This window comes from Cavia porcellus, unplaced genomic scaffold (genome assembly GCF_034190915.1).
Source record: "Cavia porcellus strain 051 isolate PalLab524CR breed Dunkin Hartley unplaced genomic scaffold, mCavPor4.1 scaffold_24, whole genome shotgun sequence".
Taxonomy (NCBI): domain Eukaryota; kingdom Metazoa; phylum Chordata; class Mammalia; order Rodentia; family Caviidae; genus Cavia; species Cavia porcellus.
Window position 1 is genome coordinate 3,007,081 of NW_026947507.1, and position 137,388 is coordinate 3,144,468.

General features: G+C 40.4%; 1 protein-coding gene and 1 long non-coding RNA gene across 9 annotated transcripts; one reads left to right on the plus strand and one right to left on the minus strand.

Moving 5' to 3' along the window:
* The first annotated feature begins 48,955 nt into the window (after positions 1-48,955).
* Trmt9b (tRNA methyltransferase 9B (putative)) lies at positions 48,956-106,592 on the plus strand. Of its 7 annotated transcripts, XM_063234575.1 has the most exons (8): positions 48,956-49,055; positions 49,159-49,210; positions 49,661-49,806; positions 51,775-51,883; positions 81,652-81,855; positions 91,936-92,090; positions 99,225-99,398; positions 103,028-106,592. In XM_063234575.1, the coding sequence occupies exons 6-8, from the start codon at positions 91,937-91,939 to the stop codon at positions 104,053-104,055; spliced, it is 1,356 nt and encodes a 451-aa protein (XP_063090645.1). In that variant the 5' UTR covers positions 48,956-49,055; positions 49,159-49,210; positions 49,661-49,806; positions 51,775-51,883; positions 81,652-81,855; position 91,936; the 3' UTR covers positions 104,056-106,592. The 7 variants fall into 7 exon arrangements, with proteins under 7 accessions (XP_063090645.1, XP_063090644.1, XP_063090646.1 ...); XM_063234574.1 differs by lacking the exon at positions 48,956-49,055 and having other exon boundaries at positions 49,078-49,210; XM_063234576.1 differs by lacking the exons at positions 48,956-49,055; positions 49,159-49,210 and adding an exon at positions 49,235-49,391.
* Positions 106,593-122,735: 16,143 nt separating this feature from the next.
* On the minus strand, positions 122,736-136,330 carry LOC134472647 (uncharacterized). Of its 2 annotated transcripts, XR_010042543.1 has the most exons (5): positions 135,606-136,330; positions 135,366-135,501; positions 128,366-128,497; positions 126,912-127,117; positions 122,736-125,903 (listed from the first exon to the last, which is right to left on the minus strand). It is a non-coding gene; the product is annotated as an uncharacterized LOC134472647 (long non-coding RNA). The 2 variants fall into 2 exon arrangements; XR_010042542.1 differs by lacking the exon at positions 126,912-127,117 and having other exon boundaries at positions 122,737-125,903.
* Between the last annotated feature and the right edge of the window lie 1,058 nt (positions 136,331-137,388).

The window sequence follows — 137,388 nt, forward strand, 5'->3', positions numbered from 1 at the left end:
AGACAGAACAAATGAAGGGGCCAGGCTGGTGGCGACATGACAGGGTATCAGGTCTGGGCAAGGTGATCAGGTGCTAAAAGCATGACAATCTTTAGTTCTTGCTATGGGTCAGCTTGGGATTCCTGCGTGACAGCCATGCGATGGGCCATCGGGGGGTGTAGGTGGAGGGACCGGGGGATATTATTGATTGAAGATAGTGCTTGAGAGTACACAAGGAAACAAGTATTAGTCCCACCAGTAAAAAGAAGATAGGAGGCACTTTTCTGTGGTGTTCCAGTCAGTTGGGGCCACTGAAGCCAGACCTGGGGTGACTATGAGAGCCAGGCATATAAAAGTGAGCAGGAAGGGCAGATGGCGGCACCTGGGGTAATCTAGGTGGCTGGTGAATTAGGCAGAGGATGAGTAGGAAAGTGAAAAGATGGATTCCTCCGGGAAGAAGTCACGGAGGGGTTGGCTTCTGGGGTACTACAGGGGCCCAGAAGAGAGGGGTGGCCAAATAGCAATTGGAAGGGGCTATACCCCATGGGTTTGTGGGGGGCTGCCCTGAGTCTGAGGACAGCAATAAGGAGCAAGGATATTAAATCTTCTTTTAGTTGCAGAGAGAATTTTGTGATTTGAGCCTTAATTAGGTTTATCGGCTTCTCCTTTTTATTTTTTGACTGGAGCCTCTAAAAAGTGAGCAGTTTTCAGTCTGTTTTGAGAAACTTGGAGACCACTAGGGTTGTCTGGGCCATAAAAGCTGGACTGTTGTCTGATTGGATTGAAGTAGAGAGAGCAAATCAAGGAATGGTATTTGATAGGAGGTTTTGTGTGACCATTCAGCCTTTTCACAGGTAGTGGGGAATGTCTCAATCCATCCTATACAACTGTTCAGCCAGAGATATGTGAATTTTTAACACGTGGCATATGTGTAAAGTCAAGTTGCGAGTTTTGGGTGGGGTAAACCATGGGCTTGGTGGGTTGGGTAACAGGGAAATGGAGAAAGGATTGGGGGGAGATGGAGTGGCCGACTGCACAGTGCACGGTGTTCCGTTTAGTGCAGCCCTCCAGGAGGGGGCTGAAATGTGTGGCTGGAGTGAGTGGCTGAGGGGTTGCAGCCTATGTGAAAGCTATCGTGGCGGGAGGAGAGAGTTTTGTGAACCTGGGAGGTGGGAAGGAGATACTTTCCTTAGCTAAGGAACCATCCTTCTGAGGCGGGGAGTGTCAGATACTGTGAGTGTCCTTCTATGAAACAGTTGGGGTGATGCCATTCAGTGAGAGGTACTGGACCTGGGGAGTGGGAGTGGAGCGCTGGCACAGGCTGTAGCCTCCCCAGCTGTCTGATCTGTGGGCGTTTCATGTCCCTTACAGCGAATCACCCCTACCAGAGGCAGAAGGTGTGAACTGTTGATAGAGGATCCCCTGGTGGCAAGAAATCCTCTTTGAACCCATATTGCTGCATGGTTGTGAATGATGTGAAAAACATTTCCTGATTTTGTGTAAATAATAACTGCTTTCTTTTTCCAGGGTGAGGGCTCAGGTCAGAGCTAGAAGTTCAGCATATTGTAAGATGGTGTGGTGGGAGGAGAGCTTGGGTCTCTAATATTGTGTCAGTTGTAACTATCGTGCATTCTGCTGTTGCCAACAGAAGCAGCTGTAACTTTGCAGGAACTACCATCTATGAGCCAGATGTGTTGTGGGTCCCGTATAGAAAGGTCTGAGATAAGAGGTAAAGGCCTGGTGTGTAACCCTGTAAGGGGAAGGCAGTTAGGCTCCCAAGCAGGGTGTGTATTGTCTTTTGTCCATATGACTGAGATAGGGATTAGAGCTGGGGCCTGGGGCCAGGGTAAAGGTGGGAGTCTCCAGGAAAAAGCATGGAGCTGGAGGAGCCTGGGAGAGGTGGGGCAGACTGGAGGCGGTAAGGAGGGCAAGGGGGGTGCAAGGTGAAGGAGAGAAAGTGCAGTGGCTGTCACTGCTCATAAGCAAGGAGGCCACTCCTTGCTGGTGGAGTCTAGTGGTCAGGATAGAAAGGCAACTGGGTGAGGTGCTGACCCAAAATGGCAGCAGGGCACCCTTTTTGCTCTGCTGTGTGAAGAAGAAAGGGGTGGCCAGGGTCTGGAATAGATAGAGCAGTGGCCAGGCTTAACAATTGTTTTAATTTCTGAAATGACTCTAGAAGCCTTTTGGTCTAAGTGGCCTGAAGGATTATTATGAGTAAGCTCATAAAGTGGTTTTGTGAGAATGGAAGAGCCTGAGATCCAGAGGTGGCAGTAACTTATAATTCCTGAAAAGAGAGGAGTTGTTGGACATGGTGCACTGGAGTTTGGGGCATACACTGCATGTGCTCTGGGTTGCGGTGGGGGTGGAGATCTCGGGTGCTTTTCTGCAGGAAGATTCCTAGGTATAGGACTGATAGCTTGCAAATTTGGGCCTTGGAGAGAGAGACTCAGTATCCCTTATTGTGTAAATGTTGAAAAAGGGCAAGGATATCTTAATAGTAGGAGAAGATGGAGGGGCTGCTGAGGAGGAGGCCATCAGTGTAAAGGAGGACATAGGAAGAGTGAGGTGGAAGGAAAGGAGGTCATCAGCGAGGGCCTGGCTGAAATAGTAGGGGCTATCATGGAAACCTCGGGGGGAAATCGTGTGGGTGAGTTGCTATGATTAACGGGTGTCTGGGTCTGTTCATGTGAAGGCAAAGAGCGGCTGGGATTTGGAATGCAGGGGTATAATGAATGCTGGGATCTAGGACAGTATGGTGGGTGGCAGATGAGGAGACGGAAGACAGGAGGGTGTAAGGATTGGGACTATAGTGTAGATCGGGAGCATGATCCAGCTGATGGCTCAGAGGTCTTAGATCAGACGGTATGATTGGTCTGGCTTTTGTGACAGTAAAGATGGGGGTGTTGAAAAGGGAATTGATAGGTGTGAGAATGCCATGTTTGAGGAGACAGATGATAGGGTTAGTCCTCTGAGAGCCAAGTCGGGTAGGGGGTGTTGGCACTAAGAGTGGTATGAGCGATCATCTTTAAGAGGTAGAAGAGGAAGGCTTGGTGTGTGGCAGCAGAAATGGGAAAGTTATCCCAGATGCGTGGGTTTAAGGAGGGACAGGGGATGGGGAGTGAGGAGAGGCAGCAGGAGGGTAATGGGGTTTGGGGTGGCACCAGGGATAGTTAGAGTAGTGGGAAGTTTTGTTAGGGTATCTCTCCCTAGGAGCAGGATGGGGTAGGTCATGATGACCAGGAAAGCTTGGGAGAATATGTGGCCCTGCAGCTGGCAGAGGAGCAGGGCCATCTTGGAAGGCCTAGATATGGTGCCACCAATCCCTGCAACACAAATGTCAGCCAAAAGGTGCTGTCCTATAAAAGAAGAAAGGGTAGAATGGGTTGCCCCCGTGTTAGTTAGGAATGAAATAGTCTTACTTTCCACCTCAAGATTTAACTGAAGTTCAGTGGCTGTGATGGTCCAGGGGGCATCCAAAATTCCTGTGTGTCATTCATCAGAGGCCCAACTGATCAGATCAGAGAGAACAAGGTTGTCCTGCAGGGTGTCCTGGGAGGGGAGCTCCATAGCTATTCTGATTGCCATGGGTCAGTCTGACTTCCAGTGAGAGTCCCCACATGTGGGACAAGGCTTGGGAGGGGTTTTGGAGTTGGGACATTCTTTTGCCTGGTGGCTTGACTGGTAACACTTAACACAAGGTCCTAGAGGGGTGGCTTCTCCTGACTTCGTGCTTCTGGACATTTTGCTGCCATCCTGTTTGGGTTTTGGGTTTCTTATGGTGCAGGCAAGTAACTGTAAGTCAGAGATGTATTGCTGGTGAGCAGCCTCGTCTTGGTTGTTGTAGACCTTGAGGGCCTGGGAAATTATTTCTGAGGTCCTGTCTCAATTTTTGGAGATTTTTGTGAGCTGATTGGGTTATAAAATGGATTTTGAGAATCAATCATCCCTCTGCATTTCTAGATTAAGGGTAATATATTTTCTCAGGGTGGTTGCCAGTTGGGACATAAACTAAGCCAGATTTTCATCCTTTTTTTGAGTAACCTCCTTAAGTTTGTCATAATTGACTGACTTGTGGGCAGCTTTTTAAAGTCCCTCTACAAAACAAATGATCATGTAATCTCTTGTCCTCTTAGTAGGACAGGTTTCTTCTCATCTATTTGGTTGAAGCCCCAATGGGGTCTGACCCAAGGAACTGCACTGGCAATGTCCCACCATCAGGGCTCGGTTTAGCAGAGATCAGTGGCATACACCTGGGCAAGGGTCCAGATCTCTTCTCATTCCTCTGGGGGAAAGGGTGGAAGTGAGTATGACACCAACATCACCTCAAGTGAAGTCATGGGTTTGAGCCAGGTATTGAAACTCTTGGATATGTACGTGTAGGAGTCGGAGAGAAAGGAGCCAAGGTGGTGAGCAATGCAAGAGAGACCAGAGAGGAAAGGGAACAGGGACCTGGACAATGCCTTCTGCACTGGGGATCTTATGGAGAGTGATCTGGGCAGCAAGGTTAGAGAGGCTGAAGCAGATTCCAAAGCAGGGGTGAGAGGGAGCGGGCATGTGGGAGGAGAGTGTGGGATGGGGAGTTGTCCTGAAGAAAGAGGAGGAGTGGAGGGTGAGGCTGGGGAAGTGGACAGGGGCCAATGGCAGTTGAACAGCAGCCAGAGAGCCTCCAATTGGAGGAAAGAGAGCAGTGGGTGGAGGAGTATGTAGTGGGGTGGTGAGGAAAGAGGGATGGGTGGTGAATGCTGATCATTCTTAGTCAGGGGGGAAGAGGGAGCAGTTGGGAATGTGGAAATGAGAAGGCATTCAGTAGGGTCACAGGAGGTGCAAAGGGAGGGAAACCTGCAGGGAGCAAAAAATGCCTGGGCCCATGGAACCTCAGACCATTTTCCCAGCCTGTGACAATAACTGTCAAGGTCTTGAAGAATTGAAAAACCAAATGTGTCATGGTGCGGCCACTGGGAGCTGTTAGCTAGCTGGTAGGTTATCCATGCCATGCTACAGAAATAGATGAGATGTTTTGGCTTCAGGTCAGCGGTAAGGTAAGATTTGAGATTTTTGAGAACATATGCCAGGGGGATGAGGCAGGAACAGAGGGAGGTAAACTGCCCACAGTGATTCTAGATGCTACTTGAATGGAGGCAACTTTAGAAAGAGAAGGGATAGGGAAGTCACCAGTCATTCCTTAAGGCTGAGTCAGTGGACAGGCCATCAAGTCTGGTGTCCCAGAACTCGAGAGCCATCAGGCAGTCAGGCTCCCAGTGGGCAAGTGTGACCAGTACTGGGTTTTTGGAGCACTCAGGCTGGGTCTAGAAACTACTTAGAGTGAAGGAGAGAGGAGAGACAAGTGCCAGAGACAGAAGAGGGTGACAGGATGCAGCTGACACTTACTTCACCTGAAGAGGAGACGGAGACCAGCGGTGAGTCACGGTGAGGAAGGGCTGGAGGTCAGATGGTAAAGGCAGCCTCTGTGCCCCAGAGGTTCTGAAGAGGGAGACTGGATCCTCTTAAGAGGAGCCTTGACCTCCTAGGTTTCAGTGCCAGATGATAGGGTAAAGCAAGGCACATTTGGGACCACCCAGACAGGCAGAGTTTAAGTAATGTTCGAGGACTTCATTGTACATAGTACAGCTAGGGCAAAGGGTGAAAAGACGTTGTCCCCAAGCAAGGACAAGAGTCTGCTTTTTAGGGAACTTTAGGTAGGGAAGGGAGGTATTGCTGAAAGGGGTGCAAAATTTGGACCCCTGAGTAGGGGATCTAGGGCTAGCTGATAGGGCAGTGTTGGATACAGGCAAGGGTGCTAGCAGGCGCAGGTGTCTCTTGTGGTTTTTCATGAAATCAACTCTGCAGGTTGGGCTGTGTGGGGAAGCTGTAGGATTCCTGCTGAACTCGGTGCTCCTGCAGGTGTGAATAACAGATCTGCCTGGGAATCTCCTAGCTGGGTGGAGTCTAGTTCAGAGACTTGACAATTCCTATAGACTGATACACTACAATTAAAAAAGAAAGAGGCGGTATCCATAGACATAGCAAGTTCTCGAAGATAAAAAAGTGAAGTTTAAAGTACACATTAATCTTATTTACTTTAAAATTTCATATTTGTTTATGAGATTTTAGAAGTGATCTCTAGTGTGGAAGCTAGATTTGAATGTGGTTTGTCTCCTCAAACTCATGTTGCAGTTTAATCTAAATTGCAAAGTATTAAAAGGTGGTGGAAACTCAATCTGACCTTGGTATTTGGTGATGAAATCTTTGCGAGGTGATGAGAATTAGATAGAGTTCTGGGGTACAGTTTCCATGACTGAATTCTGATGGTTTTATGGGCAGATATACACTAAGCATTTCATGTGGACACACATCACCTTGCCTCTTGGCATCTGATGTTCTGTGTCATCTCAAGACTCTGACAAGAAGGCAGCACTGTAAATGACCCTGAACCTTGGACCGGAACTGTGAATCAAAATAACCCTCTGTTCTTTATAATGTATTCAGTCTGTGGTATTGTGCTTTTAGCAACAGAAATCAGACTAATGCACTAGAATATGAGAGTTGATCAAGGAGTGCTTTGTTTTATATGCACCATTCCATTCATATTTTTATGAGCACAATGCATTCCTGAATTGTTTGCTAATTCCTTTCCAAAAATATTCCAAAACTAAAGCAGAATAATACATGGTCACTGTAAAGTTAAATTCAGAAACATACATAGTAAAGACAGAAAGTCTTCCCCTTTGACCTTTATTCAACAACCCTTCCCAGAGTTTTTCTTCATATACACATGTGGACACATAAGGCAGGGTTGGGTCTTTATGGATTTTATGGTTCAAACTGGAAACTTTTCATAAGTGGATAAGAACACTAGTAATAATCACAAAAAACACAAACCAGGACTATTCTGGCAAACGTAGAAAAAAGTCACTCTATATATACTTTTCTTTTTGCACAAATGAGAAATTACACATATTGTAAGAAACTACTCTTCATCAGTTTCCCCTTTTAGACACCTTTTCCCCTCAGAACAGGCAGGTCCACCTCACCTAACCATTTCTGACAGCAGCGTAATATTTCATGGTGTAGATGTACTGTAATTAACTTAATCTACTATTGACAAGAGTGACCTTTAAAAAACATTTTAAAATAGTTCTTTTGTTTTCATTACAATGATATTTGTACATGAGAGAAGAAAGAAAAACATTAAATGGCATGGAAGCTTCTAAAATAGAAAGCTAATCTTCTCACCTAATTCCATGCCCTAAGTAATCACTGTCACCAGCCATTAGTTCTCTATGCTTCTGGTAGTTAATTTCATAACTTAAAACAATATGTACATTTCTTTCTGGACTAAAGCAAGTAATGTCTACATGAAAGATGAAAAATATACCATATTTACACGACCTCCCACAACTTCTCCCTGCCTCCAAAACCTCATTACAAGGGGAAATTAAAGTGATTAGAGTCCCACTGGTACATGAGTGATTACAGACTCCCAGAACTATCTGCAATTAAAATGTTTTCATGCAAACTAATTTCTAAATGAAAGCAAAATGAAAAAGAAAAGTAGAATTTTTGGGTAGGGGGATGTCCAGCAAAGAGCCTCCCTCCCTTTTCTCCAGGGCCATTTACCATTCTTTACCAGAGGGACAGCCTTTTCCTACTTCCTCCAAATCATAAGCCCTTGAAATGCAAGGCTGTCTTTTCTGAGATGCTGTTTTTGACCTTTAAGGCCTGGTTATTTGTGTGCATTTTTTTCATTTATCTGGGAACTATCTTTATCAATGTATATCAGCCTATTCATTTGTAAAGTATGAGGAAAGGGAAGGAAAAATTCTCACAAATGTCTTGCATCATCTCTTCACTCCCCTAATGCACACTTATAGAATTAACCTGCTTTCACTGAGTCCATTTTACTGAAGCCAAAGCCTGAAAATCCTACTGATATTTCTTCTTTCCCTAGAGGTACATCCTGCCTAATAGAAAACTTCCTTATCAGGCCTGATGCCTGTCACTGTAATAAGATTTACAAATGAATGATTGCATTAAGGGGGTTATAAATCTTTTTATTATCTTGATTTAATCTTTTCTACTAACCTAATAGAAATCTTGGTCAGAGGAATCAACCAGCAATACACTGTCATTTGCTGATGAGAAAACAACATCAAAACAAGATTTTGACCTAGTGGAACATATACAGCTTCCGGCCCAATAGGTAACACAGACTTGTTTCTTTCTATAGAAGGAAGAAAGGAAAGAAAAGGAGGGAAGGGAGAAAGAAAAAATGTAGGGAAGAAAAGAAGGAAGTGAAGAAAGGGTGGAGGAGAGAAAGGGAGAAGAAAGGAAAAAATAGCTTAATTAAGAGGAATTCTTAATATATGCCTCACTTAAGCTAGGCTTTTGTTTAACAAAAGGGGATGGCAATATAATGTCCCAGACATTTTGTGACTTAGCAAGCAAAATTCTAGCTTGGAACCATAATAGGTACAGCTTTTAAATATCACTGCAGCATTTGATTGTTAATGGAGTATTTCCCCTGAACGACCCTGAGTCCATGATTCCTATGTGGTGCACTGGTGGAACAGTTTATACATACGGAGTTTTATTGATGTGACAGACAACATTTTGACCAGGCTGAGAATTTTCTTACTTAGAAAAATACAGTCAAACCATGGACTTTGATCTTAAACATGTGAACCCTGAGCTCAGAAAGGAGCATTTTAAATTTATATTTAGAAAATAGGATAGATAGCCCTGATGTGTTTGGAATTTAATGAAGTGATTTCTGAGGACATTTTGTTTTTCTGCAAAAAAACCCCACAATTTGAGGGAGAATTAGTCTGTGTATTCTTATAATAAAATCCAACTTAATTCCTAGGATGCCAAGCCCTAAATACATAAATCTTATGCCAAAGTTGTAAACAACTTTAATGGAATCCAAATTTTAAATCATGTATGTATTCAATTTCTTCTTTGTGCTTAAGTATTTGTTGAGCTCTTTCTACAATGGTGAGGTTTTATGCTATCTACTATGAAGGTTAGGAAACTGAATCAGGCAGGGGACCTAATTCCAAAGGGAGCATTGAGGGATCTCATACTAAGGAAGGAGAAATATTCGGGATAATTGGTGGTGGGCAGAGGTGTGCAGAATGATACTTAAATATGACTTAGCAAGCAAACGTTCTGGGTACAGTTTTTAAATATCACCTCAGCATTTGATTGTTAGTGGAACGATTTCCCAGATCTGGGGGTGGAAGAGAAGATAGAGTAGCAAGGTTAATTTTAAAATCCATTCTAGTGTCTGGCTTATATTTGCTAAGTTCTGCCAAGAACTGTCAATCTCTTAGACCAATTGGTAACTTCCATCTCTGTTGGCAAGTAAGCGCCTCTAATGTCATAAATTAAAAGGTGAGTGACAAGGTTTTATAAAAATGATCTGATTCTCTGCCTGAATCCCTTTAGTGACCTATTTCCATTTCGAGGTTCTTTCAGACAGATAAGATAAATGCATTTTAATATGTTCATGCTGGAAGTCAATTGACAAAAGTATTCTGTGAAATTCCTGGAACCGCAAACTAATCAACTTAAATGTTTTACTGCTGTCAGTTTGAAAGGCTTTTGGAACATTGAGTTTGAACTTGAACATTAGGTTTAAATTGTTCAGTCTTTTAAGCTATTGGATGGGAACTGTTTGATAGAGACAGTGAGATGGAAATGCAAATAATCTACAGAGCCTATTAACTTTATTGTACTTTGACCTATCAGCATATTCCCTTATTTTTGGCTCCGAATGAAATGAATATAAGTGATCAAAATCCACTTGTGTGTCCTTATCAACCCTTATATATTGAACTCTGATATTTGCTGAGACCCCCAGAGACACCAGAATGAATAAGGCTGTATTTGTTTGGAAATGACTACCAACTGCAGACTAGCTGCTTTCTACGATTGTCTTGAAGGCTTAAAAGAATCATAAATTACAAAGACTGATCACTGAAAGGAAAGAAGCGTGAAAATTGCTCTCTATTGATCATATAGCTTTGTCAGACACTGAGTGAGTCACACCATACTTGGTATCTCATTTACTCCTCCAAACATAAGTAGAGGTGGGTAGTCTTATGAACTTCTTAAATAATAGAAGCAAAATATCTTTGTCCTTTAAAACCTTTCACATGTTACATAAGGAGCACGAATTCTGGTCTCCCAAGGCCCCAGTGTTGGCTGCTTTTGATAAGGTAGATGTGTATAACTAGATACTAGAATTAAAAGGATCTACTTAGAAAAATAGAAGGAAAAAAGCAGAAAAAGCTGTGGGAGGAAAAGGGCTGTGTGTGGGACCACCTGAAATCAGAGAAAAGGAAACCAAGAGGCTGACCATTGCAAAGAGACACAGGAGGGAACTGAAATGTTTATAGGAGTTAAAATAATTCATTTGCTAAGTGTTTGCACTAGCAATCATTTCCTCCATCTCCAGCCCCTCTATTCCTCTAGTTCAGCCCCTGTATTTCCTCTATCTACAATCAGTTAGCTTTATGAAGAAAGTCTTGATTCAAAGAAGACATGGAATGGGAACAGAGCCATCAAGACCAGAGGGTCGAATGACCACACCTCCTGAATTTTATTGTTGGCATACAGAGATTCCAAAAATTTAATTTCAAGGATCATAGCTGGGAAGTAGAGCCAGGAATTCCCACCAGATCTATATGAGAGAGAGTCTATTTCTTTTTTTTAAGTAACTAGTTCCTGGGCAGCAGTATCACTGGAGTCAGGCACTCAGGAACTATTTAGAAATGAAATTTACCAGCCAGGCATAGTGTCCAAATGCCTGTGATCTCAGAGTGAGGCAGGAGGATTCAAGGCCAGCTTGTATTACAAAGCAAGACTTTGTTAGGAAAAAAATGATTTATTTTTCCTCATACCTCTTAAGCTACATGGAACTGCCTCAAGCTATTTCAATATTTACAGTCTGCCTTACCTGATTAAAATATCAGTGTATAACTTTATTTTGTTATACTCACGACCAATAACAACAATGTTCAATACTGTATTTGTCAAATGAGAATATTTTAATCCATCAAGATGCTGCAATGTGTAGATAAAAACTGCGGGTTTCAGTAAATGAAGTAAATGTAGTTCAGTCCACCATTCCTCATCCTCAATATTAGCCTCCAAAAAAGTTGTGTTAAAGAGTTTGTGGGATGGGAAAAAATGGTGGCTTGATAGGGGGCTGGATGGAGAGCCCCTGCAAGAAAGCAGCTCAGATGCTAGAATTTGACAGCATGGAAAGGGCCAGACAATTGGAGGATGATTTTTATTAAGCCAGGAGGAAACCAAAGGGAAAATAAAATTAGGAAGAGGAAGGAAAATTGCGGGTGGAGGACTGTAGCCCAACTCGCTCACTGAGACCCATTCTGCGCTGTGCTGGGTTCAACCTAGAGTCAGACAATTCAAAGTCACGCAGCTGCCCACAACCGTCGTCGATGAGTCCCAGGCCGTTGACAGGAAAATGCAGCACAGTCTAGAGTGGAGCCAAGGGGAGAGCTTTATTGGCTCTCGGTGAGTACTGGAAATTGGGTCCCGGCCCGCGCTGGAGGAGGCCACGGAGAGGACCATGTGCCTGGGTGCCAAAGCCAGGCACTGCACAGTTTTCTGGAGAGGCAGGATGCTGATGTAAACGTGGAAAAACCACATCAAGCTAGAATCTACCTCTGCAAAGGAAGGGAAAATGTAAGTGGAGGGCTGGAGCACTGCGCACTCACTGAGACCAGTCCGCGCTGTACTGGGAGCACCATGGAGTCAGGCAATTCAAGGTCGACCTGAAGCCATGGCCACCAATAATGGGAATTGTTGAGCCCCGAGCCCTTGACGGGAGGATGTGGTGCAGCATGGAGTGGAGCCAAGAGGAAAAACTGCATTGATCCCCAGTGAGTACTGGGCATTGGGTCCTGTGGCTGCTGTCACTGGCTGGAGGACATATTGGAGTTGGGCAGAGCCCAGCGCTGCTGCTGCGTCAGTCTGCAAACCCTGATGCACAGGGGACTGGTGGGCTCTGCTGGGGCTGAGCTATACCTCGGGTTGGGACCCAATAGCCAGGGACAAAAAGGTCACGACTCCGTGACATCCATAAGGTACAGCCTAAGTCGCATAAGGAAATGGACTGGCTCAGAGGCTAGAGGAAAGCCTGCACCATCCCTGCATCCCTGCATGTACCTCAGATACCAGCAAATTGGAGAGGGCAACAAAACCCCAGTCAGCATACTTTGGAAAAACCCTAAGCAATATGGAGAGGGACAGAGACCTCCACCACACACCTGTCTGAAAGAAACCAGAAACATGACAAGAGATAGAAATAAAAAAAAACCTCCAGCCACTGACCCTGGGAAAATAAGCCCAGGAGAGGTAAATGCAGACAAGAAACAGTGCAGTAGTCATGCAATATTAGACACAGAATCAGCGGACATAAAGAAATACCTTCATGACCTCATAGACGAATTTAAAACTGTACTTTTGATCCAAGTGAGGCAAGATATAAAAAAATTAAATAAATGATAAGCCCCTCCCAAGAGAACACAGATGGAAGAACGGAGGAACTCAGAAAAGAAAGAGAAACCTTTGATGAAGAATATAAACAAAATCTAGAATACATGAAACAGATCCAAAGTGATTACCAGGAAATTAGAAACTCCATTGAAAGCTGGCAACATGCCTTAACAGAAACTAAAGTTAGCCTTTTGAAACTTGAAGAGAGATTTATTATGTGTGATCATGAAAGAAAAGATCTCTTAAAAATAACAAGGAACCAGGAAGAAACAATTCAAAGGCTAGAGGACAACAAGAGGATTTATATCTTAAGAATAAAAAATGTGAGCAAAGCAGCAGGAGTAACCACAAATGAACTACAAAGACTATTCACAGATATAATTAAGGAAAACTTCCCAAGCATAGAAAAAAGAAATGATATCCAGATAAATGAGGCATACAGAACTCCAACCAAACATGCCAAACAACCAAACAACCAAAACAGATCTACACCCACACATATAATAATCAAGATTCCAGAAATCCACCACAAGAACAGAATATTAAAATGGCCAGAGAAAAGAAGCAGATCACCTATAAAGGACAAATCATTAAAATAATGACAGACTTATCAACACAAACTGTTAAATCGAGAAGAGCCTGGGGAGAAATAGTCCAAGCCCTGAAAGAAAATAACCTCCAAACTCAGATTGATGTACCCTGAAAAACTTTCTCTCTCAAAATTAATGGAGAAACAAGATATTTCCAAGACAAAGAGGAACTGTGGGAGTACATGGCCACCAACCCAACCCTACAAAAAATACCGAAAGACATTCCAAGAGAGAGAGGGGAAAAAATACCAGGACTCCAGAAACAGTGGCAGAGAGGCCACAGTGAATGGGGTAGACAGTGGAATGAAGGAGTAAAGTGGACAAATAATAGCAAAAGAATAGAATAGCAGAGATGAGGCAGAGATGGTAAGCTATAATATTTAATATAGATAGCCTTGATACACTAACAGAAAAGAAACACAGGCAGAGTAGATTAGGAGGCAGAGCATTGAGATGCTCTGAATAGGAAATATTCTCAACCTGAAGGAAGGTTAATAAACTGAGAGTCAAAGAGGAGAAAACAATGCTCTATGTGAAAGGGAACCAGAGAGAATTCAGAACAACTCGTCCAGCAGCTGAAAATATATTGGAAAGTTACGACACTTTTGTGCAATGTAGAACTACACAGCTGGAGGCAGGAAAACCTTTGTGGCTTTAGTAAGTAAAGGAGTACAGCTCAAGATTAAGCTCAGCAGTAAAAAGGTTCAGCAACACTCAGATAACAGGTTGACCCTCTAATCTAAAAACTAAAGGAGCTAGTGGGACCCAAAATATACCAAGCATCCTAAGAAGGGAAAAGGTGAGGAACAGCCTAAAAAAGGAAGGCAGAGGACATTGTTAAAGTGTATCAGAACTTAAAAGCCATAGTAGTCCTATTGCTCTGTTTAGTTTGATTATACTTTGTTCCAGTTTGTCTACTCAATATGAGATCTGAGGGCACAGGCAACTAACCCAAAAATAACAGGTTATACCATGGTAACTATCCTTAATTTCATATTAACTTAGACTGAAACCCTTGTATTACTTACACTGCCTTACTATGATTGATCTTATTTGGCTGGTTTGTTAGATCACTGTTTTGCCTTGACTGATTTTATTCGAATTTGGTATGCTTGATAGTATCAAGTCTAAGAGTAGAGGCAACTTCTCTGAAGATGACAAGATGTAAAAGATATCCATTCCAGTTTTGATTATTAACTGATTTCAAATCCTACAATGTATTCAAAGTTGTGTTTTTATAAAAATAGCTATGTAATTCCATGCTTAACTATATAATGCCTGATGATGGGCACAATTCTATTGAAAATAACAAGAGAAAGCATAGTAACTACTGTAGATTACCTAATATTGTGGTCTTATATGTGTTTTTCATTTCATGTTTTTCTAGGAATTTGTTTTGTTGTCTTGTTTTGATCTGTTTCTCCCTAAAATACAGAAAGGATAGATATACATGTAGAGATTCACACATGGGAAGAATTTCTAAACTATTTATGGGAACAGATTATATAATACACGATGTATTGTTTTGTTTTGTTTTTTGTCTTTTTCATTTTTATCGGTACTGGGGATCGAACTCACGACCGCCTGCTTGCAAGGCAGGTGCTTATGCCGCTGAGCTAAATCCCCAGCCCATAATACACAATGTAATGAACAGATACTCTGAAGAAGAAGAGACACTAAGAGACCCAATGCTAATTCTGTAGCATCATGGTATAAAATCTAGCAAAACTATTACTCACTATTCAGAGTGATATTAGTCTAGTCTCATGTTCCATTTCAGCATACATAAAGATAATGACAGCTATTTCGAAGAGAATGAGAGACATTATGGTAGTCATTATTGTCTTCCCCAAAATCAAATCTTGAAGACCTAAAAAGCATTAATCATCCTGCAATGATTTGATTAGTTCTATAATGTTCAGTATGTATTCAATGTGTGTGAAGATGGTGACAACTATTTGGAAGAAAACTGGAGACAATAAGATAGACAGTGAAGATTTCCAGTGGACTTGCTTTGAAATCTGTGTTTCTTTAAATTGTTTCTTTATGAATTGTTTTGTTCTGTTTTGACATGTTTAATCTTACCCTCTTTAAGATAAAAAACAAGTGTGTAGGACTGATAACCATATCACTAAGTTTTTGTTGGATCATTGAGCAGAACTGTTTGAAGTGTCATTATTTGAATATCATTTTGTATGCTTTAATTTTGTAACTTGAACAACTATTTCTAAGATAACAATATGTAACTTATAAATTAGTGATTTCTTACTGTTTATTTTTCTGAAATTCTGTATTATTTCTACCCTTTTTCTGCTTTTTTCTCTTTAAATAAAAAAAGAGTTTGATAATCCATCCACCTTTTTGACGATTTTTTGAAAATTCATTTTTCAATTCAATGAAATTCCTTGTCATTTTTCTATTTTTTGGTAAATAACCCACTTTTCTTAGAGAACAACATTTTTATACCCCCCCCCCACACACACACAGACCAAGAAAACGTTACTCAGATTTGGGTACTTGGCAGATTCTTTAAAATAAGCCTGTTGCTTATTTGTCAGGATAAAATTGACAAATTATATATTGCTGATGGTAAAAATTCAAGCTTTTAAGTGAAATTGAAAAGTTTAGAGAACATGGATTCATCGTAGTAAATTTTCCAGCTTTCCAATGCTGAAGACTTTTCCAATCCCAGTAATGATGTTAATGATTGTGATATTTTGATTATATATAATACAACGTATTACTAATTGGAAGACCACTATGAGTGGGCCAATATTTGCCAAATGACCAGTGCACCATGTTACAAAATCACGCAGCTGTAATCCTAGCACTCAGGAGGCTGCTGCCATGAGTTCAAGACCAGCCTCAACTACACAGTGAAATATTATTCAAAAAAAAGTATGGCAAAGACAAATGGATTTCAGTAGAAAAAATAAACAAATTTCATCAGTTAAGTTTTCAGATTAGGCATTCAAATTAACCTCTATGAGACTACTACATAGCAAATTGTGTTGTATCAAAGAAAAATGTCTAAATTTATCTGAAAAGGTTATGAAAACACTCCTTGTTCTTCCAATGACTCTCTGTGGAAAGCTAATTTTTTCACATTCAATATGCTCTATTTGTCCACAGTTTAAACCATCTATAAATCATAACTTTTAAAAAATTGGGTCTGTGTTAAATATGAATAGGCATTTTTTCGATAGGTATTACTAGGCATAGGCATAGGTTAAATGTGAATAGGCCGTTCTCTTCATTGCCTATGTAATATGATATAACAACTATTTACTATAACTACTTATATTATATTAGAAATTATAAGTAACCCATAATTTTTTTAATGCATACAGGAAGATGTATGTAGCTCATATGCAAGTTCTACACCATTTTGTATAACAGACTTGAACACTGTGGATTTGATACAATGGGTGTGAGGAGGAAATTCTTGAGCCAGTTTCCCAGAAAGCAAGGGATGACTGTACTTCAGTAAGGACAACATATTACAAGAGATTGAATGTGACAGAACATATGGGTATCTGTTATGGTTTATATTTAGAGTTCCCCCAAAGCCTCATGGACTCACAGGTGAGGCCTGTTGGAGTTGGCTGGATCCAGGGCATCTGATCTTGGAAGGAGCCCACTGATTGCAGTTAGCGTAGCTCTGGGTGTGCATAACAGAAGTGCCACCCTGAGGGCGGATGGAACCAATCAATAGCCTTCCAGCCTGGATGGAATTTATTATAAAGGTAGAGAGGGAAGACGCTGGCCACTGCTGCTAGCTGCTTTGCTGTCTCCTTCCTGCTTTCCGGGGACATTTGTTCTTCTGCCGTGCCATCCTGCATTGGAGGCAGTCAACTATGGACTGACACCTCTACAAACTATAAGCAAAAATAAACCTCTCCTCCTTTAAATTTGGGTGTCAGGTATTTTGTCTCAGCAAGGAGAAAAGTAACTAAAACAACTTCCAACTCTCTTCTAATTGAGCCAAACATTAAAGAGATTTTCAAAAATATAAAATGATGTCATTTTTATCACTAACATTTTTGTTTTGGAAAATATAGTTATTTGTCATAATAAACATATGCAAATGTATATGCATTTTATTATTGCTTTTTAATGAACTAGTACAAATTTCTAAATCTTGCCAATTTTAATTTCCAGCATGATAAGTATAAATCATATGAACAATAGCTGTCTGTATTATACATTACTTTTTTAAAGTATAAGAGGATCTTGAGACCAAAAGGATTAAAAATCACCGTTTTAAGGTATCTTATCAAGTTAGCCTACCCATTGAGGACAAAAGAAATCATGATGCTTATAGTATATTTTATGCAACACAAACAATCACTTTTTAATTTATTTGGAAAAGCAAATGTGCATGAATAACCAAAGAAGTTTTGAAAACAGTACATTAATGAAGAGAGACACTCTATTCACGTTGAAGTGAACACAGGAAGAAAAATACTCCAGTCCAAATTTCCAGGAGTGACTACCAAACCACACCTCAGAGCTAAACAGACTAAGGAACTTATGCTTCTACTTCAAGAGAAAGCTGAAGAATCCAGAAATTCATGCCACAGTTGTGGCTTTAGAACTACGTTCCCTTCTGCCATCTCAGGAAGCTGCCAAAACAATAATCACTGTCCTAATTAGAGGCAGCGACCACAGTAGCTAATTTCAACGTTGCTACTTCTGTCATGATCCAAGACGGAATATGATGGTCTGTGCCTTTCCCTTCTCTCTAAGTACATCAGTTCACATAAGTCTCCTTTAAGTGTCTACAATCAGTAGAAGAAGACTCACATCTCAAAACTCTATTTACGTAGAAGGCATAATCAGAATGGTCACGGAGGGAGGCGTAACCATGACCAGATTTACTGAAAGTCCTCTACAAATTAATAGGAAAAAGACAGTCAAGCCAATGAAGTCAAGGAAAGTGAAGGAAATAGGAAACCCACAAAGGAACTATAAACAACAAAAGTTATTCCACTTCCTTAACAATTAGAAAATGTAAATTAAAAGAAGAATGAGAATTTTGTGACTAGAAAGTGGACAAAAGTGACAAGAGATTTGCAATATCTAGCACTGAAAAGAAGGCACCCTCCTGCACACGACCAGAACAAGAAATTGATGGAGCATTTGTAGAATTCAGTGAGAAACATATATAGGTTTTTAAAATGTACTAGACATAGATAACAGAAAAATTATTACATAAGTGCATTAAATCTGCAGGACAGATTTCATAACAACAGAAAGAAACAATGAGGCAAATCTACGTGTAGATACAGTTTTTAAAGACATTGTTGTTGAATAGATAAGACAAGTTAAGTGAAGACTATTCTCCATCACATTTACATGGGAAAATATATATTTTTTAGTTGCACAAAAATCTAGAGAAATAACACATACCCTTCTCAGAGGTTATTTCTGGGACAGAGAAGGCGCTTGGGTGGAAAGAAAGTTCTGAAAAGGTATTTTTCTGTATATATCTTCTGTATTGTTTGGATTTTAAATATATACATTTGCATATTAGTTGTGCAATCAAAATGTAAAACTTTTTTCTGTCCTTATAATATTTGGTGGCAAATATATGCACATGCATAGTTTAAGGCTATTCAACGCAATAACAACAACAAGAGGATAAATATTTAAATACTTAAGTATAATTTGTTGAAATCAGGTTGTGTATGCACTTTGGATTGTGGTCATATTCTTAGTAATTAAATCCATGTAATTTTGACCATCTTACCAGTGTGCATATATGTATTTCTTGTTCTTATACTTGTAAAATAAATATTTTCTATTTTAGTATTATTTATAGATCTTTTTACAATACAATTGACACCATCAATTGTTACTCTCCCAAATTTCTCTCCAAGTAATGACAATCTATTTTTCCACCCACATACAAGTAATGCAATTATGACTAACTGTGGAAATTATAAGGGGAAATAATATATGGCAAGTGAAGACTCTAAAACTGCTGTCTTTCCTGAAATAACACAGCAATATTGATTTAGAACAGATGAATCATTTCCATCTCTTCTGTAAATACATCAATCACACAGAAATAGCTTATGCGAACTGAACCCCTTCCTGCTTAAAAGTGCTGTGGTTGTTGGGTAACTAAGAATGATAGAAGATCTAAAAGAACAATACAGGGAATTTAGGTCCAATTTAATGGTGAATTCCTGATCTGTGTTAGTTACTAAATACTTGATGAATCATGATGCTTACCCCCCCACAAGGCACCTGTCTCTGTCATCACTAACAGCACATTAGCGATTCCACAAGCACTTTCTGGGTGCACACCATGTATCAGCTTCTGTGCCCGGTCCTGAAATGTATAAAGATGAAACAGGGGGCTGGGGATTTAGCTCAGCGACATAAGCGCCTGCCTTGCAAGCAGGCATTCGTGAGTTCGATCCCTGGTACCGATGAGAACGAAAAAGACAAAAAAAAAAAAAAAAGATGAAACAGATGTGATTGCAGACACAAAGTATTTATCAAGTTTGGGAGAGAAATGAAATATACTCTTCTTTCTTTCCTTCATTCATTCATTCGATGAATAAGTATTATCAAGTTCTCTTAAATGCAAACACCTCAGCACCAGCCATGCAACCTCCTGCTGTCTTGGAGATTCTGTGAACTAATAATGCTTCACTGTCTCTGTCTGCCAGCTTCCCTATGATAGACAATATTTTAAATAAAATACTAGGATGTTAAAATCTGGGGGATTACTTCATGTTATGACATGCTGGCCAAAACTATGGTTTTAAGAAATAAGCAAAATATAATCACAATTTCTATTTTTAAAATGTTAGATGTTAAACCGACGGATATGGATAGCAGGAGCAGAATGCACAGATGTGTTACCAGTGGTGTCTTGGGTGGTACAACTATGGGTGTTTTTATTTTCCTTGGCACACAGTTTTTAATCTTCAGCAAGTTTTAGAACAAATGTTTGCTTCTTCTATACGCACTCGTTATCTCTAAACCCCTCACATTTCTTAAGCTTAGTATGCACACAATGTTGCTTTATTAACATGACATCATTCTGTTATCATAAAGACAGTAACACCGCCTGGGGAAACCCTTTGTTTTGCTTTGCTCTCAGAATAATTGGCCAGCAACATTAAAAATTAGTCCTCTGAGAAGAAAATAGTTGTTTTTTGCCTCCCTCCCCTTTTCCCTCTCTGTCTCTGTCTCTATCTCTGTCTCTGTCTCTCTCTGTTAATAGTAAAGAGCTAAAATATCTTTTCAAGTTCTTTTGTTTTCCTCTTTTTCTCTAATGCACACCTGGATCCTGCACCAATACAGAAATCAACCCAAAAAGTTTAATGTAAAATTTTGCCAACAGCTGTACATAACAATCTTTGACATAGACCTCTACACTCCAAACCAGGCCAGTCATTCTTTGAAGCTGAAGCTAAAATATAAAGAAACTTAAAATTTACTGGTTTATAAATTCAAATAAAAGTTGAAATTTGGAAAACAAGCTGTTTCTGTTTCCGTGTAAGATAGCTTTTTCTTTGCATGAACATTTCTTGAGTCAAGTTAACCTTTGTGGGGAAAAAAAGGACTTCTTAGATTTGTGCACAGTTTGGCTATAGGAAAATTGTGCTTGACATTTTGCTTAAATTGTCCACTTTGGGTTGTGCTGATCTGATTTACAATGAGATAGAATTAAACTCGTGAGAAAAATCTACCTATGTTCCATTACACTGGTCTTTTTGTGGCTAAATCACAATCTAGAAAAGCCTTTGCCACAGTAAATCAAGAGTGATTGTCCAAAATGATGGGTGGATTTTCTTCTTCAGTAATAGAAAATGTCCTGTCAAGGAATTTTTGCCTGCCTGCCTGATGGCAGTAACTTCAACATCTCTGCCATTCCCCCTGAAATCTTCCCCAGAGGAAGTCATTTACTCCTGTTTTGTTATGTTTATTGTACAATGGTTATTTATTTTTCTTTCAGAAAAAAAATGAAATCTTATCTAGCCTTTTGTGGGTACTTTGTTTGCTCGATTGGATTTTTTTATGATTTAATCACCTTCCTACTGGTTATCTTTATTTGCTTATTTTATTTCCTTCCTTCTTTCATGCCAAATGGGGAAAGGATGATATTCTAGATCAGGAGACGTGAACAGTGTTACGCCAAAGTGAAGACTCCGTAGTCCTCCATCGTGCCTGCTCTGGCTTTGGCTGAGCTCCTGAAATAATGGGACGGAATAAATCTTTGCAACCTTTGCTCATGCCAGCTCACACTTGACCACTATTTCCAAACAGCCAGCTTCTCCAGAATAATGCAGATGACACCACTTGGAGGAGAAAAGAGAAGAGAGAGCTGCAGAGACTGTGCCAGGAGAACAGCAGGCTCACTCTTTAAACACCTGAAGAGAATCTGGTAAAAGTCTTGTATTCTTTTTGTTTGCTTGAGTTTCATCTGTTGTTTGTTTCTTTACAGTACTATGGATCTTCGATTGTGCCAGGCAAGAGTTTGACCACTGAACTATACCCCTCGCCTAAAGAGAATCTGCTCTCTGTCATTTCTCAGTCTTTTGTTAAGATCACAATAAAGAATGCCAGCTGTGGAGAGGGCTGAGGTATCTGGTGTGTGCTCCTTTCTGATGTATGAATTCCCTGGCAAATGCCACTAACAAGTAAGTGAGCCTCCTTTTCTCTCCATCCAGGGCTGAGCTGTACTTCCCCAAAGATCCCTACTTCCAGGCAGTTTGAACTTAGAAGTCTGTTCTTGTTGAATCTAAGAACTCTTCTATATGACTCACATTCGCTGATCCAAGTCTGCCCTCTGGAGCCTTTCAGAATAAGTCTCCTTTCTCTTTCATATCACAAGTTCTTAAATCCTTCAAATAACTTATATAGAAAAATCTTCTGCAGAGCCCAGAAGGATGATGTGCAGGATAGGTGGGAGGAGTCCCATCTCGGGAGCAAGCCTGCTCTTCCTCTCCCCTGGGGTTCCCTGCTGACCAGGACAGGAGCAGCCCTGTGAGCACCTGATAGGAGCCCTGGACTGCAGCTGCTAGTGCATGTGGTGGAGGTCACCTAGCAGAGAGTGCCCACAGAAGCCATGAGGGTGCCACATCTACAATACTGTGGGCACTCTCTGCTCTGCTATCCAGGGATATCTGTGGCTTCCACCTAACATAGAAGCTCAAGACTACAGTGATTGCTTCCTGCTTGGTCATTGAATCATAGTCATTGCCTAGACAACTAGGAAATTTTGCCTAGACAACTAGACAACTAGGCAACATTGCACATTGTGTGGTTTCATGTATGTTTTTAGAAGAACAGCAAACACCAGGCTCCTTCCATGACATCTGAATAGGCCAGACCCTCTGCCAGCCCTCAAAGATTCCTGTTGCAAATGTACTTCAAAGCCCATAGAGTGACTTTTCAATCTCCCTTACAATGAAGAGAATAGATTTGCCCAAGTGCAGCAGGGATCAGAGAGGGAGACACAAAGCTGCTCTGTGGGAAAGCAAAATCACGGATAGGAGTAAGTGCAAACCTGCAGCAGGTCTTCTAGAGAGCCAGCACTGGCCTTAAGACCCATTTCCTCCCATAGTGACCCTGTGAGCGGGGCCCATGACCAGTAACTGTTTGGAGGTACAAACGGAGGCTGAGAGAAGATGCAGACAGTCGCAGAACTTGGAGCTGTATGTGGCCCAGTCACACTGTACCACAGAGGACACAACTCACCTTCCTATCATCCTCGGATGCTGGGTAAGGCTGGAGGCCCTGGAAGTACATGGGGAAGAGGGACCATGGAAGAGTTGGGTGCCTGGGAAAGCTGGCACCAGGGGCTCCACAAGAGAGTGTGGCCTGCCTGCCCGCAGTGGCCACACCGGACAGACTCTCCAATCTGTGGTTCAGCAGTGAGGAGACATGAATCAGTGGCCAAACCACACCCCATCTGGAGGGTGGCAGAGGGAAGCTGAGACCAACCTGCAAAGGCCTTCTGGCTTGTGTCACAGAGAGAATGGGAGAGCCCCAGAAGAAAAGTTTTGCACAAATTAAAAGTTAAATTTTAGAAGCGAATGGTTAGAAATATTAGAATTTTGGGGTCAGTTGTTACCAAGGAGAGGTGGTAATTCTCTGCATTAATAGAATAAAGACACATATCCCACTGAAAAAAGGAGAGAACAGAGGCCTGTCCTTGGTGGGTGGGCTCATATATGAAGACACACAGGCTGTTCCCTGGACACTGTTGAAAGAGCCCCAAGAGGAGGTCAGATGTAGGTCCTTTAGCATGAAAGGTTGGAGGCCTGCAGTAACCTCCTCCCTTCTGGAATGTGGTGCAGCCCAGAGAAGCCCCAGTTGCTGACTTACAGGACCCAAGGTCTTGATCTTTGAGAAGACAGCCAATGATGTAGAAATGGATAAAGTAGCGAGAATCCTTGACACTTTGGTGATCACAGCCTGGTAATCTGATGATGTGCAAGAAGAGTTGGAGAAGGGGAGAAAGGACAGTCAGACCACAGTTACAAGAGGTAAACTGATGAGAAATGGCAAAACAAAAATCATCCCAACAAGGGAAGTGTTGTTAGTGTCCTTCTCTGACATTCCCGATAACAGCTGGACAGTGACCTTGCACCTGTGGGCTGGACAGAGAGGATGTTAGTGGGGGAAATTTTGGAGCTCGCTGTCCATCCAGCCCTGGAATGAGTTATTAAGGGCTCATCTGACCCCCATGGCTCTCATGATCTTTCTCTAAGCCCTGGAAGGAGTTCCTTCTGTTCTTAGCCTCATCTAACAGCAGAGCTGGTCTCTGTTGGTACCTGGGAACTCTGGTATTTTGTGCAGGCAAATGGCCTAAAGGATCCCAATGATCCATTCCAGTTGTGTCCTTTGTATGGATGGTGTCCATCAGCCAGCAGGAAGCATCAGGCCTATCCACCCATTGTTCAAGCTTTTTATGTTCCAGGTGACCTTTTGTTTCCCAGACCACACAGGTACCTGCATCATAGGATTTTACTCTGGTATGATAGGAGATGACTGTGGGGACTGTGGATTAACACTGGGCACCTGGCATATCCATCTATCAGCCCCCTCTGGGTGTGACTGTGAAGACACCAGGTTTGTAAGTTCTCAGTGCCTGCTCTTGTCCAAGAAGACGGTCTCAGATGGCCCATTCTCCCACACTCAGGAAGAAGGGCTAGAGTTGTCCCATTCATCTCAGTGGTGGCTGGGCCAGGGTAGATGTCAGCTAGGCTTCTTAGTATCTCTCAGTGCCCCATGGGCAGGTCTGCAAACACTTCTGGACTCATCGGTGTCTTTGAGCACCTCATAGTCACCCTAGGGAAGACTATCTGTAGTCTGCTTGATGTCCCTGGATGCCTAGTGGTCAAGCCTAGACAAACCTCCCTTGGGCTCTTTGGTGACTAGACACTCCCTGGCCAAGTCTGCAAAGAACCCCAGCACCAACATAAGATCTCTTTTCAGCTCTTTGGAGTCTCGAGATGCCTCATGGCAAGACTTGAGGAGACACCCAGAGACTACTACTACTGCTCTGGGCACCGCATGCCAGCCCTGGGAAGTTCTCCTTCATGTGTCACCTTCATGTGTCTGGGTGCCTAGTGGTCTGGCCTTTGCTCTTCCACCTTAGACTCCTTAGTGTTTCTGGCTTTTGGTGGCCAGGTCTGCTAAAATTTTCCCTGGGCTCTTGGAGTCTTTGTGCACTGGTAGTTTGGCTCAGGGAGACTTTCCATAGTTTCTTTGGTTTTTCTGAGTGATTGGTGGTCACAACTGAGAAGACCTGTCCTTTACTTCTTTTTGGCTCTGAGTATTTGGTAGCTGGGTCTTAGAGATCTTCCCCAGGCTCTTTGGGGTCTTCTGACACTTGGTGGATGTACCTAAGAAGACCTTCCCTGGGCTCTTTGGTGTCTCTGTGTGCTTTGTGGCCAGGTCCAAGAAGACCTGCTCTGGACTCTTAAGGGTTCTGGGTGCCTGGTGGTCATGCTAGCGGGGAATAGCCCTGGAAAGGCTGTGCCTCCTGCAACATGGCCTGAGATGGCTGGGTAGAGTCAACCATCTTTTCGCTCAATCAAAGATGCTTTCCTTGCCTGGGGGCCTGATCCTGCAACCTAGAGAAGTGGAGAAGCAACTCAGCATTTAGCATTGACTGTCTCTGGCCAAATAAGGTCACTGAGATCACATCCTGGGGTCCACAACCCGACCTCCATCCCCACCACCATAAAAATAAAAAACCATATGGCCCATCTTTTTCTTCATAAGGATTTATTTTTATCTATCTAGCTACCACCTATTTATCTATTAAATTGTTTTATTTTTGCAGTTCTGAAGCCCAAACTCAGAATCTTCAAACTGAGCTACCACCTCAGAATTGTTTTTCAAATATTCACTAAGGGTCTCTCTAAGACACTAAATGAGTCAGGTTGTCCCCTACCTTGTGATCTTGCCAGTAACCCAGAGTGCTAAGTCTCTTGGTTATTTTTCTCTTGTTTTGAAAAAAATACCTAACACTCAAAATGAAGGAAGGAAAGATTTATTTAGCTCATAGTGTGTGCAGGTTTCAGTTCATCATCAGCTGGCTCCAAGGCAGGGCACCTGTTGATGGCAGCAGCAGCTACCAAAGGTGACAAGAACATAAATGGCAAAAGGGAAGAGCAAGTCTCTTTCTTTCCCTTATATTGTATGCTGGCCTTGTCCCTGGGCAGGTGCACCACTCACACTGCCAATCCCAGTGCTAGACAACAAACTAATCACGAACACTAGACTCAGTAACTTTGAGAAAAGCTTGTCCTCCATGACTGCATGAGGCTCTGGGGGGAATCCAAGCATAAACCATAACACTGGGATTACCCTCAGACACCATCAGGGCTGATTCAATGTGCTATGTAGAAACGACAAAAGAAAAATTGGAAATCTTCCTGTGATTTTATGAATTGGGGACAGTTTAACTTTTAAAGTAGCATATATGTGTTGACATTTTGGACACTTCAGGGCAGCAATTAGAGTGCTGAGAGGTCTTTTCCTTTTAAAGAATTACTTTCTCTGAAGATGCAGTGTAGGACATTTCCACTTAGAAATCTGTGAAATTTTAGGGTGCTTTTCTTTCCTGGATTGGTTTTATGATCATTTTCATTTAAACAGGGAATATGGAAATATTCCAGAAATTCCTACAATAATTTTTCCATAAGAGCCAGATACATTGGTTTTGAAATTTTATCTCTGTGGTGGTAGTGGCAGATCCATAGCAACTTGTAGCTTTTAGATGCATCTAAATGATTATTCATTCTTAGTTAATGAATAAAATATGGAAGTATAATATTCATATACTGAGGAGGAATAGTATGTGGTGACCGCAAGGCTATAGCCTTTGTAGACCTTAGAAACCATCATCCCAACGGTGATGGACACAGACCAACATCACTTTGAAACTTTCCTAGTGCCACTTGCAGTCACTTCCTCTTCTCACATTCCAAGCTGCCTGGATACTTTAACCTTGGTGGATAGTTCGTATTTTCTAGATGTGAAAAAGCTACAGCTATTCAGCTTATAGTTTTTGTTTGTTTGTTTCCTGAAAATCTTATTCATACAGAATAACCATGTTGGCTTTCATGTGTGTTGTTGCTTGTCATAATTCCTTGTGTGCATAAACCCCAAGTTGCTCATAGGCCCATCTGTGGATGACAATTCATGTTGTTTCTAGTTTTGACTCTGAAAAATAAAGCTGTTATGATCATTGTTATATATATATATATAATGATACATAAAACGATTAACTCATCATCCAATCCTTTGAAATCCAACTTGGACAATATAAATTTTCTATTGAATCTTTAGGTCATATATAAAGACAACAAAGTAGGCATCAAATACTCTCCTTGTTTTCAGCTTTTAGATCCAAGCAAAATGTTTACCATGCTAAGAATGGTGATGGACTCAATTCTCACTTTGCCAGGGTTCCTAGAATCCCTGTTGCAACTCTGGGAGCAGTGCTGGAGCACAGTAGTCCAGTATTGCTTGTTTACAGAAGATAAAAGCTGAACTTAGAACTAACTACAAATCATTTTCTAACTAATTTTTCTTATTGTGTAATTTTCTGAAACTGTCTTATAGTAGGTTAATTTATAGTAACATACATTATTACTGTCTTAAATAATTCTTAAAGTTTTCAAAACTTGACCCCCACTAGGTTCCTAAAATATCATCAGGGGAAAGTAAAAGAAAACCAACTGTCTCAAAATTCAGCCTGTATTTATCCAGAGTGGCAAGTTTCTAGGGACAACACATACTCAAAGAACACACACACACACACACACACACACACACACACACACACCCTACTTCACTTTTCCTGAAGCTGAGTTCCATATAAAGCCAAGATTATCATTACCAACACGTATATGTAATCAAGGTACGTAACCAGAGTTAATATTTGACTTTACCTTACAAACAGAACGTAAATACAATAGGTAATTTGGCTACAGTTCAGGATGAGTCACAGTTAGTTACTATATGTTTGACACAGCCACAGGTAACTTTTTATACAAAGAGAATGCTGTGGTAACTGTGACTAATGTAATTTTAAAAATTGGATTTTCTTGCACTGTTGTACTTGAGAGTTTGAAATATTAATGATGAAAAGGGACAAGAAGCTAGTGGGTTGATACTGATTCTCATATATTTGATTAGTAGCAGCAGGAATGAAATATCAAAAAATCCATGAGGAAGGATCTGTGTTTAAAAATATGGATTTGGGTTGTACCAAAATTAAATGTAGTGTCTACTTCTTTTTTTAAAATGTAGCAGAATATAAAAATGAAAAGTCTATTACCCAGAGAAAATTGATAGCAAGATTTTGGTATACTTATCCAATATTTTTCTTGTATATATGTGTAAGTATATAATACTTACAATATTGGAAACAAAGTATTTTTCAATTCACATATTTCAAGGTCATTATTATCTTGAGACTCATGACAGTATTTTTCTATATGTGGCTGTTCCATTATTTATATAACACATTCTCTCTTGATGGAATTTGTTTGTTTGTTTATTCTTTGCAGTATTTCTTTTATTACTGTGTCACATAAGGTTACCTGTTCCATGCCATCTCCTTTCCAAGCTAAAACAAAGTACACACACAAACCATACCTGAGATTCTCTGAGAGTATGTCTTGAAAAGAATTATGTAATATCTCTGGGGGGTGAGGATAGAGACAATGTACTAAGAGATATATGTCACTTGCTTTAAAAATCTGACTCCAAAAATTACAGGATTATAAATTAGAGAACATGAAAGAGCAACATTATGAAACCTAAGAGAAAAGATGCAGAGGTAATACCCAAACAGATTCAGAAATGGCCGGGAAGTGAGCAGTTGACACAAAGGACAGATGAAGCATAACCCAGTTTCCCATGAAACAAAATAAACAGTGATGTTCCACATCCACAGTTAGCACTCAGAACAAAAGGAAGAAAAATCATGGCTTATGTTGGTAATGAACAGTGATTTATTCAAGTATATACAGTAAAAAAAAAAAACTTTTTCCATAAAAAGTAAAGAATGCTACTGATAATGCTACTAGGACACAAGGATTTACCTGCTGTCAAAGAATAAGATACATTTGAAGAAAGGTGATCCATGGATTTGTGGAAATAGAAACTGAAGAAGACAGCTTGAGTCACAATGCAGGACAGAAAAGGCCACACACTTCCATGCTGGGAAAAGAAGAAGATGTTTCCATAACAAAAGCATATTGAGTATCTCTGTGTGCACCGCTCTGGGCTAGACTTGGAGGATAGAAAGTTGAACGCTGTGTCTGTCCTCGCTCTAGAAGGAAGTGGGAGCCTGAGTTTTCATGCCAGCTCTGTAGTTTTCCTTCAAGTTTTCCTTGCTTCAGTTTGAGATTACGCATTTTATTTGTGATAGCCGTGATGATTGGCTTGACATCTGTTGTCCCACTAGATTGAAAGTGTCACAGATGTGCGTATTTTATCAGTTTTGCCCACCATTGTTTTCCTAGCAGAGTGCCCAGACATAAATGTCTAATGATTATTTGTTGACCAAATAAATAAATGAGTGAATACACTTGATGATGGTTAGTGGTATGATAAAAGGGATATAGATAAAGAGCTACTAAGTACTCAGGACAGAGGTTAATTCCAGAGAAAAATTTTAAAAGTTACATGGAAGAAATGGCTTTGGAAGTTAGGGAATCGCATGAATCTTACTATAATCACCAGCTGGAAAATAGTGAACATACATATAACTGCGGTAGAAAAAGAGGGAAGAGAAGTGGGTAATCAGAGCATTATAAATAGGGTATTGGCAGATGGTGGCTGCCAATGGGAGAGAAAGGGCAAAGGAAAGCAGCTTAAGGATGTGCCAGGTGACTTGGAGAACCAGGATTCATAGAAGAAACTGGCAGCATCTAGACTAGATCCAGGCAGGACATATGGGACCTCAATTTTAAATATACTGACTTACTCTGATGGAGATGCCACGCAAGATACCAACAGTGTGGACCTGGAGGTGCATGAGAAGACCAATTCACAAGTATGGAGTTTTGAGACATCTGCAGCTTCTCTCTGCAGTGAGAAAGGTGGAGGAGGCTGTCCAGTGAGAAACTACGCAGAGAGGGAAGCCGAGGAAGGAGGTTCAGAAATATTGTTCTCTGGAAAGTCTATTTTTTAATGTAGTTCAGAAAGACAGAACAAACAGGCTGTTTCTGTTCTGAGCCCATAAAACCTCATCATAATGAAAGCACCCTATTCTCATGCTGGGGAATTCACTGCTGATCACAAGGAGACTTTCCAGCTTTGACGGTTGTGGAGTGTCCCATTTTCTCATACAAAGCAGCTTCAGCCTCTCTGTCACAAAAAGAGCTGGGAAAGGGAAGGCTCTAGGACTTGGGTAGGCAGCACATAGCATGCCAAAGATTGATCTATTTAACATTCTTATTCTAAACTATGCTGATTTATATTATAAACAGCAGCTCTTTGATCCCCAAACCAGCCTGACTGGTTCTTGTGGCCTCCCTTATACTCAGGGAGGCTCTGAAGTCTGAGCTTTGCCTATCCCTGTTAAACTATTCAGTCTAGTCTCCTAGAATGCTTACTTCGGAGAGAGGCTGGAGCACTTCACAATTTTCTCCTGTAATCTGAAGCTACCGTGTAGTGAGAGGTCCTAGACCCTTATGAATCAAGATAGTGTTATGCTAATCTAGCTAAAACTACTCAAAAATGTGGTCAGACTTTAAAAGGAAGAGACATGTAGCTAAAAACAGCATTTTTAAAGGTCTTCCTTACATCAGTAATAGATAAAAACCTGAAGCAGCTAAGAACCAGAACTTAGCCAGACCCTTGAGTGTAGTGGGTAGCCAAAGTTACAATGAATGTATAAGCATATGCATCATGAAATGCATTTGGAGGCTTATGACAATATATGCAAACTCAATTCAAATGTATCCATTGAGTTCTAAGTGCTGAAACTGTGATAAGCAATGAGGAAAAAATAGATAATGGCCAACAGCTTTATGAAAAGAGCTGACATGAACTCCTTACATAAACACTGTATTTTAAGAGATCAGAGGTGTGGCAATTAGGGCTGCATAAGCTGAAGAAGTCTCATGCTTTTTGTTGGACCCACAAAGGTAATTGGGACCCAGGCTGCAAGAAGTTCAGGCAGTACCCCACAATATGGGGTCTGTGCCATTCAATAAGGTATGGAGATAAGCATATTCATTATGTAGTGTAACACATACTAATCAAAATACAAATATTTTTAAAAATAAAAGAATATCTAAAAATCAATGATGGCAAAGTCATTCAAACCGGTTTTGGGACAGATGAAAAGCATGTGGCTCTCATTTTTCTCATGCCAGTAGGAGGGGGAAGATGGCTTGGCTAGTGGCTATCGCACTCCTTACCCCTCACTTCCCTTGGCTTACCCTTGTCTCCTACGGACAGAGACAGTTTGCTTCTGTGTCTTTTCTGGCTATCAAACTTCTAGTCTCCACTCCAATATGAGGGCAGCTATGTAGGCAGTGTCATGCCTCTCACCACTTTGGCCTCTTTAGAAGATACTGTTGCTTTTTTGAGTGGCTAACATCAGGAAGGGAGGGATCCAGGCTCCTTATGTGCATACCCAACATTCATAGAAAGCTTTCAGTCCTGACCTTGCTGACAGGCCTGCAAGCTGCTATAAAAGTAGCATTTCTCAGCCAATTCTTGAGTTTTAGTCTTTGATGACTCTATCTTATATACCACAACACAAGCTCTGTTAAAGTCTTGCTTTGGTTTTCTCATATACCTGTTTATGACTTATTTCCAGGGTTATATGAGCTCCAAAAGGCCTTTATTTTTTTTTTTTTAATTTTTTATTTAAGGAGAAAAGAAAAAAAAACAGTGAAGGGGTACAAGTTATACAGATTTACAGAAGAAAAAATGCGCAGTAGGAAATCACTAGTTAATGGATTACATATTGCCATCTTAGAAATAATTGTTCAAGTCACAAAATTAAAGCTTGTAAAGTGGACATTCCAACAATGATACTGCAAACAGTTCTGTTCAATGATCCAATAAAACTCTGTGATATCATTTTCTGTCTTATACACTTAAATATACATGCAGCTATATAGTTTAGAGCACTTTCTTTTCCTCTCTTTTGTACAATGACTATTACACATTTTGGGTTTCATTGCTCCCACGGTTCTTATTGCTTTTTTGGAAGAGAGTAAAACCAAATGTGACATAACAGAACAGAATCGGTCAAGTCAAAAGGGTGGACATAATAGATAATATAAAAACATAATACAAGGTGATCAACAATGGTTACCATAATGCCTCCCGATACCTCTAATAGAATTGCCTATATCATTAGTTGTAATACAATTGAGCAAAACAGTAAAGAACAAAACCGACAAAACCAAAACATTGGAGACATTGTAAGTCTTCAAAAGTAGATAAAAGTCAACGAGAATGGGCGTTATAATGAATGTCATTATCTTCACAGCTGATGGCTAAATTTTCGAACCTAATACTATCCAGCAAAACAGAATAGGGGAACATCAGTTAAAAACCAGATGGTGAGAGTAATACAGGGCTTTAAATCAAGGTAATGAAAAGTCAAAGTGGGTTACTATATTATATCCTGCTATTTTTTTCCCTTTAATTAAACGGATAAAAATAAAAAAGTAAATAATGGAGTGGAGATTGAGATAAAAGAGGGCATAACAGCGAAACAGCGCAGATCAAAACATAACCATTTAAGCAGAATAGTGTTTCACCACCAGATAATCCTGACCTAAAAGTAGTTACCATATTGTCTTTTTCCTTGAAATCCTTGAGTACAACTTTGTATACTGTAGCATTAAGTATATCAAAACAATGTAAAACCATTTAAGAGAATGACAGCATTATAGAGTATTTAGAATCTACTAACAGAAAATGAACAATGGTTTCTGTATATTCTCCTTGTCTTTAAAAGGTTTTTGCTTATACTATCATACATAATAAAATCCAATAAGATACAACCTGTTTAGACCATTGGAGACAGAAGAACAAAAGCTAGATGAGACTTCAAAACAAGTTGATACTAAATCAGTATTACCTATTAAGATGTCATTTTCTCCAAAATAGCTGTTCCTATCATCCAATCTTCTCTGTCTCATTTCTGTTGAGCTCTTTTTCTGTCAGTAGCTGTCAGTTTGTCTTCTTCATTTTGTTCTCTGCTCCATTCGTTGTGGCCTCCCTGCCACTATTTCTGGGTTCTTTGTATTTTTCTTTTTTTAGAATATCCTGCAATACTTTCTGTAGAGTTGAATTGGTGGTTGCAAATTCCCCCAGTTCCTCTTTATCCTGGAAGCACCTCGTTTTTCCATCAATTTCCAGGGACAGTTGTGCAGGATATCTCAATCTTGGCTGGAGATTATTATCTTTCAAAGCTTGAATTATTTCCCCCCATGCTCTTCGTGATTTGATGGTTTGTGCAGAGAAATCTGCTGTAATTCTGATGGGTGTTCCCTTGTAAGTGGTCTGTTTCTTGTCTCTTACAGCTTTTAATATTCTGTTCTTGTATTGAATTTCTGGAATTTTTATTATTATATGCCTGGGTGTTTCTCTGTTAGGGTTGTAGGTAGCTGGGGTCCTGTATGCCTCATACATCTGAGTATCTTTACCTTTTGCTAAATTAGGAAAATTCTCCTGGATTATTTCTGTGAGTAGCTTTTGTAGTTCACTTGTTTGTGTCCCTACTTCTTCTTTTATGTTCTTAATCCTTAAGTTATGGCTCCTCTTATCATCTTCTTGTCTTTGTATTATTGCTGTTTGTTTCTTTGTTATTTTTAAGAAGTTTTTCATGTCATTCTCCCATATTACAAGTCTGCCCTCCAGTTCAGATAGTCTGTCCTTAGTTTCTTTCAAGCTGTTATGCCAGTCTTGGATAGACTTCTTAATTTCTTGATAGTCCCTTTGAACCTGCTTCACATACTCAATGCTTTCTCTGTTTTCTCCATCAAGCAATTCTCCCCTCTTTTTCTGTTCTTCCATTCCACCATCTGTTTTTTCCTGGGTGGTGCTTAGCATTTCTCTAACTATTCTGCATACTTCTAGCTTCAGGTCGTTGATAACTTCATTCCTGAATTGGTCTATGAGGCTCTCTATATGGCGCTTAATGTATATTGGTGCGGTGTCCACTATTGCCTGTTTCTCAGAATTGGGGGCCGAGGAGCCTTTCTTGTTGCTTCCCTTCCCCATATTTTCTGTTCCTTATAAAATGCAAGCTTACATAGGAGGCCCGGCTTCCCTGCCTGTCAGCCACAGCCTGATCAAATTGCACTGGCTAGGTGTTCCCGCCCACCGCTGCGCACCAGGGAGTTACAGACTAGGCAGCCTACGTGGGAGTCTGTCGCCCCTCCGGGCCACCGTCAGGCTCTGGGATCTGGGTTAGGCCAGCCTACCAAGTCCGCCCGCAGCATCCCGCAGGCCAGGCACTTTTCACCAATCCTGTCCGAGAGGGGAATGTGTGGCTGGAGTCGCCACCGCGCCCTGCTCTTACAGGACTGCCCGAGCCCAGAAAGTCCTCTGCTGGAGTCAAACTGTGGTAGGAGGTCAGTTCCTCTCACTCACCTCGCCACCAGTCAGTTTTCATGTACGCCTCCTTGTCCGTCCTGTTTTCGACTCCATTCGCAGACTCCCGTTCCTAGAGCTTCTGCACATCTCTCCTTGCCGAGCCGCTGTGGAGGCAGCCAGCCACCGAGCAGCGGGAAACCCAAATCGCGGTTTCCAATGGCGCGGGGTCGAGCCTCCATACCGAGTCTTTTCGGTTCCTATTTTAGCGCCAGGACTGTATTCTAAGTTGGTTTCTCTCAGCCCAGTTCGTTCCTGAGTCAGCCGAGCATATCTCTACCGGTTCATGTCTCCTTAGTCCGCATCATTCCTGGCCTCTGAGCCGAGCCTTTCAGAGAGCCTCCGGTAGTTGCTGTTGTCTGTCCGCCATGTTCTCCCGGAAGTCCCAAAAGCCCTTTAAATCTACTTTGGATTTTTGTTCTGAGTAAACAGAGCAGTCATTTCCAAAGGAAGACAAATGGATACTCAGACTTGTAAACACTGCCAAGAGCTCCAGAGACCAGAAGCCAACAAAGACCAATGGTAGAGACTAACACCTAGCAGAGTCAACCTACAGTGTCCAGCAAGCAAGCAAAAGAACTCTAGACTGGCAATAAATTCATACAAATTTAAAACACAGAAGGTATCCTTGATAAAAAGAGATTCAAATTACCCATTAGGATATACTTAAGTACATTAAACATTTGTTTTACTATTACATAAAGAAAATAAGATATAGAGAAGTGGTAATAAACTTCAAGTAAATGAGCCTTGAGATAATTTAATTTGGGCGTTTATTGATTGTACTTTTATTCTACATTTTCATCAGATAAGCGGTTTTATATGTTAGCTGCTGAATTCCATATATAATTTTCATAATAGTTCAGATAACAATGTTTTTGTATAAAAGTATTTATTTTACTAGTAAAAAAGCTGGGAAGTGCTGCACAGTGTACCCCATCCAGCCATGCAACCTCACACCTTGCTCTGAACCCAATAGGGCCCCACTCGACATCCTTAATCAGCCAGGGACCTTTGGGTAGGTCCCTCAAGACTTGATTGGGCCCTGCCCAGTGGCTGGAGATCCCAAATGGCTGGAGAACCACCTGTGCTCAATGGCATGAGCTGAAGTCCTGCACAGCAAACCTCACCCAGCCGTGCAACCTTGGCACCTCACTCAGAACCTGGTAGTACCCCATCGAGTGACCCCAAGCAGCTGCAGAGCTTTGGTGCACAATGTGGCATGAGCTAAGGACCTGCGTACTATACTCCATCTAGCTGTTCAGCCTTTGTACACCACTTAGAACCTGGTAGAGCCCCACCCAGCAACCTCAAGAAGCCAGGGAGCTTCAGAGTGCCATGTGGGGTGTGCTAAAGGCCCACCTAGCCACACTCCTCACATTTGAGGAGCCTTCAAGTGCCACTAGTGACCTGGTAAGGCCTGACTAATGACCTCCACTTAGCTGGGGAAACATCTTGCAGTACAGACAGTCATCCTCAGCCCAGGAAGAAGCTGAGACCTTGCATTTAGCTTCTGCAGTGTAATACAAGAAAGTAACAAAATGAAAGAGCAAAATGCAACCTGAAACCTCTAATCCATCCCAAACAAGCTTAGGAGTCATGGACATAAAAGAAAATGTAAGCCATATACCTGAAACATCGGAAATGATAGCAACTGAAATAAAGAAACAGCTCCATGAAGCTTTGAGGGAACTCAGGTCAGAAATAATCTTGCACGTAAAAGAAGAAATGAAAACATAATGAAAGAAATGTTGAACACATCTAAAGAGGATAGAGTTTAAAAAATTGAGGAGCATTGCAAAAAGATGGAAATGTTAAATTAACAATATAAGACAGAAACAGAATGAATGAAACAGATTAAAAAATATCCAGGAAATCAAAAATTCCATCAAAAGCTGGCAAAGCAGTCTCAATGAAAATGAAGACAGACTGTCAGACCTTGAAGGCAAGACTGCAGCTTGCGAACAGGAAAGGAACATCTTTTAAAAAATAACAAGGAATCAAGAAATACCAATTCAACAGTTGGAAGATGATGCAAAGAAAAACCACGTAAGGCTGATAGGTGTAAACAAAGAAGAAGGTGACAACATAAATGCTATCACAAGACTTTATAGAAGTAAAAATTTCCCAAATAGGGGAAAGGAAACTGATATACAGATAAGTGCAGAATGTAGGACTCAAATTAGCCATAACCAAAATAAATCTAGACTCAGACATATACTAATCAACATCCCAGAAATTCAACATAACAGAATATTAAAACCTGCTAGAGAAAAGAAACAAATCACCATAAAGGAAAGCCCACCAGAATCACAGCAAACTCTTCAAACAATGAAGTCAAGAAGAGCATGGAGTGTAGTATTTCAAATGCTAGAGGAAAACAACTTCCAATCCAAATTGATGTGCCCTGCAAAAATATCCTTCAAAACTGATAGATAAATAAGATGCTTCCATGACAAAGAACAGTTGAAGAACTTTATGACCACCAAACCAACCCTGCAAGGAATACCGAAAGATATTCTAGATAGACATAAAAATAACTATGACTACAAGAACATCAATAGAAAAACAAAAAGAAGACTAACCAAGGCAAACAATTAAACAGAGGGGGTAAGGTAAAGAACCAATGGCAGAAAGATAACATGAAAAAAATAAACAAATATACATCAGTTAAAACCATTAATGTAAATGGCCTCAATTCCCCAATTAAAAGAAACAGACTAGCAGAATGGATCAAGAAACAACATCCAACCATATGCTATATACAAGAAACCCATCTAATCCAAAAGGAAATTCATAGTCTGAAAGTGAAAGGAAGGAGAACAATACTTCACGCAACAGGAACACCCCTCCAAAGAAAAGCAGGGGTAGCTATTCTGTTTGCAGACAATGTGAACTTCAAACCAATAATGATCAATAGAAATAAAGGTCACTACAATACTAGCAGGGGAAAACTTCAAGAGGAAGAGATAACAATCTTAAATATATATGCACAAAATATGGGAGCACCCAGCTATATAAAACAAATATTAATAAAAATTAAAACTCAAATAAACAATACCACAATTATAACAGGAGAATTTAACACCACATTAACAGAAAGACACAGACCAAATATACAGAAAATCAACAAGGAAATAACAGAACTGAAACAAACATGTGAACAAATGGACTTAGCAAACAAATACAGAGTGTTCCACCCAACATCAGAATATACATTTTTCTCAGCTGTACATGAAAATTTTCTAAAATAGATCATGTGCTAACCCATAGAATATACTTAAATAAATGTAAAAGAATTGAAATTATCCCATGCATATTAGCTGATCATAGTGCCATGAAACTAGAAATAATGACAAAAGAAACTGCAAAAACTCCATAAACACATGGAAATTAAATAATACACTTCTGAATAATCAATGGGTCACAGAGGAAATTAAAGAAGAAGTTAAACAATATCTACTAGCAAATGAAAACACAAATACAATTTACCAGAACCTGTGGGATGCAATGAAAGCAGTCCTCAGAGGGAAATTTATTGTGGTAAACTCCCACATAAGGAAAATAGAATGAACACAAATAAACAACCTGATGCTACACCTCAAACATCTAGAAAAAGAAGAGCAAGTCAAGACCAAAGCCAAAAGGATGGAGGAAATCATAAAGCTCAGAGAAGAAATTAGTGCAACAGAGACTAAGAAAACACTACCAAGAGCTAATAAATTAAAGAGTTGGCTCTCGGAAGGAATAAACAAAATTGATAAGCCCCTAGACAACCTTATTTTAAAATGGAAAGAAAGAACTAAAATTCATGCAATAAAGAATGAAAAGAGTGAAACCTTCCACAAACCCTGTAAAAACACAGAGGATCATCAATACTTATTTCAAAAACCTTTACTCTAATAGGTTTGATAACACACAAGAAATGGATAGATTCCTAGACAGAGAGAGACATAAGATTCCTTAATCCAAATCTGGATTAAGAAGATGTAAAACTTCTGAATAACATAATTTCAAATAATGAAATTGAAAATGCAATTAAAACCTTACCAAAAAAGAAAAGCCCGGGTCCTGATGGAATCACTGTATAATTCTACAAGAAATTCAAGGAAGATTTAATTCCAACACTCCTCAAACTCTTCAATGAAATCGAAAGGGAAGCAATTCTCCCTAACTCATTATTGGAAGCAAGCATTGTCCTAATACCAAAACAAGAGAAAGACCCAACCAAAAATGAGAACTACAGGTCATCTCCCTAACGAACACAGATGCAAAAATTCTCAGTAAAATACTGGCAAACAGAATGCAGAAAATCATGTAGAAGATTATACACTATGGCCAAGTGGGATTCATCTCAGAAATGCAGAGGTAGTTCAACATATGCAATCAATAAATGTAGTACACCATATCAATAGAGCCAAAGATAAGGATTACATGATCACTTCAATGCATGCAGAAAAAGCTTTTGATAGAGTCCAGCACTCATTCATGATAAGAACCCTACAGAAAATTGGAGTAGATAGTCTCTATCTCAAGGATAAAAACTTTCTATGACAAACCAATAGCCAGCATCATAATAAATGGTCAAACCTGAAAGCTTTTACTCTAAAATCAGGACAGGGTGTCTAATAGCACCACTCTATTCAATATAGTGCTGGAAATATTAGCCAGCACAATTAGACAGAGAGAGGCATAAAAAGAATAAGGATAAAAAAGCAGTTAAACTATCATTATTTACTAATGACATGATACTCCACATAGAAGACCCCCAAAACTCCATCGAAAAACTTCTAGATATAATCAAAGCCAGTAATGTAGCGAGATACAAAGTCAGCACTCAAAACTCGATAGCAGAGCTGGGCATGGTGGCTCATGCCTGTAATCCCAGCAGTTGGAAGGCTGAGACAGGAGGAGGATCACTACAAGTTCAAGATCAGCCTGGGCTATGAAGCGAGCTCAAGGCCAGGCTGAATTGCATGGTGAGACCCTGTCTCAAAAAGACAAAAAAAAAAAAAAAAAAAAAAAAATCAATAGCATTCCTGTACACAAAAAACAAATTCACTGGGACAAAAATAAAAGAAACCACACCCCTCACAATAACAAAAAAAAAAAAAAAAAAGAAATACTTAGGAATCAATCTAACAAAGGAAGGAAAAGATTTATTCAGTGAAAATTAAAACACTCTGAAAAAAGAAGTTGAAGAGGAGCTAAGAAAATGGAGGGCCAGGGATTTCACTCAGAGGCTTAAGCGCCTGCCTGGAAAGCACGAGGTCATGAGTTCGATTCCTGGTACTGAAAAAAACAAAGAAAGAAAAAAAATGGAAAGACCTTCCTTGTTCATAGATAGGAAGAACAAACATTGTGAAAACAGCTATTCTCCCAAAATTGTTATAAAGATTTAATACACAATTCCCATCCAAATATCACTAGCATACCTCACAGATCTAGAGAAATCATTCCTAAAATTCATCTGGACCCAGAAGAGACCTAGAATAGCGAAGGCAATTCTGAGCAACAAAGGCAAGGCAGAAGCATCACAATCCCTGACCTGACGCTGTACTACAAAGCTACTGTGATAAAATCAGCACAGTACTGGAATAAAAACAGACCCGAAGATCAATGGAATACATTAGAAGATACAACTACAACTTCAAAGACACTCAGCCACATTATTTTTGACAAAGAGACCAAACATGTTCACTGGAAAAAAGGCAGCTTCTTTAATATGGTGCTGGAAAAAGTGGCTTTCCATATGCCAAAAACCAAAACTAGACCCATACCTATCACCATGCACTAAACTAAAGTCAAAATGGATCAAAGATCTAAATATTAAAACAGAAACACTAAATTTGTGGAAGACAAAGTGGGTAGAAATCTTGAAGTCATAGGGGTAGGCAGAGAATTCGTTAACAAAATTCAAACTGCATGGGAAGTACTTCCCAGAATCAGTAAATGGAATCTCATCTTATTGAAAAGTTTTTTGCATGTCAAAAGAAATCTCCAACTCACAAACTGTGAAAAGAAAACTCACAAATTGTGAAAAAATCTTAGTCAACTGTTCCTCAGACAAAGGACTTCTATCTAAAACATATAAAGAATTAAAAAAAACCAAACCCTTGAAATTCAAAGACCCAATCCAAAAATGGGCATCTGAGATGAAAACATACTTCTCAGCAGAAGAAACACAAATGGCAAATAAATACAAGAAAAAACATTCACCATCACTGGTCATTAGAGAAATGCAAATTAAAACCACACTGAGATTCCATCTCACTCCAGAAAGAATGGCCATGATGCAGAAAGCCACCAATAACAAATGCTGGAGAGGCTGCAGGGAAAAAGGAATTCTTCTGCACTGTTGGTGGGCAATCACTGTGGAAATCAGTGTGGAGGTCCTCAGAGATCTGGGATTGGAAGTCCCATTTGACCCAGCTATTCCACTTCTGGGCATATTCCCAGAAGAACTGAAAACATCATACCACAGTGATATATGTGCACCCATGTTTATGGCAGCACTATTTGTAATAGCCAGATTTTGGTAACAACCTACATGCCCATCAATTGAGAAATGGATAAGAAAGATGTGGTATTTTTATACAATGGAGTACTAAGCTAAAATGAAGGATCACATTGAGGCTTTATAGGTAAATAGGTACGACTTGATACCACACTCATAAGTGAAATAAGTTAGACTCACGTGTCAATACTATATTGTCTCCCTAATGTAAGAAACTGAAAGATACAAAATATCAATAAATAAGATACAAATTTTCAATAAATATTGTGAAAGGGTAAGAAATTGTTCAAAGGGGAAAAATGACTCAAGAAAAAGGAGAAAAAAAGGAAGGGAAAAGAAAAAAGATATAAAATTGTATAGGGCCGGGGATTTGGCTCAACAGTATAAGGGTCTGCCTGATAAGCACAAGCTTGTGAATTGGATTCCTGGTACCAAAAAAAAAATTGTATATACACACTTAAGATAGCTAAGATGATTGTGCTACTAATTCCATTAGTTCTTGGAACAACATTCATAGGACTGGGTCAATTTTGCATGTTTATATCTGGTAATCTGGTTAACTCTTTTGAAGATAAGTATGCAAAATAACAACTTGAGTCATGTTCCTACCCCCTTGTTTTGAAAGCCTATATTGTCACTGTTTTTGGTTCTTTGTTGTTGTTATTTGTTTATTTCTTTTGTTTCTTGTTTTTTCCTTGTAATTTGTGTTGTTTTGGTTTTATTTTTCTCTCTAACACAGAAGTACGTATATAGGTTTATACACACCTAGAACTTCTCCTAAAGAGTTTACAAGAATTGATTCTACTCTGTGTGATGGTATGAACAGCTACTTTGAAGAAAATGAGACATCATAGTAGGCATTGCTGATTTCCTATCGTCTTGTTGTGAAGTCCAGTAATGCTTTTATTCTTTGTTTTGATTGGTTATAGTCTATTTTGTACTATTTAATTTCAATATATGTGAAGATATAGACAACTATTTTGAAGATAATAATGGACATTATGGTAGCCATTGCTGATTTTCCTATTGTCTGGTTTTGAAGGCATGTAATGATTTCTTTCTTTTGTTTTGATTGATCTTGTACTATTTTGTCTTGTTGAATTCACTATGTGTGAAGCTATGGACAACTATTTCGAAGAAAATGAGAGACATTATGGTAGCCACTGCTGATTTCCTGTTGTCTTGTTTTGAAATCTATATTGCGGAGATGTTTCAAAAATGGCAGCTTGCTAAGGGATTGGGCGGAGAGTCTCTCCAGAGAAATCATAGAATATGACAACATGGAGAGAGCCAGATGAATGGGTAACAATTCGTATTAATCAAGACAGCGTGGCTGGAGGATTTAAGGTCGTGCTGAGACTGCGACGGCTGATAACAGGAGTCTGCAAATTCTGCATCTTTAACACGGCACACTAACTGGTGAATCCAAGAGGAAAAGTTGTATTGGCTTTTGGCGACTGCTGGAAATTGAACCCCAGAAGCCCGGGCAGCTAGGGCTGCCCGGCTGCGCTGGAGGAGATTGTGAGAAGCTCTGGAGCTCCAAAGCCGAACACCATGCAGTTTTCTGACTATTCTGCACTGTGTCAGGAACGCAGTGAAGGCAAGTGGCATAGTGTGCAGTAGACTCAAGAGGAAGACTTGCACTGAGTCCTGGTGAGTACTAGGGACTGGGTCCCACAGCTGCTGTGGCTGGCTGGAGGACATCTTGGAATTGGGCAGACCCCGCCACCATGGCAACATCAGTAACACGGAGAGTCTGATGGAGGACATCTTGAACTTGGGCAGAGCCCACAGCTAGGTGACATCAGACAGTCGCCCCTGGCATAGAGAGGGCTGGTGGAGGACATCTTGAAATTGGGCAGAGCCTGGCACCGTGATGGCGTCAGCGACATAGAGAGAACTAGTGGAGGATATCTTGGAATTGGGCAGACCCAGTGTCATGGTGACATTAGATAGTCGCTCCTTGCACAGAAAGGTCTGGAAGAGGACAGCTGGGATTTGGGCAGAAACCTGTGCCACAATGACATTAGTCAACTGCTTCTGGCACAGAGAGAACTGGCAGGATCTGCTGGGGCTGGTCCAAGCCTCTGGTTGGGACCCAAAAAGCAGATACATAATAGTCGTGACTTTGTAACATCCAAAAAGTACAGCCTAATTTGCGGATTGACCAGCACAGAGGCTGGAGGCTAGCCTGCACCATCCCTGCATCCCTGCTTATCCCAGATAACAGCAAATTGGGGAGGACAGCAAAAACTCAAGTCAGCATGCTTCTGAAAGGCCTTAATCAATATGGAGAGAGCCAGAGACCCCCAGGACGCTCCAGTCTGAAAAAACCGGAAACATGACAGGAGATAGAAATAAAAAAAAATCTCCAGCTGCCCAACATGAGAATATAAGCCCAGAAGTAAACACTGAAGAGAACAAGCACAGTAACCATCCAATACTGGACACAGCATCAGCCGAAATAAAAAAAAAAAAATACCTCCATGTACTCATAGATGAATTTAAAGCTGTGCTCCTGATCCAAGTGAGGCAAGATATAAAGAGATTAATTAAAGAAATGACAAGCCCCACCCAAGAGAACACAGATAGAAGAATGGAGGAAATCAGAAAAGAAAAAGAAACTTCTGAAAAAGAATTTAAACATAACTTAGAATACATGAAACAGATCCAAAGAGATTACCAGGAAACTAAAAACTCCATTGAACACTGGCAAAATGCCTTGACAGAAACTAAAGTTAGCCTTTTGAAACTTGAAGAGAGATTTATGCTATATGATTGTGAAAGAAAAGACCTCTTAAAAATAACAAGGAACCAGAAAGAAACAATTCAAAGGCTAGAAAATGACAAAAGGATGCATAACTTAAGAATAAAGCATGTGAATGAGGAAGCAGGAGCAACCAAAAATGAAATACAAAGAATATTCATAGATATATTAAAGCAAAATTTCCCATGTATAGCAAAAAGAAGATATACAGATAAAAGAGGCATACAGAACACCAGCTACCTACAACCAAAACAGATCTATACCCAGATATATAATAATCAAGATTCCAGAAATCCACCAAAAGAACAGAATATTAAAAGCAGCCAGAGAAAAGAAGCAGATTACCTACAACAGGAAAATTATCAAAATAACAACAGACTTATCAACACAAACTCTTAAATCAAGAAGGGAATGGGGAGAAATATTCCAAGTTCTGAAAGAAAATAATATGCAACCAAGACTCATATACCCATAAAAACTCTCTCTCAAAATTAATGGAGAAATAAGATGCTTCCAAGACAAGGAGGAACTGTGGGAGTTCGTGGCCACCAACCCAACCCTATAGAGAGTGCTGAAGGACATTCTAGAGAAAGAGAGGAAGAGATACCAGATTCCAGCAACAGTGGCAGAGAGGCCTCAATGAACGGGGCAGACAGTGGAATGAGGGAGTAAGGTGGACAAATTATAGCAGTAAAGTGGAGTAGCAGACATGAAGCAGAGACAGTAAGCTATAGTCTTTAATATAGATAGCTTTGATACACTATAAAAAAAGGCAGAGGTCATTGTTAATAGTGTATCAGGATTTAAAAGACACAGTAGTCTTATTGCCCTGTTTAGTTTGAATTTAATTTGTTCTGGTCTGTCCACTCATATCAGATTTGAGGGCACAGACATCTGACCCAAAAATACAGGTTATACCATAGTAACTATCCTTAATTTCCTATTAACTTAAACTGATATCTTGTATTACTTACATTGTTTTACTATGACTGATCTTATTTGAATCCAATTCATAAGACCGCATTTTTGCCTTGGCTGATTTTATTTGAATTTGGTATGCTTGATAGTATCAACCCTAAAAGTAGAGGCAACTACTCTGAAGATGACAAGATGTAAAAGATAACCATACTGGTGTTAATTATTAACAGCTCTCAATGGGGCTGGGGATTTAGCTCAGCGGCATAAGCACCTGCCTTGCAAGCAGGCAGTCGTGAATTCGATCCCCGGTGCCGATAAAAAGGAAAAAGACCAAAAAATAAATAAATAAATAAATAAATAAATAAATAAAAACAGCTCTCAAGTCCTACAATGTTTTCAAACTGGTGTTTTAATTAAAATAGCTATGTAATGCTATGTTCAATTATATTATGTCTGATGATGTAGACAATTCTACTGAAAATAACAAGACAAAGCATAGTAACTATGGTAGATCACCTAATATTGTGGTCCTATGTGTCTTATTCATTGCATGTTTTTCTAGGAACTTGTTTTGCTGTCTTGTTATGGTTTGTTTTCCCCTATAATACTGAGAGGATAGATATACATGTAGAAATTCACACATGAGAAGATTTTTTTAAAAAAACTATTTACAGGAACAGATTATATAATGCAAGATGTAATGAACAGATATTCTGAAGAAGAGACAGTAAGAAACCCAATGCTAATTTTGTAGCATTATGATATAAAATCTAGCAATATTATTATTCACTTGTCAATTCACTCAAGTTCAATTTCAGCATATGTAAAGACAAGGACAGCTACTACAAAGAGAATGAGAGACGCGATGGTAGTTATTATTGTCTTCCCCAATGTCAGATCTTGAAGACCTAAAAAGCCTTCATCATCCTGTAATGATTTGATTAGTTCTATAATATGCAGTATGTATTTAATGTGCATGAAGATGGGGACAACTATGTGGAAGAAACTAGAGACAATTAGATAACTAGTGAAGATCTCCAGTGGACTTGCTTTGAAGTCTGTATTTCTTTAAATTGTTTTTTTTTAACTGTTTTGTTCTGTTTTGATATGTTTAATCTTACCCTCTTTAAGATATAAAACAAGTGTGTAGGACTGATAACCATATTACTAAGTTTTTGTTAGATCATTGAGCAGAACTGTTGGCAGTGTCACTATTTGAATGTCATTTTACATACTGTAATTTTGTAACCTAAACAGCTATTTCTAAGATGACAATATATAACTTATCAACTGGTGATTTCTTACCGTTTATTTTTCTGTAATTCTGTATTATTTCTACCCTTTTTTATCTCCATGTATTTTTTTGTTTCTTTCTCTTTAAATAAAAAAAAAAACAGACCCCTCAAAGCACTCATTTTTGACAAATGCATACTTTAAAAACAAACAAACAAACAAAAAAAAAAAGAAATCTATGTTGCTTGCATTGTTTTGTTTGGCTCTGCTTTGTTCTGTTTTATTTTGTTCTGTTCTATTCCCTTTAAAATAAAATTTTTTAAAAGCTGGGAAGTGTAACTTGATTTGCAGAAATATAAGATAAACTTTTCTATTTTTTTGGATACCAGGAATGAAACTCACAACTTCACACTTGCCAGGCAGGCACTTATGCCGCTGAGCTAAATCCCTAGCCCCAAGATAAACTTCCTAAGAAGGTATGTTTTACATTTTTGTTAGGAGGAAAACAGGCCTGTATATGGGATAAAGCCACGGAAAGACTTCCTGTTCCACTGCCGGCCATCCCAGTGCCATAGTAGGGCAGCAGTTCACATTACAGAGAAGAGAAACAGCTGAGCTGCTCTAGACGTGCTTAGGAAGCTCCATGAGGAACGACGGGAAAACAGTGGCCTCTACAGTCACAAACAACGCAAGAGGTCCTGGACGGTTCTCGAGGAAACGGCACCCCACGCAGTTCCGGAGGTGAGTTCCGCAGTCACCATGTCACCTGCTGCTCCTGCAGCATGACCTGGGCATGAATGTGACTCAGTTTAATTCTGTCTGTGCTTCTAAGGCAGTGAGCAAAGTGTTTTAGAGTGCACGTGCTGTAGCACTCCCTATCTGGGTTCAAATCCAGGTCCCGCTTCTAAGACTTCCCAGGAAATGAGGCCCTGATTGGGTCACTTTGTCATTGTCCAATATTGCACATACCTGAAGTGGCTTCATGGATAATATAGGAATTGATAAATTTTGGATTTAATTAGCTGAGCTCAGTGACCACTCATGTAGAGACCCCTGTTTTAGGATCCCACCTAGTGGCCCTGACCTGGAAAGTTACAAAGCTTTTAAAATAGAAAACCCCAAAAAGACATCCTGCTGGAAACACTTCAGCTAGAATTTTACATTAATTTTTAGTTGACACCTGAATCCTGCCTCTTTGTTGAGCAGGTTAATGTTTCTCTTGTGGGTGCAGCTGATCCTGATTTTCTCATGGGATTGTACCCTGAGTGATTTTCCATTCTTCTGGGTCAAATACAGGGCACAAGATGGCATTAGCTATGCCAAACTACAACAATACCTACCTAGTAATGTTTTGCAGGTGACTGCTTCACAGACCATGAAACAAACTAGATAGTTCCTTCCGGTGGGTACCAGCTCTTGATCTAATTAGTCACATGATGGACAATGCCAGCCTGAATATAAGTTTCTACTGTGCCTGCCATTCCCAGAAGGTGACAACAACCAACAGAAGTACTCTGAGGCCCCTGAACTGCCACCTACAACTCTAAGACTTATGTGCCAAAGCCAAGAGTTAGGTGATGAAGGAACTGAATTAGCTACATGATATATCTAATGATAACTATATATTTTAATAATAACATATGGACTAGTAACCTATAATGGTATACAGCAGAGATGGTGAACCCTCTAGAGATGAGTGTCCACACTGCAACCCAAAATCCACCTATTTATTGCAAAGTACCAACATTACAATTAAACCTGAATACTGAGGTTTTAGTTTTAAAAAATAGTTTACACATTAACATCTTTTGTCTTAAAATCATATAACATGTGTCATAATTTTGTCATCACTGATATATAATATATATGAATAATAATAGGTAGCACTGAGTAATAATATATCCTACATAGAATATATAAATATATAGTATATCAATACATAAAATAATGTAAAAGAAATTACGCAATGTTGTACCTGGCATTGTGGTGCATTCCTATAATCCCAGTACTTGGGAGGCTGAGGCAGGAGGATTATTGCATGTTTGAGATCAGCCTGGGTTGATCTCAAAGCCCATCCTCTTCCACTTCCCTTCCTGGTTGCCATGAGGTTTGCTTTACCATGTGCTCCCCACCCCCATGATATTCTACCTGTCTACAGGCCCAAAAGCAACACAGTCAGCTAACCATAGACTGTAATCTCGGAAACAGTAAGCCAAAATAAATCTCTTTCATAAACTGTTTTGTCACAATGACCAACAGCCTATTAATGTAATCTATTTTCTTTGCTCCCAAACAAGAAATTGGTAAATTAAGATTACAGGCTATAGGGATTCCACAGATCTGCTTCAGCCCATCTCTGAACTCCCAGAAAACATATGTGAGTATTTTTACCACTTTTGTATTACATAAGGTGATCCAGACGTACCATGTTTGTGTTGGGATGGGGGGAGTCTATTCCCTACAAAAGGTTAAGGACCTCTGCCACTATCACATCTTGAAAATGCATTGTTTATTTGCACTTTACCCCTTTACCAATCTTTATACCAAAACGCTGCATTAGTTCCCTGATCACCTACAACTGATTCCCTCATGTTTTCCTGCAAAATTTAAAAGGGGTCACTTTCTGCTTAGATTTTTGTCTGCTCATTCAGAGGGTGTTTACTAGGCACCTACTGTGTTCCAGGCACTATACCATTTGGGTGTGCTTTGTCTTGCACCATTAGGATATTACAATAGCTAACACTTACCCTGTGTACTGTGGTCACAGCTACCTTGAATGGAAAAAAAAAATAAATGAACATTTCTATGGGCCAACATTCTACTCAGGAAAAGACTATGTAAATCCAGGCTCATGAAGAAAAAATTCCCCCTTTTAAATAGAAAAAAAGAGAGGTTTTTTCTTTGGTTATTCTTGACATGGTGATAAAAGACACCCAAGCCAAAAATTTACCCACCATACCCCCCCGCACACTGCGATGCGAGAAAACGTCCTGAATCAGGAAATATGTACTGATCTCTACCAGTTCTCATAGCACTTTAATATTCCGTTGTCTATGCGAGACATATAACAGTTCCATGACTAATAAGAGTTCATCATGAAGTCCTCCCTCCTCGTGGATAACCTCAGATACAAAGGGCTGCAAAGTGGTGTGCTAATATTGAGAATATGAATTTTTAAAAGTTTACAGATCCCTAATGAAAACTGAATTGTTCACTAAAGAGGTTGAAAGTTATTAGCTAAAGATCTGGCCGGGAGTAGTTAACTCTGTTACTACAGATGGTGGTCTGTGTCCTACACTAGGCAAAACTTCCACCTTTTAAACATGATGTTTTAGAGAACTGAGCATCCATGCAGGGCACCCAGGCTAGGCCCTGTGATCGTCAGCCGGGGGACATTTCAGTTGAGGTAGGTATTACAGCTATCCTTCGTGGTGCTGTCACCCCAGGCGCTGCGTTGCTGAGCTGTGGGCTGGCCAGGTGCACCAGCTTCCTCGTCCTCTCCCTCCTAGGAGGTCAGAGAAGGACGAGGGGAGGAGGCCCGAAGGTCACAGCGATCCCCAGGTAGGGAAGACGCCAGCGAGCCTCACTTCCCTGGCACGTTCGGGCTGGGCGTTCGCAGGGGACCGAGCGAGGAGGCGCCGGCCGGCTCCGGGGCTCGCGGTGAGCCCGCCGCCCGCCCGCCCGCCCGGAGGCGCCCCGACTGTGGCTCGGGACTGCGGAGCGCGAGCGCCCCTCCCAAGAGGTGAGGGCGGGCTGGGGAGGCGGGATCGCGCTCCGCCGGGGTCCCCGCCGGAGCTCGGGAGCTGCGGAGCCGGGACCTGGGCCGCGGCGGCGGGGAGCTTGCCCAGCGAGGGCCCGGCGAGGCTGGCAGCGGGCGGCCTCCGGCCTCCCGGCAACTTCTGGCCGGAGCCCCGCGCGCCCCCGCAGCCGCGCGCGCTCGCGCCCTCCGTCTGTTTTTCTTTTCTTTTTTTTCCCTCCCCCCCTTCCTTTCGTTCTCACGCTCCAAATCAGGTCAAGGGGTGGAAGTTACACCTGGTACAGCCCGCGGCTCCGTTGCATCGGAGGCAAGAGCGCTTTCTCGCCCAGCTCCCGGAAGGCATTTTAACTCTTCGGTCCCCGCTACCGCGCAGGAAGCGCCGGCGACCCGGAGAGAAGAGGTGAGGAGCGCCTTCTCCGCCAGCGCCTGCCGCTCCCTGGCCCCGGGGAGGACGGGGCGAGGGGGCTGACCGCCGCGGGAGCTTCCTGCTCCTCCTCGGCCCCTCACGTGGCCTTAGGTGACCCGGTTTTCTTGCAAACTTAGAGGCGACCAAAACAGGCGAGCTTTCGGTGCAGAAAGAGCTTCGAGATGTGCTTCATCTCCTGTGGCAGAGAAGATGTATCAAGCCCAGGGCCAAGGGGCTATGTTTAGTGGCCTAAAGGTGCACATGAATTTGTGTTTTCGTGAGTGCACGTGTATCTTTCTCTTTAGAAGCTACCATTTGGGAATTGATTTTTAACTAGCGGCAGGCACCAAGCTAAAATAACTCAAAGCAAGAAAGTTTTCAAAGCTGACCATGAAAATACTGTTTTTAAGAAGGAATGCCAGAACAAAACGATGAGATTTGTTGTAATGTTACTTGCTTTGTGGCTTTTTATATGACTTGGGTTCTCCGAGACAAATGATAGGAGCCTATTGCAGTTTCTGTAAAAAGAGGATAAGGCTGCAGATAGCTGTGAGCAAAGCTTTATATTAGTTGGTGTGGATGAATTTAAATGGACGTTGGAAACTTTTTGTGGAGAAAGAGCCAGAGATTAAAATTATTGCTTATTTTACGAATAACAACTGGCATTTAACCCTTCATTTCAGCAGCTGAAAGTACCCTTATTTATGTGACTCAGTAACAAGTCGAATCCTTTACCTTCCTGGCCAGAGGATGGTTAATTTATTTTGAAGTTTAGCCAAGGGAGAGCTGTAGGTTTTTCTGTCCTTGATGCCTGGCTGAAAACGCAGTGTAAACAGCTCTAGTGTTCAGTGCTGACCTAGAGATGCTCAGAGGGAGGATGGCTTGAGAGGCAGCTCTCTGGTGCCTTGGATTGCAGGTGACTTGTTTAAAGGAGACCTTGACAGGTTGGAAGTTATTTCCTCACCAAGACAAACTGCTCTGGAGAATCTCTGCATTTGAAAAAGGAACTCTGGATGCTTTTTCTAATGCAAAACAAATTGTATTTCTAGAAAGATTCAATTACTGTAATGCTGTTCTTTGGAAACACTTTGTTCTTCTCTGTGTGTATTTTAATAGAATGAAAGCACCAATGTAGTAGTTCAGAGGTTTTAATAGAATTTTACTTAGCAGAAGGATGATAGCATTGAACATGTTTTGTCTTCATAGTAAACTAATTCTACCTCTGCATTTTGGGGAGAGGGTGCCTGGTAAATCTCAGTTCTCTATTTGCTTAAATTTTATTTTCTAAACCAAATCTCTCTTGGGATTAAGAGGACTGTAAAGAAGAGGTGTTAATCAGACATTACCTATAGTATTGCTGAAAGATGGGTATGTGAATACTTAAGTGCACTTTACTTGAAAGAACAGAGAACCTTTGAAAATTGAAGCACATCATGGCGAAGGCACTGTCATTGCTTTGAAGGAGACACAGACCAGACGTGCTTGCAGTACACAGGAAATAAAGGTGGATAAATAAGTTTCATACAAATGAAACTGAATCCTTGTGTTTACTGCATGTTGATATGCTGGTTTTTATTTTTAAATAGGAACTGAATGAAAACTTTGCAATCAGCCTGTGGCATAATGGATTCTTAAATTAGGCTGTGAGCCACTTGTTTGTGCAATCTTACAATTTTACTCATAAATAAGCAAGAAAGTATTCTGAAAAGAGTGGCGTGAATGTCTTAATATAACTGGAGAATTTAAGGACAAATCAAAGGAACTAAATCGTGAATCTGATCCCAGAATACACTGGTCCCTGGTAAGGCTGAAAGCATAGTGGTGCTCAGTGGCCAATTAAATGTTAGCTTTTGTGATTCTCTTTTCTTGGTGGCATAAGAGGGAGCATAGGATAAAACCCCTAGATAAGGGATGTTCCTAACCGTTAATGTCATTCATTTTGGGTACTTTTTTCTCATTCAGAGAAACTTCAGCCACTCCAGGAAGGCATGTTGAGCAAGATCAATTGGAGTGAAGCCCAGCTCAGAGCCGTGTCCCCAGATGGGATGTAGAGCTAATGGCACTTCCTCAGGTGAGGAGTGAATGCAGTAATGGGTGTAAAATGCTGAGTATGCTGTTGGCACACTGTGAGCTGTCTTAAAGAGTGGTTATAACAGGACTTGGAGGGATGTTAACGTACTATCGTCCTCAGGGGGCTGCAGAGGGGCGGATGCATAATTGGCTCTCGAATTGAATATTTGAGTAAATGAGTCATCCCTTATATCATGTAGCAGTCTGAGTTCTTTGGAAGCTGGAAGCTGACACCATCACAGTTGCCTCTCCTCCACCTCAGACAGGCCTTTGACTTATCTAGGTTAAAGAGGCCACTTGTGATTATTTTTGGAGATGATGGTGAAGTAGATGGTAGATGGAGGGAGAAGCTGGCCAACTGAAATTCTAAAATAGATTTTAAACATTTGCCTAAGTGGCTTTTACTACTATTTTTTTTTTTTTTTTGTCTTTTTCGTTTTTATCAGTACTGGGATCGAACTCACGACCCCACACTTGCAAGGAAGATGCTTATGCCACTGAGCTAAATCCCCAGCCCCTACTATTTCTTAAAGTCCTGATAATATGATAGTATTTCCTGGAGTTAGACAAGATGGGGCGTATCCTTCATGATTTAGAAACAGAGTAGAGTATTTGGACTTTTGGAAGGAAGCAGCAATGCTGCTTTTCAGTGGCTCATTTTCAAGGCATTTGAGGTACTAAAAGCCAGAAAAACAGTCCTGACCCTCTTCCTTGCAAAATTCATGTTAGCTGGCAATAAGCAGGTAAACCTGTAATTAAACCCATGTTAAGTCATATAGAAACAATGTCAAGGACTGTGTGTGTAAACTCCAGAATACGTTGAAACTGAGTTCCCAAAGTCGTATGTCATATTTGGAGGCAGGGCCTTGGAAGCAAGTTAGGCTTAATGAGTTTGTAGGTGTGGGCCTCATAATTATATTACCAGCTTTAAGAGACGGAGAGGGAGCCAACTTAGCACGGGCACTCTGTGTTGTCCAGTGATGCCCTCCGTCGCCACAGAAGTAACTATAGTGTGTTCTGGGGAGCGGGGCCCCCGCCGCATGCTGACTGGCAGGTACTGGTTTGGTGCTCCCAGACTTCACAGCCGCCAGACATGTGTGGTAAATAAATATCGGTCCTCTATAAATCATCTGGTCAGGAGTGTTCAGTTTTAGCAACTACAAATGGACAGAGGCAGCCCCAGGGAATGTGACTTGCGGAAGGAAGGATGTCAGGAGTGCTTGCCTGAGGAATAGGTGGAGGGGCAGCGTTTAATATGGAGGGGAGTCTGCAGGTGTGCGTGTGTGTTTTGGGGAAGACCACGGAGAGAACAGGCGTCTTTGAAGACCGAAGTGACACTGTGTAACTGCGGCTGGAGCAGGAGGCCCGAACGTTAGACGTGTTTTTCTTTTCGTGTATGTAAACTTGTACTATAGTGGAACTCCTGTTTTGTGTAAATGTCTGGCCTTAGACTTTTTTCCCCCGGATAATTGAATTATAAGAAGGAAACTGCACTCTTATTTTAGCTGATCAGAATTGAAACCAATATTTATCATAATTTGATTCATTTGACTTTAGAACCGAATGAGGCTGGGGGTGTAGCTCAGTCCTAGGGCGTGTACTCAGCATTGCAAAAGCTGGGCTGGCACCACATCGCAGCAAACAAACAACATGCAGACAAAAATTTTCAACTAATTTTATTTTCTTTTTAAAATCTAGTAGCTTTTTATTTAAAATTCATGATATATATATTTCTAGCCCTCATACTGTGTCTCTGTCACACACATATACATGTACGTCATTTGAGTCTACAGAGTCGTCAGAACTGATTCGCTTCGTGTGTCCTAGTCTCTGGGAAACCCCGAGCCCAGGCCTGCGATGCTGATACCTGTGCTGCAGAAGGTGGCAAGAAGCTGCCTTAGCAAGGGCGCTTTGCTCTTTCGGGGTCTGTGAGAGATCTGGTGTGTGATCCTCTTTCCCACATGCATGCTGGTACTTCCTGTTTTTCTTTGTTTCCTGTTAGTAACCCTTTCCACTGTGCCAGTTATTGGGGATCCCTGCAGTGAGTCCTCAGACTCCTGCCAAGTGTTATGGCACACAACAGAAAGAAAGACAGCAAGACACAAAATAGGGGTGCAGGCAGGGACCTGGGATGACAGCTTGCTTCAGGGAACAAAAGGCCACCAGGTACCCAGACCGTGATATTTATTTATTATATCTGAGTCAAAGGACAGTGCGTGAAGGGCAGTGGGTGTTTCTGGGAACAGCAGGGTGACTGTGGTAGGCTGGTAAGAACAAAACATTCTTGCAAGGACAAGGACTGGATGAGACGGGGCGATGAGGAAACCGTAGTGTCCCCAAACGCCTTATCATCTGCAGCAGATCTTATCTTGCCCTGTGAGCACTGCAGCAGTTATTAACCGTGGGCCCTCCATCCATGACCAGGAAAGATCTGGGAGTTTCCCAGTTCCCGTCTAGCTCAAGGACAGGGAAGAACAAGCTTTAGACCTCCTCTGGACCCAATTTATAATTCATAGTCCCCAACAGTTTCCTTTTCCTCTTTGTCCTTTTCTAGAGATCTCGCTGATTGTTTCTCATTCTTCCTGATAATGATTTCGCCTTATACCCGGGCCCTAAAGGGTTGTTAGTCTGATCAGTTAGTCTTCGGTGGTCTGGTTTGTGACCTTCTTGTTCTTCACTGCATAACTGTGGGTGCCAGGTACACACAGTCTTTTCTCCTCTCATGGTTCTGCTAAGCTTCTGGCCATCTTGGTGTACTTAACGCTCAAATGTCTCTCTTCTATTTCTCATCAGTCAAGTTGCAGGTCAGGGAAGCTGTGTGAGCTCCTTTAGGTAGAACAGAGCTCAGTGTGGGAGTGAGGTACTTTCAAGAAGATTGGAAGGGAAGGATGCCCTTTAGAAGAGAGGAGAGGATCTTGGCTTTGCCTCATAGGATGACTCCCAGGCAGTTTGGCTTGATTGGCTTCTGGGTACTGCCCCCATGGCTGTAGGCTGGTAGCTGGGAATCAAGTCACCAGTGGAGCTGCTGACATCAAGAGCATGCTGTTTGGCTGTACTCCAGTCATCAGAGGAGCTACTGCAAAGTGCCTCTCCACTCCAGAAAGCTAGTGCCTGAATACTGCTACCAACAACAAAAGCAAGCTCACAAACATCATCCTTGGACACCTCCTGTTTCCTCTTTTCTTGGGTACCCTCCACCTCCCTCTCCTCAGCTCTTCTCACTGGTTAGAGCCTGATCCATGCCCAGAATTCTAGCTTCGAGAGTCTGGGAAGTGATTATAGGATTCTGGCCCTAGAGGTAGAGGTGTATGCACTTGAAAGGCATAGAAATTAATGTTGAGTGACAGGCCGTCATGTCTAACATGTGTCTAAAATATATTTCATCAGATGCTTAGCTAGAATATTTAATTCAAAGCAGGTTGAGATAGACTCCGGAGGATGTGTTGTAAAAATAAAGGCTCTAGCTGCTAAACAATTACCCTTTCAAACAGATGGATATTATAGGTTCACAGTTGAAATTGCCAGAAAACACATTAAGCAAATAAGTAAAAGTTGCCAAGTATCCATGTCTGCATGTCTGAATATAAAAATATTCCTTGGATTTGGGTTAATAATCAAAGTAAAATATTAGGAAAAGTATTATTTTTATTATTATTATTTTGAGCCAGAGTCTTGCTATGTGGTTCAGGTTGGCCTTGAACTCATTAGGTAGCTCAGCCTGGTCTTCAGTTCATAGTGATTCTCCTGCCTCAGTCTGCCGAGTGCTAGGATTACAGGCATGTGCCACCATGTCTGCCAGGAAAATTATTTTTAAAATGGTTCTTTCAACCAGTGTCTCATGTACTGTACTTATTTCACGAGCCACAGCACAAAGGACGACAACAGTCCTATCAGAAATGATAGCCCTTGACTGGCTGGTTCATTCATTAAGTGAATTATCTTTGTACTTGTGCTTTTGCTGAATCTTTCTCTCCTCTGTGGCTTTCATAGTGCTTTTTGTAAAGATTACAAGCACACAAATTATGTGTTTATTGGAGAGCAAAAATATGCTTGAATTTACTCCCATCACTTATTTCATACCCTGGTACTTATCTAATTCCTTTTTTATAAACCACTAAAGTAGATATGAGATCACTTCTCTTCCTAAGTACAAATGTTTACATTCAGAAATTGCGTTAGTACCTCTAAGAATAGTCTTGATTACTGAATAAAACCATCTTGTATTTGCATCTGATACTTAGAATTAGAAAATGAGAGAAAAATAGCTTAAACAAATGGAGTATTATAATGAATTTATCAGTCCCCTGCATGTAGTTTCCTAAAATTTGCTTTTACATCCCCCAAAGTAAGAAAGAACCATTCATATATTATATTGTCTGTGGTAGATGATAAAAGTATTTAACTGAAGGATTGAAAATTTAATTGTTCATGCTGCAATACCACTATGTTCTTTTGAGGCCAACTTCACTAGCAACTTCTAGCCATGCTCCTTCCAGCACCAGAAGTGAGCATGTCAAAACAAAAGTGTTCTTGTTCTGGGAATGTAGATCCCCAGAATGGTTACTATCCTAGACCCCTCAACAAGCTGCTGTTCCTAAACCTCACTTAGTATCATGGAATAACTCTTGAAATCTAATGTAAATCATTTTACTATGTGTACGTATACATGGACAGACAGAGAGACAGAGTGAGAGAGCGAGAGAATTGATCTTTATATATTATATATATATATTATAGTAACGTGTGAATGGCCTCTCTGATTTAGGTTCTCTTCTTTACCCCAATTTTTCTCTTTCATTTGTATTTTAGCAAACATTGGAGACAAAATCCTGGATTTCTCTCCCCCTAGTTTACAAGGATGATGAATTTTTATATTCTCCAAATCAATAGAGCTTAATTGAAAATAGAGTTTTCTAAGTAGCTTATAAAGTAAAAGAACATGCTTTCTTAGGTCACAGATGTACAAAAGGGAAGGGAGAAGTGAACAAAAAAGGCATGCCTGAGTTTTTATATACCTTTAAAAGCAAAATATGGGAACCCAGAAAGACTAATATTTCAGCATCATTGGATGATTTGTTTATTCACTGACTCAAGAAGTTCATGGAATGAAACCAATTTTGTTACACAGCTGGTGCTAGGTGCTGAAGATTCGTGGCTCTACCCAGAGAGGCTGATGCTCTGTGGGGTTGGTAGCAGTAAAGGATTATGGTATGCGCTCTTATCATGCATGTGGAGAAAGAATGATATATTCTGTCATGATGAGGTGGAAGATGGAGTTAATTAAAACAACCATCTCTGTGACTTCAAAGAATGTTTGCTGACATTTTTACCACAGTAAAAAGATATCTGAATGGCAAATTAATAGCTGTCTACAACCATGTCTTTCTGTTTCTTTTAACTCACAGAAATTAAAGTAAGCTTGTTGACAGGTAAGTTTAGTGTTAAAAGAAATAAAATGTGTTTGTAAAAAAGGACTGCTTTGGGCACCATAAGTAATGTTCATGCAATTACCAGAAATCATTAAAAAATTTTCAAGCCCTGTAACATTTCAGTGCACATCAAATTCGAAATTAGAGATATTCCAAGAATATACAGATACCATCAGAATAAGACATTGCAAAGATGGCAGTGCAGTGATTTATATAATTATAAAATAGATCCAAAGTAACCATGTGACTAGTTTCTTAAACCAAGACAGTTTTGAGAGTGAGTGAAGGGAACACTATTAATCATTGTCCTGAGAAAAGGAGCCCAAATGAAGACCAGGCTTTATGGTCAGCCAGACTAAGGTACTAGTTGTGCAGCATGATTGCTGTTATGGTTTGTATCTAAAAGCTTGTATGGCACATATCACAACACTTCATATGCTCATAGGTGGGGTTTTTCAGAGCCGGTTGGTCTAGAATGTGTGATACTGGGATTAAAGGTGTGTGATACTAAAGTAGCCTACTGATTGGAGTTAGCACAGCTCTGGGTGTGGATAACGAAAGCCCCACCTTGGGTGTGGATGGCGCCAATCAACAGGTTTATAACCTGGGAAGGTATAAAGGAGAGAGGAAAGGCAGCCTTACTGCTGTCACTTGCTCCTTGCCACAACCCTAATTCCTACCCTCATCATCATTACCCGATGAGGGAATCAAGCAGAGCGCATGAAGCAGGCCTATATTTCCTATGTTATACACTAACTGGGCCTCTTCCCTTATGAATTGCTTTAGTATACTTACAAAACCTACTAGGGACTATAAACTTCCTCCTATTTGAGTATACCAGCACGATCCCCCTTACAACCTGATCCACTAATATAATATGACTAGCCTGCATCTAAGCATTCATAGTAAAAATACCACTTTACAGGCTTCACCTATGACTACCCAAAGCTCACGTCGAAGCACCAATCCAGGCTCAATAGTACTAGCAGCCATCTTCCTGAAACTTGGGGGCTACGGTATAATACGAATCCTTCAATTTTTAGACCCATTAACAAACTTTATAGCTTATCCCTTTATTCTCTTATCCCTATGAGGTGTAATCATAACCAGCTCAATCTGTTTGCACCAAACAGACCTAAAATCCCTCATTGCATACTCATCCGTCAGTCATGTAGCACTAGTAATCGTAGCAATCATAATTCAAACCCCACTTAGCTTCAGAGGCGCAACCGCTCTGATAGTTGCCCATGGTCTAACATCCTCCCTCTTATTCTGCTTAGCAAACTCCAATTTTGAACGAATCCATAGCTGAACCATAATCCTAGCCGAGGACTTCAAACTTCCTCTAATAATAGTTTGATGATTATTATCACGTTTAACTAACCCAGCCCTTCCACCAACAATTAACCTGGTCGGAGAATTATATATTATTCTCTCAACATTCTCCCCCGCGTTGGAGCCAGTTGACTATGGACTGAAACCTCTGCAGACTGTGATCTGAAATCAGTCTTTCCTCTTTAGCTTGTGAGTATCAGGCATTTTGTGTCGGCAACAAGAAAAGTAAGACAGATGAAAGAGAAAAGGAGAGGGAGACTCACTGCTTGCTGCTTGCTGCCTACCCAGTCACGGACTGTTTGTCCTTTGTTATTCCCCCAGCCATGCAGCCCTGTTTTGGAGCTAGCCAACCATGGTCTGAAACCTCTACAAACTTGGAGCTAAAATAAGCCTTCCCTCCTTTAATTTTGGGGGTTGCGTATTTTGTATCAGCAATGAGAAAGTAGCTAAGAAAATTGACTTATGCTTAATTTTTTTCTATGATAAAATATGCAGAGTATTAACTTCAATGTTGCTTTTCCTAAAAATGTGATAAAATATACAGCATATAAAATATAATATTTTATATTACTAAATGTTAATTATTAAATGTTAATCACTTTAAAAGTACAATTCTGTGTCATTAAATATGTTCACAATGTTATACACCCATCACCAACTCCATCTTCAGAATCTTTCATCTCTTTAAAGTGAAGCTCCTGACTCATTAAATAATGGCTGTCCAGTCTCTTCTTCCAGTCCCTGGCAACTACTATTCTCCGTGCTGTGTTTAGGGATTTGACTACTCTAGGAACCTTTGTAAGTAAGTTCTTATAGTATTTATCTTACAGTGAGTACCGTATCTCATTTAGCATAACGTTTTCAAGGTTCATCTGTGTTGTGGCATGTATCATAATTTCACTACTTCATAAGGCTGCATCACATTCTGTTGTATGTATAATTATGGGTCGTTTTTTTATCAATTCATTTGTACTTAAAATACTTGAGTTGCTTCCATTCTTTTGGCCAGTGCGCCGAATGCTGCCATCAACTTGAATGTGCAAAAGACTCTTTAAATAACTGCTTTCAATATTTTTAGGCTATATAATATTGAATTTTAAATGAAGAAATGTAAAATGGAAGAAAAGAAAATATTTTCTTCCTCTACAGCATTTCTCTGGTCATTTTCTCTAGATCAGAATTACTTTAGTTTGGAGTCCAACTCACCTTTGCAGAATTCATCAGGAAAAGTAGTTGTCGCAGATAATCTAAAGAAATCACCTGCTGCAAAAAAACACTGTGTCTCACATTTCATCTCCTCACAGAGGAAGCTAATTTTTTGTTTTTTTGTCACAATGCCATGATGCATTTGACCACAGATGCTGCTGGGGTTGGCATCCAAATGCCAGACTCTGAGTTAAGACAGTGGACCTCAGAAGCACAGAGAACCAGGAGAACAGCGTGCGTTTGAACAACAGCGTGCTCCGTGTACATCTTTGAAACACACAGGGCCGTGAATTCCTGGGAGTCAGGGAACAGAGGCAACTGCTAACATCTGAATTAGAAGCTTAGAGGCAAGAAGACAGGCTCAGAATGAAGGTAGACCTTCCAGGGAAAGAGAAAAATACTTCCGTGTGTGGAATGGATATCAGAATGCTGATGTCGTCTCTGATCTGTTTAACTAGTCTCTTTATGGAAATAGAGGTACTAAAGGATAAATCTTTGAAGTTGTGAGTCACTCCGTTCCCACTGGGGCGTTATGCTCCTGGAAAGTAATATTGACATGTCTGAAATAAACTGGAAATTGCCACATTCATGTGCTCTGCTCCTTTCCTTTCCTTCTCTGTGGCACTCTGTGCGGCAACAGAAGACATTTATTCATATATAAAAACAGCCTTAAAGGAAATTGATAGCCTTTTTGCCATTAGTAATAACTGATTTTTGGAGAATACATTTTTAGAAGTTATCTGACCATTGGAAATAGTACCTGGGAGCCAGATATTAAAAAGCTCTCAGAAAAAGTGAACCTGAAGTGATTGTCTGGACTATACCTGTATCAGTAAAGCCTGAAAAGTTAATAGACAAGTCCATATGAAAATCTGTGTATGAATGCTTGCAGAAGCTCTGTGCACAATTACTGAGAATTAAAAGCCATAAAATGTCCTCAGTAAGTAAATGGGTGCACAAATTGTGGTATATCCATATAGTTAAAATATTATTCAGTTATGAAGAGAAATTATTTATTGAGCCACAAAAAAAAAAAAAAAAAAAAAAAAAAAAAAAAAAAAAAAACCACGGAGGGAACTTAAGTGCATTGTGTCAAGTGAAGAAACCTGACAGAAGAATCTTTTACTATATGATGCTCTGGATAGAAAAAACTATAGCGATAGTAAAAGAATAAGGGGTTGTCAATGGGTTGTGTGCAGTGGGTGAGATGAATAGGTGGAGCAGAGGGAATATGTAGGGCAGGAAGATATTCCATGAGACCACAACAGTGAGTACTTTCCACTATGAATTTGGCAAAAGTCAGAACTGTTTACGACACAAGAGTAAATCCTAATGTAGACTGCAATGTTGGATAATTATAATGAATCAATATTGATTCATTACCTGTAACCAAGTACCACACCAGTGCAGGGTTTTAATTTAGAAAGTTCATAAAATATTTTTTAAAAATTAAGAAATTCCAGTGGTACTATAAGAAAGTGTTAATTAATGTCAGGGGTCCAAGCAATGGCATGTCAAGTAGTGAGGGACGTAGCTCCAAGTCGTGGGCATTGATAGTTCTGTCGCTCTATTTCCGTCAGCTATTCTGCACTGTAAGCACAGACATTTCACTGAAGCTTTTAGCAGGTGAGAAGGATGCACTCTCAGATTGCTTAGCAAAGCACTTTCTTGCCATCTAGTTTTTACTGGTTAAATGCTTGGATCAGAGCCTACAGAATCCATTGACAAGTCTGAAACCAGAAAAATCTGTCAGCTCTGAAGCTGCAAGGCCATGTAACATCACATCCCTCCTATCTTCCATTGTTAATTTTTTCTACTGCAGACAAGGGTTGAATTCTCCACACCACTCTCCTCTGCAGGAAGCTTTTGAGGTTTTACGTTAAGTTGTCAGAAATGCAGATCCAATTCTTGTTTTCTAGGAGAGATTAATGTGGTTACTACATAAGCATGGGAAGGGGCCAAGTCATATGCCATTTCCTCCAAAAGGCTATCTAGACACTCTCGTAAGAATTCAGTGTTAGTAGAAACCCGTGAACAGAATGTGGGGCTACATATTTTTAAAGATTTGTTTTTCAGCCAAAGTAATGTATAATCTGTTGTTTGGTAGTTTGTCTATTCTACTTGTTAAAATCTGAGGTTTTTGAAATGTGTTGGCAGTATGTGCATTGAGAAGGTTTTTATTCTCATTAAGAAGATTACTGAGGCATAAAATGGATGTTTTTATATGTGGCATATTATGTTAGAATAAACGTGTATCTTTGAAATGTGCAAGAGCCTAGGGGTACCACGCCCGATGCAGCAAACAGCACTGATCAGCTTCATACTGTGGTCGGTTTTGTGTTGTAGGTAAAGCACAGCTTCCAGGTCAGTTGCCAAGGTAATATATACTTTTAACCATATAGTTTTGAGTTATTTCCTCCCCTGTATTATGATTCATCCATTAAAGCAGAAAATTGAATGATGTTTTTAAATGCATAAGAACCTGTGTTTTATTTTTACATGAGGATTTTTATTATAGGCAAATAATAATCAATAAAACTTTTATATAGATTATTGCATGATTCATGCAGCATATACTTTAGCTAAAAGTGTGCTTGAGTAACTCCTTTTATGTCTTTTTTGGAACTAGATTTGAGGATGGCATGGTAGCTCTATGAACCTGTAGAATCAGTACACACGGTGCTACTCCCTGGTCCTTAAAAAATGAATTATGTGGCTTACTACTTGGTTGATTCTCAAGTATTTTTAGGTGCTGTCAGCTTTGGTTTATATTCATTTGCCTATTTTTGATTCTGGTTTTTGCATGTATTATCTTTGGTACTTCTCACTTGTTAACAATTTAGTCAACTGTGAAAATTCTGGTGATCGAAGTAGAATGTTAAGCTTTCAAAGGAAAAGACTCAAGTTACTGCTGTCATATTATCTGTTATTTAAAAGCCAACTTTCAAAAGTATCATATTTCATAGTTTTAAAAATTCACATTTCAGCATCATTGAGGTACACATACAGTTGATGGCACATCCTCAGTTTTCTTGGCAATAAGTAAAATGGTTTTGTGTATGACAAAACAGATGGCATCCCAGCTTTCATGAAATGTTGTGTATCAATTTAGGAAATATTTCCATCCGGTCTGTTTTTTCTTATTTGTTTTTTATTTTTAATTTAATACTAGATCTCAGTATTCCCATTTAATTTGTATTTTATTTTTAATATAGGTAATATTGGAACCCTTTGAAGTTTAAAAATGGTATTTGTGCTTCTAAATTTGAAATAATTAGGCTGTGTATATTTGTACACAGGCTTAGCTCCAAAGGTACAAACACAGTGATAAGATAAAGTGTAAAAACTGTAAAAAATTAAACTTTCCGAAACAGACTGGTTCTGGGCATAGACAATAATACCTGCTGCTAGAGGAAGTATAATTTGCTACTGTTGGAAAGCTTAAAATGTCAAATACATTCTTATAAAATACAATGGAGCTGCCAGCAAATGAGACCATTCTTTTCCACTGGTGGATCTCCTATTTCTGTGCAGCCTTTTGAAAGCTCCTCAGGATGATGTATACATTAAAAACATACCACTGCATCAGTTTTAAGGTATTTAGTAGGTGTGGGTTACTACAGATGATGGGCCAGACTGTATGACCCCAGCTCTTGAGGGGCTCAGGAGAAATGAAAGAGAACTAACACAGAAGAGAACACAGCAGTGGGACGATACCAAGGAGCCCTGGCTAGAAAGCAGAATGCTAAGTATCAGCGACCAGTACTCAAGGACTCAGAGGCATAGATACAACTGACCTTCCCCAGTGTCCCAATCCAAGAAACACAGTACTCTGTGAGTGCTCACTACAGTGGTCACCAAATTTGTTTATGCAAAGCCAGTCCCTTTGGTGATGTGAAAGTGTTTTTCTTTACATTTTAGATAGGATTGCAACAGTTGTAGTTGTTGTCTTTCTTTAAAAATTGGAGCAGACTAAATGCAGCAGATTAGAAAATACAGATGCTTGTTGGAGACAGTCACACAGAATGAGAAGGGACAGCTGATAGCAAGATAAAGCAGAGAGATTAATATGGAGCACAGTTGTCTTTCTGTCTCTGTGGGTTCTGCATCCATAAATTTAACCAACCAGGGACCAAAAATAATTTAGGAAAAAATATATATGTCTTGAACATGTACATACTTTTTCCCTGTTCTTATTCCCTAAACAATATAGTGTAACAACTATTTACATGTATTTTATATTGCTTTAGGTATTATGAGTTATCTAGATTCCATGAAATGTGTTTTAATTTACACAGAAGTCATACAGGAGGATGTGCATATATTAAATAAAAATATGCCATTTTGCATAAGAGACATGATAATTCATATATTTTATTATCCATAAGGATTTGAGAGGTTCCTGGAGCTCCATAATCCTCTATAAATATCAAGGGGCAACTTCACACAAAACAAGTAAGGGCCATAAGCCATTTATTGTAGATGCAGAGTCTTTATTAGCCCCAGAATGTGCTGTTGCTCTTTGTCATAATTAGCTCCTATGTTACTAGAAAAAAAGTGTAAAATTATGGTTTTACACTTAAATTATGGTTTTATACTTAAAATTACTGGTTTGTCAGAGGAGTTTGGAAAGACTGGGAGGTGTGAATTTAAAAAGCCCTAACATGCTGTAAGCAGAGCCTACTAGGGTATTCTAGTTGGAGTTCAGAAGACCTTACTGCTGATAGAAATGTGGACAGCAAAGGCCAGGCTCAGGAGGTTTCTGTGGGAACTTTATTCGCAGTTGGGCTAGAGGCACTGTGTGTTATACTGTGGCCAAAAAAAAAATCATCTACATTTTCTTCATATACTCTGGGGAAAAATTTTTCTACGTGTTCTTTCTGCCGTGAGACTGCAAGAGCATCAGGGTGGTGAAATAATTCATCTGATGGGTGAAATTTCAAGATGGTCCAGTGTTCACCCTGTGGCATGGGTATTGCTGCTTGCTTTTTGTCAGATTTATAGTGAGAATCAGGGCAAAAAAAAAAAAAAAGCAGAGAAGAAAATTAAATTTTAGTCCAAAAGGAGCAATGTGTAAAGCTGGGGCCAAAGGAATCATGGTTGTTGAAGACATTAGCTTCATTAGTAAGACACCAAGAACTTTGAACCAGCACAAGAAGAAATATCTCTTGAGAACAAACATCATTATTCATAAAAGCTAAATCTTGGAAGCAGTCTATATGTCCATCAGCAAATGAATAGTTATTTAGACATAATACAGTACTATTTACATAAAAAGATAAAATAGAGTCAGTTGTAGGAAAATGAGTGTACCTTGAGAGCATAATATTAAGTGAAATTAAATCAGGCACACAAGCTTAAAAATCATGTGGTTTCTCTAATATGAGAAACCAAAAGTATAAATAAAGAGCAAAATAAAATATATAATCTGAGAAGTGAGGAAATAGATCTTTCTCCAGTTGTAAAGCGATCAAAAGATGGAGTGAGGGAGGAGAGGAGGAAGGATATAAAAAAAGGAATTGGGGGCTGGGGATTTAGCTCAGCGGCATAAGCACCTGCCTTGCAAGCAGGCAGTCGTGAGTTCAATCCCCGGTACCGATAAAAAGGAAAAAGACCAAAAGAAAGAAAAAAAAAGGAATTAAAATGCAGGATGTTCACCAACTCTGCACAAGGAGTGTAATCATTGTGTACTGCAAGCGTGTGCTAATAAAAGGTGAAATTGTCTTCAGACCTTCAGGGTCTGTGGCACATGTGTATGTGTATGTGTGTGTGTGTGTGTGTGTGTGTATACACATTTTTAAAAAGTCAGCAATGGTCCCACTTATCACATACTCAAGGGTATTGAAATGTAAAACTGTTGATTTGTAAATATTTTAAAATTTGGTGTATGTTTGTAATACAAGATATTTACCTTGGCTTTGGAGAAGTAGTACATGTATACAACATATACTGATTATTTTAAATCTCTCTTTCTTCCCTCTCTACATTTCCTCTTCCTTCCTCCCCTTGATTCTCTTCTCCTACTCCAAAAAAGTCTGCCTTTATTTTACTCTTTATCATGTGATATTTAAATTTCTGTGACTGACTTATTTAACCTAACATTATGGTTTGAAGATCTACCCATTTTCCTACAAATGACTTAAATTCATTGTTCTTTATGACTGAGTAAAATTCCATTCAAAATTCTATGTGTATATGTACCACCTTTATATCATCCATTTTTCATGAGTAGAGAATCCTCCAGTCTCCAGTAGTAGCTTGAATTGGTTCCCTGGGAAATCATTTCACTGTGTTTGACCACCTAGGCATTCAGAGGCCACTTCAACTACGTCCATGGAAGCCTAACTATTGTCCACACTGATGACAGACCTTGGTGTCATCCATGTGATTCTGGTTTTAATCACAGAATACAAAAATTGTGGAGTTGAGAAGCATTCCGCCGAGATTTCAAAGAAAAGCTTGGGAGGCCAGGCAAGGGGCCTCCTGAGAAAGCAGGAATAAAATCAAAGGTGTAGTGGACCCCGGGGGAGTTGGAGATTCCAGGAACACAGAGCATCTACTGAAGAAAGCTGAGGGCTGTGAGTGGAACCAGCCTGAGAAAGGCTGGTCATGTTGGCTGCACTCTACAAGGCCATACAACTGGGGCCACCCACGCCTTTGGAACTCAGATTTTATTACCACATACTGTAGGTGCTAGATATAGAGCTACAGGACTTAATGTTTGTCTTTCTGGGTCTCATCTTACTTTGGTCCAATTTCTTTCTAACTCCCTATTCCGTTTTAGAATGGGAATATTTACCCTATGCTATTGTAATTTGGAATTATATAACATTTTTAAATTTTACAGAGGTTCACAACTAATTTGCTGTGAGTCTTGGAAGAAACATGGTTGGACTTCTGAAAAATGCTTGCATTATTGAGACGAGTGAAGGGATTATTATGTTTTTGGTTATATGCATGATAGTTGTATCATATTAGGTTGAATTATGACCTTGTATTTATTTGGGAATTTAAGGTGGTTGAAGGAGATGTGTTTGGATGTCAGTTTGACAGAGGTTGGGATATGATGCTTAAGATTGATTGTTTCAACTTGATTGGCTTTGGAATCTGCCTAGGGGATTGGTGAAGCACACTTCTGGGTGTGTCTGGGTGGGTTATAGAGTTGTGAGCTTGAGATCTATGTGTGATCCCTGCGCCTTCCTCTCTGACACTGTTCCTCTGGTCTACTTCCTGGCCTCCATAAACCAAGAGGTTTTGCTCTGCCCCAGTCCTCTTTCATGGACCTGACTTATGTCCAGCCTGCCATGTACAGAATCCTCTGAAACCATGAGCCAAGGTAAATCCTTTTCTTTTAAATTGAAGGTGTCAGATATGGTGTAGTGTTTCTGCAACAGGAAAGTGGACTAGTACATTGTGGATCATCATCGAACACTTCATTTCACTTTTAGTGTACGGGACTAGGGTAATCTCTTTGCTGGAGATGGAATCTGAGCACTGTAGGCTTGTTTTGTCCAAGTTGGACACCGTGGGGAGGTACGTTAAGTAGAAGCCTAAAGTCTGTTTTACGCCAGAGGAACAAAATACAGTGTTTAGCATACTCCGTTTTCTTGCTTGTGATATCTGATGTCCTTTTCATTTTTACACCATGAGATTATGATATAAAGGCATTTTATTTTAGGCTAGCTGGTTCAATATCATTACAGACACCGATTGTTGATATTCCAGAGGGATTGGTAATAAAACACTAGATAGCATGAAAATAAGTTCATTGACAGTACAGAGAAGATGAGACCGAGAAGCAATCATGTTTTGTGTTCAAACACTGCTTCACTCTGAAATATAGGGCATTTGTTTTCTTTCTGAAATCCAAAGTTATCTATTATTCAAAGATAACTCACTGTACTCTGAAATTTTAAATGTTAATGGACTAGCAAAAGCACAAGTACAAAGTTACTGAAGGCTTCAGAAACATGTGTCCCATAATGAGAGCAGATAATGGTACAGCTGGCACTTGACCTTGGGCCTTAGGAAAGTCCTGTTCTTAACTTTTGACTCACCCCATGCCAAGGGTGAACTTCCTTAGACCACACCGATGTTGAAGGTGATGACACCAGTGATTGCTTACCCGAAGATACCTCAACTTCTTGTATTGAAGTTGAGGTGAAAAAAAAATGACATTTCAATTATCATTTGACCCACTTAGGTTCTCTTCATTTAAATAATTTTAAACTTTTCTCCATTAATGTACTAAAACTAAATGAGTCCTTTGTAATTAACTAGGCTGTTTAGAAATGGGAAAGCCTCCTGATTTTTCTTCTTTTCCTCTTAAGTAGTCACTTCTCTATTAGAATTATGACCACTAATCCATTTGGAATGCCAAAGGAATATTGAAAAGGTTTTTAGAATGTTACATGTATATCAAACAGCGATTGTCCTTATGAAAGTGTTAATTTGGAGCAAGACTGACAAGTGGATTTTGAAGCATTATTGCAAGTTTAATTTTGCCTTGTCTGAGTATTTAACAATACAGTGCTAAAAAAGGCAACAGTATGTAGTGTTTATGTTTCAAATAAAAGAATACTCAAATAATAAAAGAGACCCATACTAGGGCCAAGGTTTTGGTTCTGTGGCATAAGCACCTGCCTGGCAAGCGTGAGGTTGCAAGTTCGATCCCTGGTACCAAAATGAGAGAGAGAGAGAGAGAGAGAGAGAGAGACCCACATAAGGGACCATAAAGTTCTCCAGCAATATAATATATGCTCTGTTTGATGAGGGTGTTATAGGAAAGGGATCGAGTTCGTCAGACCCTTTTTGGTTTTTATTTACTTAATCCAGAAAGTCTCAGGCTTACCCTTTGTGTGAAATTCCTATAAAGGATGAATCTCCCTCTCATACGCAAATGTTATCCAGTAACACGTACTTTAGCCGTTTCTAGGTTATCTGTCGTAAAGAACTATATGACCGAATTAATTAAGACATCTTCTTGTTAGCCAGCTGAGGCTGAAATTGTGGCAGAGTACAAATAGGTTGGGAGGCATCGAAAGCGCATGTTTCTAGGTGTGAGCTGGTGTCAACATGGGCTCCATGTTCAGCCCCCGGGAAGAGTCCAGCCCCAGGATGGAAAAGCCCAGGAAGACGGCCTGAGAGGCAGGAAGCCCAGAAGGCTCGGCCCTGTATTGCTCCCAAAGAGCAGAGCGTGTGTCTCCCCGTTCCCTTAGGATTGCTGGTTTAATGACAGGAGTTAATTACTCCAAGAGATAACCTGCACCTGTGCTGGTCACTGACTGCTAGGCTGACCAAACTAATGCCAAACAGCAGACAAACAGCAGAACTTCAGGGTCGTATTTCAGAACTCACATCAGCAAGCGCTGATGGTCCTCAGTGCATATACTGGGGGAATTGCTTCCAGGACCCTCCAGCTTACCCAAATCCAGAGTTCCTTAAAGGAAATTGTATATAATCAGCTTATTCTCATGTGTACTTCGAATCATCTCTACATTACTGTGATACCCAATAAAATGTAAATGCTGTACTGTTAACTGCTATATAACATTTTTTGGGACACAAAGCCAAAGAAAGTCTGTATGTGCTCATACTGGTGCAGTTCCCCTCGCCCCTAAATATGTTCAGCCCCTGGTTGGTCGGATCTCTGGATACAAAACCAGTGATATGGAGGGCCGATTGTGTTTTGATAAATCCACAGATGCTTCCCTTCTTGATTATATCCAAGTTTTCATCCTGGGCTCCGGGAGAGGGCTACCAACTTTTGTATTCATAGAGTCTTGTAAGTTCTTCCTGTGTTTTTGTGTTGTTTATATACAACCACACATACCTATCCAGTATTTCTCTTTAAAGCTGTTTGGTTCTGTGGTCCTAAGGTTTGGGTGCAGGGCCTCTGGCATGCTAGGTTCCACAGAGCCGCACACCCAGCCTCTACACACATATTTAAAGAAAGGAATTATTTGAGGCCCAGGATCGCTTACTGAGGCTGAGCATTCCATTTTTTAGCTCTTTCCTGGTGATTGTGTCAGCACTACTTGATTTTTTAATAGACATCAGCAAACTATATTTTATTTCTTGAACAAAATTATAGAGAAAACAAAATGAATTTGCTCTAACTTTTGTATACCTGTCAGTAAACAGATTAGTGTGTTGTTTCACTACCCTTGAACTTCTGATTCTGGGTGTTTTTTGGTTTTTTTTCTTTAAGAGAAGCCTGGTTTTTTTCTACTCTCTGTTTCTAAAGGAACAGCTGGCCAACATTTATTTATTTAGCAATCCTAGAGATCAAATCAAGGGCCTCTCACATGCAAGACAAGTACCAACTCCTATCCCTGGCTCTCGGCCTGCTTTTATATTATAGTATATTTTCTATCACAACATGCCAGTAAACAGGAAATTTATGGCCGCTACATTCTGCTTCTCACTCTACCCTGTTACAGTTTATATTCGCAGCCCAGGCCTGGCGTAAGCCTCTGCCTCTGTGAGCACGTTCTCTGTTCAGTTCTGTGCCCTCTGGGCTGTCCTACCCACGTACACGTCAGAGAGAGAGGTGAGCCGGCTGCCCTGGTCTTTTTGTTTTTAACTTTGTAATGTATCCCAATGTATTTGCTGGCTGACGTCCCTGTCACTAGTAAGACTGTCCCACAAATTAGGGCCTTACAAATATCCAGACCAGTTTAAAATATCTTGCTACAGAAAATCGTAATTTTTTTTCTTTTTGTGGGTTGAGGGACTCGGAATCAAACTCAGGACCTCGTGATGGCCAGGCAGGCACTGTGCCACTGAGCTATATTCTCAGCCAAAACTGTGATTTCATTTGGAGGTGGAAATAAAAATTTGCAACAAAGCTTTTTATTAGACGGCGCTTATTTGGAAATGTCAGTCACTTCATACCTTCACAGCCCTGTAACCTGTACAGAGTAATGGATTTGGGGACCGTGATAGAAAAATATTCCTCACTCTGGGAGGCCGAAGTAGGAAGATTGCAAGTTCAAGCCTAGCCTGGGCAACTTAGGGATTTAATGAGAAATTGTCTCAAAATAATAAATAAATAAATGCAGGCTAAGGATATAAAAGAAGAAATTCCTGTTTGCATATTGGATATTGGAATTTGAAAAAAATGTTATTTTAATTCTTGGGAAGGTAAAGAACATTTCTGTATGAAAAGCTTCAAGTCTATAGAAAAAGAGAAAGCGTACTTGAGACATTATCTATACTTTTGTCTCTAAGAAGAGATAACATGTAACCTAGAGAAGTTAAATGCCTTGTCTTCTAAAAGCAGGCAACCCAGTCACATTGCCAGAGTCCCGCTATGGGCTTGCAACCTAGGTCACCTCATTATGCTGTATTTTCTTCCATCACACTGAAACGCTGTGAGTTCTACTCTTGAAATTTTGTGAGATTTAATTACTCATATTGGTGCTTCAGTTTTCAGATTGTGTGTTAGCTGGATTTTAAATCAATTTGCCATTAAAGCATGTAATATAATATACAATATGTAGTTCAGATAAAAAAGCTATTAATTGAATAAACATTTCATGGAAAATATGTTCTCATACATAAGAAAACTACAGAGAATCATCCAGTGACAACAATTAGTAAACAAGAGAAGGAAGAAAAAGCAAGGAAAGTGTACTGCTAAAACATTTTGGGAAGAGGTATTTTTCAAAGGTATCTTTCCTTAGTCATATTTTACACATGACTATAACTTGTATAAGCATGTTTTCATAACTAAAACTCTTATTCTAAAAATATTGTTTTAAATCGTATTTTTAAATTAAAGATTTCCTGTTGACATATCCAGTGAATGTTACTGGGGATCTGCTGTAGGCCAGGCTGTATTCAGAGTGCTGGGCATGTGGATTAGTGACCCAACAAAACACCTGGTTTTGTAATATTAACAGACTACGTGGGAGAGACAGGCAATAAAGAACTGTAGCAGGTTTTCAAAGCAGAACTGTTAGATGCCATTGAGGCTGAATTACAAAGAAGGTAGACATGATGAAACTGTAACCAGAGCAAAATAAACATCCTTTTTCCCAGCAAAATAAGTTGAATAGAGCTTTATGGGATGTGTGTCTGCTTGGTACGCCTTAGAAAATTTTCTGTTCTTAGTTGAGATAATCCCTAATGGTCCCAAGTTATGCATTGCATTTTTGTACCCAAATGTCATATTAAAAAGCATTTTCTCAAAATAAAAAAGTAGAACTGTCTTGTTGTCATTATTTTGCACAGTGATGTTAGTCTGGTCTGGAGAACAGAAACTCCATTAGTTATGTTAGCAGAGAGAATTTAATATAAGGAATTGCTTCGACAGATAGCAGAGGACTGAAAGTGCAAAGAAGGAAGAAGTGAACGGAAGGAGAGAAACTACCGAAAGCATCTCTCACCCTGGGTCAGGGCACAAAGAGCAGAACCTGGACCCATCAGAACCAGGAGGCTTGGCGGAGATCCGGGCTCTGGGGGCCCCCAGGAGTCCCACAGCGTGAGGACGCAGATATCTGAGTGGCAGTACTTTGGCAGCTCAGAGAGGTCCCTGAGGCCCTGAGACCCCCCATCTAGGGAGGGTGTCACATGACTGCCATGGTGTTTTTTCAGGGGTGCAGAGAGCCTGGTCCTGGGAGAGGAAGAACTGGGAGCTCAGGGGCCAGTACTGGAAGCAAATGCTCCTGTAGGAAAGGGCTGTTGCTGGGCAATCTGGCAGGAACAAGAAGCCACCAGAAACCAGCCAGTGCCTTCTCGCCCCTCTTGCCCTTCAGGCTCCCTGTGCAGGATACAGAAGGAGTGCTGTTGATGGAGTTCCCACCCTCAGGGCATCAGGCAGAATGCAGAAGGGAAAATTTGAAAAGAAGAAGTGATTACTGGATAGCAGGCATTCCTGTCTGTGTCTTAAAGCTGGTTTCTGTATCACCTAAGCAAGACTTGGAGAAGAATTTCTGTTTTGTTGTGATAAAACATATATAACAAAATGATCCATCTTTACCATTTCTGACTATAATTCAGCGACATTAAGTACATTCAGGTTGTGTAACCAGCACCACCATTCATTTCCAGGACATTTTCATCTTCCCAAAGAAGAACTCCAAACCTGTTCAGCATTAACTACCCCCACCTTTCCCCGCTATCCTTGGAAACCACTATTTCACCTTCGGTGGACCACAGCATGTATTTTTTTGTGGCTGGTTGCTTTCACTTAACATAATGTCTTCCAGATTGATCGATGTTTTACTGGCGACAGATTTCCTTCCTTTGTCAGAAGAAATAACATGGAGTCTGGTTTTATGGCCCTTAGTGTGCTCATATTGAAGGACGGACACTTGGGAGAGGATGTATTCAAGGGATGGTTAGCATGCAGTGAATGCCTCTTCCCTAGGAGAAGGGAGAAGTTTCTCCTTATCCTCAGGCGAAGGGCAGGCGCTTCTGGAGGACATCAGACGCCCACTGTGCACCCACTGTGAAGCACAGTGGCCTTCAGTGAAGGGAATGCCTGAAAAACTCAAAGGCCAGTAGAACCAACTACGGCCGTAAAGAGTGGGGACTGTTTCAGAGGCACCCTTGCTGAAGATGGGTTAAATATGGGTGTTTCCCTTGGAACAGATGTGAGTCACACAAAACAGGTGGCATCAACTGAGACAGGTGGACAGGTGAATAGATTTTGGGTGATAAACACTGCTGGTGTAGACCTGGATAACCAGCTGCTGGGGAACTGTCATAAACAGCCAGGAAGACACTGGCTCCCCTGTATTAGGAAACTGGAAGCCATGTGGATCTGCAGAGAACCACTGTGACATTCCATGAAGACATAGAAATGCTCTATGAGCTAGAGAGCAACCTTCAGTTACCATCATGCCCAGGGTCACAGATGGGAGCCCATACTGGCCATGCTCAGGAAGGATACTCCTGGTGTCCTGGCCTCACCTTGCCCCTCCCCTCTAACCATGACAGCTGGGAAACAAGCTGGAGATGGGGCTTGGGAGCCAAAGGATAGGACCACTGCTCCCTGCAGTGTTCCTGCGGCAGTAGACCCAGACTAGGGGTAAGAAGTTTTCAACAGGGGAATAAAATTTGCAACCTTGCTTTTTTTTACCCTTCATTTCCAATGCAGAGTACTATGTCAAAAAAAGAATTTGGAGGGTGTTTTCTTATCTGAAAGTTAATGAAAAGTCAGTGGTCCTGCCCAGGTTTCCTTCAAGAGCAGCAAAAGGAGGGCCCCATGGAAGAGGCTTCAGGTCATAAAGTCTCCTACAAATTCTGCTTGTCTGACAATACAGACAGCTTCACAAATGAAGGCTCCCCCCCCCCCGCCCCGGCCACCTGTGCAGCCCTGGGATTGACAGGTGTTTTGTGATCACTTGACAGATCATAAACCTGAGGTTGTCAGATCAGATCAGAGGAAAGCAAACAAGCAGAGACAACATTTTAAAAGAACTTTTCCAAAGAGGAAGGAATTAAATTAGGGCTAAAACTAGCCTGTGATCTGTGGTCATGCATGAAAGGATTACTCTTTTTTCTACCAAAGAGGAATGTCCTTACACTGAGGGGAAAGATTCAACAGTAAAGGAGAAATTGATGATTGACAAGAGGGGAAGAATTATAGGCGGGCAGAGTTCACTGTCAAAAACAGCATCAGATTCAGTGTCAGTTTGTGGGGTTGCTTTATAGGATAATGCTGAGATAAAGCATCAGTAGTCTTCTGCAGGATGTGATGTACTCAAGATGTGTAATAAGACAGTTTAATGAGACGCCTATTCACAAAGCACTGGCAAAGGGTGGCATAGCGCTTCCGAATTGGCAACAACAAAAAACGTTACCGTCCCTAGGGCAGAGGGTGGAGGAGAAAGACTGGTTACCAGAAACTGACAAGAACTGTAACACTAGGAGAGAGCTGCCCAGAAGGAACTGTGACCTTTAGGCAAGGGTCATCTCCTTAGGAAGCCAGTTAAGGTAATAAATGCTTGACCTCTGCCTCTTCCCAAATACTGCTTGTACTTCTTGAAGGCCAAACCCAATTGGAAGGCTGAGAAGGAGCTTCGTTCCTTACAGTACCGTCTGGAATTTTTGCCACTAGGTGGTGTTACTAACAGCATCCAAGTGCAGATTGAATGCCTACTGCATGGAGTCCTCCAGTTGCTGCCTTTGAGGAAAGAAAATGCCTCCATAAAGTCTGCCTCCCATCAGACTAGTTCCCTCGAAGCACTGTGTAATACCATAGGCTCTGAGTTTCTTACTTGTGCTAGGCAGCTGAGCATTCAGCAGCGGTAGTAGCAAAATCAGCCAGGTGAGAGAAACACTCCATTGTTAATTTGCAGATACGTGGGCCCAAGGAGCAGGCACTGGAGCACTGAGGATCAAAGCTTTCTTATTTCTTGACTTTAAAATATTCTCACACTGTAAGCAATCATAAATTATCAATATGATGCTTCTCCAAACTATATCTCTATGTTTATATCTAACCAGCAAATCTTAGCAGGCCAACTTGCTGTGCTTCATCCAATCTTTCACCAAGAGGTGTGTGGCATCTTGACCTTGGCTAGGCCACTTGTGAGTCCAGATTTTGATGTATCAAATGAGCAAGCTACTAGATCCTCCTGCAGTTGCCAGGTTGGCCCATGGATTCCAGAATCTCTGACTAGTACACTCCCTCTGCTGGTAGAATTGTAGGGACCACGAGGAAATAAATATTGTTCTCCTCAAGCATGAGAAGAGATGCAGTATCTGCACATTCATTTCTATTCCTTTAGTAATGTCCTGAATGTCATACAAATGCATAGTAAGGCTTTGAGCTCAGTGAATTTATCAGCATGTAAGTTTTATCTAATTCTTGTGCAACTTCAAGAGATATTTGAGCTTCTGTTTTGCCTTAAGGATTGATTGGAGAGATTTTTTTTCTTTCCTAAGCAATTCCAGTGCCTCACCACCTTCTTAATTTCACAAGCCTTGTGTGCTGTCCTCTGGGGATAGCAGTGTTGCCCCAAAAGCTTTGCCTTATTTGGACACCCACTTCCTATACTCTAGGCAATTAATTATGAATGATGCTTTTTTAGAATTTTCATATTTTCCAAATGGATTGGATTAGAATTACTAATATTAGTTCTTTTAAAAAGCAATTAATCAAACTTCTGAATTATAAGCAAGAGAAATTAACTCTGAACACCTTAACCAGAGAGGAAAACTTTCTGGAATGTGTTGAGCTGGCATAGGATCAGGAAAATGTAGGCTAGAAAATGGACATGAACCAGGACAGTCTGAGGAGGAAAGGGGGACCCTAGCAGGAGTCATTTGACCAGGGGACTGCCACCAGGGCCATGAGCTGTAATGTGATCACTGCTAGATATCATTGTGGTCTCCTTTGCCTTTGAATGTCTTGCTTTGGATTTAGGTTCCAGAATGAGAATTCTTGATAGACTAAACCTGGGTCATATTACAAGGCCATCTTCATGGAGCAGAATAGGCCTGGTATATGTACAAATGACCACAAACTAAGTGGCCTGAAATAAAAGAAATGCATTCTCTTGTAGCTCTGGAGGCCAGGCATTCTAAATTAGTTCATCAGCAGGCCACACTCCTATTGAAGGTCTCTTGTCCTTTTGTACTTTCTGGTGGCTCTCGGCCAGTAATGGCAAATTTTTTAGAGCTTTCAACAATAACAAATACCCCACTGCAGCGTGCATGCCAGAGGTTCGCCACCACTACTCAAGCCATTTCTGGGCCTGCAGTCATCTCTGTCTCTCTTCTTCTATCTTCTCCTTTTCTGTCTATTATCCTCTACTGGAGTGGGACCCACATGGATACTACAGAACGATCTCTGAGAGCCTTAATTGCATTTGCAAATCCCCCCCCTTTTTTTTTTCAAATAACGTCAGTCATAAGTTTCAGCACTTAGGATATGGACGTATGTTTTGGGAGACCAGCAATCCCCTGAATCATCCCACTAGGGGACAAGTAGTGGGAGCCACCCTCCCACAACCTGCTTCAGTATTTTTGGTGAATGGGAAGACCCCATGCCCACTATTACTGTACATTACGGAGTTTCCCCAATAGAAAATGCAGTTGCACATTAACCAGACATATATACCACAGGCTGGCCACCACAGTGCTAGTGCCCAGTGCATCTGGATAGTGCAGGGGAGGCATAGGGAGCGCCAAGGCTGAGTCTTGTCTTTGTGACTGAAAGACTTCATAGAGAATGTAACCTGAGCCAAGCCTTGGTTCTGTCTGTTAGGTGGTCTAGGGGAACAAGGAAATTCCAGGCAGAGGGAACAGATGAATAAAAAGCACAGTGAAGTCAGTGTATGAAGCATTCAGAGTATTGTAAATTGGGACTACAATACTAGATTGGGAGCCTGTTCCAAAATGTTAGTAAGTCACTAGGCTGATCCCTTTTTCTTTTGTTAAAGCAAGAATTTTTTCCATGAAATAAGCAATGAATTGATGTACTGTACATCCTGTTACAAAATCCTTATTGGCTGGAACAAAGAGTTTGCTGGCTGTCTACTGCAAGGGGAATCAACAGAGCATGGGGCAAGGCTGGGATGAACATCTTAAGAGAAGTGGGTGAAGGGGCTAGGGATTTAGCTCAGCCTCATAAGCGCCTGCCTTGCAAGCAAGTGAGTTCGATCCCGGTACCAATAAAAAGGAAAAAGACAAAAAAAAAGAGAAGAGGGTGGGGGGCTGGCATCAGATTACAGCGGGGTGCTTTTTGTGACTTGCCAAGGTGTTTGGACTTAGTGGAGAGTGAGAATAAATCCACTAGGATAGTAAGATGCAGGACCAGTTTCAAGGGACTGAGTTCTGAAGGCAGGAGTCTTGGAGCTTTGGAGACTATGATGTTTGTTTTGCAAAACTCAGCTCTTTATTCTAGTGTTGCTTCACAACAGCATTCTTCATCAATCTGGTGAAATGAGGAAAATAACGATGATTTAATCAGTTTTTCATGAAGCAAAATTTTATTTCTTTTTGAAAGGAATAAAACTTGGGGGGAGTGTCCCCTCATCTCTTCAGTTATGGTAATAATAAATACATGATTAAAATACCTAGGTCAGAGAAGCTGGGGATTCAGCTCAGGGGCATAAGCACCTGCCTGGCAAGAGTGAGGTCATGAGTTTGATCCCTAGTACCAAAAAACAAATAAACAAACAAACAAACAAACAAAAAGTCAGTTCTGTCTATCCACCTGTCTGTTTATCTGTGTCCTGCAAAAAAAACTACCCATTCTTTCTGATTGCACATAGCCTTTTGAGATATTCTGGCAATGAGATCCACAAGAATGCAAATTCCTGGATCAAGTGATGGCCTGAGCTTAGGCTGAGCAAATGGGAAGGAGGTGGGGATACAGTGAAGAGGATTGAGGCACAGCTGGAATCCACAAGATGAGATCTTTGGCAGCCTAGAATTTACCACACTTTGTATGAATATGGATTCTCTTCCCAAAATATGCAATCAGATTGTATCAATTTTGTATTTTCAGTAATCACCGTGGAGTGCCTGTTTTAAAGTCACTTATAAACATATTTTATGAAAGACACTGGTAAATAATTTAACATCACATTTCCCTCTGAGGTCCACCATCAGAAAAATCATTAGATGACATAGATTTATAAAGAATAACATGACCTTCATTTAAAACCTTACTGCAACAATCATGCATCAGGGCTGTGAGATTCCTCATCCCCCCTCCTGCCTAAACTATCCTTCCTGTGAGGAGAGAGGACACATAACCAATATTTTGTTTCTTCCTGATACTGCCGTTCTTTATTATGAGAACAATGTCGTAGCTACCTGCTGTTCCAGGGAAGCCTGTTTCTTTCATCTCCGTACTAACTCGAGCTGGTTTTGTGAAACTGACCCGAGCAGCAAATGCCTGGAGAAAGCCGGATGCTCTGTTTTCATTTCCCTTACGTCTCATTTATGATTATCTTGTTCTTTTTCTGGAATTCTGTATTCTATAAAATCAAAATGAATTGCAATATAGTTACAGTGAATATGGCCTAGTCATACCCTGTGGAGGAATGACATTTGATAATGAGTCTCATGATCAAAATCATGTTCTTGTTTTCTGCTTTTGCATCTAATTAAAAATATCATCCTCTTTTTATCATTCTTTTTTAAAGAAAAATAACTTTCCAGTAACCACACACACACACACAGTTCCCACCCAGATGTTATCACATCAATTTCCTTTGCTTAGATTTTGCAAGTAATGTCCTACTCTTACATGAAGTCCACTTAGACAAGGCCTTTGGAAATCTTCAAAACAAAGGGCTTTGGGAAATATTTGATTTGCTTCACACTAAGGTACCCCCTCCTGTTGCCTCCTCTCTCAACAGGTGTTCTCTGCTGAATTTTACAGACAGCCACCTTCTCCCAATGTCACGGATTTTGTTGTTTTGAAGCCCGAGGTGTGCTCTGCTCACAGGACTTGAATTAGAAATGCCACGTGCGTTCTATGTGGCAGATCATGAAAGGTTCTGTGTCCCGTACAGACTATTCATGAGGCTTCTCACGGACTTCGTTATGCAGATGGAGTCACGGAGTCAAAGTTTCACCCCAGACTACAGAAGCAAATGCTGCGTGCTTTCCGCACTCTTCCGTGGATCGCATGCTCGCTTTCCCCTGTTGTGGGTCAGCTGTTTTCTTGTGCTAATTTCCTCCCCGCCTAGAGGTTCTAGACAGCAGTGAGCCCGCCACCTCCACTGCCTTTGCTGTTTTCATAGGTCCTGATGCTGCTGTGGCCTAGTGGGTGCTGCCAGTATTTTTCAAATTTAATTACGGTGGTGCTCCAATAGCAGGTGGCTGGCTGCCCCTCTAATACTAACATTTATGGGGACTCAATGTTGGTGATCCTTGGTGTTCTGCCCTCATTTCTTTTCTTTCTCTGCACAACCTCATTTGATTTAATTTGCTCTCGGGGCCCAAATGCCGCGTCCTAGGATAATAATGACTTTTACATGATTCCAATCCAGTCTAATTTCCTGTGGTTCATGCTCATTTTACTATGCACCCTTCAGATACAGTAAAAGTCCTGTATATTTTAGTTTTCTGTTTCATCGTATGTTTTCTGAATGGTGGGGGAGTGAGGAAAAACTGTTTTTCTATATCTTTAGTGCTTTATATGTCCTAGAAAGTATATTTGCCTTTAAAAATATACAATTAGTATTTGTTGACCTAGTGAATGTATATTTTGTTCTAGTACAGAAATCTTTTTTCTTTCTTAAACTAAATTTGACCTTAGTCACGGTGTAAGGTACTGACTGTCTTCCAAGGAAAACTCACATACAGGACTTACTCCCAAATTTCAGAAGATTCAATTTAGGAACCTTTGCCCTAGACGATGGCTTTCTATTTATTCAAGAAAATGAGGGAAAATGCATTTCTTTTAATAATAAAAATGCAGATATACATGACTGATAAGAGTAAAAGAACATGTCAAGTACAACTTTTTAAAGATATTGTCTTATTTTGTCTTTATCCAGAAACTTCTTTGATAAATTTTAGGATTTATGCATTTTAGACAGGGGCATATTTAGATCATCACTTAGGGGAATTAATGGAAGTTAGCAATATCGGTAAGTGTTTCTGTTTATTAGATAAGCCTCCTGCCTCTGAGCCTACCCAAGGATCTCACAAAGGCCTTCCACACCTTCTAAAATTCTTTCAGGTGGCTACTCTTCCTGGCCAAGGCATTCAAGACTTTGCCCTCAATAGCTGAGAGGGCAACTTTCTTTGGGAACTGATGCCTGAAAGAAAGACACATGGATGGCCCGGTCAGCTGGGACAGTGGATGGATGTGTAAGCCAGGGCCAGAATCCCAGTGCACTGCCTGTAGCTTTGCAGGATCAGTAAACAAACACCGTCTCCTTTATTTTTACCCTTTTTCCTAACACTGTGTGAGGAAAGATAAGATGCTTTGACTACTAGTTCCTTTGATGTCTTTCTAAAATTTACTACCTATTGGGTCAAACTCCGGCTCTTGATAGCACAGAGTTACCTGAGGTTAAAATATAAACCCAAATTCAGAAGACATAGAGAAGCACATCCAGGTCTGTGATTCTTACATAGGAGCCAAGATTGTGGTGTCAGTGGGATGTCGGAAGAAACCACAGGTTTCCTATCCTGCCATCCTGAGGATAACTGTCTACACCACGAAGCACTGTCTTGGCAGTGTGGTAAACACCCAAAGGACAGGTAGATTAGGACAAATGGTTGTGAGCTGTGATCTGGCCTGAGGTCTAGTTATCTCATTTGCAGGCAAGCAGTTAGGATCCAAAGCATTTACTGTAAATAGGCTTCCCTGCCACACCAGGCTTCTTTTATAATCTCCTTCCATACACGCGAAGACCTCTGCATTACCAAGAGCTTTTGGGCATGGAAAGTACAATTATTTTTAAGTAGCTAACAGCCTTTCAGTGAATTTCATGATCAACTTATAAAAACAAGATTAAACAAGAACAACGAAAAATAACTGGGAGGACCTGTCAAAGTGATGGAGGTGATACTGTCTCAATACACATTTAATTACGCCAGTGGATTCAGTTGACTCTCCATGTTTATAATTTTTCCAGGAACAAGATGAAAGCATTCAATTTCATTTTAGGGGAAAGCACTATATGTTTTGCAGAAAGTTTAAAAATTGATTTATAACTTGCTCATGTAATTCTGGCACATTTCACATATTAATCTTTCTCTGTAGTCTTTTCTCTCTGGGCAATTCTTTCATAGGTCAAGAGGTCAACTTGAGTTGTAGCTGGTTCAATAATTTTATTATGTAAAATTGCAGTTAGCATTTTTTTTGTTGCAGGATCTGTATTCTCTTCAAAACCTCATTAAAAAAAAAAGTGGTTCATCATGGGAAGGACAGTGCTGTTTGATTTCACTCCTACCGATCTGCATTTCTGTCTCACACTGAGAGAGTCCTGAGAAGCTACTGTCACTGTCCCCAGGCAGAAACCGCCATGATTCACAAAAGCAAGGAGTGATTTTCCTGAATCGCAGGATGACTCAGGTAAGTAGCTTTCAGCTTTTACTGAAATTCAAACACTGTGACTAATATGTTTTTGGCGATGAGCATGGTTATTATACCTAATTAGTCCCTGTTTCTATCATTTTTAAATTTATAACTGTATAATATAAAGTAAGTTGGAGTTTAGTTTTGTATCAGGGAAAAGAAGCAAAGTCTACTTCCACAGGATAAACAAAAATATATATATATTTTAGCACTTTTTTTTTGCTTTTCTAAGATTTAAATGATAATGTGCAGATGTTAGTTTTGAAGCACCATGTATTAAATAACACATGAAGAAGCTACAGATCTTGTAACTGTTTTTTAGAAGTCTTATTCACTGTCCTAACTTGTATTTTAGCTTTAAAATTTCAGTTTGAGTACATCTTTTTTTTTTTTTTTTTTTTTTTTTTGTCTTTTTGGGACAGGGTCTCGCTATGCAGTTCAGGCTGGCCTGGCCTTGAGCTTACTTTGTAGCCCAGGCTAGTCTCGAACTCACAACAATCCTCCTGCCTCAGCCTCTCGAGTGCTGGGATTACAGACGTGAGCCACCACGCCCGGCTCAGTTTGAGTACATCTTTGAAATTTAAAGCAAAATTTTATAATCTCTCTCTTTAATATTGTGTCCCATGTAGCCATTTATAATGGAAGAACAATTTGTAATCCTTATGTTTGTCTTTAGTATAAAAATGTGACAATTATATGCCTATGATATATCTTTAAAGCAGAACTCTACTGTGGCAGAGAAACATAAAACACAATACCTGAACAACTACTTCTAAGATAACAATATGCAATATACTAATTAATGTTAATTTCCTCCTTTTTAAAAAATTCTGTATCATTTTTATCCTTTTTTCTGTTTTGCTTTTTAAAATTACCACAATCAGGAAAACTAAGTCTTATCTCTTCTTTCCTGTGCCTGTAGCTCTGCAGTGGAGGGAATATTTGCAATTTATGACCAAAGACCTGAGAACAAGCTTGTCTAGAGTAAAGTCTTGTAAAGGAAGCAAAAGACATAGCTCTAAATTAATTTCTTTGCTCTGTAATTACTGAATGATGTTTTGTGTCTAGCACTATCCTAAGCACTATGTGTGTATGTGTAAGTGTGTGTATGTATGTATATATATACATGGTGTCATACATACATGAATCAAATGTTGTGCTTGCCTTCTGAGAGCTTATAATCTAGTTAGGAGTTACTCAGAGTGGGGAGTTCCAAAATGGTATTGGGAAAAATGGCTTACAAGTAGTGGAGACAAAAGATCTGCAGTGTATGGAGCTATTAGCAGAGATCATACTGTAGTTATCCACGCCATATTTGTGAAGGGTGAAGAAGCTATGCATCGAGCATTTAGGTAAGATGTGAGAAGGGGAAGGTGACAGAAGAGCATTTCAGGTGATAGAGAAGAGGAGCCTGCTGGCCTTACCAAAACCCAATAAAGAACTGCACAAGGCCCACTCAGGAAAAATGATTCCCATGTTAGTCCACTTCAAGTTGCTGTAAAGTACTTGAGGTTGGGCATTGCACAAAGAACAGACGGTTATTTAGTTTACAGTTTTGGAGTTCACAGTCCAAGTTTGGGTGGGTCCCCTTGGCTTGGCCTTTGGTGCAGGCTTCCCTGGCTGCTTCCCAGTCAGGAGAATGGCATGTGGCAGGAGCACGTGCATGAGAGCACAGTCACCGGAGAGATGGAGTCACGGGGATGTAGAGGCCAGGCGTCATAACAGCTTGCCCTTCCAAGAACAAGGCTATGCAGACAGTTTCAGTGCCACCCGGGGATGATGCCCCTAGACGTCATGAGCCAACACAGGCTCTTAACAGTCCCCCTCTTAAAAGTTACACCACCTCAACATCACCATTTTGGGGACCAAGTTTCCAGCATGTCAAACTCTGGGAAGATTCTCAAACTACATCCAAACCATAACAGTAGGTTTCTATGGGCGCAGCTGAGATTTTATGTCTAGGTAGTAGCAGCCGGAAGCACTAGGAAGGTGGACCGTGACCAAGTCACGCAGGGTTTGACACAGAGCACGAGCTTCGTCTCATACGCGGTAGTGAACCCATGAAGGGTTTTCAAAGGGAGGGTGTATTATTGAAGCACTATTATGGGAATATTAATCCACCCAGCACTGGGATGAAATAGAAGTTCCAATCTGCATTTTTTTATTCATGGAGGGGAAATTACAAATTAAAGCCAGCAATACAAAAATGACATAAATGCCATCCAGTACCTGAGAACAGGAGCCACCTTTGAAGATACAAAAAAGCTTTCTCAGAATTTTCCAGATGTCTCGGGGCAAAATGCCGGTCTCACCTTGATGATACAGTAGGAAACCATTGTTAGCTCCTCTGGTTATTTTTACATCTGTGTGTATGCACATACAGGATAGTGATCACTGGGAAGTTACAGGCTTAGAAAAGAACTTTTTCATTTTATTGTATCTGTGGACACATCACATATTCAGCATTGCCTTTGAAATCACAATTGTTGGATATATGGCTTGATGTGCACCCATCTCCACAACACGGCAGTGAGAGATTGTTCAGGGGCCGGGAGGATGAGAGGGGAGTAGCTTACAGAGGGGATGGGGAGACTTTGGGGTTGTGGATGTGCTCATTATCTTTTTATGTTTTTGAGGCAGTGTCTTGCTATGCTGTTTAGGCTGGACTTGAACTTATTTTTTAGGCCCAGCTGATCTCGAATTTGCAACGACCCTCCTGCCTCAGCCTCCAGAGTGCTAAGATTACAGGCCTGGCCCACCACGCCTGGCTCCTGTGCTCATTACCTTAAGTGGCTTCATGTTTTCCCAAGTGTATACATGTTTAAACTTATGAAATGACACACTTTAAATATGTCCAGATTGTTACATATCAACTATACACAAGACTTAAAAGTAAAATTAAAAATGTAAAAGAAATATTGCATAGTGTATTTTGCCAGTTTCATTATTCAGTTATTTATTAAACATGTTTAGACAAAAGGTGTTAAGGACATATTCTCTGAAAACACAACACATTGACATATTGATTGGTACCTTGAGGAACTGCAGAAAGGGCTGTTTAGCTTACATTTCCTTCCTTACATAAAGATTCTTTTGCAAGGGGGTGGCCTTCATATACCAAGACAGGAAACAGTCTTGATGGTTGCAGATTCATGATACGGCCTGCAGTGACCCTGAATAAACAAACCCTTTGAAGTAATCCTTATCTTCCCTTATCTTTCTATGTCACCCCTACACACACACACACACACACACACACACACACACGCACGCACACACACACACACACGCACATCTCTTAGTGACATCTCTACAATTTATTACCCTAGTCCAGGGATCCATTTATGCATTTATCCTCTTATTCCTTCACAAAGTTATTGCTCTTTGTGTAAACAGTGTGAAAGTAAGGAGCCATCACGCTGAAGTATAAAAGCATCACTTCAGAATTCATTTTTTGTGATAACCCACATGTACATTCCGCTTCCTCACAGTTTTGTTAGAAAACTTTCATCAAACAGAGAAAAATCAATACTCTATTGAGAACATTCAGGAAAAACAAGTTACTTTGTAATGGAACATGATTGTCTTTATTTTTCATTATGTATCTGGTCACCATTATTACACTAAACTAAGCTGTGTTTATTCCTTTTTTGAAGGGGAGAGGGGACTTAAAATACTCAGCTTCCATGACAGGAAAATTTCCATGTAGGGACAAGAGAAGGGGAAATTTGGCAGGCCACGCACTGGCTAGACCTTGCCCTCAGAAGTAGTCTCCATCTTCTGTGATCGTATTGAATACTCAAAGCAAGTCACATGGCTTTGCCAAAATTCTAGTTGGTGAAGTGTTATCCTGTCCCACACTTAGAAAGTGAAGCGCAAACACTCATGGCTTCTCAATGGGAACCCTGATGCTAGAGATTCCTAGAGACAGGAATCGCTAATATCCTTCACTCTGTTCCTCAGGGAACTCATAGGTCACTTTTGGCTTCTATTTGCTTCCTGTTACTTTCTCTTCTCTCTTCCATTCTCTAAGGAATAAAGGTGGGGAGTTAAAAGGGAAAAAAAAAAAAAAAACCCAGCCCAAAACACTTAGTGTAAGAAGTCTGTTGAATTACAGTGGACTCCTGTGGAGGTAAGGTGAGAAATGCAACGCATTTACATTTAGAGGAAATTATTGACTCTGAGTCGGGAGGATGATGGTCAGCCTCTGGTACAGAAAGAACCAAAACCTCAGGGACTGAAGGGAAGTTCTTGGGCTGACGTGACTCTTCCCTCTCTGTTTATCTCTCGGCTGTCTCCATCCACCCTTGTTCTGTATATCTAAGACAGCTCTTTTCCCTAAGGTAAGAACGATGTTGCCAGCAGCTTGAAAGATGTTGTAGACATCCTTCCAACACTAGGATGCTGGAGGCGGGGATACTTCTTGGTTGGAACCACACAGAGGCTACTCAGGAAGGTCTCTACTGGACTCAGCTTTAATTCCTAGGTCATGCTGAGCCATAACTCTGTACAGGGACATGGGATACAATAAATGACCAGGCTGAGGTCACTTGCCCATCCAGAGAGGATAAGACGGAAATTATCAGAAGAAGAGAGGTGATGAACTAGGTTGGACTAATAAGGACAATAGCTATTCTAGTTTACTTAGGGTTGGATGTACCTAGAGTGAGCTTTAAAATGAAAATGCAGTCATGTGCCCTGCTCAGTCACCATTTAAAGCCCCTTGCCGTTGCATCTGTGGTAAAATCCAAATTGGTTCTTCTAATTTTTCTGTGCATTACTTCACATGACTTCTCCTTTCCTTTTTCTCATGACTCACCAAGGCAGTTGGCCACACGCCCCTTCGTTTCCCAAGCAATGTGTGCTGGAGGACATAACTCTCACCTTCGCATGTCTGACTGTTAGTCTTCAGCCTTTCTCTTTGTCTCTCTCTGTCTCTGTCTCTGTCACACACACACACACACACACACACACACACCACCACCACCACCACCACCACCACCACCACCACCACCATCACCACCACCAGATTTACTTGTTTTTGTAGTTGGGAGATGATTCTCCACATTTTGCTCTAGTTCTGTATGTGTGTGTGTGGATGTGTCAGCTTTCGTCCTGGAGTAACTTTTCAAAGGATGCTTAGCTAACAACGTTGAAAGATTATGGAAACTGTGTCTCTTTCAGGTAGTAGGTTATTTTTTGTTTTCAGTCTAGTTTTTGTTTGTTTGTATGTTTACATTCTTTCTCCAGAGCAAGGATAGGTTGACTGGAGGCTTCTTTATGAGATAGAAGGATCCCTTAAGTTTAGGATTTCTCACCTGTAGTACAAACCCACTGTGTGCAGACTTTCTGCCAGGGCCTATCTCTGCATCATCTCTAAGTGATTTGATGCCGTGGGAACCAGTACAAACTTGCAGTTCTTGCTGCTTGCTGTGCTGTATTAAAATCACCTACCCTTGACCTCAGAGTCTTGTACCTTCTTCTGGCATCCATGAAACTATGGAAGGCTCTTTTATTAACCTGCAAGCAGGGTAAAATCTCAGATGTTCGGTGCTTCTTAACAGAGGTATAGCTTCTTTCCAGTAAGCATTCATCCTTTATAGGTTTAAAAACAGGGCTTGAGATGTACCTTCGTGATAGAGTGCCTGCCTAGCGTGCAGAAGGCTTTGGTTCAATTCCTAGCACTAAAAGCAAAGTTGTGAAACCACGACCACAGTCAGGGCGTGCAGCACTCTTATCATCCTGGAGACTCCGCTCATTTCCTCTTCGCAGTCACTTGTCTCTCTGATTCAGTCCTAGGCAAGCACTAAGCAGAATTCAGTACACCTTATTCTTGCTATTTTACTTTTATAGTTATAAAAGGAATTTTGAAAATTATTCAGAGTTGAAAAGGAAAAACAGGAGAAGAGCTTGGCTCTAAGCAGTGAGCAGGATGTTGGCAGTAGAAGTGAACAGAAGAGGAGGTAAGGAAGAACCGACGAGGCTTTGTGGACTCAGAGTAGGCAGACGCGCAAATGACAGGCCGTGTGAAAACTCCAGGAGGCGGAGAAAGTATCAGATCGTGTGACTTTTAATGTGAGTATTGTAGACTTACGGAGTGGGTGCAAACAGCCATGTCCTGGAAGGCAAGCAGAGCTTGTGGGGGACAGGAAAGGACAAGAAAGATGACTTAATCCAGCAGTCCCCTGTACTTTTTGTCAGCTCCACCCTGGAAAAGTACGTCTTTCTTTTCTCTACTCAGTTGTGCTATGTTTTTGTCATCATATTTATTACTTCTTTTGACATCAGCATCCAAATTTTGTTGTTTGCTCATTTCCGAGTTACCCTGTAAATTTTATAGACTGCTTAAAGAGTAACAAAAAAAAGTGGCCACCTCCTAGACACTAATGATTTGAAGAATGAAACAGCGAGTTTGAATTGTTCTTTAATAAAAAAGTTTTCCTGTCCCAGGAAAGGTAGGGTTGTAAGAAACAGAAATAAATCAAAGAATATTTTAGAGCTAAAATGGAATATGATAGGGAGTCAAAGGCAGGAAACACACTGGGCCCCAAGGCAGCACTGTGTGGAGTTGAGTGACCTGGGCTGTGGCCTAGAGCCCCTGGAGAACTGGAACAGAAGACCATCGCCAGTCTTTCCCTTCTCTGCTCCTCCAAAGGTCTGTGAATGTCACCACCTCTCACCTTGCTTTATTTTCTCTTGATTCATCCATCTGTGTATGGTGCGCCCAGACACCTGAGATCCTCTAAGTAGTCAAGTCCCAGCTTTGATTCTGCAGGCTGGGCCAGCCCCTGCTGGTAACCCGGTGTCCAGTCATCCAGATTTCAGCATGGGCCCAGCTGGTGTGGCTGGCGTCCAGCCCATGGCTCAGAAGCAGCTTCTTTCCTGTTGGCAGTGATGAGCTATTCTGTTGTACTTCTCTCTGAGTTTCTAGTTAAAATATATAGTTTCATCCTTGCCATTAAAATTACATGAGTGTTGGGGATACTCAGGGAAAACACCACCATTGTTTTTTGGAAACTTTCTCAAATTGGAAATCATTAGTGTAATGTTTCCCAAAATGTCTCTTGCTGAATGTATTCTCAAATTAGACAAGATGAGTTTAAATAAAAAAATGCTAGAGGCTCAATGATACTGAGAAAAACTAGACTTAAAACCAATTATGACTCTTTTCTGCAAGTTGTGTGAAATTGCGTAGTGTGCTGATATGCATCTTGGATTCACAGGAAGGGTGCTGACTGTGGCTCTGACTCTCTGTATGGATTGTTTTATGTCTGGAATTTGATAGCACAGGTTAGAAAGCCCAGCCAAACCAGTTTCCCTAATTTGTTTTACTTGGAATCCTGTGCTTTTATTTTACTACTAGTATTTTAGTAATGCTACCAATTCTACAAGGAATTAACTTATGCAGGGTACCTAAAATTCATATGGAAAGTATTGTAGAAAATTTGAATCCATAGAGTTTTAGATTGTCATAGTGGATATTCCAGGTCTATGAGTCAATATTTATAGTCATCAGTGTATTCCACAGCAGTTAAATTAACTGTAAAGTACAATAAAAATAGAATGGATTCATATCGAGCGCTTGTCTTGAAAATAGCTATTTCTTAAAAGTTCTTATTTATAATCAAGTGTAGGCAATTTCAGAAAAAAACTAAGAGAAAGATGTCCAAACAATAGTTCAGATACTAAAGATTCTGAATTTAAATTGCAGCAATTTTAAAAATACAAATTGAAAGAAATCAAGTTTCTGTCAGTTGCCTCTGAATATTTGCAAATTCACTGTGTTCATGCCTGTAATCCCAGCACTTGAGAGGGAAGGTGGACGTAAGAGGATTGCTGTGAGTTCAAGGCCAGCCTGGACTACAAAGTGAGTTCAAGGCCAGTCTGGACTGCATAGCAAAATCCTGTCTCAAAGAGACCAAAAAAAAAAAAAAAAAAAAAAAAAAGTACTATAATAAAATAAAATTTATTCCTTCCAGGGTTCTTCAACTTATACTTCCCAATTGAGTCTTTGGGGGCAGGAGAAATTAAATAGGTTTGAAAATACTGAGATTTTGATTTTTTAAAAAGCACTGATTTAAGAGTTTTGAGTGTTTCTCCTTGGTAGTCAGTTAATGTCATATGTTTTCGTGTTAAATTGCACCTGAAGGTGTCATAAACTCTGGGTACAACTTTTGTTAGACCTCACACATTAGATTATACTCTGTTAGGAATTTGCTCTCGGATGTTTTGTTAAGGGATGTGGACATATAGGTCCATAAAAATTAAGAACAGCCTCCTGGGCTGGGGATTTAGCTCAGTGGCGTAAGTGCCTGCCTGGCTAGTGCAAGGACATGAGGTCAATCTACGGTGCCAAAAAAAGAGAACAATTTCCAATTGCTTTTTAGGAGTAAATCCTGAAAATCTCTCTAGATACAGATATAGGTATAGATGTATATATAGACGTGGATGTAGATATAGATATAGATTTTTTGTAATACTAGGAATTTTAGAATTAAGATATTATCGTTTGATAACAATTGTAGAAATAATTGCTTGGAACAAGAATCAACAGTGGATGCTAACATTGGTGGATGTGCGTGAGAAACATAGTATTTACGTAACCTCAAAGTATCTTTCCATAAGATAGTTCTTGGATATAAGAAGAAAAGTATTTTCAGTGAAGTAACTTGGTAGCTGCTATTTTATGAATGGGCATCCTATTTCCCAGGAGGGGGTGATAGGAAGAAAGACACTGTCCAGGGTCAGTGGTTCCTCTTCTCCACTGCACGTGTGATACTCTGTTCCCTTCCCGCAGTGCCCACAGGGACGGCAGTTACTTTAAGCTACCTTATGTACTCACAGTTAAGAGTCCTTTCTGGTTATAGATGTTTATCTGTTCCTGCGATGAGGATCTGCTGCCTCCTAAGTGTGAGAGATCCAGCATTAACTCAGACAGTTCCCTGGGGCTTTCCAGGTAGCAAAAGTAGAAATACAATAACGCAGAACTTTGTGATCTGTAGAAGTACAGTGGGATGCGGCAGCACGCTGGAAAGCGCTGAGCTACCTAACAGGCACCAGGAGAGACAGCCAAATAGGTTTTTAAATTATTAACAGTACTTTTGGTAAAAAGCACATTCTGAACTCCTCGCCCCTCTCCTGGGAGACCCTTCACTCACATGATGCACATGATGAACGATCAATCCTTAAGCAGCAGAGATCTGCAGGATTTACTCTTCTTTTCTCATTTCTTTCTGATTGCCCTGGTCCAGCATGGAAGTTCAGGGACGCTTTCCTGGAGTAGATTATATCTGTACCAAGAGTGATGAGAAATTATACAGGCCATAGCACAGTATCTTCAGGCCCCTGGATGACAGGGAGTGCGTCACATCTGAGAAACCCCAAATCATTGAGTATTCCACACTCGTTTGGTGCTAGGGAAAGATGGTAAGCCAAGAACCATAGAGGCTGATCAGAAAGGGCTTGCTAACTATGAACACCTAAACTTGATCAGACAAGCTATAAAACGTTTCTGAAAAAGACTAAGATAGGAAGCAACACAATTAGTTGTATTATAGGTTAATTGTTTTGACATATTTAAGGGGAAAGGATTGTTTGCAGGCTCTTGAAACAGTTCAAATAAGAAATTAGCCCCTTTTTAAAAAACCGAAGTAGTAATGGATGTAGAGAACTGGTAGAAATCCAAAGATAATAAAAAGGTTGAACTTGCAGGGCCTCTTGATTGGTGTAATGAGCTGTTATAAAATTTTAAAATCTATTCAGCATCCGATATCATGATCGTACCCAAAGTGAGCCATTTGGTAAGTGTGTTGGCTCTGATTCCAAAATTAAGAATTCATCTGGCACAGGAAATTAACAGTGATCACTCCGTTTCCAATCCACTACTTTCTCAATGTCCATAAGATGAAAACAGTGTATTCACTAGTCTTTGGGCAAGAGGATAAGGTCAGAGAGAAAGTTTTCTTGCAATGTTAAGCAAGTATGAACACAATTTTCACAGTTGTAAGTGCTGATGTTAAGTCTGTGAGCCCTGATCAGCTGTTCCTAATGCCGAGTCTGACCTTATGCTTCTCCCAGAATGGATCCTGAAGCTGCCCAGCTGGAGAAGCAGCACGTGCACGATGTGTACAGGAGCACGGCCCCGTACTTCAGTGACCTGCAGAGCAAAGCCTGGCCTCGAGTCCGCCAGTTCCTCCAGGACCAGAAGCCCGGCAGCCTCATTGCTGACATCGGTAACCTGGGCTGGTGCCACGTAGTGTGCAATATATTCCACCGTCCTTGTCCTTTGCAGTACATTGTGTCTGTGGCATGCCTGTCCATAGATTATTCACTTTATTGCAGAAAGTTTTATTTGCAAGTCACTAAGCAGAAAGTATCCTCCAACCTAAATTTAGACAGTGGGGATCTTCAGGGCCCTTGGTGGTTTTATGCCTCTGTAAAACAGTTGGAATTGTGGGATTATGGAAAAGTTCTTATGTCCTCTTATGAATGTCATGGATCCTTATTTATTTTATAGGTGTTTTTATTATTAGAGCACATCTTTAATCCCTGATTTCTCTGGAGAGCTTTAGCTCAGTTTCTTTCTGAATTGAGAAGTCTTAAACTACATCTCAATAGACTAAGACTAGAATTTACAATTGGATTCCCACTTACAGTTGGATTCCCACTTGGAGCATGAAGCCCAGGAGAATCACAAGTCTCTAGTTAGATACACTAAGCCTAGTTTGGTATCACTCACTGCTGGTAAGAGAAACAGACAGATGCATAGAGCTTCTGGCTTTGTAGAAGAATGTGTGAACACTGCAGAAACTATGGAGCAGGGTGCATGTTGCTTTCACATTAGGAGTCTTGGGAAAATCTGTCATATTGATTTTTTAAAAATAGATCTGGTTTCAGAGATTGGGGATGCATTTCAGTGCTTTGCATGTACTAGGCCCTGAGTTCAGTCCCAACACTGCAGAAGGGTCAAAAAACTTTTGATTTTAGAAGATGCAAAGTACCAGGATCTGAAAATTAGTGAGGAGAGAAGGAACTACGCAATAAATGGTCCTGGGACAACATGACAAGACGACAAGAGCTACTTTCTCACATCTTACTCCAAAGTGAATTCCAAGTGAAACAAATATCTAAATGTAAAAAAATGAAAATATTGAAGGACTAGATGATAGTTAAGATTATTTTAGCCAGGCATAGCCAGGAGGCTGAGACAGGAGGATCACTGGGTGTTTGAGACCAGCCTACACTACACAGTGAATTCAAGACCAGCCTGAAATACATAGTGAGATCCTGTCTCAAAAAAAGAAAAGCAAAGGGCTTCTCTGTATATAATACATATTTGGGTACACAGATGCCAAAATAATTCACAGAAGAAATTGACTGTTATTATTAATGGTACTTATTGTTAGGTTTATTTAAGATCTGGAGATGACCAGTTGAGGCAGAAAGATTCATTAGCCCCAAAGGACAGCAGCCAGGGGGAGCTGCTGGTTTGAAATGCAGGATAGAAGTTGGGCTGCTGGGGTGGTGTGGGGGTACTTAAAGCTAACACTTACGTTTCATGAAGTTGACATAAATACAAAGTTAGTGAATGCTGAATCATTATCCTAATGGGAATGACAGAAAAGTTTCTTGTAAGCCTTTGGACACAATTCGTTTATCAATTTGTTAGTGTGTAACCTTGTTTCATAGTATTTCTGTTTAAAATCATCTTGTGTACTGCCATATGAAATGCCCTATGGAGAGCAGGTGATACAGGAATGGGAGAATTTACTAATATGTTGTGATATAAGACAGGAGTTTATTGCTATGGTGCAACAGAACAGTGGGCGAGGTCCAACCCAGGACTAGGGGGTCAGTGTGAGAAGCTGGGGTTTCTCTAAGGGACTGAAGATGTGGAAGAGAATGTCTGTAAATACAGACATCTCAGAAATGTATTAGCAGGTTTCTTATTAGTCGTCAAATTTATACTTGCCTTGCAACTAAAGCTGTTCCTCAGATTTGCAAATTGACAGGTCATTTATTTTGGCCTCACAAAAGCCCATCTCCTTAGGACAAAGATTTATTTTTATCTCGTGCTGATGTACATGAGAGTTAGCATATTATCTTATGATTGCTTACTACCATTAGTTTTTTCCTTGATGCAGTAGAGAAGCAAGAGCAAAAAACAGGAAAAAAGGCCTTTATTGCAGACACCAGAGGGCTGCAAGAGAGTGCAAGATCCCTTTAAGGCAGACAAAGAAGTGGCGCCCTTTTATTAGGTTTGATAGGGGGTGGAGCTTGAAGGGGCGGGCAAAATGACGTGTTGACAGCTGATTGGGGGAATGTTGGCACCAGGACAAAAAGCCGGAAGTTCAATTTCAGCTTGAAGGAAGAAGGTGGAAGTCAGCACTGAAGAGATGCACCGCTGTTGCTCTGGGGTCCTGCGCCATGTTGGCCTGGCAGAGCTTCACAGGGGCGGACCCCATCAAGTACCTGCTGAGCTCACTTTAACAGGATTTGCTGTTGAGAGTTTGACACTTCTGTTGCCAATTACTGTATTTATATATCTCATTGTACCATTAACAGTGAACTAACTTGGCTAGCATACTATTAATTCACACTTGAACAAACCTTGTCTCTTACTTATTAACCCATAGGGGATTCCAGAGCTGTCTTCTCTTTAGAAATACTAGAATGCCAGGGGACCATTTTAACTAGCAAAACCCTGACAAAAACTACAAAAAAGTGAAAAATAGGGAAACCAATCTTGTTAAGAAAAGAGAGAAGTTACATTTATTTGAGGCTTATTAGGATTGCAATGCAAGAGACGCCAAATTGAAGTAGCCTAGAGAATATGCTTTGAGGTCTTATGAAACATCAGCTTTTGTTGTGTGTTTTGTTTTGTTTTGGGTTTTGGGGGGGAGGGGGATCTACTGAAGAGTGAACCCAAGGGCTCATTCACTGCTAGGCAAGTTCTCTATCACTGAGTTACATCCCTGTCGTTGGTCGTTTTTATTTAAGACGCAGTCTGCTAAATTGTCAAAGCTAGCTTCAGACCTGCCTCAGCCTCCTCAGGAGCAGGGATTACAGGTGTGGGCCACTTTGCCTAGCTGATGGCTGTTCTTTAACCTACAAGGGAGGTTGTTAATTCTGACTTGTTTGTCAGAAATTGTTACTGGTACTGCAGAAGTTTATAAGAAAGAAGTCAGGCACAGCTCCTGGGCATTGGGGGAGGTAAGAGAAGGCAATTTCACAAATTGCTACAAAACCTGAATTTCATGGCAAAAATTGTAGTTGGGCCCAGTTTACCAAGATAGCACGCGGGAGGTTGGGCAGATAGTTCAGTGCAAAAGTTCGGCTGTGTCGCTGGAAGCCTGGTTCGGTGAGGCCTCCCTATTAAGTGCCAGGAACCAGGGCTGCTTCACATTGATTTTCTTCCCTAACTACAGTATGACGGCTGAGGTGAGAAGCCTGGGCATGTGGCTCTCAGTTAAATTTGCTGCAATATGAGAGTACGTTAGGGATGACTCGCTCAGGTGCTGTGAGTAGTATTGCATTCAGGGATAGGAATCAACTTTAGCAAGGACAGGAAATGTGGCATCTTTCACTCATGGGGATTTGCTGTGTCAGTAACTTTTCTCCCGTAAAAATGAAAATACTCCCTAAGGTGAAAAATCTAAACAAATATAGAAATGAAGTGAAAGGTCAAAAACTAAATAGCTACAACATGTTTTGTAGAGAAACACATAATTTCTTAATCTACAGGACATGTTTTAGTTTTTTTTAAAACTCCAGCATTCTATCATTTGCTGCAACATGGATGAACTTGAAGGGCATTATAGTTAGTGAAATAAACCAGCCACAAAAAAATACTGCACAGTTTCTTTAAACTGTAAGAGCATGAGAGAGAGAGACAGAGAAAGAGAGAGACCAAAGCAAAACCTAGAAGCAGAGAGTAGGTGGTGATTACCAAGGTCTGGGGCAGGGATGGGGCAGGAATGCTTGGTTAAACGGCCAAAGCTTCAGATAGACAGGAGGAATAAATTCACAGGAAAACTAAAATACCAGCAACTCCAAAGAAAAATATGTGAGCAAATATTTCAAAAAAGAACACTAAAAACCACTTGAACTGTTCTGACAGGTCCTTCACTTATGGGTCAGGAAGACACCAAAGCATGTACAGTGCAAAGCGTTCTGCACGGCCAACCCTAGCACAGGCAGCCACACCAGGGCAACCCACGCTGTTGGTGTCTTGTGTCATCCTGAGATGGTTTATGTAAATGGAAGCATCTTTGTGCATTGGGGAGGACATATGGGTGGATTTCTTCCTTCTCCTCGTCCTCTTCCTTCACCTCCGTCTCCTCCTCTTCCTTTTCCTCTTCTTTTTCTTCTTCTTTTTGAATGTACAGGTTTACATCTAGTTTGTCTTACTTTCAGAGTATTTGTGGAGTCATTCCATATTACGTTTTGTATAGTTGCCTAGGATTAAAAGCTGCCTTAGGCCAGGATTTAGTTCAAGTGGCAAGTGCCTGCCTGATAAGTGGGGTCCTGAGTTCAAGTCCTGATATTCCCCCCCAAAAGTACTAAAAGCTGCCTTACACGCTGTGCTCACATTGCCACATTAATAGATAATGCAAATCATTTTCTGTGCATATTTTGGTACTACAAATTATGGGGTGAATAATATTCTTTGAATACTTCTATATAAATCAACAGTTGCATCTAGAGTCAATATCTTTTTGGTCATTTACTGTTTTATTTTTGTTTGACTTTAATTTTTTAGTGAATAAATGAATAATATTTTGATTATAAAATGAAAGGTTTATTTTTAACTAAATTTCAAATTAAAAAAGAAACAAATACAAAGTATAAATGAAGTCCAAAAAAGATGAATAGAAGAAATGACAGAATGGTACTATGACTAATCTCCATAAGGAAGTGTTGTTTAATTTGACTGGCCATTAGATTAGCAATTATAATTAACTGTAGTAATAATTACTAGTAAAGCATTGCAGTAAAAAAAAAAAAAAAATCCAGGAGTAACCAAGTTCAAGTTGCCCAAACAGGAATTCTCTGGGCAGTGCCACTATTTCAGATTGTTATTTCCTGTATCAGCCTATTCTCCAGTCCTGCTAACCAGCTGAAATATGTGATTGATGGCTCTGGGATGGAAGCTAAGTGTGGAAGTCAGGAATCATGGCTTAATCAAGCAGAGACAGTAGCCTAAATAAAAACAGAAGCACAGAGCACTCTCCGGAAACACTGTGAACCTGGGGATTAGGCAATGCCTTTAGCCAAAATGGGCCAATCGATTTTAGGCCATTAAATGTTACATGGAGGGCACTGTGTGGTTCGAAATTTTTACTTGGGTCGCTTCAGAAACTGGGAGAAAGACCAGGGCTGGAGGCTTTTCTGAGCAATATTCCTTTTTCATCTGTCCCCGGAGACAACTGCCCACATAGTATTGAAAATGACATTTTTGTGTACATAATAAAAATTAACTTTTGAAGAATTAAAAAAACTCTGCTTACCTCTTAACTCTCAATGTATATTTATTCTCAGCTTCAGTGGTCATTTTTAATGGACTAAATCATTTCCTAATGATCACTTCCTTATCATGGCAATAAAAAATTAGAGCACCCAATTGGTAGGCATCGTACATACAGAATAAAGCATCCTCCCTCTGGACTCAAGAATTGTATATAAAAATTCATGTAATATTTTTGTTTTTTTCTTATTCCCTTTTACACATAGTCCTAGCCAAAAACTCTCAGTTTTAGAAATGTAGTCATTTCTATAAATATCACAGAAGTTGTTTATATTAGTTACTTTTAGCAAATACTTTCCCATCACCCACTCAAACATTTTGTTAAGCTGAGCAAATTATCTGTTTACTTCAGCTACAGTGCAGTGCAGAACACAAATCAAAGCAAATGAAAGCCTGCAGACAGTTTCTCTTTAGTACTACTCAAGGTCATCATTTAATGAGATTTTGTAAAGGAGTATAATTGTTCTGGGCTCAGCTTCCCACTGTATCAGTCAAATTCTGATTTACATTTAAGGTAGTGGGATAATTTAGCTTAGCAATAGTCTTGATTTCTTCATTAGGATAAAATCTTCCACTTGCTAGAATCTTGGTGCATGCACTCAGAAAATGAATAATTTATACATCATATCTGGGAGTGCCACTGATACCCTTCAGCATGAATACTAGATACAGCAAGGGTGCCGGCACTCTGGAAGTATATCACTTTAAATTGGAAGAGACTTCAGTGTCTTCTTTATTACTAAATGCTTTCTTTAGAGCTCCCTTAGCCATGATGGTTTATGAACCTGTTTTTATTAGTGTCTTAGAAGTAATGTCTCCTTTCATTTTTCCAAATGTATCTCTCAAGCCAATAAAAAGCAAATGAATTTGCAAGGTTATTTATTTTAAAGCATGGCTATCCTTGAAATATACAGAGTTTCCATTTTAAAATATATTTTTAATTATTTTTCATATAGTGGATGCTTTTTCTCATAAGCATTAGGGACAGTGGCTATGAGATATAAAATGTTTCTAAGACCTCAATCATGTTTTATTTTTTATTCATACTGTCCACCCCCTGCTGGCATCAGTGTACCTTAATTCTGTTTCTGTTGCCTCATAATTTTGGAAAATCCCTACCAAAGAGGAGTTATTAAAAGAGTACGATCATGTATTTCAGAAGCAGCAAACCAATTATTTTGAATAGTGCTAGGTTCCCCCACCCAGGCAGAAAAATCTACAAGTAATGCCAGTAAGGTACAAACACCAATTCTAATGATTTTTAAATATTTCTGGTAAGGAATCAGATTATATGTCTATGATAGAATATAACACCAGGTACAGTGGTGTGTGGATGTATCCAGCTACTCAGAGGCTGAAGTGAGAGAACCACTTGCATTCAGGAGTTCAGGCCAGCTTAGGTGACATAGCAAGACCAGACAAACAAACCTATAATACCAAGTACTAGGTAACAGGAAATGTGAGACGTACTCTGACTGTCCCAGACCCAAGGAACGGGCAGTACTTCCTTTAGTCAAAGAGTAGCAAGAACATTGTAGAGCCATCAAGAGAGCAAATGTCATAATGTACACTGTGTATACTTAGGTGAAATATGAAGGGAGGATAAACTGCACAGTGAGTCCCTTCTACTAGGAGACTAGAGCTGTTGGTTGTTCCCAGTGATGTTTGGGCTGTGCTGGGCTGCTAGGGCTCATGGACATGGCCTTAATGACTATTCAGTTAGTGTTATTTCTTTAATCCATTCCTTTCTTCTCTATTAAAGTTTGCTTATGTACATACCTTTATACTTGTATTCCACCGTACGTTAGAATGAAGCTTATACAGATTTTTTTTCTTACAGGTTGTGGAACTGGAAAATATCTTAAAGTGAACAGCCAGGTCCATATCCTGGGCTGTGACTACTGTGAGCCCTTGGTAGAGATTGCCCGGAGTAGAGGATGTGAAGTCATGGTATGTGACAACCTTAATCTCCCCTTTAGGGATCAGGGCTTCGATGCCATCATCTCCATAGGAGGTAAGGCAGCTGTCACATGTTCACACTTTGCCATGAGAAAAATGCATGTGGTTGAGGTCACTCATGACCCAACATTCATTCTGTGTAGAGCCATCTATGTGTTCACTTTATTCAATTTTTTAAAAAAATATTCCAACTGCTTGCGCTATTTGACTAAGCTCTAATGCACTTATGGCACATATAGTTGGTTTTACAGTCTAAACCTTTGAACTTTGTTATAGTATTCTTTTTGATGATTTGGTCCTATTTCTTTTACTTAGGACTAAGGAAGTGCTAGAAGAATCTTACTCATTGAAAATAGTACTCTGTTGTGTTAAAGTGAAATCATGTTCCTCCGAAGTGAAGACTGTAGCATTCTATTACCTTTATCATGCCAAAGCAGAGGCTCTGAATTAGTGGAACATTCTGGGAGTAACGCAGTAACTGTTGTCTGGACTAGTGTGCCATTCGCCAGCCCTCAAGTTCCTGGAGAAATCGCTCCCAGCTGGTGCACACTGCACTGGTTTAATAAGGTTTTCTGCTCTTTAACACCAGAGATTGTTCATCAGTCTAGGGTATTTGTCCCTCATAATTTTCCAGCAAATATGCCCAGAAACACATACATGCCAAGAAATTTGGGGGGAAAGCCTAGAAATATTCATGCCTGAAATATACAGGTAAGGCTCACTCTATTCCACTCATGTCTTCCTGATACTTAGTAATGTTAGTGACTAGGAAACCGTGTTTAAGGGAGTTCTGCAATGAGTTGTTTTGCAAGAAAAAAAAATACTTCTCAAAGCCAATTGTTTACTCCAATACACTTTAAAAAATTAATCTATTTGAATATAACAAGCTTCTAAGCCCATCAATTGTTAGTGGTTAGAGAGATGATACAAATTAAATAACAATAAATCATAAAATAGTAAGATGTAACAACTTTTAAGATGAGCTTGTGTAATTTCTCCACTGATTCTGGAATTCAATAATTGAATTCAGCCTATCTATTTTTCTGTGTTCTCAGCAGGAAAATATTGCTACTGGATACTTAAGATAAAGTATTATTTTTGCCTTTAAATTGTAATTATGGGGGTGGGGATTTAGCTCAGCGTACTAAGCACCTGTCTTGCAAGCAGGCGGTTGTGAGTTCAATCCCTGGTACCAATAATAAAATAAAAATAAATTATAATTATGATTATTAAACAAAATTCCTTTCTTATGCTTCAGAAATCAGCATTTCCCCACATAGGTACTTCAGATAACAAGTTCTTATGTTCCATTATACTTACAGTTACAACATTCTCTATAGAACATATATGTGTGTATATGAATAATACAATTTGGTTTAATAAGAAATCTTCATTTATAAGCTTTTTCCCTACAACACCTTTTATTTAAAAAGTATTATTCCACATTAAATATAAATTTAAAACCTAATATAAAATATTCTAATTTTCTTGGGTGACATTATGATTAGAAATGAATCATTTATTCATCAATTAATGGGTAAAGACTTCTTCCTTTAAAAAAGACCTCTTTTGAAAGCAAATAGAATCCTAAAGTGTTGAAGACTTCCAAGTTTACTAAAAAGAGATAAATTATTGCATTGAAATAGTCCTGTTTGAATGTTTTTCTTTTATGGCTTTCAAAAATAAATACAGTAAATATTATTATTCACAGAATTTATGTTCTACAAAATTTCTGAAAAAACAGTGAATTAGCCAATCCAATGGAAAGCAGGATTCACAAGGAATGCAGAACCTCTGCCGTATCATTTGTGCCAGCTGACAACTACAACCTTGTTTTATATGCGCTTCTGTTTAAAGATGTTTTATTTACTTTAAACTCATGTCTGAAGGAAGCATATGTGGCTCGTGTATTTTCTCTGTAAGGCCTATCATAGCCTGGTGTTCTGAGGAGCGCCAGGTCCCAGGCCAGGCTGTGTGCAGGGCAGGCTGTTCTAAATGTGAATCACCAGCACAATTCACAAACATGCAGCAAATGTGGCATTAAATAGGCCACAAATAGCTGACTTGTTGACAGGGTTAGATTTGAACTAAGAAGAAAGAGAGTGCTTTGTTTTACCTCAGCTGGAAACGTGTCTTGGTGGCTCATCTTGCCTCTCTGTGCAGACTGGCAAACGACCAGGAAAGCCTGGGAATATTAACTTTGGAGGCCACAAATAAATTTTCACATGTTGTCAAATTTGCAAATACAGAATCCATGAATAATGAGAATATATTTTATTTAGAGGATGTACCCAGAGAAATTCTGGAGTACAAGTTATGACAGTACAAATTATGAAAGTACAGGATGTAGGTACAAGTTATGGGAGATATTTTCGGCCCTAAATAGTGATAGATAGATTCGAACATAAGCCCTGTGTTAAATCTCCTAGGAGACCCTAATACCTCCTTTCAACTCAGGCATCAAGGCAATACTTTCTGAAGTCTATGCTTTCAAAAGGACCATTATTAAGAGCTTTCTTTGGAGGCTGGGGGTACTCCAAGGCATAGCAAGACGTGATAATTGATCAAAGATCAAAAGTCTAGTACTGATAGATCTAGGGTGAAATATGTTGGAGTTTTGTTTTTCAAACACATTTTGTCCTCACACTTCCAGCTTTCTCACACCATGTCATGGTGACGGTAACAGGGTTTGTATGCTACTGATAGGGATGAAATGCTCATGCTGACAATACGGAGTACGCCAACTTAATGAATTTCCCTTGACAGTGTTATCTATACAAGAGTCTCATTTTACATATTTAGTATTCCTCAGCGGCAGATAAACTGCAGAAATTAGTTTGCCTGAAATCACTGCTGACAGCTGAGTATGTGAGCATTAAAGAACCGGTTTCTTCACTGTCTGGCTTCACTACTGACATCAGAGCTGGAGGCTCCAGCTTTGGTTGGAAACAGTCTCATCTATGAGATATGTAGTAGGTTGATATTTTGAAAGATAATTTGATGTTGTCCCTTCACACAGTACTGTGATTAAACTCCCCACAGGAACTAAGAGACTAGCGTTTCATATATTATTAGATAAAATATGCCTAGTAACACACTTATGACTAGATAAAGCTGCCTCATTCATTCCCTTAAATCTCACTTCAACTTTGAATGGATTGTAAGTAAAAGTTTTTAAAAATGTACACATTTATCATATTAAAGTATTTTTAAATGCTAAATAATCATTTGGATTTGTACTGGGCTAGTTTATCTTTGCATTATCTAAATTTTAAAATGATCCTATAGTATTTTCTCTATTTCTTGCTTTATTGACCTTATAAACTGTACTGATTAGTGGCATTAATCCTATAAAAATATCAGTTATTCAGTAAGTCAATGAGTAATAATCTTTAGCAGTCACCTAACTTAGTTTTCATTCAAAATTTTAGTAATTCACATTTGTTACCTTTCTGGATAACAAAATTCATAGGATTTTGGAACTGGAAGATATAACAGGTTATCTATTTTAGATTTTTTTATTATAGTGGAATAAACTGAAAAATCTATAGAACTTATCTGCCCTGTCATGCAGAAAATAATTTTCTGCGTGTCAGAATGTCTTGTTATACAGAAGTACTGGTATATGTGTGTGTGTGTTTGTGTGAGTGCTTACACATTGAGATATAGTTTCTTCTTTTTCAGTCATACATCATTTTTCTACAAAACAAAGAAGAATCAGAGCGATAAAAGAAATGGCCAGGATCTTAGTTCCTGGAGGCCAACTGATGATTTATGTTTGGGCAATGGAACAAAAGAACCGCCACTTTGAGAAGCAAGATGTCCTTGTTCCGTGGAACAGAGCCTTATGTTCCCAGCTGTACTCAGAATCCAGCCAGTCCGGGAGGCAGAGGCAGGGTGGACATGCAGAAACGAGCCGTGCCTGCCATCCTCCCTGCTCCCGGTGGAGCTGCTCTGTTTGTTTTAAAGAGCAGTATAATTCAAAACGGTCCCACAGCTTAGACTATGGACCTGTCATGACCCGAACCTGCTGTGGAAGTGTTTGGAAGGAAGGCGAGGAAGAAAACGGGTTTTATAACACGTTAGGGAAATCTTTACGCTCCTGGTTTTTCTCCAGATCTTTGGATGAATCCGCTCTGCAGAAGCAAACTGAGAGTGTGAGGCCCTTGAGAACCACAGAAGGCTGGGCCAGTAACACGGTGTCGGTCCAACCCTCCAGACTGCGGAGTTTAGACTTTGAGCACCCAGAGCCATTTGCAACAAAAGAGCCAAACTTAGATGAGGAAGTGTTTCTGGAAACTTCTCAGAAACACCTCCAGTGGTTGAAAGCACCAGGTACTTCGAAGCATTTAAATGGAGACCAAGGAGAAAACAGAAGAAATGGAGGGGAGACCTGTCTGCCCAGCGCTAACGCTGGGGAGAGCTGTGTAGGATCCGGGGCCCGAGAGAAAGGCTACACTGCTGGTGATAAAGTACTGAGGAGAAGTTCTGCAGTCAGTTCCCCAGATTCCACCCCAGATGACACCATTTCTGCTGACACACAGCAGCCCAGCCTTTGGGATTCGAGAGCCTTTATGCGTTATTACCATGTGTTTCGGGAAGGCGAGCTCCAGGCCCTCCTGCGGGAGAGTGTGCCTGAGCTCCACATTCTGAGCTCTGGGAATGATCATGGCAACTGGTGCATCGTGGCAGAGAAAAAAGGGACGTTGTGATTAACTGGGTTATTTGAGCCAACGTCTCCCAAAGATGAACCCTGATCTTTTCACGAGCATTGAAAGCAAAATGCTAAATGAGTTATCTAAATTAGCACTCAGTTCTGTTATATTTTCAAATCTGTGTATGCTTTGATTTAGCGATTAAGAATTGACCATCTTTTTAATCTTTGAGCACATAGTTTAGCATTTGGCATAGAATATTTGTGCTTAAGTGTTAATAAGAATGGTCTGATAAAAGCAATAGAAATAGAAGTACTTCAGTACAGTTTAGATTTTGTTCCCAATAGAAAAAACATTCTTATAAGAATGCAGGTATATTTTGTTTTCAGTATTACACATTGATTTTAAAAGAGTCTACTCTTAAATATACCTTTAAAAACAGTATTTTTATAAGGGGATAATTTATAACAAGAAGGGGATAATTTATAACAAGAAACCTACTCCATTGCTCAGGTATTATAGTTTATTGAACCGTGGGATGGGATATTTTGTTGCCAAAAATACCTTGTTTTTACTTAAAATCTTCAAGAAAATGGGAGACAATGGATAGAAACATAAAAGCCATGGAGAATTTTCTCAGTTATAGGCAAACTTCCTCCAGGATAAGTACTGTAAATAACAAGCTTTTCAGTATTGCTTGGGATTGTAACTGTTAGCAGGGACTGCGTGTAGCTGCTCTGTGATAGACAGAGCGGGTCCCCGGCAAGCGTGAGGCCCTGAGTTTGAATCCTAGCACTGTGTGGAAAGTGAAGCAATGAAACAAATAGAATGAAAGCCCTGTTAGCGTGAGGGAGTGCAGGGCGTGCATGTGACGAACTGTCCTGAGTACTGTGGTGACCTTCTTCCCAGAAGTATTAGAAGCATGAATCCCCACATACGCCAACACCAGCTTTCACTGATCATTTTTAAATCTGTAATCGTGCTTTTCTTCTGAATTGAAAAGATACTGAAGAGAATCTAGTGGAAGCACTGTTTTATTTTGGCTCCAAGGACAAATAGATTAGTAATGTTCTGGATTTTGAAACTTGGGCTTTATAGCAAATGTGCATTGTGATTCTCTATATTGTTTTTCTCAAACTAAGCAATATAACACAGATATATATAACACTATATAACAAGAGGTTTCGATCACAAAGTACAAAAAAAAAATTCCGCTTGACTCACTTAGAATGCACTTGGCAGAAGCCTCAAAGCAGTCAGCAAGAAAATACTAACTGTGAATTACAGAGCTTTTTGATTTAGTTACCATTTGTAACACACTAATGAGAATGCGAATCATGCGGTTATATTCTATGTTCTATACCCTTTGCTGCAGGTCTCCCCCAGTTGATTACCCATTAATGATTAACCACTTTATCTGGGAGGGATTCAAGCTGTCATTTAATCTGTCTGACTAATCTGACGGACCACTTGTGAAAGCCAAGTGTCCACTGGATCCCCACATGGCAAAAAATAACTAATTCACGTGTCAGCATATTTTCTCCACGGGGAAATTTGTTTCTCTATAGATGCTACTTCTGCATAGAAAAAACAGTGAGTCATAGTTCATCTGTAGCCAGTATAGCTGAATATTGAATTCCCTGAGCAAATTATGGTTATGCCTGTGTTCACTGAGGAGGCAATTTTGTTGAAGGACAGGCAATTTTCTTATGAACTAATCATATTACACCCACTTAAATGTTCTAGGAAATGTATAGAGGGGATCTACTAGGAAAAGTTTGCTTTTCTCCTCTATTTATGCAGAATATTGGCAGTACTTAAGGCTCCCTAAGGGAGACTGAGTGGAATTTCTGAGACACCGAGTCAGTGTGTGGGACTGTGCTGGTTTCTGCAGATGCTCTTAATTACGTATATGTAAATATGTACGCATACATCTGTTCCTAGACATTGAGTATTTGTTGTGATTACAGGCCAAGAAAAAAATAGCGCTCATACACTTACAAAACATAAAATCAGCAATTGCTCTTTATCTCCTTGAATAGACTTTTCTTGTTCCAGGGTAATTTAAAGATGATTTAAAGATAGTTGTTAAATGTCCACTTGCCTCTTCTAGTGTTGACGTATAGTTTTGTGTCAAAAAAGCAAAATCTCTTCTTTTCCTGTAGTTCTAGTTATTTTGGTGTTCCCCAGGGGGGAAAAACTAGTAGTAGTTTTAAAAGCACAAACTGATGTAAAAGTATCGTTAGTGGTAATAACTTGAATATATATTTTATTTGTATTAACAATGGTCAGGATCTTTTTGTAGTACTGTTTAAAATGATGTCATTTGTGTGCTTAGGGAATAGTTTTTTAAAATTATACATCATGCACTTTCTAAAAATGTTCTTAGAATTTTGCTTTTCTTCACTCAATGTGACAGAATTGGAATTGCTCGTTTTACTGGACAGGTTCACATTTGAATTGTTATCTTTGTCTAAAGGAAACCAGATTAATCATTTAATAGGAGATTTCTTTAGTGGGTTAATAAAAGAATACTATTGAGCAAAAAAAGACATATTTTAAGACTAATAAAGTTGCTTTACATGATCTCAAAATGAGTGTGTATGAAGATATAGTAATAATATTGCAACTGTGACGTGTGTGTGTGTGTGTGTGTGTGTGTGTGTGCTGCTTGGAATGTAAGCTCCTGGCCTGCTCCTCCTGCAGCCTGTCCAATCATTGTCCGCACTGGGGTGGGACAGGAGGGAAGTGTGCCCAGGACTGCTGTGACTGTAACACAGCTCAGCCTCACAGCAGATGGTGCCCTGGCTTGATTGCCACTCCTGTGTGATGTCAGAGCTGGCTGCATCTCTCAAATGACCTCAGTGCTGTTTGCTTTGAAGACAAAAATGGTCACTAATTAAAACACACACACACACACACACACACACACACACACACACACACACTGTGCTGATCTTTTGTCAAGAACTAATGAGATGTCAGTTATGAACTTTGTATACTCTGGCAGATGTCACCTAGTTTAAAAACACTACAAGATCCTGTCATTAGAAGCCATCACTTCCTCTATTTTTGTGCTCATTTATGTATCAGTCAGCAGGGCAGGTGTGCATACCTTCAGTGTAAGAAGGACTGGCTTGCCCAGCCAGGAACCGGACTCCTGACTTTCTACCGCACCAATCACGTTGCGTCCGTAGGTGGCTACTGCCCTTTGCATCCTAGACCAGCGTTCATCTCAGTGCAGCCCCAGCTGAGGTCTCCCATCTACATGGGGATAGCTCACTTCACTGTCCCTCAGCCCTTTGCATGAGGGTACTTTACAGCCCCACATCAGTTAAAAAGTATACTGAATGCTCCATCATTTTCCCTGTAGGTCTCCCCTGGTGTTCATTTTTAAAGAAGCCTTGAAAAGTCGCGGCTAGTTCAATCATTTACATTTCTTCTCTAGTTGACTCCCTGTCCGCAGATTGTTCCAGGAATGATCAGCATTTCCCACTTTAAAAGACTGTCTCTAGATGAGCTATAGAGGTGCTCTCGCCTTGCGGCCACTGACTCCCAGCCGGCCTTCAGCATTTGGGGACAAAGACTTCCAACGCTGGTTGATGGGACTCCTTTCCTGAGATCACTGGCCATTAAAGGCCAGGCTCCTGCTTCATTGATTTCCTGCCTTTTGAGTCCCTCCCAAGGGAACTTCCTCTTAAGTTCATCAGGCCTAAGTCCCCTCCGGCCTCCTCTGAGATTTAAGTGAGGAACAGGTGCTTCGCTCTGAGTGAGATTATTTATCTATTGATGAAAACAAGTATGGTTGGTTCCTTGGGGTTCACTATTCAAGGCTAAAGATAAAAAACATGACCAATATTTGACCACACATTACTACTATTTTTTATTTCGGGAAAAGAAAAAGATCACAGTACTTGGCAAAGTTGGCTTTGTTCCCCACTCCCCATCCTTGGGAAATCGGGATACTCGGGCCTCTGCACTGAGCTGTCCTGCTCAAGAGAAGACTTAACAGCTACTGGGAAATCAACCCTCCTACGTCTTAGAGAGGCCAGGGCTCCTTGAGGACTTCCCAGTAGAGCCTGCCCACTGAAAGGAAGGCCAGACAGCACTAATGCCAGACACCCAAATGATCAGCTTCACTAGAAAGCTGGCGGGTGCAGTGGTCTGAATCTCCAAAGCTGTCGCTGAGCCTGATCTCAGCCTCCACCTCTGGGAAGTTTGACTAAGACTCCTGGTCCCAGGTTGCCACACACAGGGCAAAGCATCCACCTTGCAGTGGCACAGCAAGGCCACTTGGATCGGCCTTGCCCTTGTCCTTATGCACGTGCTGTCCCTACCCTGATACAGGTATGGCAGTCAGTGAGCTGTGGCTGTCCTCTTCAGAAAGGTTCTTATCAAAAGAAATGGAGTCAGATCTGCAAAGTGCTATGAAATATGAAGAAGCTGCCATGTGAAGTTGATTTCTAGGAGGCCTGATGTGATTTCACTCTCTTGACACAAAAAGGAACTTCAGAGGAGGTGAGAAGGATTCTCATCCACCCTCTGTGAGACTTCAGCCTCAAAAGAATGCGCTCCACACAAAACTAGTGAAGGTTTTAACCATATTTTGTTGGGACTTCAAATGTGTGACTACTCCAAGAAAGGCATAGAAAACATGGGAACAGAGTTCATTTGGAATAGTTCCTGGGGGTAAGAGGACTCCTAGTAACTGTTGGAAACTTCCTGGGAATAAGATTCCGTCCCTGGTCTTTATGAATTAAAACATAGCAAGCTAGAACAATGTGCACGATTCTTTGGGATACTCTCCCATTCCCCACTTGGCCTGACTTAATCATCTCTTATTTCCACTTCAATGCATGTTTCTCAGGTTAACCATTAATGCCCTGGACCCTTATCCAGTCCAGACACTTAAATTATGGTCCTGCTCTCTGGTCCCAGGGTTGTGTGTAATCATTCTCTGGAAATCAATCACACATTGATTTCTTTAGCACATCTTTTATTTCCCAAGGCAAACATGTCTCCAGGCCAGGGACTTGTCTTCCTCCATCACTGCAGTACCCTAGAGAACCTGATATGGTGCTGATCCAGTTCAAAGTGGTCAGGAAATATGGGTGGGTGAAGAGTTTAATATTGTGTCTCTGAGGGGAGGAGGTGCTCAGATAAGTCATAAGGAACATGGTCCGCTAATATACAAACACAGGAGGAGAAACAACTGGACCTTGAGGACAGAATATCAGTGTGTGGTAAGGACAGAAAATTTGGACAGCTCCCAAGGGACTCTGAGAAGCTCTGAGTGGTTGCTCAATGGTGATACATAGCAGTGATGGTGCCACTTTGTCACATGGGTGCTGCATAGCAAGAATGCTCATACTCTGATTTGTTATACCAGGCCAGAGAGGTATCACTCAGCCCATGTATAAGTGGAAATAAAGGTTTGCAGGGTTGGTATTTTTGCCAAGTTCACATCAATGAAAAGGGAAGCGCTCAGCTTTGCACTTGGATTTACATCTGTGAAAAGCCTAGATCTACCCACTCCATAAGGAGGTGGTTTTGTGAGGGTGCCAGAGAAGCAGAGACACCTGAAGGCAGGGGTAGTGGTTTGATTCTCATGGCTCTTGAATGCCACATAGAGTAATGGCTTTGTAGCATTGTTTACCCTAATCATATAGTAGCCGAAGATCCCCCCACCGCCATCCAGTGTATTTCAGTTTGTTACTTGCCCAGGTAATAGTTTTAGTTACAGTTCCTGTTACTTTTGTTTCTTGGAAACGATTGGTCACTATGTTACATAGCTGTTCACTATGATTCATATTGTAAGAACTAATCCCCAGCTGACAGGCCACTGTACTTGCTGCCTGCTTATCCCAAATAAGCCCTAGACCACCAGAGATCACGGTCTGATATTTTGGGAATGATCCCAGTCAGTGCCCGTCAACATAAATAAATCTGCCTCCAAATCCTGGGTGTCGCTTTGGTGTTTCTGTTTGCGGTTGCAATATGCATTTATTTCTTTGGTCTCTAGTGAGTCTTTGAAGATTTTTCAGCACATGTTTCAGAAATGATTCTTTGGAAGAAAATGGATAGGCCTGGGGAGGAAAGGAAAATCTTGAGATTGAAGAAGTCAGTGGCAGGGGTCAGGGAACAGTGGAGGGGCAGGAATAATAGCAGTTTTAGAAACAGAAATAAGATACGCTGTGATGAAGGTGGATTGAGCTAGAAACTGGCTATAGAGCCAAGGAAAAGAGGAGAAAAGCGACTTTTCAAAAGTTCCTGCCTGGCTGTCTAGAGTCTGGGATGCTCCTAACCAACAAAAGACCCAGAGCAGGAGCTGCCTGCAGGAGAGTGTGGCTTGAAATGTGGAGATAGGCTGCCCCCTGCCGGAGAACAAACAAACACTCCCACATGTCTCTGAAACCCAGTACAATTTAAATTAGCACCAAGTGAAGGTGAGTCCATAGTAGCTGGTTTTTCAAATACCTAATAACTAATCAATCAGGAAACATTCAAAAAGTTCTGTACAGAGATCAAGAGTCCATCCAAAAAAGCCGTTACACCTTCTAATTACTCAGAAGTAACTTAGTGGTGAAAGTAGCTAAGAATATTATCTGTAGAGGAAAAAAACAAAGGTATACCTTTTAGGAATATTAATTTGTTCAGCGAGTATAAATAACATTAACAGCTAATGTGACACCAAATACTCAAGGCTATCAACCACTGCCTCTCTTTCTCACGCCCAGCCTCACTGCCTTCCCCTCATTCCTCAAACACTAATTTAGACCTGAGACTGCAGTTCTGGTTCCCTCTACTGAGAATACCTTTTCTTGAAATACAGGCAAGCAATAGAATCAAATCCTCCCAGGCTAGGTGCGGAATATTTTGTTCCCCTGATAACTGTTTTGAAGGTGCACACTGCATCCGTCTCACCACACCCACACACGTGCCCTCGGCCTGTCCTGACTCCCTCTCGTGTGAGCTTCATGTTTGTCTGTATCAGCTCTAACCACTGTGGGTTTTACCTGTCTATGTTATTGTCTGCTTTTCCTCTAGGTAAGGGGCTTCATGAGGGCAGGAACCTCGGGTTCTCCTTGTTCACTACTCCATCTCCCACAGCTGGAACATCTTGGAATGTGCGGGTCTGTCACTCAGCATTTGATGGGTGAGCACTGATTGTTGGGTCCGGCAGGGTCCCGTGCTCCCCAGCACCTCACCTTGGGCCTGCTGGGCTGGGGTGGCTCAGTATCTTTGTAGCCCTTCATCCTCTCCTGATGGCTCCTCCTGGCCCTTTTCCCAGGTCTGGGGAAGCTCATGGAGGAGTAAGGGGACTCACTTTGACTTTTCCCCTATACAGGGAATCAGAAAGCCGGGACTTGGCTGTCACTGTGTTCAGCTTCTGAAGGGACCCCTGCCTGCACACTGAGGGGGACTCCTTGGGGCTCTCCAGCCTGCAGAGCAAAGTGCTTAGGCTTTAAGTGAGAAACTAGTGGATGCTCTGAACTGGGGCCATGGGGGAGGCAAAAAAAACCAAATGGCTCCACTTGTTTAAAAGACAGGCCGAATACCAGATGGCAGTGTTTTTATAGTATGTATATTCTTTGAGTAAAAATGATTTATTGAGAGAAATATAGGATGCACTCAAGTAGGGAGCATAGGTATTCAAGGAATGAAGCACCTATTATGTGTATTTTAATCCCTTAACACTCACTAATAGTGTATTGTTAAAATATATAGGCTAACTAGAATAGAACTTTCAAAAATATTCAAATAATACAAAAGTATTCAAATAGTACAAAGCAAATAAGGTGCACAAAACAAAGAAAATACAGAAAGCAAATAATAAATTAGCCATCTAATCATATCAGTACTTATGTTAAATGTTAATGGACAGAGCATTGTAACTGAAGGGCATAGTTTTTTAGAATCATTTTTTTTAAAACACTGGACATGGTGACTCGTGTCTTTAATCCCCAGGAAAATCTTCTTTTATTTTATTTTATTTAAAGAGAAAAAAAAGCAAAACAGAAAAAGGGTAGAAATAATACAGAATTTCAAAAAAATAAATAGTAAGAAATCACTACTTGATAAATTACATATTGTCCTCTTAGAAATAGCTGTTCAAGTCACAAAATTAAAGCACACAAAGTGGACATTCAAACAGTTCTGTTCAGTGATCCAACAAAAACTTAGTAATATGGTCATCTATCTTACACACTTAAACATACATGCAGTTATTTCCTTTAGAGCACTTGCTTTTCCTCTCTTTTTTACAATAGCGATTACACATTTTGGGTTTTATTACTTCTACATATCTTATTACTTTTTACACTAGAGACACAATGTGATATTTATAAATATGATTCTTATTTATTTCACTTATGAGGATAGCCTCAAGGTGCCTCCATTTTAATATGAAGGTCTCAACATCATCCTTTTTATAGCTGAGTAATATTCCATTGTATGAAAATACCACATCTTTTTCAATCACTCTGCAGTTGATGAGCATTTTGGTTGTTCAAGATTTAGCTATTACAAATTTTTCTGCTATGACATGGGTGCACATATATCACTGTTATATGACCTTTTCAGTTTTTCTGGGAAAATACTCAGGAGTGGAAAAGCTGGATCGAAGGGAACTTCCAATCCTAGTCTTCTGAGAATTCTCCATACTGATTTTCACAGTGGCTGCACCAGTCTACACTCCCACCAACAGTGGAGCGGTGTTCCTTTTCCCCCACAGCCTCCCCAACATTTGTTATCAGTTAGTTTCTTGATGGCAGCTATTCTTTCCAGAGTGAGTTGAAATCTCAGTACTGTTTTAATTTGCATTTCTTGAATGACCAGTGACGGTGAACATTTCTTCATGTATTTATTTGCCATTTGTATATCTTCATCTGAGAACCGTGTGTTCATCTCAGATGCCCATTTTTGGAGAGAGTCTTTGAATTTGGAGCTTGATATTTTTCAATTCTTTATATCTTCTGGATATAAGTCCTTTGTCTGAGGGGTTGCTGGCTATAATTCTTTCCCATTCTGTGGGTTTTCTTTTCACTCTGTTGGTGATTTCTTTTGAAGTACAAAATCTTTTCAATAATATGAGATCCCAGTTGTTGATTCTTTGAAGTGTTTCCCTGCAGTTTGTATTTTGTTCATGAGTTCTCTGCCTACCCCTATGTCTCCAAGACTTACCTCCTTTGTATTCCAGGAGATTTAGTGTTTCTGTTTTAATATTTAGATCTTTGATCCATTTAGACTTTAGTTTTGTGCGTGGTGATAGGCATGGGTTTAGTTTCAGTCTTTGGCAAGTGGAGAGCCAATTTTTCCAACACCATTTATTAAAGAGGCTATCATTCGTCCAGTGAACATATTTAGCCCCTTTGTCAAATAGCAGGAGGCCGAATGTCTTTGTAGTTGTGTTTGCCTCTTTTAATCTGTTCCATTGGTCCTCAGGTCTATTTCTTTGCCAGTACCATGCTGATTTTATCACTGTGGCTTTATAGTATAGTTTCAAGTCAGCAATAGGATGCCTCCTGCCTTGCCTTTGTTGCCCAGAATTGCCTTTGCTATTCTAGGTTTCTTTGGTTTCCAAATGAATTTCAGGAGTGTTTTCTCTAGATCTGTGAGGTATGTTAATAGTATTTTTGATTGGGATTACATTAAATCTGTATAACAGTTTTGGGAGTATGACCATTTTCACAATGTTGGTTTTTCCTAGCCAAAAGCAAGGAATATTCTTCCATTTTCTAATATCTGTTTCAATCTCCTTTTTTTAGCATAGCATAATTTTCAGCATACAGGTCTTTTACATTCTTAGGCTGATTCCTAAGTATTTCATTTTATTTTTTTTTTTTTTTGGTGGTATTGTGAAAGGCAATATTTCCATAATTTCTCTCTTGATGATTTTTTTGTTTGTGTACAGGAATGCCATTGACTTTTGAGTGTTGACTTCGTATCCATCTATTCTTCTGAATTTGTTTATTACCTCTAGCAGTCTTTTAATGGGGTTTTTGGGTCTTATATATAGAGTTTTGAGTCTTATATATAGTTTTGGGTCTTATATATAGAGCATCATTTCATTTGCCAATAGTGATAGTTTAACTTCTTCCTTTCCTATCTTTATTCCTTTTATTTCTCCCTCTTGTCTGATTGCTCTGGCTTTTTCCAGGACTATATTGAATAGGAATGGTGATAGTGGATCTCCTTGTCTTGCTCCTGATTTTAGAGTGAAAGCTTTCAGTTTTTGTCCATTTAGTATAATGTTGGCTGGTAGTTTGTCATAGATGGCCTTTTTGAGATTGAAGTAGACACCGTGTATTCTGAGTTTCTGAAGGTTTTTTATCATGAACATGTGTTGGACTTTATCAAAAGCTTTTTCTGCATCTATTGAGATGACCATGTGGTTTTTTGGTTTTGGCTCTGTTGATGTGGTGTACTACATTTATTGTTTTGCATATCTTAAACCATCCTTGCATTCCTGGAATGAATCTCACTTGGTTATGATGTATAATCTTCTTGATGATTTGCTGCATTCTATTTGCCAGTATTTTATTGAGAATCTTTGCAGCAGTGTTCGTTAATGAGATTGGTCTATAGTTCTCCTTTTTGGTTAGGTCTTTCTCTGGTTTTGGTATCAGAGTAATACTTTCCTCCAGGAATGATTTAGGGAGGATGGCTTCCTTTTCAATTCATTGAAGAGTTTAAGGAGTATTGGCATCAAATCTTCTCTAAATTTCTTGTAGAATTCAGCCATTGGAATTGGGCTTTTCTTTGTTGGTAAGTTTTTAATTACATTTCAATTTCAATAGTTAATACTGGGTTATTCAAAATTGCTATATTTTGTTGGTTGAGGTTTGGTAGTTCATATGTTTCTAGAAATCTGTCCATTTCCTCTGTATTTTCCACTTTATGTGAGTAGAGATTTTCAAAGTAGATATTCATGATCTTTTGACTCTCCATGGGATCTGTAGTAATTTCTCTTTTCAGTACTTATTGCACGAATTTGGGTTTTTTCCTTTGTTTTTCTTTATAAGGTTAGCTGAGGTTTGTCATATTTGTTTATTCTCTTAAAAAACCCAGCTTTTTGATTAATTAATTTTTTTGTATTTTTTAAGTTTCAATTGCACTGATTTCTGCTCTAATCATATAGCAATTTTTAAAACCCCAAATCAAACATAATTCCAAAATCCAAAAATTTTTGAGTGCTGACAGTATGCCACAGAACCTGAAGTACATGCACATAAAGTAAATCTCATGTTTAGACTCAGGAGATGCTTAATTTGGCTCATAGTTTTTAAGGGAAGAAAGATGTGGCATACTGGGTGGACATGGCAGATAAAACTACCTCATGACAGCCAGGAAGCCAAAGAAGAAGAGCAGAACTGTGGCCAGGAATGCCCCTTCCAAGTCAAGACCCCAAGACCCTGCTTTTCCAACTAGCCCCTCCTCTGAACAACATGGTCAGTTCTGAACTCACCAGTGGATTAACCCAGTGATACATATGGCACCTTTGTGATCCAGTCACTTTCCAGAAGCTCCCCATGAACTCAAAACTTTGGGGGCACACTTTAGATCTAAATTATGACACTCTAATGAGTGAAGTTTTATATTTGTATACAATGCATTAATGAAAGAGAATGATGATAATGAAATTTGCAAAAAAATTCCAGCTTTTATTTAAGCTTGTATGTCTCGTTTATTTCAATTACCTGTAAGCATAGTTTGTCTCATATGAGAAACCCAAATTATAAGGAAAGAGGAAAATAAACGATAATCACTAAGGAGCTAGATCTTTCTTAAAAGGGGGAAGGGATCAAGAGAAGGAGAAAGCAAGCAGGGAGAAGAAAAGGAAAGAAGATGAGAAAAGGAATTAAGATATGTTAAACAGGGGGCTGGGGATTTAGCTCAGCGGCATAAGCGCCTGCCTTGCAAGCAGGCAGTCGTGAGTTCGATCCCTGGTACCGATAAAAATGAGAAAGACAAAAAAAAAAAAAAGATATGTTGCATAATTGTACAACTCTACACAAGGAATGCAAGCATTATTAACTACAAATACACACCAAAAAAGCAGAGAAAGGGATCAAAAATGGGTGACAGAAGGAGGGAGAAAAGGGAAGGGGGATGAAAACAAGAATTTGTGTACTTTATGTATTTATATTATGCACATGTACCAGCTCCACACAGGAATGTAAACATCATGCACTGTACAGTTGTACCAATAAAAGGAATGATCTAAAAACAAAGAATCCAGTTGAAAGGAGTAAGTTGAAAAGATAAGAGCAAAAGGATAATAAACAGGAGAGTGTATGGACAGAAAATTGTTGGTCTTTAAATATAGGTTACTATTCTTTTCTATTATTTCATATTCCATGAATAGATTAGGCTTTATGAGGATAAGAACTAACTGCATTTTCCTGTATATCCCCTGAATTGCCAGAGTACTGTACATTATAGAGCAGATCTTTAGAAAACACAGAGCTAATGAAATGTTTGAATGTTATGTTTATAAAAAAGTTATCTACAGCTGGGCGTGGTGGCTCATGCCTGTAATCCCAGCACTCGGGAGGCTGAGGTAGGAGGATCCTTGCGAGTTCGAGATTAGCCTGGACTACAAAGTGAGCTCAAGGCCAGCCTGAACTGCATAGCGAGACCCCAACTCAAAAAAGACCAAAAAAAAAAAGTTATCTACAATAAATCTAGTGCTTGAAAAACAATAGGAAAGAGATTTCTACAATAAAAAAATTAGGTAAATACATAAGGAATTCGGGGGTCATGTGTTAAAAGAATAAGATCAAGGATAAAGGCAAATCAATCAAAATTTCTAGACCTTAGCATGAAAAGACTTGCTTGGATTTATCCCAAATTTTCTTTCCATCTGAAGTATGAAAATATCATGTTTATAGCAATGATATACTGTCTATTGCTACATGACAAACTACCCCCACACTAAGTGGCTTAAAACCAGATACCTGCTCTCTTGAACAGCTTCTGAAGCAGGGGAATTGGAAGATGTTTACCAGTTGTTCTGGCTCAGGACCTTTCAGAAGGGTACAGTCAAGAAGCTGACTGGGGTCCCAGGTCTGGAGGTGTGCCGAGCTCAGGCCTGTGGTTACTGGTGAGAGGCTACCACTCCTTACATGTGGGCCTATCCTTGAGACCGCTCACAACTTTCCCAGAGGAGATGGTCCAAGAAGAAAGGCAAGAGAGAAGCCACTCACTTTTGACCCAGTTTCTGAAGTCACAGATGCTTCTACTTTTTTCTGTTCATTACAAGTGAGTCACAAAGTCCAGCCCACAGTCAAGTGAAAGGGGATTAGGCTGCATCTTTTAAAAAGAATGTTAGACTGTAGATGTACTTTAAAGTATCACAGTTCACTCTTTGCCACAAAATATATGTATTCCTCCCATCCACAAATTTCTCTTGTCTATCCCAACAACCTCCCTAAAGTCTCAACTCTGAACAGTGTCAACCTCAAATTCCGGATGTCAGCACCTAACTGGGTTCTGCACAGATGCACGTTTGGGTGCAGTTGTGTAAACACAGGACCTTGCTGTCTAAGTCCTGGGAGCTACAGACCAGTTCTCTGAATGTTCATCAGTTCTCTATCACTGTGCAACCAATAACCTTCCAAAACTTAGTGTCTTACAGCAACAAACATTGACTACCTCAGCCTCTATGGGTCAAGAATGCTGTGATTTTGCCGAGTGGGTCTGACTCAGGGTCTCTCGGGAGGATGCAGTCAAGGTGTCGTTGTGATCATCAGGACCTGCAGGTCTGATTGGACTGGAGGTTCTGCTTCTGCAGCTCGTCACTATGTTTTCCTCCAGCTTTCTCTTCAGTGCATTTCCCATAAATGAAGTCAAAGCATACATAACAGTTTCCCTTTGTTTCCTTTCCTCTGTAGCTAAAAGGCTTCATAGAGAGTTTAACAGGCCCTTACTCCAGTGTCTCGTTCTCAGAGCACGGATCCTGGTGTGAGCACAGGAGGTTGAGGGGAGGTATCCTAGGTCAGCAGGGCTGTGTCAGGATCAGCTGAGACTCTGACACTCATCTCATGGAAAAGACCAACGTCAGGTGAGCGCTGCGAAGAGATTCTGGAAATTGTGGTGCAGGAATGAAAGTTGCCTGGTCACTCTTGCTCTATTCCTCATGTACAAGTCAATGCTTCTGCATCTACCTACCTTCACAGGGTTTCTAGGAAGATCAGACAGTTAACATAGTGTCTAACACACAGTAAAGATATTGCTACTAATAATGCAAGAAATAGACCACCTCGGGACCTTGCTCCCCATTCTACCCTAAGTTCCCCTATCCCTGTTTTCTGTAATCACAGTCAAGTGTTTCACCCAGAGCCCCTTTCCTATAAATAATATTTTGAAACCACATGATATCAGCACCTACTGCTCAAAACCCTCCTTTAACATCTGCTACATTTCTGCTTCTGTGAAATTCTGCTCAGCTGCAGCAAGCCCACCCCAACTAAAACAAAGACATAAAAACCTTTGCTTCCCCAAAGCTTGGGGCTCAGAATTTGTAGTGCTGAACACCTCTGGGCTCACCCCGGGCCCACATAATAAAGTCGGGTTCCCTCCACTTCTCCAGATTGCCATTCACGCTTCCCATGCCACCGGTAAATCTGACTTCGCTGTAAACACTAAAACAGCAAGACTCAGTGAGTCAGGGGCTAGGATTTCTCATAAAGGTACTTCGCAACCTAGCAACTCCTAACAGACTCCTTAAACATGCAATTTATGTCCTACAATTTCATGAGTAATTTCTACAGAATAGAACTCCATGTAGACACCAGGTCAGTGTGGAGGTGACCATTATCCTGTAAACCCCAGTACCCAAGGAAACAGGCAGGTAACTTAGGGATGGGCTGCAGAGGGGAGAGCACCACCCTGAGAGCACAACTCCCCCAGGGAGCAGCAGCCGCGGGGCTCATGGTGGGCAGCGCGAGCGGTCATCGCTTTACAGCTAGAGAACATTTATTTTCAGCATTCGTGGGAATTAATTTTCTACACCACATACATAAGCAAGGCAAGACGGCTAGAATGGTTTTGCAAATTTGTACACAAAAAATCTGATAAATATGATTAAACTGCATGATTGTAGCATTAGAAGAAAGATTATACTCCCTGGCTTCTGTCCAGTTATTGGAGCTGTTTAAGGTTAATCCATAAATTAAATGAAAAGTACACACTGGCAAGCAAAAGTTTTCTAGAAGTCCTGCACCCCAGCAAAGAAATCCATTTACCTGTATTCAGTTCTCATCTCTCATTCCATGTGATCAGAAAGTCTTGTTTTCTACCTGAAACTGACACCTAACTCAGCACACTTTGGAAAAGGCTGCTCAGTTTTTAGAAGAAAAACTCAAAACAAGCAATCAGTCAGACAGCCTGGATGCTTCTGTGGTGCCTGGAACGATGCTGATGGTCCCTGCCTCCCACTGACCTTGTGCCCCCACCAGGGACAGGTAGGTTACCCCGAGAGCCACGCTCTGCTGTGCCTCTTGCTGTGCCCAGAGAGAAGAGCACATGGCAGGGAAAAGACCAGGGTGGGGTGGGCACCACTTTAAGACTCACAACTGTTTAACCCCTCCCCCACCCCATTTCCCTAGAAAATGTATTTTTACAATACACTGTACATTGCAGTCTAAAGACACATTGTGTTCTAACAATCACCCCGATAGCGGCTCTTCTCAGTGTGTGGAAGGCAGTGACAGGTAACTTCTCTAATGAAGCTTGAGTACTTTCCATTCTGCATTGTAACAAATGGCACAATGTTTTACACTAAAATAGTGTTCGGGTGAATTTAATGACATTAACTATCTTATACATCTCTCCCCTTCTCCTCTCTCTCTCTCTCTCTCTCTCTCTCTCTCTCTCTCTCTCTCTCTCCCTGTCCTCTCTGTCTCTTTACCAGTTTATAAGCATGAGAAGCAAGCGTTATATTCCTTATCTATACAGTGATACAGATAGGTAGATAGATAGATGATAGCTAGATAGATAGATCTTACAAAGTTTTGTAATACAGAACTTTTAAAATATTTTAAAAAATTAAACCGTGAGTTGACTACTCAATACTAAAGACATAGTAGTAACTAACAAATGACAACTTCGGTATAATTTCCACGCTTGTTAATGTTAAACCTTGGTGGGATCCGACATAGGTGCAGTTGCCAGAGTAAATCACAAAACTGTAGTGGTGGGGGCTGGTCAAGATATTTTAAAGAGTTGAAAGCAGCTTGGCATGGTGGTGCACACCTGTAAATCCAGCTACTGGAGAGGCTGAAGCAGCAAAGTCACAAGTTCAAGGCAAGCCCAGGCCACTTCTAGGACCCTAACTTAAGAACACAAAGGCCACTGAAAAGGCAACTCAACATAAGAACCTGAATTTGATCCCCATAAAGAGAAAGAAAGGAGAAAATTTAGAAGAATTTGTAGAAATTGTCTCTGACAGTTGAGAAAAGACAAACTAAGCTGATAAAAACTAAGCAATTTGTCCATGTTTCATACAGGAGCATAAATTACCAACAGACAACACTTCGATCTCATGTTATCCATTTAAAAATCTCACTAAAAAGTTAAAAACTAAACACGACTCATACCTAAAGTGCACATACCCATAAATCTTTATTTTGCATTTTCCCCATATTCTGTAGCTCACACACATTTGTACGTTTAATAACATATTCAGACTTTCAGGATACTAAGTGATTTGCAGTGAAAGTTCCCAGCATTTTGTTTAAATCGGATTTGCCTAGGTCTCCCTGTCAACAGGTTTTCTTAGTCCAGCCTCTGGCATATCAAGCAGCTGACCGTCAACTGCATCTCTAGATGGCGCTCTGTGCCCTGAGGAGGACTCACAGCCTCGGAGTTTGAAAAACCAGAAATTTCACGTCCTGGTTCCATTTTAAATGTTCGTAACAAGGATGTAAAAAATGAGTTAAATATGCCATTCACCTGCATGTTTAAAACTAGCTGAATTTAACAGAGGAGAAAATAGAGTAGCACCAGAGAAGCGGCTGCTATTCCAGCATCTGTGGGTCACCTTACAGATTAGGGCAGATTCTAAAAATCTTCTCCAAATTCAAGTCACAAACAAAATAGGAAATGAACATACTGGGCCCTTCTTTCCAGATAAACCATTTGCGATATTTGTGTAGCAACTATGGGCGCTTAATAATAGCTGGTGAAGCAGGAACATTTCTAAGAGTTAAGTGTAAGACAATGGAATTAATAGAAGAATAATCAAGGCCAGAACGTGGCAAGTAAAATCAGAAGGAAGAAAAACAAATATTTCTGAACAGCCAAGTGTGAGGAGTTGGAAAGGGAAGCTCTAAGTAGAAGCCAGGGCTATAAAGTTTCAGAGCTGGAAGGAGATGTCTGAAGACTAAATAGTTTGCCAAAACCACCGAGATAATTAGTGGCAGACCAGCGAAGGCCGCTCATTTCTGCTAACTGGTGCACACGACCCTCACGATGTCTGATTGAAAATATTTCACAGGAGCCACATGGAAACGTCCCCCGACCCACGTCTGCACTCTTCTCCGCCGACTCCCGCACATGTGCACACAAGCACCATTGTAACAATACAGGAAATTGGAGGAAGCCATCTGAAACTTGCAAGGCAGGCCCAGCCGCCACAGATAACATATCAAACGAAGGCTGGAAATGAGCCCCGCTCGCATTCACACAGGAAGCCCAGCGCAAGCTGTTTGACCCTATTTACTAATCAGTTCCATACTCACAGGAGAATGCTGAAACAAAAACAGAAGGCGGAAAGTAAAGAAAGCAGCAGCCTTTCCGGAGGAAGAGGCCTGGGCTAAGAGGTTTTAAACAAGTCCTTCTACCCTGAGAGTTTCATAGGGGACTTCGTAGGTCTTGTGTGACACCACTGTCTTTCCCGGCCCAGGGAAGCGGGGTAGCGAGGGAGTTACTGGGACGACTTCAACTCATCAAACCACGCTTAACCTCGATTGCAATGATATGTTAAATGAAATTATTTAGTGCCTAAGCATTCCTAATAATCAACAGATGCAGTTTGGTCTCTGGGAGGTGCTGATCTGATCTGATGTGCAGCCACCCACTGATTAGTTGTGCAATTTTGGCAAAGATACCTGTTTTGAGCCCTTCCTCCTCCTCCTCCTCCTCCTCCCCTTCCTCCTCCTCCTCCTCCTCCTCCTCCTCCTCCTCCTCCTCCTCCTCCTCTTCCTCCTTTTTCTCCTCCTCCTCTTCTTCTTCTTCTCCTTCTCTCCTCTTCTTTCTTCTTCTATCAAAAGATGGTGAGACAGCTATTGCCTGACAGAATTGGTTTCTCCTCAGAAATGTGGTATCAATGAGCAATGATACGGAGATGCACCAGTAAATCTGAGTCTCTGCCATGGTTCCAGGGTTATATTTCACCTCATTGATATGATCCTGGCCTCCAGTAAGAGAAGAAAATGCTTCATTGTTTTGGGCTCATCACAGTTCTCTTAAGTCTAGTGTAGACCAGAGGTCTTCACACATTTTGTTTTCACAACTTACTGCACTATTAAAAGTAGAAGATTCCAAGTAGCTTTTTTTGTGTGGATTACCATACAATAATCCCCTCTGTATCCACCGGGATTTCAAGACCCATAGTGGATACCTGAAAACACTGATGGTACAGAATCCTTTAAATCCTGTATTATTTTTCCTAAGCAGATGGCAAAAAAAAGGGCAGTGAGTGTTTAAATTTTAAAACTTTATTGCAGACAGACATGGCTATTAACCCCTCTCAAGACTCTACCTAACTTTGAATACGCTTATCCCATCCTTCCTCTCATTTTCTGAGCAGTTCTGGATGTCCTCTCTAAGTAACGTGATAGGATGTGATAATACAGTGAAGTGCCTACTGTGGCATCCAGTGGAAAGGAAAGCTCATAAAAATATTAGCGTGTCCTCACCCACTTCGTTTACCAGGTTAGCCGAGTCTGGCTCTCCCCAAGGTCGAATTCAGGACTTCAAGGCAACACAACAGCGCAGCTAAGGATATTCATGAAAGAGGACCTCCAGATCTGCTTCGCAAAGTACACAGAATGACGGATTAAGTGTGTTTGAAGCAAGAGGGAATGTTTGGAGAGAGGGGAAATGGCAATGAGACTTCACTGTGATAGTTCATTAGGAAATACACTTTTCCTATCCCATCTCATACCTATAATAAAGTTTAAGTTGATTATCACATAAACTTGACTTAAAGGACAAAAATTATTTCCCATCTCTGGCATTTCAGCAGGAAAATCCCAAATTACACTATCCATGATAAATCATCATAGTTAAGAATACATAAAAAACGCAAAAATTTAAGTATTGAAAGCACACTTTGTTTTCACTAGTCAAACGTCAGAATCATGGGTTTACAAAAATGCTTTGAAGATAATTCATTGTAAGTTTGATTCTATATAGACTAAAAATTTAAACAAATGCTCAGTCAAACTGCTTACCAATGAATGCCAACTTTGACAAATTACTTATTCGCGAGACCCAATTTAGTCTTCAGTTATTTCAGCACTTAAAAGGACAAAAATTTTGAGTTTTCTTAACTTATAACTCCCAGGTACAGAGCTTTCTCTCTTTCTCTCTCTCTCTCTCTCTCTCTCTCTCTCTCTCTCTCTCTCTCTCTCTCTCTGCAACATGTTATGAAACACCTTTCTCTAAATTCTATGCTGGAATTTCTTACTTAATATGACTATATCATGACTTATCTGCAAAAAACAAAACTGCATATTAGAGGAGACTATAGAAATTACAACGTCAGAAATTTACACAGACAAATCCTCATTTATTTATTCATTTAAAACTAATAACAATGTATGAAACATTAATGTAAATACCATACCTTATCTTGAAAAGCAAAACTTCAGTGAGGAGTGATGTCATTTACAGTGTACAAATCTCTTTAATATCTAACAATAAAATAAGTTAGATTCTCATAGCTACTGATATGAGAATTACAATCTGTGTAATGTCTCATTTATTTGGGACTTACGAAAAGCCAGCCTCTGTGAGAATATTTTAAATCCTTTATTATAATTGTACATACTGTTTAGTATTATGCTCAAGTTTAACATGTGCCAATTTCTTAAAAGTTAGCTACACTGTAGAGTCTGCAACCTTATAGATGGAGTTTTCAAACTGTTGTATGAAACTCACTCATGCATTTTGTATTTTAAATTTTACCCATATATGATTTCTTTAATTTTTTTTAAAGAGAATAAAACAAAACAGAGCAAAACAAATCAGAACAAAACAATGCAAGCAACACAGGACTTCATAAGACAAAAGGAAATCAGTAGTGGCTGCCATAATGTCTCTTGTTTTCTTTGAAATAGTTGTCCATACCTTCACACACATATATGATTTTTTAACAGTTGGGAAACACTGGTTTACCAAGTTATATAGATCTCTCAAATGTTTTGACATATTTTAGCATACAGTATGAAAGAGTCACATTCATCACCAGTACCACCACTCTCATAGAAAAGTCTTTGTAAGAAATCTGCAAGCTCACTGTCCAGACATTAGTTTTCTGTATTCCAGTTTTCTCTTGGGTTCAGATTTTATATTTGGCAACAGATATTGTCATTAGTTTTACTTAAGGTGACTAGCTCACTTTTTTCAATTTTGAGAAACTGCCTGTGAAGTATCTAAGGTTGTCTTCATTCTCTAAAGTAAAAATAGTGTTCTATGAAAAAAGTGACTAATTTAAATCAAAATTCAAACTTCAAAAAATAGATATTATAAGAGTTTTCTGAAGAAAACCAACATCAATATTCAGCACAAATGGTCTAGAAGTATTCTCACTTGGCTATGTAGGCTATTAAGTGGACACATACTTGAAGACTGATTGAAGAAAATTGACTTTTGCTGATTGGAACATTCATAAATGAAACTGGCGTTTGTCTTGCTTTGAGTGTGTGGTGACAAATTGGTGCCTCTATCATGATTCCTGCATGCTAAGCTAATAGCAATTTTACTGTTTTCAGTGGAAATATAAACACAGTGAAAAAGATAGTGAAAACCTTAATATTGTTATGAAAATAGTTTGATCTTGCAGACTTCTGAAAGAGTCTCAGGGATGCCACTTTGAAAACCACTGTCCCAAGTCCTGTTATACCTGAGGGCTCCTCTAACTTCAGCTTGTCAGCCATCCCTCATCCTGGTGAGCTCTAGGTCCTCTAAATTGTCTGACTGTGTACTACTTGATAGAGTGTCGTATTTTCCCTAGTTCTCTGATTGAAAATTTACTATACCTCTGGTTTAGATTTAAAAGTCTTATGTTTGGAAGGTGATTGGATCATGGGGATGGTATAATTTCTAAGGTGACTGGCTCACCTTATTTATTTTTGAGACAATATTCCCCTAAACCATGTTACTGAGGCAAAATCATACAAACAGAAGAGAAAACAAAAAATCACACTTAACTACAAAGCATGGCTTGGAGGGTTATTGGGAAAGCACTTTGCCAGAGGAACCCTTATGCCTCTCTCTTGAGAAAGCATCTCTGGAATTATTGGCAGGCTTGTTTTCTCCTCCTCCTTTTCCCTGGGAGTGACTGTGTTACTCATGCGAAGGAACATGTCTTATGCTTGCAAGGTAACCCTCCTGGGCAAGTTTCTCGTGAGGCTGGTCTACCTTGTCCTGGGAAGTGGGCCCTTCCTTAAATTCAGCCCTGAATCTCACCTTTACCTGAGAGCTGTTCCATTGCACTGATGCTCTTTCCTGCCTCCTTCATTCAAGATCTCCGGTTTTGTGTCCTTAAGTGTGAGTTACTGTAATTCTCACAAAAGTGCATTTGACCCTTTTGGCAAGTTATTTCTTTCCTGTAGCCACTTCATGCTTTTTAAAAGGTACATTCAGCAGTGCTCACAAGGCTGTCTGCAGAACACCTGTGGACAGATTGGCAATAGTCTAAATGAGCAAAGTCTCCTTGCTTTACAAACATTTATCCAAAGCCATCTAATGAGTCTCCCCCAGCTACTAAGTCATAAATTCTCTCCCCTTCTTATTAAATCATCAAATCCTTGAGGGCAAGCCTGTTGTTTCTTACTGAGTCCCTATAGTCCTGGCCCATGAATATTTTCAATGCAAGACAGTTAGAAAATTTGATTAGAGAGACTATCACACTGGTTTCTTGGTATTATCCCCAGGGACAGCTGCAGGTGGAAGGGTGGTGTGGGAAAGTGGATTTCTCTTTTGTCTCTATTTAGGAGCATCACTGCTTCTTCTCGTAGCCACCCGTTCTCTTCATGAACTTATTACGCATTCCCATTTTAGATTGGCTCCTAAAGCGTTGAAAGCCAAATACATGCTCAGTGACTGCACAGGTTTTTACTCTGAGCACCCAAAGAACAGGCAGACAAAGGGTCTCGCCGTAACTTCCAGCTTTGCAGTTCTTTTTTCCTATCTCATCTTCAGCCTTACTGTTTACTGTGTCTTGGATACATTTCATTTCCCAAAAATAGAGTCTGTATAAATTTAACTAGTTGGTCCTGCATTTCTATCACAGGGTTATTTTTCAAATTAAAACTTCTTGTAAATCATAACAAGCCTTCACTTTGGGCTCAGGAGCAGAACAGAGAAGCAACATATTTTAATAAGGAAAAGGTAAATCAAAGTCATGAGGGAGTCACATGGCTTTCACAGCTGCCCACCCTATTTCTAACAGCAGCATGCATCCTAAGGAAGGCAGGCGTAATTAGCTGGCTCATTTGGTTGACTGTATTACTCTGGAGGCAGCTGCTAAGTGTGGGGGAAGCAGTGGGAAATCACAGAGAAGTCAAGGAAAGCCAAAGAAAAGACATTCCGTTTCCTTTCTTCCATTCTTCAGAAAGCCCTCTGCTTTATAGTAAACTTGTACTCTTTAAAGCAAAGTTGGGAGAAACCATGCATCACACCTTCACCCAGTGTTTTGCTTTGTCCCCCAGTTGCACGGCCACCTTCAGGTGTCACTGGTTTCTGCAAATGTCCAATTGACGCTTTATCGTCTTAAAATGGAACTTGCTTTGTGTCTCCCTTTCTCTGCTCAAACCCTTGGTTTGAGCGTCTCTTTTTTTCCTCAAGGAATCATATTAAACCTCTCACTCCATCAGCCTGGCTGAACCTGTAACCACCAGTAGGTTTGGGAGAAAAAAAGAGAACTTTAATCAGAAGGGCTGCTTTTTACATGCTATTTAGAATCGGCAGTAAATGAAAGCAAGGAGAGAAGTATGTGTGGCCCAAACTTTAATTGTTCAAATATTTCTCTTCTACTTTCCAACTTTTGTCTAATATAAATCTCATAAAGAGAAATAAAAAGAGCTGAATTCCTAATCAATTTGTATGTTCTAGTGAGCCCTCCCATAGCTGGGACATGCTACCAGTCACCCACAATTTAAAGTTTAATTTGCTCAAGTTTCAGTCCACTATTGGGAGCTCCAAGGCAGAAACATGTTGGCAGAGGGTGTGGTGAAGCAAAGATTCTTAATTCCAGCAGGGAAATAGAACTGAGGAACTGTGCCAGAGAGGCAGGGGCCAGGGACCATGCATGATGCCTAGCGTCAGATCTCCACATAACCAGAAATGTGCTTTAGTAATCTCAAGGTGGTTCCCAAACCAATAAAGTTGACAATTAAGCTTGATTATCAGAGTAATTTCTATTATATAACATCAGTTCTTTTAATTTTGGACCAAAATTCATCCTGGTTTGTAACTATCCGTAAGGACTTCCAAGGAAGGCATAAGCACTGATAGGATAAGATAGAAAAAAGCTAGCAATGCATATTTCTGTCATTTCCCTTGGACTCTGAAGAGCCAAGGAAGGAAGCCTGCAGAAAGCTTGCCTGAAAACACCCACCATGCATTTACATTGTTTACCAAAGCAAGCACAGGCCAACAATTCCCGGCGAGAAAGAGGAAACCTTCTTCAGTTTAACTCTCAGAATATAGAGCATGAGTGTGGGGGACTGATCTAAATAGACTTAACAAGCATAACAGTCTACACTGTGCGGTAAGCATGTGGACTGCTTCAGCATTATAATGCTTGGGCTTGGTGAGGATATTTCCCAGCTAAAAGGAATCCTATGGCACAGTGCAAAGAACAGCATATTCAAAGAATTTACTTCTGGACTTTTGGTCCTTCAAAATTTGTCACTCCAAAAGTTGAATGTGTTATGTAAACCACTTATTCCTAGTGGTGTCATGAATTCCGTGGCTGAGAACAGAACTCCTCTGTTGTAAGAGCTACCAAACTAATCAAAGTATCTGAAGGCCAGGTCTTAATCACCTGTATGCCCCATTATTCCCTTTCTATAGCACGTTAGTCAGGGCTCTCCAAAGCAGCAGAATCAATAAGAGATTCTTATTGATCTACCTATGGGATTGTGCAAGTCTGAAGTCCAGAACCCAAGGTGAGAGTTGAGGCTGCAGTCATGGATCTCAATGGAGTCTGCAGGCAGAATCTTTCCTCTTCTGGGAACCAAAGACTTTTCCACTGAGACTTTACCTGATTGGATGAGAAATATTCACATTATAGAGGCCAAATCTGCTTGATTCCAAGTCTACTGATTGAATGTTGATCATATCTAAAATACAACTTCACAGCGAAATCTAGACAGATGTTCTACCAAACAGTTGGTTACCACAATAAGGCTGAGCAAACACATACAAGTAACCATCACATACAGTGTAAGGGCACAATGAGTCGATGTACTTTGATGTATTCTCCAAGATTATACACATAGCTGGTCTAACACTTCTTCACCTGAACAAAGTGGGTGTTAAATTTCATGCTTCTAACTCCAGTAGTCCAAGGCTTTAATTTAACTCTTGAGAATATAAGAGAGCCACAGTATCCTTTGGTAAGTTAAAGGGCTTTTTTTAGAAATAGTGCTAAGATAATATATAACACAGAATCAACACTGGAACTGCACACTTCAGTGGCATCAAATCCTTTTATATTTTTGTGCAGTTAACATACTACTTGTCTCCAAGAACTTTTTGGTCTTCCCAAAGTGAGATTCTGAAATTACTAAACAATAACTCTCCAATTTCCCTTAATACCAGTCCCTGGCAACTGCCATTCTACTTTTTATTTCAATGAATTTGATTACTAGGTACATGGAATCATATAGTATTTACACTTTATGTCATGCACATTTCACCTTGCATAATGGCTTCAAGGTTAATCCATATCATAATGTATGTCAGAATCTCATTAATTCCTGTCTTGGTTAATTTTCTTGTTGCTGAGACAAAATACCCAACACCAGTGTTAAAGTAGGAAAGGTTTATTTCAACTCAGTTTGTAGAGGTTTCAGTTGGATGGTGCTGTCAAGCTAATTCCAGTCAGCAGGCTAATTTAGCACCACATACTCTTAATCCCAGTATCGCACACCCTAGATCCAGCCAGCTCCAAAAATATCCCACCTGAGAGCACATGAGGCTTGGAAGGACATCTACCTGCAAACCATAACAATTCCTAAGCCTGAGTAATATGCTACTCACTATATATTTATAGCATGTTGTTATTTATGATACTAACATTGATTATACATTGCTCATAATGCATCTACTATAATATAAATGTGGGTATATAAACAATATACCCATAAGACTACCTACTTTCAACACTTTTGGAGATACAAGCAGAAATTCAACTTCTAGATCACATGACAATTCAGAATTCTGTTTACTTTTTAAGAACCATCATATTATTTTCTACAATGGTTCTACCATTTTCTGTCACCAGAACACATGGTATCTGATTTCTTCACATCCTTACCAACACTGTCTTTTATAATAGATTTTCCTAATAGGTGGAAAAGTACACATTGTGGCTTTGATTTGCATTTACCTAAAAATTAGAGATGAGTATCTTTGCTTGTGTGTATTGTGTATTTGAATATTTTCTTTAGAGGAATGTTTAGTTAAATCTTTTGCCCTTGTAAATTAGGTTTGTTGTATTATTAAATTTTATACTGAGGAGTATATCTAAAGTAGTTAGCCAGTCCACATTTCTCATTGCTGGTAACTTCTAACTGAAAGTCCATTTCTAATACATTATCATTACGATGGGATGATGATGATAATCCCTTGTGATGATGATGATGATGATGATGAAACTATATTTTTCTAGACACACTTGTAACACTCATTATGTGCTGCCACAGTTTAGATCTTAAGTGTACCCCAAGAGCCCAAGTATAAGGGCCTGATCCCCATAGCAGTGTTATTGGGAGAAGAACCTTTAAAAATAAATTATGTCATATTGGATGAAGTCCAGAGAAATTTGCCTTCTAACCTGGACAACCTTAAGAGTCATATGTATCATCTTTCATAATTCAGAATCACCTTTTCTACCAAGGGAACATTACTTCTCAAAAAAATATAATCATTTACTAAATGACATTAAAAAGAGCTCTTATTTCCTAAGATGTAAACAAACTGGTAATCAGAGACAAAATAAAGGCATAGTCTTTATTGGAGTGGGCAGAAAAAGGTTTTGAGGACAATCACATTTTGGCTGAGATCCAAAGAATAAGAAAGATCTACGTCTGAGAAAGTATTTTCAGAGTTGGTGACAAATAACATCAAGAATGAAGATGAGGAACATGGAGAAGGCACGTGGACTCCAGGAGCACCTGGACTAAGGGTAGTAACATTCACAAGGAGAACAGAAGCGGAGTGTGGAGGACGGAAGCGTGCAGCAAAACCAAAGCTCCATGTTGGACGGTTGGGCTTGTGATAACTGAGATGTCAACTGTGCATGCGTAAGTCAGGCCCTGGCAGGAAGCCAGGGTAATTTGGGCAGAGTTTAAAAATGGGCTACCTACAAAGGTGTGAGCAGAGTTTAGGAAAATCTCAGAGATGTTATTGTCCTTTGAAGCCAATAGCAACGAAGAGACATTACCATACCTGTCTCTGAAAAAGCAAGGGAAATGAGCATTAACTGGTGCAGAAATAAATTAGGGATGGAGGAGAGACAGGGATGGGGATGGGGACGGGCATAGGATGGAGGATAAAGAGTAAAGCGGGGTAATAAACTCGCTGATCTCCCATTCCTCCTGCGTTCAAGTCCTCTGTTGGAAACATCGATTGGCCAAGCCCAGCTGGAAGTGAGAGTCTCCTGATCAGTGCAAAACAGATTATGCACAAAGGCTAAAAGAAGGGCCAAGAAGGATAGAGACCAGATGAAGAAAGAACAGGACACACACAATGTGAGGCAGGTGTACGCACGTCTGGAGCTTGAAAGAGAGGAACGAGCTAGTTGGAAATAACTGATACGTGGTTGAGACTTAAAGCTGTGGAAATAGATGAGGAAACAAAAGGAGAAAGGATGGAGAGAAGGGACTGTGCACTGATGACACTGGTACTAGCGCTGAGTGACTAAACAGAAGATTTTACAAAAAAGATTAAACGGAGATCTAGAGACCGAGGAGAAACAAGATGATGTGTATCACACAGTAGAATCAGAACACCGTTTCCCAGACAGAAGGAGATGCAAAGTAACAAAAAGATCCCTTTTGGACTTTGCACTGTTATTCAGCGAGTGTGCTATGACTGTGCTTAGCACTGTGCTTGTGGTAGCTGTAAAGGTGATAGGACCTTGACTGTGAGGACAGCCCAGCGGTGACAGGGAAGCAAGATACCATGCGGTGGGGTAACTCCTCCAACAGAAATAGAGCAATTACCTTATGATAGCAGAGAAGGTATTGGAAAGACTTTCTAAGGACAGTCAGTTCAATCCATGACATATAAGTTCTCCAGATAAACAATGTTAGCCCAGAAAAAACCCTGCATTGTAAAGAAGAAGAGAATGAAACTTGTACAAGTAATATGACCTGTCACTCACTCCTTGACTTAGAACCCCAATGGGAGGACACTGTCACCCTTGGTTTCAGGTATTGATTAGACCTTTAGAGAATGAATCCATGACACATGCTTTGCTAGAATGAAAATACTACCTAATACTTTTTTGTGAAAGTAATGTTTGTGCTAGAACATTTTAACAATAAATGTAAAGAAAATTTAAAGCATCCATGACTACATTTCTAATGTTTTCTCGGTTTTTCCCTAAATGCAAGTTTTGTGCACGCACATTTGTCTATTTAAAAATATGCAATCAACAGAGAAAAGATAGGCCATATAATAAGATAAAATATTTATAAATCAAGTATGTCCAAAAAGTTAATGCTCTGAATATATAAAGAACACGGATAGCCTAACAATAACAAGAAAATAACTAACCCGCAGGGCATGGTGGTTCATGCCTGTAATCCCAGCACTTGGGAGGCTGAGGCAGGATGATCATTGCGAGTTTGAGACCAGCCTGGGCTACAAAGTGAGCTCAAGGCCAACCTGACCTGCATAGCGAGACCCTGTCACAGAAAGACCAAAAAAATAAAAAAAAAACTAACCCAAAAATAGAAGAGATTTGAATAGACATTTCTCCAAAGGAGATATACTAATAGTCCATTAGCATGTAAAAGATGTTCAATATCACTAACCATTAGGGAAATACAAATCAGAATCACAGATGATACCAACTTACACCTATTAGGATGCTACTATTAAAAAAGAAAAAGAGAAAGAAAATAACTAGTGTTGGTGAGGATGTAGAGAAATTGGAACCCCTGTGCAATGTTTATGGGAATGTAAACAATTCTGTCTCTGTAGAAAATAGCATTGTGGCTCCCCAAAACATTAAAAATGGATGTAACATATGACTTAGTGATTTCACTTCTGGATATATATCCCAAGGAATTGAAAGTAAGTATTGAAGAGACATGTGTACATCCCTATTCACAGAAGCACTATTAGCAATAGCAAAAAAAAAAAAAAAAATAAGAACCCATGTGGTGATCAATGGGTGATGGACTAAATAATAACTCAATAAACAAAATGCAGTCTGTACATACAAGGGATATCATTCAGTCTTTTAAGTGAAGAACATGTGATAAAACACAGAAGTTAGGCCAAGTGATACAAGCCAGTCACAAAAAGGGAAAACTATGTAGAGTTTCACTGATATGTAGTGCAATCAGCTTGACAGTACTCAATATTACTGAACTATACAACAAAAAATGATTAAAATAGTGAATTGTATGCTATGTGTACTTTACCAAATTTAAAATAAAAATGTTATCTTTTACTTCACTTAATAACAACAAATGAACATCTTATATCAATAATGATATTTCTGTATTTTTGATGATTAAAACTCATTCTGGTACATTATTATTTAACCCAGTTCTGGTTTGGGTACATTTATGTCTTTTACAAAATTAACATCATGAGCAAGTTGTGGTGAAGGTTGCTGTTAGTTACATCTTTGCCAACTGTGCAACTATGTCCTTAGAACAAATTCCCAGAACGGGATTTCTGGGTCAAAAGGGAGTGCGGCCTGAGACAGAGAGGGAAATGCAATCTGAAAATGGAAGCATGAAAACCAGGCTGCAGAGATTTGAGAAACTGAGGTGGAGGACGATATAAACTAGACACTGAACAAAATGTTTTTGTCTGGTGGGAGAAAATGTTATTTCCTTGTTCTATAAATTGCGCTGAGGTTCCGCAGCGCCCTGAACATAGCCTTGCTCATATTACAGGTTGCGTCTACTCTTGCCCCAGGCACTGTGATATCAAATTGAATAAGACATCTTCTCATTCCTCCAGGAAGTGAAAGATAAAGATGTTTGGATAAAATCATAAATAAAGAGTGAAGATAGACGGTATTCATATTCCTAGAAAATCTCTCTTGGGGAAGAGAGAATCAAGGAAATCAGGGAATTTAGTGCAGTGCTTTTCATGATTTGATGGAGTTGTGTCCAAGGTGTACAGAGACAGTTGGTCAGGAAAGGAGGCCTCACAAAGGAAGTGACTACATATGCCTGTAAGACTAGCTGTGTGCAACAACTCGGAGTTATTTGGACTGAGACACTGTAGGTGACACTGTAGGGTAACTCACTTCCAGTGTGGTGTCCAGTGCTCCTCACCGCCTGGTGTCTGTCTCCTTTATACTTTCCTTCCACTTGGAATCAGAGTGACCCACAGAAAAGGACAGAGATAATCGTAATGTGTCAGTTCTGAGGTCAGATTATAAAAACCACCGCAGTTTCCTTTGCACTCTTTGGGATCTTGAGAGAACAAATTTGCTGTGTTAAAAGGATAGTCAGGCAGTCTACAAAGAGAAGTGAGGTTCTCACCGAAAACCAGCATTAACTCACCTACCATGTGAATAGACCAGCTTAGAACTGGACCCTCTGCCCTAGGGCGTGGCCATAGTCTTGGCCAATGTCTACCTGTAGTCTCATGACACAGACTAAGATACCATAAGTGATTACTTCTTTTTTTAAAGCTTCTACAATATTTTAAGACAATTGACTCCTCAGCAATAGTTAATTTATTAGCCTGTGTGAATATACAGCAAAAATTTCTCAAAGCCAGTGACCAAGAGTGACCCAGAAAAGGCCTCCTGTGGAGGAATGGCAGGAGGTTATGGTGAAGGCTGCAGGAGCAGAGATACAAGCCCGCGGTGCACACTGCCCTGCCAGGCTTCCTCCTGGTCCACTGCACCAACTGTGTTCATGCTGCCCCTGGTGATGTTTGGATAAAATCATAAGAGTGAAGATAGACGGTATTCATATTCCTAGAAAATCTCTGCCCATACCTAGAAACAGAGGAATGTTCCTCAGCTCCATCAGTTTAACCTCCTTTGATATATCTTGACCTGACATTCACAGCCTCCATGGGCTGAGGAGCTGATCTGAGCACCATACTTCTGACTTGTCTTATTCGTTGCCTAAGAATTAAACTTCCTTAGCTCCTTGATCAGTGCTTGGCTTCAGTCACTGGCCCTACAATTCTGAGAAGGAAATGGACCCTGCTTGGGTCAGACATGGAAACCAAGTAGTCAAGAAATAGAAAAGGAGAAGGTGGGTCTAAAAAAAAAAGCCAAAGGAACTGTTTTTTTAAAGGAAGACATGGCCAGTTGCACCAAAGATACCATGCAAATAATGCACGAGGAATGCACGCCAGAACTGTCACCATGGCAGTCACCTGTGTCCCCTGTGGAAGGAAACCTCCTGAAGAGGCATCAATAGTGGACTCCTTGATCAACTGGCTTGTTTGGAAAAGAGAGAGAGAGAGAGAGGCCATAGTCATAAAAAGAGAAACTTGGACATTTCCAAAAGCTTTGTTTTAGCTTACAAGTGAAATATACTTCTTACCTTGAGTCATTTTATAGAATTAAAAACCAAGATATTCTTAAGGAAATACAATCAGGAATTATTAAATAAAAAAAGGTATAATGTCATTTATACAACACTACAGAAATAAACTCCATACAAAGACAGAACTGAAGGAAATGAACATACCCTCTAAGTCTAGACTCCAGAGAGTGCTGTGTTGGTCCAGAGTCAAGGAAGACCTCCATAGCAAAGTTCTTCAGCTCCACATAGATTCTTTCAGGAAACAAGCAGTTCACTGTGACATAGGCACAAAGCCATCACACTGTTTGAAAGGGAATATATTTAATATACTCAGAACAAAGGGCTTTTAAATCTAGTTCCTGCCTCTAATGCATAAGCCCACTATCATTGGCTTGGTTCACTTACTCAGTTTTGTTAGCAAGCCCTTCTTGAGCACGTAGTCTGTGCCAGGCAGTCTTATGCCAAGCACCAGCCAAGTCGCCTGGACTCTTGATTAACTGCTTGCAACAGGCAGTTGCTTTTCGGTCCGAAGCAGGTTGCTTCCATCTGCAGCTCCTGCAGTCCCTCTAAGCCTTGCAAATAAGGCTAGCGAGGTACTTGTAGGTAATCTTTAAAGCCATCAGCTAGTCTGTTTCCTAGCATAGGGCTGTCTGTAAAATATATGAGCACAGCAGGATAGTAGAGCCAGTCAGCTTCAGGAATGTCAACTGCGCATGGGCCTCAAGATAAAGAAGCTATGAGTCCCTAGGGCATGAAAATTTGCATATCAGAAACTGAAGCAACAGCCTCCAAAAACAATTTAGTTACTACCTTAATTGAATTATACAAATTGACCTTTCTGCATATCGTTATCTCTGCATTTTGCAAAGATGCTTTTCTCCCTACCTGGCCAGCCAGCTCACGTTTCTCACATCATTCCCGCCATCCTCACTGTCACTCATCTTCAAGCCACTCCCTTCTTCACACAATAATAAATTCTGGGAGGGGCCTAGGATCAGGACCTCTGTCTGCACATCCTCCCTGGGGTTGGGCTCCGGACCCCTTGGCTGCCCTTAACTTTGAACGTCTTTGGTGTCTTTACTCTCGCCATGGCGTGTCCTCTTCCACCGTATTTACTGGATCTGCACTGTGTAACTTCTGGCTCTTCCCTACGGTCCAAATGACCGTGAGAGGTCAGTGTTTTGGATCAGTTCCCGGGGACATCCATGAAGCCATGACAACACAACTAAAGATGGTCAGGAAAGAGGAGGTGCAGAGGTGCTGTAGAAAATGACCAGAATAGTGAGATAAGTGCGTTCAGATAAGGGAGTATTTTGAGAGGCTAAATGGCAATGTGTCTTTTTATAATATTTCTTATTGTAACAAAATTTTTAAATCATTTTAACATTCGCCTTATTCTTTATCACGCCTTCTATGATATGCTACATCACATTTTGTCTCACGTTCCTTGCTTGTCTTCCCCATCTCTAGATGGTCAGTGTAGAAGGATTTCCTGTCTCAAGTCCACTCCAGCCCCTAGCAGCAAGTGACCTTTAAATATCAGTTAAAGTTTTGCAAGGATAAGACCCATTTCCTGTTTTCAAAGGACTCTCAGTTCAATGGTGGAAAATGACCTTAAGCAAGTGTGACTGGTGCTGAGGACTGAGGAGGGGACAGGGGACACTGGAGCAGAGCTGTGAAGGGCGAATCCAGGCACAGGGAAGGGGAAGCGGTATCCGGCAGACACAGAAGGCCTTGGGCTTCCACATCCTGTCCGGGTGGGCATGGGGCATGGCTGTGGCCACCCTATAAAGGATGCTGAGCGGCATGGGAGCCTGGGTTTTGACCTGGGTACAGTGATTTTCCAGCTGTCCCTGGAGAAGCCTGAGGTTTCCTCCCTGCTATGCCAGCCCATGTAAGTACAGAGGAGGGCGTTCATCCACATCCCGTTGACAAGCACAGCAGCCCAGTGTTTAAACACACACACACACACACGCACACGCACACACACACACACACACACACACGTACATGCACACGCACACGCACGCACACAGTGGAAGAAGGAAGAGAGGAAGTTAGCTTTTCCTAGTCGAGCTTCCATTACACTGTTTAAAGTCCTCAGGCTCCAGATAACAGCGGTGGGGCTGCAGGTCTGGGAGTCCCCGGGCCGGGCGGGGGAGGAGAGCAGTTTCTTATCTGCCCAGCA

What these genes read in the sequence shown, in the direction of transcription:
- Trmt9b (XM_063234575.1), top strand. Translation starts at nt 91,937, where the DNA reads ATGGATCCTGAAGCTGCCCAGCTGGAGAAGCAGCACGTGCACGATGTG. An exon ending in CAGCCTCATTGCTGACATCG is followed by an intron (nt 92,091 to 99,224) that starts GTAACCTGGGCT and finishes TTTTTCTTACAG; the next exon opens with GTTGTGGAACTGGAAAATAT. An exon ending in TGCCATCATCTCCATAGGAG is followed by an intron (nt 99,399 to 103,027) that starts GTAAGGCAGCTG and finishes CTTCTTTTTCAG; the next exon opens with TCATACATCATTTTTCTACA.